The sequence below is a fragment of the Pleurodeles waltl genome, chromosome 4_1 (genome assembly GCF_031143425.1).
Source record: "Pleurodeles waltl isolate 20211129_DDA chromosome 4_1, aPleWal1.hap1.20221129, whole genome shotgun sequence".
NCBI lineage: Eukaryota > Metazoa > Chordata > Amphibia > Caudata > Salamandridae > Pleurodeles > Pleurodeles waltl.
This window is the reverse complement of record NC_090442.1, coordinates 25,281,592-25,403,487: the sequence shown is the minus strand read 5'-3', so window position 1 is coordinate 25,403,487 and position 121,896 is coordinate 25,281,592. Positions and strand designations below refer to the sequence as shown.

General features: G+C 46.7%; 1 protein-coding gene across 4 annotated transcripts; it reads right to left on the bottom strand.

The window, feature by feature from the left end:
• Nucleotides 1-3,530: 3,530 nt before the first annotated feature.
• Nucleotides 3,531-88,537, bottom strand: LOC138287287 (zinc finger protein 84-like). 4 transcript variants are annotated; one of them, XM_069227643.1, is made up of 4 exons: nucleotides 88,357-88,511; nucleotides 77,904-78,010; nucleotides 61,443-61,576; nucleotides 3,531-8,652 (listed from the first exon to the last, which is right to left on the bottom strand). In XM_069227643.1, exon 4 carries the CDS (start codon nucleotides 8,012-8,014, stop codon nucleotides 6,188-6,190), a length of 1,827 nt encoding a protein of 608 aa, XP_069083744.1. In that variant the 5' UTR covers nucleotides 8,015-8,652; nucleotides 61,443-61,576; nucleotides 77,904-78,010; nucleotides 88,357-88,511; the 3' UTR covers nucleotides 3,531-6,187. The 4 variants fall into 4 exon arrangements, with proteins under 4 accessions (XP_069083744.1, XP_069083743.1, XP_069083745.1 ...); XM_069227642.1 differs by lacking the exon at nucleotides 61,443-61,576 and having other exon boundaries at nucleotides 88,357-88,537; XM_069227644.1 differs by lacking the exons at nucleotides 61,443-61,576; nucleotides 77,904-78,010; nucleotides 88,357-88,511 and adding an exon at nucleotides 61,191-61,404.
• Nucleotides 88,538-121,896: the final 33,359 nt, after the last annotated feature.

The window sequence follows — 121,896 nt, the reverse complement described above, 5'->3', positions numbered from 1 at the left end:
GCACGCCGTGGGACATCTTCTGACCAAAGGAGAAGTTCCTGGCACCTTCCATTGTTGCAGAATCTTCGGCTTCTTCCACCCAGAGGCAGCCCTTTTGCACCTTCATCTGGGGTTTAGTGGGCTCCTGCCCCCCGGACACTTGCGTGACTCTTGGACTGGGTCCCCTTCCTTTACAGTCCTCAGGTCCCGGAATCCGTCTTCAGTGTTTTGCAGTCAGTTGTTGTCCTTGCAGAATCCCCTATCTCGACTTTACTCTTTCTGGGGTAGTAGGGTAACTTTACTCCTATTTTTCAGGGTCTTGGGGTGGGGAATCTTGGACACCCTTAGTGTTTTCTTACACTCCCAGCGACCCTCTACACACTACACTAGGCCTGGGGACCATTTGTGGTTCGCATTCCACTTTTGGAGTATATGGTTTGTGTTGCCCCTAGGCCTATTTCTCCCTATTGCATTCTATTGTGTCGTACAGTGTTTGCACTACTTTTCTAACTGTTACTTACCTGATTTTTGGTTTGTGTGTATATATTTTGTGTATATTACTTACCTTCTAAGGGAATATATCCTCTGAGATACATTTTGCTTATTGTCACCAAAATAAAGTACCTTTAGTTTTTAGTAACTCTAAGTATTGTGTTTCTTATGATATAGTGCTAAGTGATATAAGTGGTATATTAGGAGCTTTGCATGTCTCCTAGTTCAGTCTAAGCTGTTCTGCTATAGCTACCTCTATCAGCCTACTAATAAGGGATAACTGGACCTGGCACAAGGTGTAAGTACCACAAGGTACCCACTATAAGCCAGGCCAGCCTCCTACATAGATACGTATAAAGAAGCTGCAATTTGTGAACTAATGACTATCCTCGGTTATACAATGTATTCACGTTTAACCAAATATATTTTGTTAAGTTAGCCTCAGTAAAAGAAGGCCTCAAATGCTTTTCCATGATTAAGTGTTGTTTGTATTTGCTTACACGTTTTCCTTCTTGTTTCCGGAGTGATAACATGCTAGTAACAGGAGTGGGTCATTGTTTGCTTTTAGAGAACCTTGGAGGAGATTAGAGTTAATTGGCAGTTACTTGCGATTTGCAGCATGTGTGGGGATGAGAAGACCACTCCTGCACCATGCTGTCCGGACCAGTGATACACTCAACGTTGTGCAGCTGGTGCACCTCTGTTCAACAATGGGAAACAAGGGAGTCTGACTGCCCCAGAAAGATTTTGTATTTGGTTTGTCTCCATCTCTGGGGTGTTGGTGGGAAGACATTGTGGGTGAAATGAAATGTAATAACTGTGTGTTCTTAGAATATGCTGATCTGATCCCTCCCTGACTCTCCTGAAAGAAGACCCATCCCTGGGTCTGCTGTAGATCTCTCCTACCTGGGAGTTTATGTTTCTTGACCTTGAGTTAACTTTTGAATGAATATGCCTTCCCTGCTCTGAACCTTCATTGGGTTCAACTTTAGAATTACACAGACTGACGCCTATTACTTAGAATCTCCCCATTCCAGACACTTCTAGCTGAGTTTTAGGAAACTGGCTCAAATGCTGCATGCTTGCCGATGTTCATTTATACTCTGTTGAATTTATTTCTTTGTTGAACTCTGAAGACTGACTGAAAAACTGATTGAAAATATTAAGGGGCAGATTTAAGAGAAGTGCAGATGCAGCGCCACTTGCCTTGCACAGGTACGGTTGTTATAGATGCCACGCGCCCTGGTACCCAGCAGATAGAGCAGCACCATATGAACCTTACAAAACATAAAATCATTTTTGAATTTAAGCCTCTTGTGGCAGAATCATTTCATGTGTGAGTAGTAAAGAGTAGGATCAGCACTCGAATGTCGCCCTCGTTGGTACTTGTGACTCGCTCTCTGACATCCACAGCAGGTGGTATTTATAAGGATTATGAACAAGAGACGTGCCAGGACATGTGTGAGTTGTAAAGTGTTGGATAAAGAGTCGAATGTCGCCCTCGTTGGTACTTGTGACTCGCTCTCTGCCCCCTGCAGCAGGTGGTATTTATAAGGATTATGAACAAGGGGCGTGCCAGGACACAAATAGGCATTTCTGAGCTTTCCGACATAAATCAGGTTTTGATTGGATAAAAATGAATGAATGAATGAAATTCACTCATAGGAGTGAAACTCAGATCCAAGGATTACTTTTTGCAAGTTCTAGGGTATGTGATCTAGGCCCGGAACTTTACCTACTCACAGGCGTTAGTGCACAAAGTCACCGTGGTTTGCTAACTAACACCCACCTTGATTATTATACGTTTATTCAAAGTGGCTGTGCTGCTTCGTAGCACTTCTCCCTCCATCATCCTAGAAAGAGAGTGAATACCATCTGGAGCAAAAAACCGGTTTTCATTCCTAGAAACATCTAAAGAGGGGTCCTTCTCAGAGCAGTCAAGCTATGCACACTGCGCACCTCTAATGTAACCTATAACTGACTGCCTGCTGCTGGAATTCAAGCTATCGAGAATTAAACCCCCTCAACGCCTCCTGTTCTAGGCTTCTCCTGAGGGGGATTGAGCTACACAGACTCAACCCTTCTGCTTCACCACTTTCAAACACCAGAAACAAGTACCCACAACTAGCTCCAGCTAAGCGCTGTCACTCCATTGAGACTGGACAGTGCCTCTCCCTGGTGAGAACAGTAACATTATCGAGACTGCACCCCTTTCTAACGCCGCCTACGCCAGGCCGCAGCCCCGTCAAAATACTGACTTCAGGTGTACAGAAACAAACATTCATGACACTTCTGAACTCACCTGTTTCAGAATTACAGAGAACAGTCGTGCTATTGCGGCTGGAACCCTTCTAATGCCACCTGGACCACGCTCGCAAGTGAGAACGGTCACGCTGATGGCACTGGACCCTTTAATGCCACCAGTACCAGGCTCGCAAGTGAGAACGGGCACGCTGTCGACACTGGACCCTCTAATGCAACCAGTACCAGGCTCGCAAGTGAGAACGGTCACGCTGTCGACACTGGACCCTCTAATGCCACCAGTACCAGGCTCCCAAGTGAGAACGGTCACGCTGTCGACACTGGACCCTCTAATGCCACCAGTACCAGGCTCGCAAGTGAGAACGGTCACGCTGATGGCACTGGACCCTCTAATGCCACCAGTACCAGGCTCGCAAGTGAGAACGGTCACGCTGTCGACACTGGACCCTCTAATGCCACCAGTACCAGGCTTGCAAGTGAGAACGGTCACGCTGATGGCACTGGACCCTCTAATGCCACCAGTACCAGGCTCGCAAGTGAGAACGGTCACGCTGTCAACACTGGACTCTCTAATGCCACCAGTACCAGGCTCGCAAGTGAGAACGGTCACACTGTCGACACTGGACCCTCTAATGCCATCAATTCCAGGGTTTCTGCAGAGAGCGGCCACATCATCAAGACTGGAGCCCTCCGGTGCCAGGATGCCAGATTCCTACTGACAGCACAAATTATCCTGATAGTTTAGGGGGGCAATTTAATTTAACATCACTTTCTATGTAAACACCAGCCAAATACCATCAATTCAAATCCGTTTTTATTGTATTACATTTCTTATTAACATGTACATTCTAATAATTATTTTGTACATTTTATATCATGATTGGTTCTAACTGTATCATATTTTAGAAATTATCAATCTCTTTTTCCTCATTTCTTATGTTGAACAAGCATTTCAAAATTGGACTGTGTGAGCCATCTGCCCTCTATAATCCAGGATTTGTAAAGTGCAGCTAATCACCTGTGAGGGTCTCACGGTGCTGAATTGTGGGCACGGGGAGATTAAGTGATATGCCCAGAGTCACAGGCTGTTGACCCGCTGAGGTTCGAACCTGGTACCCTCATCTCTGAAGTCAGCAGATTTAGTTTGCTTTGTGCTTGGCCTGGCTATCACTCAGTGTGCGGGTCAGTGACCTCTATTAATGATCCCTCACTCTTCTGGAGAGAAGCCTTGTCCTAGGCCTGGTTATCACACAGTGTGTTGGTCATAATGATCCCTCACTCTACTGAACAGTAGCCTTGTCCTAGGCCTGATTATCATAGTGTGGGTCACTGTCTTCCATTAATGATCCCTCACTCTTCTGGAGAGAAGCCTTGTCCTATCACTGATTATCACACAGTGTGTGGGTCAATGACTTCCATTAATGATCACTCACTCTTCTGAAGAGAAGCCTTGTCCCAGGGCTGGTTATCACACAGTGTGTGGGTTAGTGACTTCCATTACTGATCCCTCACTCACATTTGCGGTACCACCAATGGTCACGCAAATCACATGTCCACAGATATGAAATGTGCTGTTAAGAACTGGTTTGTGTTTGTTTAAAAGTCAAAGGAATTTAGGGCCAGATGTAGCAAAGGGTTTGCGCCTCGCAAACGGCGAAAATCGCAGTTTGCGAGGCGCAAAAGCCTCTTTGCTATTCAGAAATGCATATGCGAGTCGGTACCGACTCGCAATATGCATTTCAGAATCGCAAATAGGAAGGGGTGTTCCCTTCCTATTTGCGAGTCTGAGTGGTATGCAATACCATTTGCGACCGCGTACGCGGTCGCAAATGGTATCGCAGTTACCATCCACTTCAAGTGGATGGTAACCCACTCGCAAATTGGAAGGGGTCCCCAGGGGACCCCTTCCACTTTGTGAATGGACCCAAAATTATTTTTTCAGGGCAGGGAGTGGTCCCAGGGACCACTCCCTGCCCTGAAAAAATACCGAAACTAAAGGTTTCGTTTTTTTTTTTAAGTGCAGCTCGTATTCCTTTAAGGAAAACGGGCTACACTTAAAAAAAAAAAAAACTGCTTTATTGAAAGCAGTCACGAACATGGAGGTCTGCTGACGACAGCAGGCCTCCATGTTTGCGAGTGCCTATACTCGCTATGGGGCCGTAATTTGCAACCCACCTCATGAATATTCATGAGGTGGGTCATTGCGACCCCATAGCGAGTTGCAGTCGGTGTCTGAGACACCGTACTGCATACCAATTTGCGAGGTGCAAATTGCGAGTCACATGGACTCGCACTTTGCACCTCGCAAATTTTAAAGTTGCTACATCTGGCCCTTAATTCTCCCAAAGTTTTGTGTGTTGTTTTATGTATAAGGATGTGTGTGTGGAAGACCAGTCTGTTTGCTGGTTCTCACCGGCTGGGTGGTGGTGGTTAATGGTAGGGAGAACTTGCAGGACTCAGCACTTGAATAAAATTAACCCATGGAATGGATTGCACTGTTTCGTACCAAAGTCACAAGGTGACACTTCCAGCGGGATGAATCTGGTCCTTTATCCGGCCCATGTTCCATCGTGGTCAGCCTGAACGTGTGACTTTGTTGTGATGTGCTGCAATAAGATACCCACAACTGATGCTTCGCACCTTTTGCTGCTATTTTAGACAAGAACTGTAAAAACATATAACATCAATTCTACTGATTTGATTTTTGTTGTTACGATACCAGTTTAGTTATTAAAATATCTTCTCTTTTTCTAAATTGGTTTAGGATTCTTATTTTTCTTGTGTTGTGTTTTCACCTTATTACTCTTAGATTGCTACATGAGTACTTTACACATTGCCCATAAATTAAGCCCGACTGCTTACCAGGGGGTTAAGCTCAGATTTATTTAGTGACTTTTGTGGTTCACCTTGACAAGGACTGTGATTATTATTAGACATGGTACTCACTCCGTACCAACGATAATCCAATTTTGTACAGGCACTTTTAAAATCCTACAAATATGTCTTATTTTCTTCATTACGAATAGACAGTTTTTCCATCATCTGGTATTTAACATCTGGTATTTGAATGTTCCACATATTTGTAATTTTATCATTTTCTGTAATTCCTTAATCTTAGAATAACTGCACATTTTAACTCCTGAGTATATCCACATATGGGTCAATATTATTGTTAATGTACTTAAATTCTTGCCAAGTTTGCTGCATCTCCATAAATTATTTCTATGTCTGTTCAGTGATATTGTGAGTTCGCTGATGTTTTTGTAGGATTGATAATTGACTAATGCTGTTCAGACATTAACTGCAATGGTAGGTTTATTACTCTGTGTTTTATCTGATTCCTTAATGCTGAAGAGTCAACAAAACTCTCCCACACTCACTGCAATGGTAGGTTTATTACTCTGTGTGTTCACTGATTCCTTAATGCTGAAGAGTCAATAAAACTCTCCCACATTCACTGCAATTCTATGTTTTTTCCTCTGTGTGTTCGCTTATGTTTTCGGAGAGATGATACAAAACTGAAGCTTTTCACACATTCGCTACATTTGAATGGTTTTTCTCCTGTGTGTATTATTTGATGTGACCTCAATGTTGCGGAACAATTAAAACTACTCTTGCATTCACTGCAATGGTACGGTTTTTCCCCCGTGTGTGTTCGCTGATGTTGTTTTAGGCTTGATAATAAACTAAAGCTCTTCTCACATTCACTACATTTGAATGGCTTTTCCCCTGTGTGTGTTCGCTGATGATTCCTTAATGCTGAAGATTCACTAAAGCTACTTTCACATTCACTGCAATGGTGTGGTTTTTCCCCTGTGTGTTTTCGTTGATGGCTTTGTAAGTGTGATAACTGACTAAAGCTCTTCACACATTCACTGCACTTGAATGGCTTTTCCCCTGTGTGCGTTCGCTGATGAATCTTTAATGCTGAAATGTGATTAAAACTACTTTCACATTCACTGCATTTGAATGGCTTTTCCCCTGTGTGGGTTCGTTGATGGGTTTGTAAGTTTGATAACCGACTAAAGCTCTTCCCACACTCACTGCACTTGAACGGCTTTTCCCCTGTGTGCGTTCGCTGATGAATCTTTAATGCTGAAAGGTGACTAAAACTACTTTCACATTCACTGCACTTGAATGGCTTTTCCCCTGTGTGTGTTTGCTGATGGCTTCGTAGGCCTGTTAACTGACTAAAGCTCTTCAGACATTCACTGCACTTGAATGGTTTTTGCCCTCTGTGTGTTTGCTGATGCTTTTTTAGGAGTGATAATCGACTAAAGCTCTTCACGCATTCAGTGCAATAGTATGGTTTTTCCCCTGTGTGTGTTTGCTGATGTCTTTGGAGATCTAAGAACCTAATAAAGCTCTTCACACATTCACTGCACCTAAATGGTTTTTCCCCTGTGTGTATTTGCAGATGACTTTGTAGGTTTGACAAATGCCTAAAGCTCTTCACACATTCACTGCACTTGAATGGCTTTTCCGCTGTGTGTGTTCGATGATGCTGTTTCAGGTGTGTTGAGTAACTAAAGCTACTTCCACATTCACTGCACTTGAATGGCTTTTCCCCTGTGTGTGTTCGCTGATGGCCCTTTAGGTGTGTTGAGTGTCTAAAGCTACTTTCACATTCACTGCACTTGAATGGCCTTTCCCCTGTGTGTGTTCGCTGATGCTGTTTTAGGTATTTTGAGTGACTAAAGCTACTTCCACATTCACTGCACTTGAATGGCTTTTCCCCTGTGTGTGTTCGCAGATGGTTTCGTAGGTTTTCTAATCGACTAAAGCTCTTCAAACATTCATTGCACCTGAATGGCTTTTCCCCTGTGTGTGTTCGCTGATGGCGTTTTAGCTGTGTTGAGTAACTAAAGCTACTTCCACATTCACTGCACTTGAATGGCTTTTCCCCTGTGTGGGTTTGTTGATGTCTTTTTTGGAATGATAATTCCCTAAAGCTTTTCACACATTCACCGCAATGGTATGTTTTTTCCCCAGTGTGGGTTTGTTTATGATCTTTTAGGAGTGCTGAATGACTGACGCTATTAACACATTCAGTGTAGTTTAATTTTTTTTCACATGTGTGCGTTTGCTGAGGGTGCTTTAGTTCTGATGACAAACAAAAGCTCTCGCTGCATGTGAATGTTTTTTCTTTCTTGGTTAGTGTCTCAGGATCTGTTATATATTTATATACATTCCATGTCTGTGTTTCCTGATGGGCCGACATGGCTGATAAAGCCCTCGTGTAATTCTCACATTGTCTGTATGTGTGTAGTATTTTGGACATTTGATTTCCTATTTAAATAAAGTAGAATAATTATTAAATTCTTATCATACGCAAAATTTGTGTGAGGCTTCTTTGGGGGTGATTTTGACTTTAGTTTGGATAATGGTTTAGCACACTTGCGGGAAACATTCACCCCCCTTTTGGTCAGTGTAAATTGGGACAGCACTCTGTATTTTAGACAGCACAATTTTTCTTTCCTTTGCCCTTCAGTTGTCTGGCTCCATTGTGCCTTTCTCTGGTTGCTGTGGTTTTGACAGAAAGAGTTTACAATACACGTAGAGGACTGAATAGTGGTGTATTGTCATTTTAGGAAACAGGGCACTGCTGTGAACACATCATACTGATCTCAAGATCAAACCTAGTATTGCACACGTGTTTACACATGAGGAAGTCTGTCAGAGTAGTTGCCTTAATTTTCTAGAGGTAATTTCTTAGTCTTGTGGCATGGAGGTGCACAGCTCAGACTCACATTCACTGAAAGGCTCTTGACTGCTTCTTCCAGGATCCCTCAGTATTGTTCAGGTTCCTCTCTCGCCGACAGCACTGATGTTTTCCTGACATTATTTATGACACTTTTTTCAGATTTACAATATTATCTTCATTATTCATTATCATTTTCTGCAATCAAGGCTTGTTTCCTGTTGATGTAAAGAGATTGAAAATCGCTAAATGGAAACGTAATGGAATGTGAATACACAGTGTTTATCTGGTTGTAAAAGTAATCTCTTCTTCATTATTTCTGAGACTTATCAAGGGACGTTTCACCGTACACAAATATTTAACTAAAAGTTCTGTTGGACACGTCACATCTTCTTTAGTTCAAAAAAGTGGACATTCACCGGTGTTCACAGAGTAACGTAGTAAAGAAAGGGCACTCACGACCACCCACATGCTTTGGGAAAATCTTTAGGAATATCACGTGGACAAGATTTCATTTAAACAAGAACAGATTGTGGAAACAGAGATGGATCAGGACAGGATGCTGTTTAGTTTGAGGAAGCGTAGAAGAAAGGTAACTCTTGAGGAAGTATAAAATAAAGGAAACTCTTGAGGAAGTATTTAATAAGGATATCTCTTCAGTGAGTATATAACAAAGGTAACTCTTCAGGATATATATAACAAAGGAAACTCTACAGAAATGATATAATAAAGATAATTCTTCTGAAAGTATATGACAAAGGGAACTCTTCAGGATGTATATAATGAAGGGCTCTCCAGGAAGTATATAACAAAGGAAACTCTTCAGGATGTATATAATAAAGGGCTCTTCAGGAAGTATATAACAAAGGTAACTCTTTAGGACATATATAATAAAGGGCTCTTCAGGACGTATATAACAAAGGTAACTCTTTCACACTCTTCTTTACAATCCTTTCCTGTTCACATTGGATCAGCTGAAGTGCCAACTCCTGTCTTTAAACTGTTGTTTGTTATCTTTGCTACTTTCCCAGTCACCCTAGGGTGGGTCATGCATTTCTGCTTTCTGCAAACCTGAAAGACTGGTGCATTTTTGTGAGTTAAGGTGGATTATCTATCGCAATAATATCCGTCCATCTGGCCCTGACACTAGGCAGCTTACACAGCCTAGCTCTGGCCCTGACACTTTACACAAACAAGAGATTCTTTAGTTCTTCCTAAAGCAGATAGAGTTTGGATCCTGTTGCACCTTAAGCTTCAGCACCTTTCAGAATGAGGGGTTCATTAAAATACCTACCTTTACATAATGCATGCAGACAAGGCACACACACAACAGCAATATCAGTCATTTAGCTCTTAATAGAGGGAATTAATCACAATCAATAATTGACCTGACATATCCCCGCAGCCAACAGTGGTGGTCATACTGAGGGCCTGATTTTGAGATTGGAAGGCAGGTTACTCTGTCACAAATGCGACAGATATCCTGTCCGCCATAATACAATTCCCGTAGGGTATAGTGGGATATCTGTCATGTTTGTAACGGAGTAACCCCATCCACGAAACTCTTAGTCAGGCTCATAATGTTGTCAGTTTAGTGCTGAGGAGGCTGCTCTGTGGCTGGAAAGGCATTTGGTAGAGCAGGAGGAAGGGTCCATTGTCCAAAGGTGATTGCAGCATTTCTACCCTTAGGCATTTCTTATAGCCAGGTTTACCTAATTTCCTTTATATCCCCTCACTCTCCCCACACACACACACACACTCTCCCATATCTGCATACTTACTCTACAGGGCTCACTGTTAGCCAAAGCAGAGGAACAACTCGATGCCTGCACAGAGCAAAAACCAGGTAATAGTCTGAAAGTCAAATGGCCATGGTTGGCAGTACGGTGATCACAAGCTTCTTTTTTAGAAGCTCGCCTGGAAGGTACGAATAGAAAAGGTGTACAGGTAGGTGCTTATGAGATATAAACATAGGAGTTGCAAAGGGCGGTGCTTATGGGGTACAAACAGAGGAGGTGCACAGGTAAGTGCTTATAAGATACAATCAGAGGTGCAAAGGTAGGTGCCTATGAGGTATCACCGGGAACAGTGCACAGGTAGGTGCATGTGAGGTACAAACAGACGGGGTGCACAGGTAGATGCGTATGAGGTACCAATAGAAGAAGAGCACAAGTAGTGTGCCATGACAGCACAACCGGTTTAGTCTTCTGTAGTGATAAATTCCAATGGGTTCTAGGACTTGCAATCTTTTATTACTATATTTAACTTGGGTGCTGTACAGACAAACCATGGAAAGTAACACATAATGCTCACTTGTGTCTTTAATCAAATTGAGAAATAGCAACACTGAAAACTTGAGAAAATCTGAATTCTGAGCATTCACGCAATGTGTGTCATGGGAAGTTCATCCTGGGTCGAGAACATAATCAGACTGCAGAAAAGAAAGTGAGAAGAGAAAAGGGGGGAAGGGAGTCAAAGGAGAAAAGAAGCCCATCAAATACAGAAGTTAGTCAAGAGGCGTTGTTTGAACTCTGATTTTAACACTTTCAGGAGAAACTGGGTCGGAAATGAACCGTTAGTGGGTCCCAAATACTCGGAGCAGTATCAGCGCGGGATCTTTTGATGTTGCGGGGACACTTAACATATTAAAAACAGGACTCCTCTTGGGCAAGGCACAAGCAGGTTTACTGTTGCAGCAGGAAGAGTAGCTATCCCCACACAGGTAGACAGCTGATCTCAAACGGCTGCTCGCAGGCAGCCGCTTATATAGTTACATGAACAACGGCTGCTCGCAGGTAGCCGCTTTTATAGCTACATGAACAACGGCTGCTCGAAGGCAGCCACTTATATAGTTACATGAACAACGGCTGCTCGCAGGCAGCCACTTATATAGTTACATGAACAATGCGTCCTACAGAAGGTTAATAATAGATTACTGAAGAGTCACATATTTGTTACAAAAACATCACATCACCTGTGTCCTCAAAGTCCTAGCCTTTTCTCTACACATTCTTCATTGTAATTCTAACAATGCTTAACAAACCATTTATTTGCTTCTTTCATGTGCACGCGTGTTTGTGTTTTATTGTTCTGCTACCAAGACTTCTTATCAGATTCAGTGTACTCTTGGCTACTCTATCTCCTGCTCTTTTTCCTTCAGTCACGTTTCCAATTGACCAAAAACAAAGAATACATGCCTGTATGCTGTGACCATAAATTCCTCAAAGCTTGCAAACAGGTTTCCTTTAACTAAGACCTTGCTGATCATCCACTCTGTTTTCCAGTGAACTCTTCACCTGTCTTGCATCATTGTGGAACTTAGGCCTGCACTGTTCTTTCACCACGTATAGCTCTGTAACGCTCTCTACTAATGTCTGTGATGGCGCACCTTCTTCACACACATTTTGTTTCCTCTCTAACACTGGGTACATGTCTGTCAAATAAGGGAACGTGAAAAAGAGATTTACAACTTGAGTTCTAATCTTGTTGGACAGCTCAGGCCTTCATGAAGAGATGGCGGTGAGTTTATTTACAGAGACAGTGAGGGAGACAATATGCTGATCACCCACGTTGCACAAGGCATCCATGACCTGGGAGAGGACTGTGGTTGGAGAATGTTACCTGTTAGATTCAAAGCAACAAATTCAAAGAGAGCAGCCGAATGCCAAAAATTCAACCCCGGAAAGCATTTTCACGAGTCGGGGCACAAAAGTGGGTATGTTTACATTTTGGCTCTATGCTTTTCCCAACTGATTCCAGGATACTGCATTTCCTATACATCTAGTTGTGCACGTTATGAAGTGCAACTACTAGGAGGGAGGTTATGTTAAGAGTAGAAAATATAAAACGAGCAAGTAGGGAAAGTGAGAAATCCCCAGAAATGAATAAAATACAGAAGTGAGTAGGACATAGGAAGTCAGAGCACGTGATCAAGAAACAGAAATCAAAAGGAAAAATATAAGAGAACAGGAAATTAATTTGGACGATATTCGTAAGACTCTTGGAACAGGAAGATTTTCCGTTCTTTTTTTAATGTTACTGGACAGAATGTGCTCACTGAGCTGGTAAAAGGGAGTTTCAGAATCTTGTGTTGCCAAGAAATTCTGAGTCACTGCCGTGATACATTTTCAACTACTGTGTATGATAAATGGGCGCAGCTTTGTGCAGTTTTGTGGATGTTCTAAGCTGTCACTAATTTGGCTCCAGCTTCATTAAATTCCTCTTTACAACCATACAGTCGTACCCCATGGCAAGGATAAGGATCAAGGAGATTTGTTTGCACCCGTTAAGATTTGACTGTATGGGGGGCGTGGCCAAGCAAAATGGCTAGCGGGATATGCTTCTAGGAAGCTCTGCGCCACCCCGGACTAATCCTGCGGAATCCAGCCATGTCTGCCTTGCAAATGCCCAAACTGGGGTGGCATGGTGGGCAAAAAAACGATGGATTAAACCTAGAACTTTGTGACTGGGGGTGAATGCTTGCATTGTTCAGCATTCCGTCCATCATCAGTTTTTTTATTTTTTTGCTTTTCTCACCCTAAGTGGGAAGGGTATACCCACACGTGGGTCCCATGCTCACTGCGCCACTGTATTCAAGCCAGCCTAGCTGATGAAGGGTCATACCCTGAAACTGGTCCCAGGATGCTTGTTTCTGGGCCAGGGAAGACCTGGCCTGGCAGTTCGGGCTGGACTGTTCCCATGGGGAACAGGATCAAGACTAATTTGCATATAGCTGGATCCAAATTTGGTTGGCATGGTGGGCAAACAAATGATGGATTAAACACAGATCGTTGTGACTGGGGGTGAATGTTTGCATTGTTCAGCATTCCGTCCACCATCTGTTTTTTTTTTTTGCTTCTGCCTTGCGAGGGGTACTTCTTGCGTGTGCCCTCATACACGGCCTTTCCATCTGGGTCATTGTCGGCCCCTGAGTGGTGCCCTGCGGTCCAGCGACATAGCTGGGTCTGCAGCGGTCGCCAGGTGGTCCCCGACATGGAGGGTGGTCACCCCGGGCACTGTTGGGGGCAGCGCAGTGCCTACCAGATGGGTGGAGTCTAGACGAGGTGGCCTGTGAGCTCAGAGGCCCGATATTGTAGATTGTGCCCCTCCTCACCTATTAAGATGCCGGTGCTGCGTTGGGCCCGTCTTGGTGGGTAGGCGGGCCCTGCGGGAGGCGAGTGAGGGTGTTGCTGTGGCTGATGCATGCTACGAGCAGGAGCGAGTGGAGGTGCTGAGGGGCGGGTGTCGTGGCCGTGGTCCATCCGCCTTGGAGTGGTGCTCTGCTGGGTTGGAGCTGCCAGAGGGGTGGCCTGGACTGCTTGTGCCCTGCTGGAGAGAGACCGTGGGCCTATGGAGGCACCCAGTGAGTGGTAGAACAGAGGACTGGGGGCCGCTTGGTTTGAACTGAGACATCTCAGAGGGGTCCACCCCCCCCCCCTTATGCATATGGGACGAAGCGAGGAGCATTGGCCCAACTTGGCAAGGCAGCAAATTAATGGACACTGGTGAGTGACTGATGGGTGCCTGGGCCCCAGGGGATGCTACTGAATAAATACTACAGTGATCTCAATAATTAGCTTTGTGGGTGACGTGTGGTTTGCGGTGAGGCCCAGGGACTGTGGGGCCACTCTGCAGGAACCACTGGAGGAGACTTACTTGTGGCTGAGTGGGGGGTGGCTCCTGGCCATCCTGCTCCCCCCCCCCCCCCAATTGGTACTGATGGGCCAAAACAAGCAGGTGGCCCCTTTACATGGGAACACCATGGAACATTATACCACCTCTGCCCCTCTCTCAGAGCGGTAAACAGGAAATGCTGGGCAGAGGGAGGAAGATGATGCAGGGTGCCTGTGAAGGAGCCATCCCAGGCTGAACTCCTTGCCACCATACAGGGCTCCAGGGTGGCTCTGAAGGGGAAAATATCCGTGCCCTTGGAGGTGAATCACCTTCAAGAAGACCTTAGAAAGGTGGAGAAGGGCTCAAATTGTGGAGCTGCAGACAGAGGTGGCCATGTTGTGCAAGCAACTGGCGCAGGTTACATCGAGATCCGGAAAGCTGGAGGCCAGGGTTGAGGATGCTGAAGGCAGATTGAGACGGAATAATGTATGCCTTCTCGGGTTACCTTAGAGATAGGATGGTGGTTCTGCGCAGGCCTTTGTGGAGCGATGGATCAGGGATGTGCTGCGACCTGTGGGGTTATCCTCTGTGTTCATCATAGAACATACCCACATGGCACTGGTTGTCCCTATAAAAGCCTGGGGTGCCTCCCCGGGCAGTCATTTTTCAGATCCTAAACTCCCGAGATTGAGACTGTGTCATAAGGGCAGCCTGTGAAACCAATAATGCTGTTTTTGAAAATCACAAGCTTTCTATCTGGACTACACTAATTAAGCACAAAACTCGAGGAAGAGCTTCTTGGGAGGTGAAAGCCAAGCGTATATCCACGGGCTTGAGGTATATGTTGCTGTACCCTGCATGCCTGTGGGTCTTTTCTGGGGGCAAGTCCCACTTTTTTGACCATCCAGAAGAGGTCTGGAGGTGGCTTGAACTGTGGGATAAGGCGCCACCTAGGGTTCCGGGTCGGGCCTCCTTGGGATCCGAGCGGGTGTACAACACCAACAAGATGGGAACTTCGCTGACCTGGGCCGGGGAGGACCATCTCAGGATTGAGGTACAAAAGGATGGAACAATGGCTGTGGTCTGTCTGAATCCTGCTCTGGAACTGGTGAGAGTGGTACGGGAGCCAGAATCGGGGACGCCCATGGGTGAAGATGCTGGATGAGGCCTGCATTGCGGACAATTTTTCTACTGTTATTGACGCTGGGCAGGGGTTGACGCAGACTGGGCACTTGTTGCCTAGCCCTATTACCTCAATGAGTGTACTCATTGTGTTCCTAGTTTCGGGAATTACTACAATGCAGACACTGTGTAATCCGCATCCGGGGTCGGGGATGCTACCTCCATGGTTGTGGTAGGTTTAGTTTATGGGGGTTGGGGATATAGGCTGTTAGTCCTGGCAGCATATCTACACATGGATCTACAGTATGTATTGTTCTTTTTGTTATACTGTCTATCCGGGGTGAGCAGGGGTGTTGGGGTTGTTTATAACTGTGCATGCTTACTTTAATTGCAGTTCAAAGGACAATGGAAAACCTTGGTCATGGGAGAATTACTCCTACCCCATAAACAGGAGAGGCTTACAGGGGGGATACACAATGGTCCTATGCCTAGGCTGGTAAATATAGTGTTGTGGAATGTCAGGGGGTTAAATAATTATTTCAGGCACTACAGGGTGCACTCCTTTATTCAATGTCATAAGACACAGATAGCATGCTTACAGGAAACACATATACTGGATGACAAAGCTCAGAAACTAGCTAAGAAGTGGCAGGGACAGTTGTACACCACATCATATTCCTCCTATGCACGGGGAGTGGCAGTGTGGGTGGCACTGGGGGTCCCATTCCACACATTTTATAGTGAGGCTGATGTGGAGTGTAGGTATTTGTTACTTCAGAGGACACTGGATGTGGAGCCTATCACACAATTAAACACCTATGCTCCCAACAGTGATGATTGTTCGTTTTTTGACAATATTTTGGAGATGTTTGGAGCTAGTTTAAGCTCTCCTGTTATTTGAGTGGGTGATTTTAACTGCATCATAGATGGGGCGAAGGACCGACATCCTCCACGCTGGGGCGCTAAGTCAATGATGGTACGTTCACTTACTTCTGTTTTGAACAATTTTGGCTTATGGGATGGCTGGAGGTGGTTGCATCCAGAGGGTAAGGAATATACATACCACCCAAAGACGCACAAAACATATGGACCAATGTTTACTGGGAGACCTGAACTATTCTCGGTTGGTGGGGGTGACACACTTGGGGAGATTTCTGTCTAATCACGCCCCGGTGCACTTGGGTTTGTGCTGGGGAGCAGGTGTCAGGGGGGGTGAGGATTTGGTGTATGCCTTCAGAGCTTCTGACTGACAGTGCTTCATGTGAGGAACTTGCCACTTTGATAACGAAGTACCTGGAAATTAATTGGGGCACCATGGACACCATGGCCATTGAATGGGAGGCAATGAAGGATGTGGCAAGGGGAACTTGTATAAGTACCCCCTGTGGAATTCGTAGGCAACTGGAGCGGGACCTTAAGATCCTGGAGGGATGTCTGGCAGATGTGCAGCATGGAGACTCATTCACCCCTGAGATGTAAAGGGCGCATCTTCGCCTTAGACGAGAGGTGGGTAAAAGCTGGGGCACACTGGAAAAGCTAACACTAAGGACATATTGTCAGAGGTTGCATCGGGAACGGGATAAGTCAGGCAGGCTGTTAGCGTGGATACTGAAATGAGAGGTGGTGTTCCCCCCATACAACATATTAGGAACTCAGCTGAAGTCTAGGTTACAAGCCGCAGGGACATTATAGCAGTGCTGGCTGAGTACTTCAAAAAGGTCACTTATGTGGGCCCATAGGTGTCCGATGAGACAATGCAGGGATTCCGGTGACAGTTCAATCTTCCCTGGTTGGCACCAGACAGTTGGAGGGAGCTGGATGAAGATGTAATGTTGGAGGAGGTGCGGCTGGCTATAACCGCATTACAGACGTCCAGAGCCCCGCAGGGGTGGTTATCCCGTAGAGTCCTACCAGGCTTACTCAGCCCTGTTACGGAAAAAGCTGCTAGGAGTGTATAAAGAGGCACGCCAGAGGGGCATTTTGCTGGAATTGATGCTGAATAGTAACGTCAAAATCCTTTGTAAAATGTTAGACACTAGACTGCATGGAGTAATTTGGAATTCAAACAAGATCCTAAACTCTGACACACAACTAACAGTCAGCCTTTCTGATCACGAGCTTTCTCCAACTGACCATCAAATCCTCAATAGAGGTCTCTCTTTTTGCCCTACTAACTATTGGAACATTACCCAAACTAAGAATGACTTCTTCAAATTTATACGCCATCTCAAACTGAAATCGTTCTTTTCCAATATTTTGCCCCGGTCTTCTTCCCATGCAACACCTCCTTCACAAAACTCAAGTGATCTCTCAGTTCAAGACATTGAAGATATCGGCCTGTTAAGAAATCTATCCAACACTGACAAACCTGACTTACCCCTCTCCTTGATAGCACAAGATCTAGATTTATACATTAACAAATACCATCCTTCTGACCTGCGACCTAAATCTACCTTTACCCCTATTCTTCTGGCAGGCAATTCTATTGACCTCTTTTCGACAGCTGTCTTGAGGGACCTGGACCGAGAGTATAAACACTACAGTGACAAACGAAAATATTCCCATCCCAATATTACCAAAAACCAAGCACAAGCCCTCAAATTACTGAGTAAAAATAATCAAATCATCATTAAAGAGGCTGACAAGAGCGGAAATATAGTAGTCCTCAACACCTATGACTACTTGCAGGAAGCCTATCGGCATCTTCAGGATAAGAAATGCTACAAACCTCTTTCACACAACCCAACAGCTGAAATCCAACATAGGCTATTTGATCTTTTGGATCACTGGCATTCTCTCCATATTCTTTCTAGTAGAGAAAAAAGTGCCTTATACTTACAATTTCCAAATATCCCTACCCTATATCTTCTACCAAAAATACACAAAAAAGGTCACCCACCCAAAGGTCGACCAATAATATCAGGCATCAACTCTATCTGTTCACAACTGGGCACCCTAATCGATAAGGAACTGCAGCCTTTTATGACAAATGTACCCTCCTTTGTTAGAGATACCAAAGATATTTTACAAAAGCTACAAAACATCGATTGGCAATCTGACTACTTTCTGGTTACCATTGACGTTGTCAGCCTCTATACTTCTATAAAACATAGTGGCGGCCTAGAAGCTGTTAGAAGATGCCTTTCCACAAAATCAGTGAAGTATCTGGAACGTAATTTGATGATTATGGAAATGTTGCAATTTTGTTTAGAAAATAACTATTTTCTATTTGACGGCAAGTTCTACTTACAACTCCAAGGGACTGCGATGGGGGCAAAATGTGCACCACCATACGCCTGTATTCTGATGGTGCAGTAGAAAACCACTCGCTACGGGATGATCTAACTGAACATCTTTCTCAACATATCATTTTTTGGGGTTGTTACATTGACGACATCTTGTTCATTTGGCAAGGTCCAAAGGGTCTCCTTAATCAATTCTTACAGTCATTAGTGCCCAACAAATGGGGCATCGACATCACTTATCACATCTCTAACTCATCAGTAGAATACCTGGACCTTCTGATCTTTATAAAAGATGACAAGTTACAGACAAAATTATTTCGGAAAACAACAGCAGCAAATTCCATTCTTCATGCTGTCACCCCTCAAGTACCATCCGGAATATTACTCAGGGTGAATATAAAAGAGCCAGATTGAATTGCACTACCAAAACAGATTACAACAACATCTCCACCCAAATGACTGAGAGACTAACTGCCAGGGGGTACAATCACCAATCACTTAACGCTACTAAGGATAAACTACGTGACATGGACCGCATCAAGCTACTAAACAAATCCCATACAGTCAATACAAAGCCTGCTATCCAGTTTATTACTGAATTTCACAATGGCCATCATTTGATTCGGAAACTCCTTCGCAAACATTGGTACCTTCTACAAAATAACCCCTCCATTAATCAACACATAACAAATTTTCCACAAATAGGCTTCGACGGGCTCCCAATCTAAGAGACACACTCTGCTCTTCATTTTTTCAAAATCAGTCTCCAACATCTTTGTTACCTCCAAAACCAAAGGGCTTTTACACATGCAGCAAATGTTCAATCTGTAAGTGGGGTCTCTCAAAAACCACAACAATTACTATCAATGACCAATGTTTCCATATCAATGACTTCATAAATTGTGAAAGCTCGAATGTTGTCTATATAATATGGTGCCCATGCCACCAAGCCTATATAGGCAGTACCATCCGCCCTCTCAAAATAAGAATCCAAGAACACTACCGCAATATTCCAAAACTGGACATGAAAGCACCACTTTTTGAACATTTCACAGAATTTCATTCCCATGAACGCAATTTCACAATCTGTGGTCTTCGACGAATCAGATTAACCCCTCGAGGTGGCATTACTCCATTACGCCTGCGCAAGGAGGAAAGCAGACTTATAATCCGATACGATACAGTTAATCATGGACTTAACAAAGACTATGAGTGGCACTATTGGCTATTGTAAAACTGAGACACCCAGTAACATTGTCATCTGGAGTGCTTTGTAATAATGTACCAAGTTTGTTTTAAAATCTATGTAATGTTCTTTCTTTCTTTCTGTCGACGTACCATTGATTTCTCACATGGTTACTATATTTATTCTGTTCTTATCTCTCATGTCTCACCTTCCTTAGGTTATTAGGGCAATACCATAATTCACAGTATCAACATTCATTTTCTTTTACTTGTATTCATTTTTCTTCTTTTTCTTCTTCTCTTTATTTCTTAATCTTTTTAGTCACCAAACCAGATCAATAATTATAAAATAGACCTTTGATTTATTAGGTCTTAGTAACTCATTCAACATTCCCTGTCCTTTTCTTTGGACGTAATACACATTTATTGTTTGTGCAAAGATGGCGCCGTCCTTGGTTACTACCAAGATGGCGCCACCGACGTCGCATGTGCCGGAAGAATTGAAGTCCCTTCTCTTTGTCCATACCCGATAGTCTATATCGAGGTAGGACAACCCAATACATCATACCGGTCGCGTATAAAGACGCGAGCTGAAATCGGCGCTGCCGTTTTTCGAGATATTTTTCAGGCGACGGACGTAAATATGTGGTATTGAATAGAAACATAAAAAATAAACGGGTGAGTCTTTACCGCAAGGGTCTTTCTTTATGAGAAAACGTTTGCCATTTTTTCACTTAACGATCCAATAGATGTTTACCTTTCCGACGTAAACAGCATTCTTTAGTTCTGAAATCTATTGCGGATATAAAATGGGAGGCTGTTCATTATTCTGGTCTCCTCCGGGCAAAACTATTGGTACTTATCTTTATCTATTTCTCTTTGACAACTTTTTAAACTCTGATTCTTTTGCCTTTTTCTTTCTTTTTTTTCTCCTTTTTTCCTTTTCTCTTGAGCCTAGATTGCATTCTTTATTGTGCTGTACTCCCTATTTAAACAGATATCATTACTTTTTATATATATCTTTAATATTAGACATAACTCAGCCAAAAAGGTTTTTTCTTTGATTGTTTACTTATGCTTAACCTAATTATATCAGTCACATGATGTTACATGCATATACTTATATTTCAGGCTAAACTGCTGCATTATTACTCATATTATCAACTGTTTTTTGGCTATCTGAACACTAAATTACTTAGAATGGTATGTTTTTTCTCCTTCTTTTTCTTTTCTTTTGTGTACAGTAACATTTTCTGTTCTCAATCACAATTCTTCCTTGGGTGCAAATTAGCCAATTCAGGTAATTTAAAAACTGACCCTTGATCATCTCTATTTTTCCTAAAGGATATTCGAATTGGTCGCCACTAATTTATACTCAATCTTTTGGTTACCCCTATTCTATCCCTAGTTCTTCTATCACCCGGCACAGGCCTCCTCTTTTTGGCCTTTTTTGACTTTGAGAAGCATGATTTTGGACAGCATGACCTCTTTTCACGGGTTCATCAGGGCCTTTATTCTTAAGAATCTTTCGGGATTTCTCTGGCACAGTCCTTTGGCTTCCCTTCACCGTTTTCAATATAACTACACTCGTTTTCACTACTGTCTTTAGTCTTATGACATTTTTTTCTTTCCCCCAGCCTTGAGAAAGCCCTGGCCTACGCACCTGTGGGGCGAAACACGTGTTGGCTGGCCTAATTCATATATTCTCTTGGACCTTTGAGTGTCTGCGTTTCTACCGCGAGTTGAATGTCTTCCTAAAATAAAATTGAAATTGGAGCAACATTGGTATTGACTATAGCCTTGTTGATGAATGCTACACGTCCCTAGACATTTTGATTCTGAGAAATAATAACTGTATCCACACAGTGGGACCTCACCACCTTTTTGAATTGTGCTTTCCCATGGAGGACTAGGGTCCAATGTCCTCTGGTGAAGTTCCTACGCTTTACAATACTAATCAGCATTTGTATACAGGGAGTTTTGTGTTTTTTTGGACCCCCCTTCCCTCTATTGGAATAAATGGAGTAATTTGGGGGCTGGTCCATGAAGACCAATGTGGTTTCATACCGGGCTGCAGTACGTCCTTTAACTTACAACGATTAACTCATGTTTTGCATGAAACCATGGACGAGGCGCAAGATCTGGCGTTAGTGTCATTAGACCTTGAAAAGGCTTTCGATATTGTGGAGTGGAAATTTCTGATGGCTGTATTACAAGGAATGGGGTTTGGCCCCAAGTTTTGCCCCTAGGTGCGTTTGCTTTACACCGAGCCCATTGTGCATGTTTGAGTGGGGATTGAACTTTTGGATTCCCGGGTGGTGGGTAGGGGCACCCAACAGAGGTGTCCCCCATTGCCCCTTCTTTTTGCCTTGGCAGTGGAGTCATCACCCTGCTGCTTTGTAGGGAGACGGATGCCTGGGGGATTTGGGTGAGCTGCTCTACCCAAATAATTTTGCTCTACACGGATGATGCACTGGTATACCTCAGGTCACTGGATAAATATGTGCCCTGTTACTGCAAATGTTGACACAGTTTGGGGTCACCTCGGGCCTTCGGGTGAATACACAGAAATCACTTTTGTTTCCCCCAGGTTAACTTAGCAGTAAATCACTGGACAGCCAGCCAGAGGTGGGACTTCGTTGTGAGCTTGAGAGCTTCTGGTATTTAGGAATCGGGGTCACTGACACTGAGGCGGCACATGTGATTCAGAACATAGAGAGGGTTGTGCCTGGTCTGGCTCGCTTGATGTCATTTTGGAGCAACTTGCTATTGTCGGTATTGTCGGCAGTTGCTAAGATGGAGTCTCTCCCACATTGTCTCTACTTGGTTCAGAATTTGTTGTTTCCTTTGGCCCCTCAACTGTTTGCTCGACTAGAGAATCTGTTATTTTCCCTAGTGTGGGCTGGGCGCCGCAATAGGGTGGCCTTGTCTACACTTTGCCGGGACCTAGAGGAGGGGGTAATGGCTATCCCAGATATCAGGCTGTATTATTATGCAGCAGAGTTTCAGCATGCTTTGAGGTGGCTGGTGGACTCGGACACATGGGAGAAATACCTTTTTGAGGGGATGCTTGGCACTGACCCACTAGCCAGGTTAAGAGGGTACTTTGTCGAGCCCCACTTGACAGGCAGTTGAAGCAATAGAAGATCATGGGCCTGATTCTAACTTTGGAGGACGGTGTTAAACCGTCCCAAAAGTGGCGGATATACCACCTACTGTATTACAAGTCCATTATATCCTATGGAACTCGTAATACCGTAGGTGGTATATCCTCCACTTTTGGGACGGTTTAACACCGTCCTCCAAAGTTAGAATCAGGCCCTATATGTCCATGGAACAATGGAGAGCGGGGGTTGCTTGGTGGTAGGGGATGTATATCCCAATGAGTCTTTCTTTTCATTTCAGGAAGCGTGGGAGGCATTTGCACTGGGCCAGGGTCATGTTTTACATTATGCAACACTTGAGAGTGTTGTGAGGGAGGTGTGGCGGAATTACCCGGCAGCTCCACAGACATCCAGAGCATTAAGTGGGCTGGGGTGAGGGGGGGCATTCAATTACTTTGTTCTATAGGGCTTTCCGGGAGGATGCAAGAAGGAAGCCCTGTGTTGCACGTCAAGCATGTGAGTGGGAACTTGGGAGGATGCTGACTGGACTACAACATTGTCATTGATATGCACTGTATCCTGCAATAACAGAAACAACTCCCGCATTGTAACTTTGTGCATCGGACATATGTAACACCATATCGCCTGATTAAGATTGATTCCACCAGGGGAGCTAGCTGCACCCGCTGTGGTACACAGGATGCTTCCTTTCTTCATTTGGCATGGTTCTGTGAGGGGGTGCAGCGTTTCTGAAGAGGGGTGGTCCATAAGATTGTGGAGACTACGGGCATAGAGATTGCACTGACACCACTGGCTTGCATACTTGGAGTAGTGGGTACACCTAAAGGGTGGAAGATTCTGCATACATCGGCACAGCTGGCTCTTTTGTTAGTGAAACGTAGGGTGGCCATAGGCTGGATGAGCCCCAGGATACCTCTGGTCGATCAATGGTTATGGGATCTCCTGGAGTGGGGAGTAGCGGAGGAACAACATATGCGGTCAGCACATGCAGACAGTAGGGCCAAAATGGACTTGGAGGCCTGCTGTCAATTACTTGATCAATTTACGCAGGGTGAAGCTTTGAGTTCTACAGCCAACACTGACATAGAGGATTGATGGTGGTGGGTAGGCTGCTAACTGTTATGAATAAGACAACCAACTGTGTTTAGCATGAATTCTGTAGGAAGCTGGCGTAGTGTTAGTGTGTGGTGGGTACCTATGGTACTTATACCAGGTCCAGGTATCCCCTATTAGTGAAGTGTAGGCAGTGTCTAGAAAACAGGCTCTCTAGAGGTAGCTGTGGATGAGTAGCCAAGGATTATCCAGGAGACATGCAAAGCTCATGCAAAACCACTGTAGTCACACAGCACTTACACACAAGAAAGAAAACACTCAGTTGTAAAAAAATAAAGGTACTTTACTTTTGGAACACAATACCACAAATTACTAGAATGGCAACCCTCCAATAGGAGTTAAGTAATACACTAAATATATGCACTAGTCCTAACAATCAGAAATTGGCATAGAAAAGGTAGGAAAACAGTACAAATAGCAGTAACCAATAGTGACCCTAGGGAGAGCACAAACCATATACTAAAAAATGTAATGCGAACACAGGACTCTTACCTAGGTCAGTGGAATGTGTAGAGGGGAGCAGGGAGTATTAGAAAACCACAGAGGTAAGGAACACAGTACCCCCCAGCGACCAGGAACGCACGAGTAAATCACTGGAACTCCAACAAACCACCCAAAAGAAGGAAAAGAAGACACCCAGACAAGACTGCAAGAAAACCAGCAGTGGATTCCTGAAGAGAGAAGACCTGTGGAGAGAGGGGACCAAGTCCAAGATTCACAGTGGAGTCCAGGAGGAATAGGAGATACTACCCACCCAGCTGTACTTGCTGGAGTTAGTCGACGGTGATGAAGAACAGGTGAGCACTGCAGTCCTGTCCTGGAGCCGGAGAAGAGTTCCTGATGGATGCAGATGATGTCCCACACTGGAGTGAAGATTGCAGACGGGTGTCGGTGCAAGAATTCCACCAACAAGACTTAGGAAAGGCAAACTCACGGTTAATGGCAAAGCGGGGCTCCTGGGGACCAGCAAGGCCCAGAGGACTCAACCCAGGAGGGGGAGTCACATGGGACCCTCAGCGTTGCAGAGAGTTCACGGGAGCAGAGGCTGCACCCACAGGAGTCCCACAGGACGGGGACACAGGAGTCACAGAAGGAGCCCACGTAGCATTACAAAGGAGGACCCCACACAGCCAGAGAAGCACGCAGGAGTCTGTGCTTTGCAGTAAGGGGTGCTGGGGGCTGGAGCTACACGTCGCCTGAAGATCCCCTGGAGGAATGCAAACCAGCCTTGGCAGCTGCAAGAGATGCAGTGCACTGGGGTACTGTCCTGCGTGGGAAGGCAAAAGCTTACCTCCACCAAAGTGAGATAGCTGGCAGGGAGGACCAAGAGGACTGCTCCGGACCACCACCCGTGATGCAGGATCCACGCAGCTTAAGAGGAGGGGAGATCCACGCAGCCGGCCGTCGTTTGCTAGAGGTGCCTGCGGTTGCAGGGGAGTGATTCCTACACTCCAAGGGAGATTTCTTCTTCTTCTTTTGCAGGCTGAAGAGTTGCTGTCTTCTGAGGATGCATGGCCGGAAAAATGTTGCAAAGCTGGCAGGAGACGTGGAAACGAAATTGCAAAACAGTCGTCTTCGTTGTTTGCAGCGTTGTCAGTTCCCAGAGGGTTCAGTAGCAATTCCAGTGGCCAGAAGTCGGAGTGGAGGTTGTAGAGGAATCCTGCTGGAGTCTTGCAAGACGAATCTGAGGACCCACCCAAAGGAGAGACCCTAAATAGCCCTGAAAGGGGGATTGGTCACCTAACCAGGTAAACACCAGTCAGGAGGGAGCTCTGACGTCACCTGTCTGGACTGGCCACTCAGATGCTCCCAGAGTTCCCTGCCAACCTTGGAAACAAGATGGCAATGGCACAACGCAGGGACCCTCTGTAGGAGCTCAGAGCACTAACTTTTCAGTTACTATTGTGACACTGGCACCTGTGTCCCTGTAGGCCTCAGCCTCAACACCATTTACCAGGGTGTGCTGCTTGTACCTACCCATATTAAGGGGACAATCAGCTAGGGTGGCAAGGCCAGTACCACCCTGGGAGACAGAAACTGTCTTAGGGGTCTCTACAGCTATCCCAGATTCCACTATGGTCCCAAATGTGAACCCAACTACACTTTTGGGCTGACTACTGCCAGTAGTCCCACCACTACTACTACTAGGGGCACTAGGAGTGGAAGTGGAGGAAGTAGTGGTGGAAGGCTCAGGGCTTTTACAAGGACAGGAGCTGTCACTGGCCTACGGCCTTCATTTCTGCACACATAACACCAGGGATTTTTAATATGTGCAGAGGGGGAAGAGGTTTTAGTCACACCCCCAGAGGAGGTTTGTGGGACTGATAGGGAGTCCTTAATTTGTATCTTTGTCCCAACCCTTGTGCTGAGACTTACCTGCTTCCTTTTTCTTGTCTTTGTCACCCCCTGTGTGAGTTTTTCTGCTCACCCTTGTTCTGACCCATTTGTCAGCCGGCTTTTCAATTCTTGGGGAGAAGTCAGATCTGAGTCTACCAAGTACTGGTGCACCAAATCAGACACACAATTGTTAAGTAATGCTCTCTCAGTATGAGATTGTATAAGCCCTCATATTCAGTGACCTTGCTACCATGTAACCAGCCTTCCAAAGCCTCCACAGAGCAGTTCACAAAATCAACCCAATCTTGAGAGGACTCTTTTCTGCTCTCCCTGAAATTTATTCTGTACTGTTCAGTGGTCAAATCAAACCCATCCAAGAGAGCAGACATTCAAACTGTGTAATTATCAGCATCTTCCTTCCTGACAGTAAGGAGTCAATCTTTCCCTCTGTCAGAGAAGGAGAGCTGAGGCCTCCCTATCTAGGGTTAGCTGTTGCTGTTGCACCCTCAGCTTGGCCTCCTCCAGCCTCAGTTTCCTGAGCTCCTTGTTTAAGGAGTCCTCTTCTGGAGTTGAGCAGCCGGTCCCCTCAGATACTGAGCTGACATGAGAGTGGGCAGAGGAGGATCTGTCCCTAGTCCTACTTACCCTCTGGTAAGTGCTCCCAGCTACATTACACTAGCGGGTTTACTAGAGACCCTGTGATTCTCTGAGGGACTCTCCTGACCCTCCTCAGTGTCCAGATCCTCTCTTTCTAACACTGGGGGGCTAGAGTCTGCATCTCCCCCCCCCTCCTACTCCTGGCTATCAGCTTGGTCCTGGTCATCCTGGAGGAGCGGGCCTAGGAGCAGACTCTTGTTAGGGTTCCTCCCTGTCTTCAGTTTCCTACCCTTCCTCTGTAGCCCACGAACACCCTGCAAACGTGTCCAGCATGCCAGACATCCCTCAGAGACTGTAGCCAACACCAAACCCACCACCAGGAAGTGATCCTCTCCAGAACTGTCTCCCTTGTGTGCCACTGACACACCTTGTTGACTTTCTACTGTCATTGCTCCATTTTCCAATGGCCCCATGGACTCTGAACTTGTGCGACCAACAGCTGTGAACACCAAACTGACAATTTCGTCCACCGTCCATCATCTGTCCACTCCCTTGCATCTCCCCATCCCTTATGTTGATTCACTTAATAAATACTGTACAATCACACCCAATGTATTTGTGCTTTATTCACTATGCATGCATGTGATGAACAACTTTATCAATGTGATATTTTGAAACAGGAGGCTGGATTGGCTTGTAGTGAGTACCAAGGGGTACTTACACCTTGCACCAGGCCCAGGTATCCCTTATTAGTGTATAGGGTGTCTAGCAGCTTAGGCTGATAGATAATGGTAGTTTAGCAGAACAGCTTAGGCTGAACTAGGAGACGAGTGAAGCTCCTACAGTACCACTAGTGTCACTTGCACAATATCATAAGAAAACACAATACACAGATATACTAAAAATAAAGGTACTTTATTTTTATGACAATATGCCAAAGTATCTCAGTGAGTACCCTCAGTATGAGGATAGCAAATATACACAAGATATATGTACACAATACCAAAAATATGCAGTATAGTCTTAGAAAACAGTGCAAACAATGTATAGTTACAATAGGATGCAATGGGAGCACATAGGGATAGGGGCAACACAAACCATATACTCCAAAAGTGGAATGCAAACCACGAATGGACCCCAAACCCATGTGACCTTGTAGAGGGTCGCTGGGACTGTAAGAAAACAGTGAGTGTTAGAAAAATAGCCCACCCCAAGACCCTGAAAAGTGAGTGCAAAGTGCACTAAAGTTCCTCAAAGAGCACAGAAGTTGTGATAGGGGAATTCTGCAGGAAAGACCAACACCAGCAATGCAACAACGATGGATTTCCAGACGAGAGGACTTGTGGAACAAGGGGACCAAGTCCAAAAGTCACGAGCAAGTCGAGAGTAGGCAGATGCCCAGGAAATGCCAGCTGTGGGTGCAAAGGAGCTGCTACTAGGCATTAGAAGCTGAGGATTCTGCAAGAACGACAAGGGCTAGAAACTTCCCCTTTGGAGGATGGATGTCCCACGTCGTGAAGAGTCGTGCAGAAGTGTTTTCCTGAAGAAAGACCGCAAACAAGCCTTGCTAGCTGCAAATCGTGCGGTTAGGGTTTTTGGATGCTGCTGTGGCCCAGGAGGGACCAGGATGTCGCCAATTGCGTGAGGGGACAGAGGGAGCGTCCAGCAAGACAAGGAGTCCTCTCAGAAGCAAGCAGCACCCGGAGAAGTGCCGGAACAGGCACTATGAAGAGGAGTGAAACAGTGCTCACCCGAAGTTGCACAAGAGAGTCCCACGCCGCCGGAGGACAACTCAGGAGGTTGTGCAATGTTAGAGTGCCGTGGACCCAGGCTCGGCTGTGCACAAAGGAAATCCTGGAAAAGTGCACAGGACCCGGAGCACCTGCAAAAGACGCGGTTCCCAGCAATGCAGTCTGGCGTGGGGAGGCAAGGACTTACCTCCACCAAACTTGGACTGAAGAGTCACTGGACTGCGGGAGTCACTTGGACAGAGTTGCTGGATTCAAGGGACCTCGCTCGTCGTGCTGAGAGGAGACCCAGGGTACCGGTGATGCAGTTCTTTGGTGCCTGCGGTTGCAGGGGGAAGATTCCGTCGACCCACGGGAGATTTCTTCGGAGCTTCTGGTGCAGAGAGGAGGCAGACTACCCCCACAGCATGCACCACCAGGAAAACAGTCGAGAAGGCGGCAGGATCAGCGTTACAGTGTTGCAGTAGTCGTCTTTGCTACTTTGTTGCAGTTTTGCAAGCTTCCAGCGCTGTCAGCAGTCGATTCCTTGGCAGAAGGTGAAGAGAGAGATGCAGAGGAACTCTGATGAGCTCTTGCATTCGTTATCTTAGGAATTCCCCAAAGCAGAGACCCTAAATAGCCGGAAAAGAGGGTTTGGCTACCTAGGAGAGAGGATAGGCTAGCAACACCTGAAGGAGCCTATCAGAAGGAGTCTCTGACGTCACCTGCTGGCCCTGGCCACTCAGAGCAGTCCAGTGTGCCAGCAGCACCTCTGTTTCCAAGATGGCAGAGGTCTGGAGCACACTGGAGGAGCTCTGGGCACCTCCCAGGGGAGGTGCAGGTCAGGGGAGTGGTCACTCCCCTTTCCTTTGTCCAGTTTCGCGCCAGAGCAGGGCTAAGGGGTCCTTGAACCGGTGTAGACTGGCTTATGCAGAAATGGGCACAAATGTGCCCATGAAAGCATTTCCAGAGGCTGGGGAAGGCTACTCCTCCCCTGCCTTCACACCATTTTCCAAAGGGAGAGGGTGTAACACCCTCTCTCAGAGGAAGTCCTTTGTTCTGCCATCCTGGGACAAGCCTGGCTTGACCCCAGGAGGGCAGAAACCTGTCTGAGGGGTTGGCAGCAGCAGCAGCTGCAGTGAAACCCCAGAAAAGGCAGTTTGGCAGTACCCGGGTCTGAGCTACAGACCCGTGGGATCATGGGATTGCACCAACAATGCCAGGATGGCATAGAGGGGGCAATTCCATGATCTTAGACATGTTACATGGCCATATTCGGAGTTACCATTGTGAAGCTACACATAGGTAGTGACCTATGTGTAGTGCACGCGTGTAATGGTGTCCCCGCACTCACAAAGTCCGGGGAATTGGCCCTGGACCATGTGGGGGCACCTTGGCTAGTGCCAGGGTGCCCTCACACTAAGTAACTTTGCACCTAAACTTTACCAGGTAAAGTTTAGACATATAGGTGACTTATAAGTTACATAAGTGTAGTGAAAATGGCTGTGAAATAATGTGTGCATTATTTCACTCAGGCTGCAGTGGCAGGCCTGTGTAAGAATTGTCAGAGCTCCCTATGGGTGGCAAAAGAAATGCTGCAGCCCATAGGGATCTCCTGGAACCCCAATACCCTGGGTACCTCAGTACCATATACTAGGGAATTATAAGGGCGTTCCAGTAAGCCAATGTAAATTGGTAAAATTGGTCACTAGCCTGTTAGTGACAATTTGGAATGAAATGAGAGAGCATAACCACTGAGGTTCTGGATAGCAGAGCCTCAGTGAGACAGTTAGCCACTACACAGGTAACACAGTCAGGCACACTTATGAGCACTGGGGCCCTGGCTGGCAGGGTCCCAGTGACACATACAACTAAAACAACATATATACAGTGAAAAAATGGGGGTAACATGCCAGGCAAGATGGTACTTTCCTACACAACCCCCCCCCCAAACGAAGGACAATAAGACTAATCATTACCAGATGGGTCTTCATTGTCTACGTGGAAATATCTGGAGAGTCCATCTGCATTGGAGTGGGTACTCCCAGGTCTATGTTCCACTGTATAGTCCATTCCCTGTAGGGATATGGACCACCTCAACAATTTAGGATTTTCACCTTTCATTTGTTTTAGCCAAAGTAGAGGTTTGTGGTCTGTCTGAACAATGAAGTGAGTGCCGAACAGGTATGGCCTCAACTTCTTCAGTGCCCAGACCACAGCAAAGGCCTCCCTCTCAATGGCAGACCAACGCTTTTCTCTAGGGGTCAACCTCCTACTAATAAAAGCAACAGGTTGATCCTGGCCCTCAGAATTAAGTTGTGATAGGACTGCCCCTACTCCTAATTCAGATGCATCAGTTTGGACATAGAATTTTTTAGAGTAACAAGGGCTTTTCAGGACAGGTGCAGAGCACATGGCCTGCTTCAGCTCCTCAAAAGCTTTCTGACAGTTTGCTGTCCATAATACCTTTTTAGGCATTTTCTTGGATGTGAGGTCATTAAGAGGGGCTGCAATGGAGCCATAGTTCTTAATGAACCTCCTGTAATATCCAGTGAGGCCTAGGAAGGCTCTCATCTGAGTCTGAGTAGTAGGGGGAACCCAATCAATGATTGTTTGGATTTTCCCCTGCAGTGGTGCAATCTGTTCCCCACCAACAAGGTGTCCCAGATAAACCACCTTCCCCAGCCCTATCTGGCACTTTGAAGCCTTGATAGTGAGGCCTGCCTTTTGCAGGGCCTCCAAAACTTTCCATAGGTGGACCAGGTGATCATCCCAACTGGAGCTAAAGACAGCTATATCGTCCAAATATGCTGCATTAAAAGTTTCCAGCCCTTGCAGGACTGTGTTCACCAACCTTTGAAAAGTGGCAGGTGCATTTCTCAATCCAAAAGGCATTACTGTAAATTGGTAATGTCCTCCAATGGTTGAAAATGCAGTTTTAGCTTTAGCATCTTCTGATAATTTGATCTGCCAATACCCTGCAGTCAAATCAAAAGTGCTTAGATACTTGGCAGATGCCAGTGTATCTATGAGCTCATCTGCCCTGGGTATAGGGTGAGCGTCAGTTTTGGTTACCTGGTTGAGACCTCTGTAATCTACACAAAACCGCATTTCCTTCTTTCCATCTTTGGAATGAGGTTTTGGTACAAGTACCACAGGAGAAGCCCATGGACTTTCAGAGTGCTCAACCACTCCCAGTTCTAACATTTTCTGCACCTCTTGCTTTATGCAGTCTCTGACATGGTCAGGCTGCCTATAGATCTTACTTTTGACAGGCAAGCTGTCTCCAGTATCTATAGTGTGCTCACACCAAGAAGTGGTACCTGGCACAGTAGAGAAGAGTTCAGAGAACTGACCTAGGAGATTTATGCAGTGGTCTTTCTGCTCAGCAGTAAGACAATCTGCAAGTACAACACCTTCCACTAGAGCATCTTGTTCTGTGGAAGAGAAGAGATCAGGTAGAGGATCACTGTCTTCTTCCTGTCCCTCATCAGTTGCCATGAGCAGGGTGGAATCAGCCCTGTCATAGTAGGGTTTGAGGCGATTGACATGGAGCACCCTAAGGGGACTCCTGGCAGTGCCTAAGTCAACTAAGTAGGTAACTTCACCATTTTTCTCAACAATTGTGTGGGGTCCACTCCATTTATCTTGGAGTGCTCTTGGGGCCACAGGCTCCAAGACCCACACTTTCTGTCCTGGTTGGTACTGAACCAAAACAGCCTTCTGGTCATGCCATTGCTTCTGGAGCTCTTGGCTGGCCTGAAGGTTTTTACTGGCCTTTTTCATGTACTCAGCCATCCTTGATCTGAGGCCAAGTACATAATCCACAATATCTTGTTTTGGAGCTTTTAAAGGTTGTCCCCAACCCTCCTTGACAAGTGTGAGTGGACCCCTAACAGGGTGTCCAAAAAGAAGTTCAAAGGGGCTGAAGCCCACTCAATATCAATCAATAGTTTATTCGGTCCAAATTTGGGCCATTTAAAAGATTTAAAAATATATACATACGTACAGAAAGATAAAAACCATAAACCAGTACACAATAAAAGGAACAATAGTAAAAAAAGTAGGGGTCCAGTAGCTGCCTGAGAAAGATTACATAAATAGGTGGGGTGAAAGAGGTGCTCGGAATAGTCTCTGGATCTTACCCTGTACATAACCCTGAACAGTAAAATAATAATAACGTAAAAGCTGTTGTGTGGCACATCTCTATATAAAATCAGGCATTGAAACTCCAGACAGTAAAACTGATTAAAAATTTAAGAAGTCAGACAGTGATAGATGATGCTCTAGGTTAATTAGTTCTTTTGGGTTAATTAATCCAATAAATTGCATCTTGACAATTATAAAATTAAATATAATTTTAAATTTATAAAACACTTTAGTTAAAATACCTCAATGTAGCACTTATTCAGAGATACGGTCTTTTGGGCTCAATAAGTCGCGGTTTACAATTAGAGCCCAAGGCTGATATAACAGGATGCTGGTTTACTGTTTTCAAGACAGCACTTCAAACAGTGAGTTAAAATCTAGAATAGTCCTATTACGAATTTTCCATGCTGCAGCCAGATATTTAGAAACAGCGCTGATTATCAGTATGGAAGTGTCGTATTTACATATTCTGAATAGACTGTTGCGGGATAGTGGTTGGAGTGTTCTGCACAAGGGAATAATCCACTTCCCTCGGGGGCCTTTGTACAGAGGGCAGAAAAATAGGATGTGTTCAGCTGTTTCCTTGCATAAATGACAATTTATGCACTTGTCCGATGGGGAACTGTTAGTCAACCAACCAGCCGTGTAGCTATTAACCGCCAATGTCCCGTACCTGAGCTGGAGTAGTAGAGAGCGAGCACGGGCTGGTATGGGTAGATCCAGGGAGCTTTCAGGGAAGGGAACGTGTTTGACCAGCAGGAATTCTGCTGTCAGCCGACCTGACACATTTGAACCGAGAGATTCCTCGTTGATTTTTGCCCAATAATGTTCTTTGATCAGGCGTTTAGCACTGCCAGGAATCATCTCGGGGTTCTCCCAGTACTGGGATAGACTCAGTTTGGTCCATGCCGCTTTCATCTCCCTGAGCCACCGTACCTTTTCCCATCCGTGATGAGGTGGTAATAGTTCTTTAACTGCTGCCCTGTAGGGTTCAAGTTCGTCTGTTTTCCATAGTCTGACCCAATATAGGAGTGGTCTTAGATATGCTACGTCTTTGATACTATTTAAGCCCAGGTCCAGTCTGAGAGGGAGCATTGGCGTGCCCCTCCCCAGTCTAGATATGTGTCTGAGGAAGTTATTTTCTTTGGTTTGGAGAGTATCCATCTGTCTGTGTAATCCCCAAAGTTCTGCTCCATATAGGGCCGCAGCACGGATTTGTGCTTTATATATTTCAGAGATAAGGATCAGAGGGGGGCTTATGGCAGTGCTAGCTTTGCGTCCTATTACTCCACATCTTTGGCTAATTGTTAGTGCCCCTTTCCTTATGGCTGGCTCCCAGCTACCCTTGTCAGATAGTCTAATGCCCAAGTAGTCATATTCCATTACTCTCTCCAGGGGAGTTAAATCCATCTTTATGTTTGCGCTGAGCTTCTTGTTCGGGGCGCTGTATATCATAAGTTTGGTTTTCTTATGGTTTATGTCTAATCCATAGTTTCTGCAGTATACACCAAACTGATTTACCAAGTTTTGAATTCCCATGGGTGATTTAGACAAAAGAATAGTGTCATCTGCGTAGAGTAGGCAGGGGACTTTGGTTCCAGCCTGCTTGGGAGAATCATTTGTGCAGTTTGCTAAGTACTTGATACAGTTGTTTATGTATAATAGGAAGAGAGTTGGGGCCAGGACGCACCCCTGTCTAACTCCCCTCTCAATAGCCACTGGTTCTGTGAGATCACCCTTCTTGCCGTTCCTGATTTGGGCATAGGTATTTTCATGTAGGCGGGTAATAAGTTTCAGGAGGCCATGCGGGACACCCATATTGGCTAGCGTCAGCCATAACTGGTTTCTGGGGACCAGGTCGAACGCGGCTCTGAGATCAATAAAAACTACGTAAAGGTTACCCCTTCCTATTTCTACAGTTTTCCATTTTATTGTTAAAAATCTTAGCACCTGATCTATAGTACTGACTGCTGGTCTGAACCCTGCTTGTAGATCAGAGATGGCGTTTGTTTCTAAAATCCAGTCTTCTAGACAGGACAAAATTTGTTTTGCAAAGATTTTTTGGAAGTTGTCGAGTAAGGAGATTGGGCGATAGTTGGCAGGGTTAGAGGGGTCGCCTTTCTTAAAAATGGGGACTATCTCTGCTCCCAACCAGGAGCTCGGAACAGGTGCTCCAGCAGCTATCTCATTGGAAATGAGGTTTAGGTATGGGGCCCATACATCTGGATTCGTCTTGTAAAGGTCTCCTGGTATTTTATCAAGGCCGGGGGCCTTTCCCCATTTCATTGAGGCAATCGCAGCCTTGGTATCTGCCAAAGTGAATTCAATTTTGGGGGTCTCGGAGGTCATGATATGGATCAGATCCCGGGAAGCAGCATTGGTGGTCCCCAGGTATAATTGGGAAAAATGGTCGGACCATTCTGCAGGGAGTATTGAGGCACCAGGCGAACGGTGTGGTTCATTGCTGGTATCAGCTACCAATTGCCAAAATTTCGTGGTGTCGTTTGTTTTGGCAGATTCCAGGAGGAGGACCCATCTTGATTCATCCCATTTCCTACGGGCTCTACCTTGTTCCTTTTTGTAGTCTTTTCTAGCTTCCCTTATATAATCCATCTGGCCACCTCTTAGGGCTCTCAGCAACTTATGCTGTGCTTCTCTGCATGCAGGGTTGAACCATCTTGCGTTAGAGTTCTGTTTAGGCTCTGTTGCCGACTCTTTAGTAAGTAGAGTTTTTAAAGAGTTAAAAAACAGTGTGTGGGCTGCTATAAGCCCACCACTATCTTTCGTGGGTTGAAGTATATATTCCATGTGATCCGCCAGTTGCCTGTACACTTTTGCCAAAGTGGTTATGTCGGTGTTCAGGGATTTCCATCTAACATTTCGCCTGTTGTTGGTCAGTACGAGCTGCTGTCTATAGGACTTGGGGCAGGAGGCTTCAAGTAGGGGTAGTAGGTTCCTGAGTGATAAAATCAATGGTTCATGGTCGCTTTCCTCATGTTCTGTGATGTTCATATCGACCATGTGACCCCAAAGGCGGATGTCGAGCAAGATGTAATCAATCTGGCTCTTCTGCAACCCACGTTTGAATGTGGGGTGAAGGTTAAGATCCGAGCGGGAACGGCCATTGCAAGCCCGGAGACCATGTGCCAATGTAATGTCCATGAGCTGGTATGATAGTCTGTTGATTTTAGGTCTTTTGCTTGACACCAGCTGGGGGATGCCCCAATGAGCATCTTCATCTTTATATAATTCCTGGGCCAGTGAGTAGGGTTCAAAAGTGGTGTTAAAATCTCCGGCAATGAGAATAAAATGAGAGGGTGATTTATCGGTGAGAAAATTGTCTAAAATAGTCAGTGCGTTGGACTCATATTTATTGCCCAGGCTCCTATTATAGATGTTAATTATTAAAAGTGGTTTCTCTCTAAGGGATGGTATTGATAGACCCATTAGATCAGGGCAGCCCAAGTCAATTGGTTCAATTTGGCATTTGAGAGAACAGCTGAGCCATATTAGCAGGCCACCTGAGGGTCTCCCTGAATTCACCTTTTTTGCTGGAACCCAGTAGCTTTTGTAACCGATTCTATATTTGGGCTCCAGCGCCCATGTTTCTTGGAAGAGACATATTTTATGTTTGTCTATAAATTTTCCCCATTCAGGGTTGTTCATTTTACTCTCCAACCCGGCAATGTTCCAACTGAGGATGGTATCTAAGCCATCTGGTTTATTATGGGGAGCTTCAGCCACGGGATTCTCTCTCGGGGCTAGGGTACCGTGGGGAAGCATTATGCCCTTCTCAGTCGTGTCTAGGGTGCTTCCAGCCCCATCTAGGACAGGGGGTGGCCTAAGCCAATCAAATACCTGGAGTAGAGGTGGGTCTGCGGGTTTGCTGTGATCTAGTGGGTCTATAGCTAAATTAATCTCAATCACCCTGCGCTCCTTATCTGTTCCCCCGATATGGATTTCAGAACATTTAAGATAGTCTGACTGGGCGAGAGCGGGAGTTAGAGTAGACTCACTAGTGTTGCTAATGGGAGTATATTCGGCCCCACAGTTGATTTGCCCTGTTTTATAAGTTTCATTTTTCCCAGCTATAGGATAGTTTTTGTTCCAGTTGCTTGAACCTCGGGAATTAAGAAAAGTCATGTGTAATAGTCAATCGTTTTCGGAGAGTGTGGGCGAGGCAGGATTGCAACTTGAAGCCCACTCCTTTTTGGGGTACCTCCCTGTAGGCAAAAAGGAGGCATGGTAACAGGATATCCCATCTCCTGCGGAGTTTTTCAGGGAGACCCATAATCATGCCTTTGAGAGTTTTATTAAATCTCTCTACCAGTCCATTTGTTTGTGGATGATAGGGTGTAGTGAACTTGTACGTTACACCACACTCCTTCCACATGGCCTTCAAGTAAGCAGACATGAAATTGCTTCCTCTGTCTGATACCACCTCTTTTGGGAAGCCCACCCTGGAAAAGATTCCCAGGAGGGCCTTTGCCACTGCAGGAGCTGTAGTGGTCCTAAGAGGAATTGCTTCAGGGTATCTTGTGGCATGGTCCACTACCACCAAGATAAACCTATTGCCTGAAGCAGTAGGAGGGTCAAGGGGGGCAACTATGTCAACCCCTACCCTTTCAAAGGGAACCCCAACCACAGGCAGTGGAATAAGGGGTGCCTTTGGAGTGCCACCTGTCTTGCCACTGGCTTGACAGGTTTCACAGGACTTACAAAAATCTTTTGTGTCCTCAGACATTCTAGGCCAATGAAACAAGGGAACAAGCCTGTCCCATGTTTTCATTTGTCCTAGATGCCCAGCTAGGGGAATGTCGTGAGCCAGTGTTAGGAGGAACATTCTGTACTCCTGAGGAATCACTAATCTCCTGGCAGCTCCAGGTTTAGGATCCCTTGCCTCAGTGTACAAGAGGTTGTCCTCCCAGTAAACTCTGTGAGAGTCACTGACATCCCCATTAGCCTGTTTGACAGCTTGCTGTCTTAGACCCTCTAATGTGGGACAGGTCTGCTGTACCACACTCAGCTCCTCTCTGGCAGGCCCACCTTCACCCAAAAGCTCAGCAGTGTCTGCTTCCAGCTCCTCTGGTGTAGGTTCTGCACAGGGAGGGAATTCTTCTTCCTCAGAAGTAGAATCCACTGCAGAGGGAGGGATAGTAGGAAGTGCTTTACTTCTACTAGCCCTAGCTTTAGGGAGCACTTGGTCCATTGTTCCAGGATCCAAGCTTCCCTGTCCTTTTTGCTTTTTGGCCTGAGCCCTGGTTAAAGCAAAAATATGCCCTGGGATGCCCAGCATTGCTGCATGGGCCTCCAACTCCACATCTGACCAAGCTGATGTCTCCAAATCATTTCCTAGTAGACAGTCTACAGGTAAATCTGTGGCTACCACAACTTTCTTTGGACCAGTAACCCCCCCCCCCAGTTGAGATTTACAACAGCCATGGGGTGGCTAAGTGTGTTGTTGTGAGCATCGGTTACTTGGTACTGGTGACCAAGTAGGTGTTGTTCAGGGTGGACCAGTTTCTCAATTACCATAGTAATACTGGCACCAGTGTCCCCGTAGGCCTGAACCTCAACACCATTTATTAGGGGTAGTTGCTTGTACTTATCCATGTTAAGGGGACAAGCAACCAAGGTGGCTAAATCAATAGCCCCCTCAGAGACTAACACAGCCTCTGTGGTCTCCCTAATCAGACCAACCCCAACTAAGTTACCAATAGTGAGCCCAGCTACTCCCTTGGATTGGCTATTAGTAGGTTTGCTCCCACCACCACTGCTATTAGTAGGGACACTAGGTGTAGCAGTAGGGGTTGTAGTGGTAGGAGGCTTGGTGCTTTTCTTTGGACAACTGGGATCTGTTGTCCAATGGCCTTTTATTTTACATAAATAGCACCATGGTTTCTTTTCTTTGTTTTGATTTGAAGAGGATTTGGGCCCACCAACCCCACCAGAGTGTTTTTGTGGGCCTGATGAAGACTCATTTTTAGATTTGTCCCCACCCTTGTCAGAAGACTTACCATCCTTCTTCTTATTGCCATCTTTGTCACCCCCTGTATGAACTTTTCTGTTCACCCTTGTTCTGACCCATTTGTCTGCCTTCTTTCCCAATTCTTGGGGAGAGGTCAGATCAGAGTCCACCAAGTACTGGTGCAACAAATCAGACACACAATTATTAAGAATATGCTCTCTCAGGATCAAGTTATACAGGCTGTCATAATCAGTAACTTTACTGCCATGTAACCACCCCTCCAAGGCCTTCACTGAATGGTCAACAAAATCAACCCAGTCTTGTGAAGACTCCTTTTTGGTCTCTCTGAACTTTATCCTGTATTGTTCAGTGGTTAAGCCATAACTATCCAGGAGTGCATTCTTAAGAACTGTAAAATTATTGGCATCACTTTCTTTCACAGTAAGGAGCCTATCCCTACCTTTTCCACTAAATGATAGCCATAGGATAGCAGCCCACTGCCTTTGAGGGACATCCTGTACAACACAGGCCCTCTCAAGTGCAGCAAACCACTTGTTAATGTCATCCCCCTCCTTATAAGGGGGAACTATCTTGTGCAGATTCCTGGAATCATGCTCTCTTGCAGGATGACTATGGGGAATACTGCTGCTGCCACCATGGGTTTCTAAACCCAATCTCTGTCTCTCCTTCTCTACTTCTAAGGTCTGTCTATCCAAATCCAGCTGTTGCTTCTTGAGCTTCAGTCTGGTTTGTTCCACTCTCAATCTATTGAGCTCCCTTTCTAACAATCTGTCATCAGGGTGGGTGGGAGGGACATTCCTAGACACAGAAGTATGGTGAGAATGGACAGAAGGAGACCTGTCCCTTACAGAAGGCACCCTAACAGCATGGCTAACAGTGTAATGTTAGAGCACACCATCTGTATGGTGTGACTCTACATCAGTACCAACTATGCTAGACTGTCTAGTAATGGGCAGGCTAGGAAGTTTCTTTCCTGAATCTTTTCCTGGGGGAGTCCCTGGATCAGATTGGGAACCATTTGCTACTTTTTCAACAGATGTGGCCCCTATGGCCTTATCTTGTTCTCTAAGCATGTTAAGCAACAATTCCAAAGAAGGATTCTTCCCTACACTCAAACCTCTTTCTACACAGATACTCCTTGCTCCTTTCCAGCTAAGGTGGTCATATGCAAGTATGGACAGATCAACATTTTGGCCTGTGCCAGACATTTTAGAAAGAGTTTAAGTGACAGAAAAAGTGAAGAAAAAGTTTTTCAGAACTTTTAGAAAGAGAAAAAAAACTTTTAAAACTTTTTAAGAACTTTTTAGAAAGTTTAGAAGTACTTTTCAGCACTTAGAAAAGAGTGAAAAGAGGAAATGCAAAACTTTTTAGCAATGTTTACACACACTGAACTTGTTTTGTATATTTTTCTCTTATGAAAAGTACAATGACAAGAGTGGTAAGTAGTCTCAAAGCACTTATCCCACCGCTGCACAACCAATGTAGGAGGCTGGACTGGCTTGTAGTGAGTACCAAGGGGTACTTGCACCTTGCACCAGGCCCAGTTATCCCTTATTAGTGTATAGGGTGTCTAGCAGCATAGGCTGATAGATAATGGTAGCTTAGCAGAGCAGCTTAGGCTGAACTAGGAGACGAGTGAAGCTCCTACAGTACCACTAGTGTCACTTGCACAATATCATAAGAAAACACAATACACAGATATACTAAAAATAAAGGTACTTTATTTTTATGACAATATGCCAAAGTATCTCAGTGAGTACCCTCAGTATGAGGATAGCAATTATACACAAGTTATATGTACACAATACCAAAAATATGCAGTATAGTCTTAGAAAACAGTGCAAACAATGTATAGTTACAATAGGATGCAATGGGGACACATAGGGATAGGGGCAACACTAACCATATACTCCAAAAGTGGAATGCGAACCACGAATGGACCCCAAACCTATGTGACCTTGTAGAGGGTCGCTGGGACTATTAGAAAATAGTAAGGGTTAGAAAAATAGCCCTCCCCAAGACCCTGAAAAGTGAGTGCAAAGTGCACTAAAGTTCCCCAAAGGACAAAGAAGTCGTGATAGGGGAATTCTGCAGGAAAGACACAAACCAGCAATGCAACAACGATGGATTTCCAAACGAGGGTACCTGTGGAACAAGGGGACCAAGTCCAAAAGTCACAAGCAAGTCGGAGATGGGCAGATGCCCAAGAAATGCCAACGGTGGGTGCAAAGAAGCTGCTACTGGACAGTAGAAGCTTAGGATTCTGCAGGAACGACAAGGGCTAGAAACTTCCCCTTTGGAGGATGGATCCCCCACGCCGTGGAGAGTCGTGCAGAAGTGTTTTCCTGTGGAAATACAGCCAACAAGCCTTGCTAGCTGCAAATCGTGCGAAAAGGGTTTTTGGACGCTGCTGTGGCCCAGGAGGGACCAGGATGTTGCCAATTGCGTCTGGGGACAGAGGGGACGTCGTGCAAGACAAGGAGCCCTCTCAGCAGCAGGTAGCACCCGCAGAAGTGCCAGAAACAGGCACTACGAGGATGCGTGAAACAGTGCGCACCCAAAGTTGCACAAAGGAGTCCCACGTCGCCGGAGACCAACTTAGAAAGTCGTGCAATGCAGGTTAGAGTGCCGTGGACCCATGCTTGGCTGTGCACAAAGGATTTCCGCCGGAAGTGCACGGAAGCCGGAGTAGCTGCAAAAGTCGCGGTTCCCAGCAATGCAGTCTGGCGTGGGGAGGCAAGGACTTACCTCCACCAAACTTGGACTGAAGAGTCACTGGACTGTGCGAGTCACTTGGACAGAGTTGCTGGATTCAAGGGACCTCGCTCTTCGTGCTGAGAGGAGACCCAGGAGACCGGTAATGCAGTTCTTTGGTGCCTGCGGTTGCAGGGGGAAGATTCAGTCGACCCACTGGAGATTTCCTCGGAGCTTCTAGTGCAGAGAGGAGGCAGACTACCCCCACAGCATGCACCACCAGGAAAACAGTCGAGAAGGCGGCAGGATCAGCGTTACAGAGTTGCAGTAGTCGTCTTTGCTACTTTGTTGCAGTTTTGCAGGCTTCCAGCGCGGTCAGCAGTCGATTCCTTGGCAGAAGGTGAAGAGAGAGATGCAGAGGAACTCTGATGAGCTCTTGCATTCGTTATCTAAGGAATCCCAAGAGACAGAGACCCTAAATAGCCAGAAAAGAGGGTTTGGCTACCTAGGAGACAGGATAGGCTAGCAACACCTGAAGGAGCCTATCAGAAGGAGTCTCTGACGTCACCTGGTGGCACTGGCCACTCAGAGCAGTCCAGTGTGCCAGCAGCACCTCTGTTTCCAAGATGGCAGAGGTCTGGAGCACACTGGAGGAGCTCTGGACACCTCCCAGGGGAGGTGCAGGTCAGGGGAGTGGTCACTCCCCTTTCCTTTGTCCAGTTTCGCGCCAGAGCAGGGCTAAGGGGTCCCTGAACCGGTGTAGACTGGCTTATGCAGAAATGGGCACAAATGTGCCCATGAAAGCATTTCCAGAGGCTGGGGGAGGCTACTCCTCCCCTGCCTTCACACCATTTTCCAAAGGGAGAGGGTGTAACACCCTCTCTCAGAGGAAGTCCTTTGTTCTGCCATCCTGGGACAAGCCTGGCTTGACCCCAGGAGGGCAGAAACCTGTCTGAGGGGTTGGCAGCAGCAGCAGATGCAGTGAAACCCCAGAAAAGGCAGTTTGGCTGTACCCGGGTCTGAGCTACGGACCCGTGGGATCATGGGATTGTACCAACAATGCCAGGATGGCATAGAGGGGGCAATTCCATGATCTTAGACATGTTACATGGCCATATTCGGAGTTACCATTGTGAAGCTACACATAGGTAGTGACCTATGTGTAGTGCACGCGTGTAATGGTGTCCCCGCACTCACAAAGTCCGGGGAATTGGCCCTGGACCATGTGGGGGCACCTTGGCTAGTGCCAGGGTGCCCTCACACTAAGTAACTTTGCACCTAACCTTTACCAGGTAAAGGTTAGACATATAGGTGACTTATAAGTTACATAGGTGTAGTGAAAATGGCTGTGAAATAATGTGTGCATTATTTCACTCAGGCTGCAGTGGCAGGCCTGTGTAAGAATTGTCAGAGCTCCCTATGGGTGGCAAAAGAAATGCTGCAGCCCATAGGGATCTCCTGGAACCCCAATACCCTGGGTACCTCAGTACCATATACTAGGGAATTATAAGGGTGCTCCAGTAAGCCAATGTAAATTGGTAAAATTGGTCACTAGCCTGTTAGTGACAATTTGGAAAGAAATGAGAGAGCATAACCACTGAGGTTCTGGATAGCAGAGCCTCAGTGAGACAGTCACTACACAGGTAACACAGTCAGGCACACTTATGAGCACTGGGGCCCTGGCTGGCAGGGTCCCAGTGACACATACAACTAAAACAACATATATACAGTGAAAAAATGGGGGTAACATGCCAGGCAAGATGGTACTTTCCTACATCAACCACTCACAGTTCAAGCATTTTCTGCACCTCTTGCTTTATGCAGTCTCTGACATGGTCAGGCTGCCTACAGATCTTACTTTTGACAGGCAAGCTGTCTCCAGTATCTATAGTGTGCTCACACCAAGAAGTGGTACCTGGCACAGTAGAGAAGAGTTCAGAAAACTGACCCAGGAGATTTATGCAGTGGTCTTTCTGCTCAGCAGTAAGGCAATCTGCTAGTACTACACCTTCCACCAGAGCATCTTGTTCTGTGGAAGAGAAGAGATTAGGGAGAGGGTCACTCTCTTCTTCCTGTCCCTCATCAGTTGCCATGAGCAGGGTGAGATCAGCCCTGTCATAGTAGGGTTTCAGGCGATTGACATGGAGCACCCTAAGGGGACTCCTGGCAGTACCTAAGTCAACTAAGTAGGTGACTTCACCCTTCTTTTCAACAATTGTGTGGGGTCCACTCCATTTATCTTGGAGTGCTCTTGGGGCCACAGGCTCCAAGACCCACACTTTCTGTCCTGGTTGGTACTGAACCAAAACAGCCTTCTGGTCATGCCATTGCTTCTGGAGCTCTTGGCTGGCCTGAAGGTTTTTACAGGCATTTTACATGTACTCAGCCATCCTTGATCTGAGGCCAAGTACATAATCCACAATATCTTGTTTTGGAGCTTTTAAAGGTTGTTCCCAACCCTCCTTGACAAGTGTGAGTGGACCCCTAACAGGGTGTCCAAAAAGAAGTTCAAAGGGGCTGAAGCCCACTCCTTTTTGGGGTACCTCCCTGTAGGCAAAAAGGAGGCATGGTAACAGGATATCCCATCTCCTGCGGAGTTTTTTAGGGAGACCCATAATCATGCCTTTGAGAGTTTTATTAAATCTCTCTACCAGTCCATTTGTTTGTGGATGATAGGGTGTAGTGAACTTGTACGTTACACCACACTCCTTCCACATGGCCTTCAAGTAAGCAGACATGAAATTGCTTCCTCTGTCTGATACCACCTCTTTTGGGAAGCCCACCCTGGAAAAGATTCCCAGGAGGGCCTTTGCCACTGCAGGAGCTGTAGTGGTCCTAAGAGGAATTGCTTCAGGGTATCTTGTGGCATGGTTCACTACCACCAAGATAAACCTATTGCCTGAAGCAGTAGGAGGGTCAAGGGGGCCAACTATGTCAACCCCTACCCTTTCAAAGGGAACCCCAACTACAGGCAGTGGAATAAGGGGTGCCTTTGGAGTGCCACCTGTCTTGCCACTGGCTTGACAGGTTTCACAGGACTTACAAAAATCTTTTGTGTCCTCAGACATTCTAGGCCAATGAAACAAGGGAAAAAGCCTGTCCCATGTTTTCATTTGTCCTAGATGCCCAGCTAGGGGAATGTCGTGAGCCAGTGTTAGGAGGAACATTCTGTACTCCTGAGGAATCACTAATCTCCTGGCAGCTCCAGGTTTAGGATCCCTTGCCTCAGTGTACAAGAGGTTGTCCTCCCAGTAAACTCTGTGAGAGTCACTGACATCCCCATTAGCCTGTTTGACAGCTTGCTGTCTTAGACCCTCTAATGTGGGACAGGTCTGCTGTACCACACTCAGCTCCTCTCTGGCAGGCCCACCTTCACCCAAAAGCTCAGCAGTGACTGCTTCCAGCTCCTCTGGTGTAGGTTCTGCACAGGGAGGGAATTCTTCTTCCTCAGAAGTAGAATCCACTGCAGAGGGAGGGATAGTAGGAAGTGCTTTACTTCTACTAGCCCTAGCTTTAGGGAGCACTTGGTCCATTGTTCCAGGATCCAAGCTTCCCTGTCCTTTTTGCTTTTTGGCCTGAGCCCTGGTTAAAGCAAAAATATGCCCTGGGATGCCCAGCATTGCTGCATGGGCCTCCAACTCCACATCTGACCAAGCTGATGTCTCCAAATCCTTTCCTAGTAGACAGTCTACAGGTAAATCTGTGGCTACCACAACTTTCTTTGGACCAGTAACCCCTCCCCAGTTGAGATTTACAACAGCCATGGGGTGGCTAAGTGTGTTGTTGTGAGCATCGGTTACTTGGTACTGGTGACCAAGTAGGTGTTGTTCAGGGTGGACCAGTTTCTCAATTACCATAGTAATACTGGCACCAGTGTCCCCGTAGGCCTGAACCTCAACACCATTTATTAGGGGTAGTTGCTTGTAATTATCCATGTTAAGGGGACAAGCAACCAAGGTGGCTAAATCAATAGCCCCCTCAGAGACTAACACAGCCTCTGTGGTCTCCCTAATCAGACCAACCCCAACTAAGTTACCAATAGTGAGCCCAGCTACTCCCTTGGATTGGCTATTAGTAGGTTTGCTCCCACCACCACTGCTATTAGTAGGGACACTAGGTGTAGCAGTAGGGGTTGTAGTGGTAGGAGGCTTGGTGCTTTTCTTTGGACAACTGGGATCTGTTGTCCAATGGCCTTTTATTTTACATAAATAGCACCATGGTTTCTTTTCTTTGTTTTGATTTGAAGAGGATTTGGGCCCACCACCCCCACCAGAGTGTTTTTGTGGGCCTGATGAAGACTCATTTTTAGATTTGTCCCCACCCTTGTCAGAAGACTTACCATCCTTCTTCTTGCCATCTTTGTCACCCCCTGTATGAACTTTTCTGTTCACCCTTGTTCTGACCCATTTGTCTGCCTTCTTTCCCAATTCTTGGGGAGAGGTCAGATCAGAGTCTACCAGGTACTGGCGCAACAAATCAGACACACAATTATTAAGAATATGCTCTCTCAGGATTAAGTTATACAGGCTTTCATAATCAGTAACTTTACTGCCATGTAACCACCCCTCCAAGGCCTTCACTGAATGGTCAACAAAGTCTACCCAGTCTTGTGAAGACTCCTTTTTGGTCTCTCTGAACTTCATCCTGTACTGTTCAGTGGTTAAGCCATAACCATCCAGGAGTGCATTCTTAAGAACTGTAAAATTATTGGCATCACTTTCTTTCACAGTAAGGAGCCTATCCCGTCGCTGCTTCCAATGTAGGAGGCTGGACTGGCTTGTAGTGAGTACCAAGGGGTACTTACACCTTGCACAAGGCCAAGGTATCCCTTATTAGTGTATAGGGTGTCTAGCAGCTTAGGCTGATAGATAATGGTAGTTTAGCAGATCAGCTTAGGCTGATCTAGGAGACGAGTGAAGCTCCTACAGTACCACTAGTGTCACTTGCACAATATCATAAGAAAACACAATACACAGATATACTAAAAATAAAGGTACTTTATTTTTATGACAATATGCCAAAGTATCTCAGTGAGTACCCTCAGTATGAGGATAGCAAATATACACAAGATATATGTACACAATACCAAAAATATGCAGTATAGTCTTAGAAAACAGTGCAAACAATGTATAGTTACAATAGGATGCAATGGGAGCACATAGGGATAGGGGCAACACAAACCATACACTCCAAAAGTGGAGTGCGAACCACGAATGGAACCCAAACCTATGTGACCTTGTAGAGGGTCGCTGGGACTGTAAGAAAACAGTGAGGGTTAGAAAAATAGCCCACCCCAAGACCCTGAAAAGTGAGTGCAAAGTGCACTAAAGTTCCCCAAAGAGCACAGAAGTCGTGATAGGGGAATTCTGCAGGAAAGACCAACACCAGCAATGCAACAACGATGGATTTCCAGACGAGAGGACCTGTGGAACAAGGGGACCAAGTCCAAAAGTCACGAGCAAGTCGAGAGTGGGCAGATGTCCAGGAAATACCAGCTGTGGGTGCAAAGGAGCTGCTACTAGGCAGTAGAAGCTGAGGATTCTGCAAGAACGACAAGGGCTAGAAACTTCCTCTTTGGAGGATGGATGTCCCACGTCGTGAAGAGTCGTGCAGAAGTGTTTTCCTGAAGAAAGACCGCAAACAAGCCTTGCTAGCTGCAAATAGTGCGGTTAGGGTTTTTGGATGCTGCTGTGGCCCAGGAGGGACCAGGATGTCGCCAATTGCGTCTGGGGACAAAGGGGGCGTCGAGCAAGACAAGGAGCCCTCTCAGAAGCAAGCAGCACCCGGAGAAGTGCCGGAACAGGCACTACGAAGAGGAGTGAAATGGTGCTCACCCAAAGTTGCACAAGAGAGTCCCACGCCGCCGGAGGACAACTCAGGAGGTCGTGCAATGCAGGTTAGAGTGCTGTGGACCCAGGCTCGGCTGTGCACAAAGGAAATCCTGGAAAAGTGCACAGGAGCCGGAGCAGCTGCAAAAGACGCGGTTCCCAGCAATGCAGTCTGGCGTGGGGAGGCAAGGACTTACCTCCACCAAACTTGGACTGAAGAGTCACTGGACTGTGGGAGTCACTTGGACAGAGTTGCTGGATTCAAGGGACCTCGCTCGTCGTGCTGAGAGGAGACCCAGGGTACCGGTGATGCAGTTCTTTGGTGCCTGCGGTTGCAGGGGGAAGATTCCGTCGACCCACAGGAGATTTCTTCGGAGCTTCTAGTGCAGAGAGGAGGCAGACTACACCTGTCGCGTGGGCTCTCATTATTCTAAATGAGACTACTGGATGTCTAGGTAGCAGGATCTATAACGGTGTGGGGGACTGAGTCTGACCCACGTGTAAAGAACTCTGTCACCCTAAATCCGGTTTTTGCTCCGGCTAACTAGCAGTGCCTCATTTCTCCCATGTGGAAGGAATGATTTGGCAGCCGAGCGCATGACATCTTTGGAACTTCTCAGGGAAGTCGTGGTTACTCAGATCCAAACCAACTCTCTTATTTCCAATATGATCTCATATACAAATGACAAAGACAGTATAAGTTTTATATAATGTTTTAATAAAACAACTGTATTTTAGATATTAAGGCGTGAGCCGCAATAACCAGAACGATACAACACAGTAGGATTGTAATAGTTACCAGGAGAGTAAAACATAAAAACAAAGCTATCATATTGTCAAACAGTTTCTACTCTCCCTCTGCTTGTTCTATCTAGAGCACAGCATGTTAAGCTTCTAGCTTGCCTATTAGAATCACTGTGGAGACATCAGCCCTCATACCTGAGCAAAGACCTGTGATCTTGGTTCAGCATCTGCAACGAGGCAGTCAGCGTCAAGTTGTGGTTCCCTGGTCGGAATCTCCCTCTTGCGTGTATTGGGACAAGGAAGTGATTTTATAACTAACATGTCATCGTGATCACAAAATGTCCCTACGCAGGAATGCCGAGTCTAAACTCTTACCACGTCTATCGGCAATGTACCAGACTGTATCCTTGACTGAAGCACAGAGTAAATATGTTATGGAGAACTCCAGTGCTGAAGTAGGCAAAACAGTGTGATATGAATAAAAAACAACACCGTAGAACTGGCTATTTGAAAAATAACAGTACGAAGCCTAATAAAAAGCATGTAGAGCAAAGTACACAGAGGCTCTAAGCTGTCAGCAAATGAATAAAATATATTCAGGGCAAAGTGCACAAGGGCCTAAAGCCTGAAGCTAAAGCGCAATGAATACGTAAAACTAACCACACTACACCCTCCCCTTGTCGGTAGCAAGTGGTTCCAATAATATAAAAGGATGCCCTAAATATAAACAATACCTAAAAAAATTATTTCGACAAGGTGAGAAGACAACAAAGTCATAAATTTAGGTAACATGTGATCATAAAGTCAAATTCAATATAGTGTCAATTTCGTAAAAATCCAATCGTCAGATAGAAGCAATAGAACGCAGGAGTTCCTCCACTTCGATATATGTCAATATCGGAAGATCCACGCCACAAAGTACCATGGAGCAGGTGTGATCCAAAGCCCCAAAACCATTCAGGGCGGCACCCCGTGCAGGGCCTATGAAAGAGACAATACCATCTTCCTCCAGGAAGGGAATCTCATAAACTGCCTCACGAAGCAAACGCATCCGTAGTGCACAAGTCTGGGAATGAGCCCTAATCGGGAACATCAACAGATCAGTATCGACCATTGGAGGGCGCTGCAATGAGAGACAGAGAACCAGTGCATGTTCAAACGAGCACCAAAGGCATCGAAACACGGGTTGCACACAATCCAAAACCGGTCTGAATGACAGAGACCAGTCGCACTCCAAATGTCCCAGGAGTGTCGCTCCAAAATGCTGCATCATGCGTTCACGACACAGCTGTGCTGATGGGAGCAGCAATACAGGATCTCGTCGTGACGGGACAGCCATTGCGAAAAAATAGCAACAACAGCAAGACTCCAGCCAATAAAGCCAAAGTAATCAGGAAACCCCCAAAAATGCTTCCGAAAATAGAATGTATAGCCGAAGGTATCAAACCGAATATGGAAGAGAAGGTATGAGCAAAACCAACACCAACGACTTTTAAAAAATGTGCAATACCAGCAGTGCTGGATGCATTAAATATACGTCCCACAAGTTCACCGAAGTGATTTGGAAAGTTAGTATTCAAAAGGGACTGTATCTCCGCCGATGACCTTGCCACCTGAAGTGCGTAGGTCTCGCTAGCAGATGTAAGGGCCACATGCTTTTGAAACAATAAAGCTTTTAGCCGACTCAACCTTGGAAGTAGCAATATGAGGCCAAATGTCCGCTACCTCCCTAAACTGAGTGGGGGGAAACAACACATTCCCGCAGCACGTAACGGCCTTGTTGACAACGACGATGTCAACTATTCCGGCACGCATGCCACAGCAGCGTTCGCTGTTAAGAACAATGTAACTGCTGTTAGAAAGCACCTGGAAAGTGTTTTTAATAACCGGGACTGGAACTCCCTTCAGATAACAAGCTAAGTTAGCAATTGAAGCGTTACACGCCCCGTGCAAGGACAGCTGTTTACAAACCATTGAATGGCTGACAGAAGCTTCGCATTCGCTGCCGCTAAGAAAAACCTCCTTCAAACCATTAACACATCTGTACTGAAAGGGAAGGTCCCACACCTCGTGTATGTAACTGTCTCCCAATAGTTCATATCTACCCACAGGAATGTGCTTCAAACACGAAGTAAATTGCAAAGTAGAGATAGGCAAATTAATAACCCCATGGATCAACCATTCAGCTGACGGAATCTCAGCTACCGTGAAAGGCAGTTTCTCTAATTTCTCAATATTTAACATAACATATGTCGCTTCCTTTTTAGCCATCAGTTGTTGTTGACGAGTCAAATTAAAAGAGATAAAGATCTCTCTGGCACGAACGTGCTGCCATGGAACGCGACCCGCCTTCAAGGTCTGAAGAGTCCAACCCAGCTGCATGATGGACCGCGTCTGACTCTGCCCATGATATAAAGAAGACATGTCCGATTTAATAATGTCAATGGCAGAGGAAACAATGCTGTCAATCGTGTAAACACGTTCAGAAAGGGTATGCATGCCATTATCAACAACAGACAAAGGGGGTGATTCTAAGTCTGGCGGGCGGCGGAGGCCGCCCGTCAGACTTCCCCCCTCCAGAATACCGCACTGCGGTCGGAAGACCGCTGCGGCTATTCTGTGTTTTACACTGGGCTGGCGGGCGACCGCCAAAAGGCCGCCCGCCAGCCCAGTGTAAAACTACCTTCCCACGAGGACGCCGGCTCAGAATTGAGCCGGCGGAGTGGGAAGGTGCGACGGGTGCAGTTGCACCCGTCGCGAATTTCAGTGTCTGCAAAGCAGACACTGAAATTCTTTTTGGGGCCCTCTTATGGGGGCCCCTGCAGTGCCCATGCCATTGGCATGGGCACTGCAGGGGCCCCCAGGGGCCCCGCGACACCCCATACCGCCATCCTGTTCCTGGCGGGAGAACCGCCAGGAACAGGATGGCGGTATGGGGTGTCAGAATCCTCCATGGCGGCGCAGCTTGCTGCGCCGCCATGGAGGATTCTTTTGGGCAGCGGAAAACCGGCGGGAGACCGCCGGTTTTCCACTTCTGACCGCGGCCGAACCGCCGCGGTCAGAATGCCCAGCGGGGCACCGCCAGCCTGTTGGCGGTGCCCCCGTCATTTTAGCCCTGGCGGTCTTGGACCGCCAGGGTTAGAATGACCCCCAAAGTCTGCATCAGATTTTCTTGATCAATCTGCCTCAACCGGGCTGCTGACTCTTGTTGTGAAAGCTTCCAAATCTCATTATAAACCTCGTATAAGAACCTTTTCTTCCGTGGGACTTTGGGACCTGACAAAAAATCTTGTAAATCAGTATTATTAGACAGTAACATGAGATGTGACTTAACTGCATCCAGCGTGGATGACTTCAACCATTGCTGACAAAGCTTCCCCACACTGTATGTAGTTATAATATCAGCATGTTCTGGTGAAACGTAACGAGGGTCTGCCCTACTAGTCCTGAACCCCCCTGAAGAGGTGACAAAACGTTGATGACACATATTAGTGTCTACAGGCCATAATAACCACCCGCCTGGATGTAACGATGAAGTGTTAAGCGTACCATTCTGGACCCAATGTGTAAAGTCACTGAAAGTAGCATTCACATAGTGCTGCCAATTTTTTAATTTAGAAGGGACAGGTATACTAGGCAAAGTCAACTCCCTAATCGTCGCTAAGCCCAAACAGCTAGTCTGTTGTACTGTGTCATTGAGGAAAATCATCTGCACAGGGATAATACATGCTCTAAATAACGTGTCCCTGCCTTGCATTTGCCAATTTTTCGTACCCCAAACACTTTTCAAGTCAACAGTTTTGAACCAGTATTCATATCCCTCGACCGACAGTTTAGATACAAACAAATTGGAATACAGTAATTTAGTATCGGTCAATAACATTTGCTTATTAGAATACGGTGTAACTTTAAAATAGTAGGACCTAGCATTACGTGGATCATGCCCAGCAAAATATGCAAATTTTTCATAATACGTTTTTGAACTCCCTTGTGGAGGAGTCGAGCAATGTTCCCATTGCACATAATTAAACATGGGCTTAGGGCTACTAGCTTTATGAATAAAGTGGTGTCCATAATAGTTGTAACAAAACATGTCACCATGATTATCTCTAAACTGGTAAGCATCTTCATCGTCATAGACAGTATAATATTGCAAATCCGTTAGCATAGAATCTACTGTCTTCACATCCCAATCATCAGAAACAATGCCAGGTATAACAATATCATTCATTGATAATTTGAGGACATACGGTATTTGAATCAATTCAGTGGGACCATATATATCAAACATTACTTTATCCCACACAATTCCATCCGGAACTGGTATAGCAGAAATGTTCACTGTGGACAAGTCTCTTCGAACCATATGAGACGAAAAATGCGGTTTTAACACAGTCTCCACGTGCTCAATGTCAGATCGATCAGGAAGAAAATGACCATGTATTATCAGAAAAAAAGTAACCACAAATCCCAACCATAATAAAATAGTCATCACGGCCAAAAACAGCCAAAAATAGTTCCAAGGAAAAACAAAATATGTTTGTTTAAGCCATCCCAGCAGCCGTCGTGGACCGTGGACAGAAGACATCGAGGACGAGGAGCCGGACCCATCATTATCAGCGTCGTTGAAGCAGCCAGAAGCAGTTCTAGCAAAAAGGTGCAACTGTGAACGAAGAAGCAGATGGAGGCTCTCGCCGTGGCACGCTATAAACCACATGTTCAGAAACGTCAGTAGAACGTACAGCAATTTGATCACAAGATTCCATATTAATCGCCGTCGGTGGAACAATCGCAAGATCATCATCCACCCTCCCCAAGCTCGGAGAGGAAACAGTGTCGGTGAAAATCACCTGCAGCGGGACCTCTTCCCCAGTAGTGAGAGGGATTCCGGAACTACTGGGTGTCCCTCTTGGTCTGCTGTGCAGAATCGGCCACATGTTGTAACTTGACATTATCAATGGAAACAAAGCGATTTCCTTTGGCCCCTCGCAGCGGCGGTAAAATCACAGTTCTCGTGCCGCTTACCCCTAACACAGGGACAGGTTCTCGATACGAAGGACCAAATTCTTTTTTAACTGCGACCTTTTCACGCACTAGATCCCCAATCCTGGGTATCCAACCAGTAGGTGTTACTGGCTCATCCTTAATTCCTGAGGAGGCAGCACTGGCAGAAGAGTTATCTTCACGGAATTGTTGTAAATCCTGCAAAACAGTGACACGATCATTTATGTCAAAGGGCGTATCTGCCGCCTCCACACCAGGACCATCTAGATCAGGAACATACATTCGTGTTCCAAACAGGCACTCATATGAAGTACGACCCCCCAGTGACCTTCTAGGCAAGTTATTAAGTGCTCTCTGTACTCCATATAGGTGGGCTAGCCAGCCACGACCCGTACCTATAACTCTGGCCGTTAAGGACTGCTTTAAATCACGATTTAAACACTCCACGACAGAATTTCCCTCGGGATGAAATGGAGACGAGAATTGGAGTTGGACCCCAACGAAGCCATGGTGTCCCTGAATGCCTTAGAGGCAGAAGCAGGGCCCTGGTCCGAATGAAAAGCCGCAACTGCAAATATATCGACAAAGATGCGCAAATCTTTAATAACAGTGCGAGCGTCAGCCGAGCGTTGTGGCCATACCCATACAAATCTGGAGCACGAATCTACAGCAACCAATATATATTTGTATGCACTATCTGGTGCCAGCGGACCATAATGATCCAAGTACACACACTGTAATGGTTTATTTGAAATCAGAAGTGGCGTCTGCTGCGGGCGTCTAGCCGACGACGCTTTAATTTGTTGACATACGTCACAACAAAGGACATATTGCTTCGTCTCTTTATAGAGACCAGGCCACCAGTAACGAGCCTGTAAAAGTGAAATCGTGGCAGCCACCCCAGCATGTGCAGAAGCCACCCCCTCATGTGCTGCAGAAATCAATCGAGGTCTCTCAATCTTATTGGGAATTTCACGTACACCAATGCCTGGAATTGTAACAGTAGCATTTAGCGCACCATTCAAGCAGTAACTATATTTTGAAGGAAATCCTTTAGGAAAGGGCGTGCCAGCAGCCGTAGCCTTTATGGCAGCCGAAATTTCTGTGTCTGGTTTGAAACTCGAACGAGTCACTGCGGCCACAGTGGCGATAGCCACTGCCGATTTCGCGGCTTCATCAGCCAAAGTATTCCCAGCAACGTGTATTCCAACGCGCTGGTGTCCAAGTGTATGTACAACATGGACATTAGGAAGCGTTTCCTTCAGATCCGCAACCTTACCCCACAACATTTTATGTTTAATGGTGTTGCCTTTAGAATCTCTGAACCCATTCATCTTCCAATAGTGTAGATATTCGTTGAAAGACTGCACACAGTAGTAGGAGTCACAGACCAGCAAGGTTAAAAGCGCCGGATCCGCGTGCTCCAACGCCAACAATAGAGCTTTGAGCTCAGCCAGCTGTGCCGTGCAATCTCCCAAGGTTTTAGTATAAGTATGTCGGGGGCAGAACACTTCCCCCTCCATAGTGCCGCTCACCACCGCACATGCAGCAGAATACTGTTGTTTAGTCCCAACCGCTGGTTGCGCAGAGCCATCAGTATACATGACCACTTCATATTGGTCAATAGGCAATGTACCAGCAGGAACATGGTATTCTATTTCGTATTGAAGAAATTCTTGAGTCTGCAGTTTAGGGTCAAATACATAATCTACATCAGTGGCTGTCAAAGACGTAGCCCATTGTATCCATCGCGGGTGTAAAGCTTTCGAATTAGGAACACTCGCTTTTGTAACAGCCTCTAAGGCCGGAACCGGGGAAATGACAACAATGCGTTGACCCTGGGCCAGCGGTCTTTCTTTAATAACAGCCATCTGTACTGCAGTGAGAATTTTCTCAGTTTGTGCAAAACGTTGTTCTGCAGCAGAATACAAGTGAGACTTGTATGCAATCGGGACTGTCTCCCCTTCATTAAAGGTGACATAAGTAAACCCAACAGCCCCAGGTATCACCCTGATGACTAAATGTGTCTTATTGTCCCGTGTGTGTAAGTGTTTAACTGCTAAGAGATCACTCTGTAATTCTCGCAGTATGTGTGTATGTTCAATCGTCCAAAATCTACTCGAAAAATTCGGGCGAATCAACTCGTATAAGGGTTTTATACGCGTTGCATAATCAGGAATGTAAGTTCTGCCAAAATTCAGAAACCCCAACAATGACTGGAGCTTCCGAACCGTATTAGGAGGCTGCAATAAAGCACATTTCTCCCAAAAATGTGGCGCTAGGCTCTTGCCCTCACTCGACAACTCATATCCCAGGAAAATGACGCTGAGGAAGGCAATCTTTGATTTCTTAAAATTAAACTTATAGCCAATATCAGCAAACCCCACAACAATGCGCGATACACGCCTTAGATGTTGCAGAATCTCATCATCTGTCAGATATATGTCATCAACATATGATAATGCTTCAGGGTCGAACTCATGCAGCATTTCAGTTACACGAGCCGAAAACAGTCCTGGGCTATTCTTATACACCTGAGGCAAACGACAAAAAAATTTCTGAGAGCCAAACGTACTGAAACAGGTATAATCCCGACTCTCGGGCGCTATATTCTGGCAGAAAAATCCATTCAAGATATCTAATGTTGTCTTGTATTTTTTACGCACTATATTATTCATAAGCGCTGCGCTGTGTGAATTCTGTATTGCATATGTGCGTGTATGACTATTCAAATGTCGATAATCCACCACTATCCTATATGAATGGTCCGGTTTAGCAACCGGAAACAAGGGATTATTCATCGGCGAGACACAGGGCTCAATTACACCCTGATACTCCAATTGTGTAAGAATTTTTCTAACCGATGCCCTAGCTTCAAATTTGATAGGATATTGCGGTTGTGGCTGAGGCTCGCCCTTTATCGGAATTACATGATAAGGTGATTGTCTGTCCCACCCCACGTTATTTCTATACAAGGCGGGAGCCTGTGCTAGAGCCCATGATTTACTATAGGACTCCGCGAGTTCTCTTGGAACAAGTGGTGAGAAGGAAGGTTTAATAACCTCCTCCCCAACTGGACAGTCGCGAACAAAGTCAGGTGGCCAATCTTGTTCGGCCAACAGAACATCATATGATTTTACCACATGGTCCCAAAAAATGGCGTTTATAATACGGTCAATGTCCCCTTCCAATCGCAGAGTCACTTCATATACTCTATCAGGATCAGAGACTCGCATATCCGCCGTCTCGACTTGTATGAAGTCATCAGTTGCTTTCACCTCCAGATGCTCTAGAAGACTCCGGCGAACTATTGTGACCTCTGCCGCGCTGTCTAACAGTGCTAATGCCCATGTCTTGTTCGTCAAGAGAACTCTCTTCTTGAGCGGCATGTCTGACTGAGACAGCTGCCACTTTCTTCTTCTTAAACTGCTGTTTTTGTTGCAGCGGTTTCTCTTCTTGTTTAATAGAAACCTCCGCTGAGCGTTGTGAATCCTGTCTCGGTTTCACGTACTCCGTCCTCCGCTCTGACCGCCCACCTCTCTCACTTCTCTTTTCCGAGACGTCCTGAAAGGAACGAGATTGGCGTGTATCAGTGTATTGATATCTATCAGGCGTCTTCAAAGTATCCCTATTCCTGAGATTATACTTATTCTGTGGGGTCTCCGGTTGCGGAGACTGCCCACCATCTTTCTTAGGTGTTTGCTGTTTCCCAGCGCTTTTTCGAACCCTCAGGTTGTTGCTGTTTAGCATTTTCTTTATTATTTTTACCCTGTAACTGGGGTTTTTGCGGTCTAGCCCGTAGGCTATCACGACCAATACTAGAATATGTTTCCGCAATTATTCTCGGAAGCTCCCGCTCCTGATTAAGCAGCGGAACATCCCGAAGACGCATTTGCACTGCTAGTGCTACTGCCTCTCCTTTGAGATTACTCAAAATAATAGAAGAAACTGTGGCAAAATTGCCCAGCAACTGCATGCCCAAATCCAAGGCAGGGGCAGCCCCATATTCATCCTGAATCTGTTTAAGTACGTCGGGTAAATTAGCTAATGTCGGTGTACCGTGTGCCGTAGTGTAGAGCGCGGAAAATACCGTGCCCCAGGTATTACAAAGGTCCACCGGAGGAACCATCCCGTACGGCAAACACATCGTCAAAATTCTATGTTTATCCTGAGGTCCCGTATGGGGAAATTCTGCTTCCAGCGTATACATTTTTTGCGCCAGCCAAAATGGAGTCTCCTCTCGTTTAGCCGGCACTTTACCCATTACCGAGTGCACAGTGGCCGGATTAATACCCGGAACCACAGCCTGTGGGTGCGCTGGAGCAGCACGCGCTGCATTCGTATTTAGTGTCTGCATGACAAACTGAACTAATCGTCTATATGTAGCCGTTAATTCTGTATATAAACGACGAACTTCAACCACTGCCAATTGAGCAACCGCAGGATGTGGTGTATATGTAGCCAATAAAGGCCAGGTAGGACCATCATTACTCAGTGGACCTAACCTAACTTGTGCTACTGTGTGTGGGAGGGCGCCATCAAGCCAATTATGGTGTTCTTGATAAGATAGAGGTATTTCTAAATAAGCGTAAGCCCTGTATTGTCCAGGGACATTCGCAACTGTGTATTCGTGAAAAGTATTTGTTCCCCCATCCACTGCTGGAAATCCGACCCAAGAATAAAAAAGTTCCGTTCTATAGGCTGCATGGGCGTCCACCACAAAAGTGACTGGACCTCCCTGGACTGTCAGTCCATGTGTCAACAGATGTCCCGTGAGCGGATGACGCATATTAATTGCTATATTCACTACATTAGGATTCGCTATTTTATAAAAAACGGCTTCAGGTCAGAGAAGGCACACCAATATCGGGGTTTTTTCCTTTCAAAGTTCAAGCTTGAACAACCAACCACTAAGCAACAGGAAGCACCTATGCCGTGGCGGCGGAAACCCTCAGCCCCACGGACGTCTCCGTATACGGAGCCGAGGAGTCAAAATATATATGAGACCAAGAGAGTCAGTCGGACCTAATCATTAGAGTCAGACCAAACGTTGGCGGCGCCATGTCGCGTGGGCTCTCATTATTCTAAATGAAACTACTGGATTTCTAGGTAGCAGGATCTATAACGGTGTGGGGGACTGAGTCTGACCCACGTGTAAAGAACTCTGTCACCCTAAATCCGGTTTTTGCTCCGGCTAACTAGCAGTGCCTCATTTCTCCCATGTGGAAGGAATGATTTGGCAGCCGAGCGCATGACATCTTTGGAACTTCTCAGGGAAGTCGTGGTTACTCAGATCCAAACCAACTCTCTTATTTCCAATATGATCTCATATACAAATGACAAAGACAGTATAAGTTTTATATAATGTTTTAATAAAACGACTGTATTTTAGATATTAAGGCGTGAGCCGCAATAACCAGAACGATACAATACAGTAGGATTGTAATAGTTACCAGGAGAGTAAAACATAAAAACAAAGCTATCATATTGTCAAACAGTTTCTACTCTCCCTCTGCTTGTTCTATCTAGAGCACAGCATGTTAAGCTTCTAGCTTGCCTATTAGAATCACTGTGGAGACATCAGCCCTCATACCTGAACAAAGACCTGTGATCTTGGTTCAGCATCTGCAACGAGGCAGTCAGCGTCAAGTTGTGGTTCCCTGGTCGGAATCTCCCTCTTGCGTGTATTGGGACAAGGAAGTGATTTTATAACTAACATGTCATCGTGATCACAAAATGTCCCTACGCAGGAATGCCGAGTCTAAACTCTTACCACGTCTATCGGCAATGTACCAGACTGTATCCTTGACTGAAGCACAGAGTAAATATGTTATGGAGAACTCCAGTGCTGAAGTAGGCAAAACAGTGTGATATGAATAAAAAACAACACCGTAGAACTGGCTATTTGAAAAATAACAGTACGAAGCCTAATAAAAAGCATGTAGAGCAAAGTACACAGAGGCTCTAAGCTGTCAGCAAATGAATAAAATATATTCAGGGCAAAGTGCACAAGGGCCTAAAGCCTGAAGCTAAAGCGCAATGAATACGTAAAACTAACCACACTACACCCCCACAGCATGCACCACCAGGAAAACAGTCGAGAAGACGGCAGGATCAGCGTTACAGTGTCGCAGTAGTCGTCTTTGCTACTTTGTTGCAGTTTTGCAAGCTTCCAGCGCGGTCAGCAGTCGATTCCTTGGCAGAAGGTGAAGAGAGAGATGCAGAGGAACTCTGATGAGCTCTTGCATTCGTTATCTAAGGAATTCCCCAAAGCAGAGACCCTAAATAGCCAGAAAAGAGGGTTTGGCTACTTAGGAGAGAGGATAGGCTAGCAACACCTGAAGGAGCCTATCAGAAGGAGTCTCTGATATCACCTGCTGGCCCTGGCCACTCAGAGAAGTCCAGTGTGCCAGCAGCACCTCTGTTTCCAAGATGGCAGAGGTCTGGAGCACACTGGAGGAGCTCTGGGCACCTCCCAGGGGAGGTGCAGGTCAGGGGAGTGGTCACTCCCCTTTCCTTTGTCCAGTTTCGCGCCAGAGCAGGGCTGAGGGGTCCCTGAACCGGTGTAGACTGGCTTATGCAGAAATTGGCACCATCTGTGCCCATGAAAGCATTTCCAGAGGCTGGGGGAGGCTACTCCTCCCCTGCCTTAACACCTTTTTCCAAAGGGAGAGGGTGTAACACCCTCTCTCTGAGAAAGTCCTTTGTTCTGCCTTCCTGGGCCAAGCCTGGCTGGACCCCAGGAGGGCAGAAACCTGTCTGAGGGGTTGGCAGCAGCAGCAGCTGCAGTGAAACCCCTGAAAAGGCAGTTTGGCAGTACCCGGGTCTGTGCTACAGACCCGTGGGATCATGGGATTGTGCCAACAATGCCAGGATGGCATAGAGGGGGCAATTCCATGATCTTAGACATGTTACATGGCCATATTCAGAGTTACCATTGTGAAGCTACACATAGGTAGTGACCTATGTGTAGTGCACGCGTGTAATGGTGTCCCCGCACTCACAAAGTCCGGGGAATGTGTCCTGAACAATGTGGGAGCACCTTGGCTAGTGCCAGGGTGCCCACACACTGAGTAACTTAGCACCCAACCTTTACTAAGTAAAGGTTAGACATATAGGTGACTTATAAGTTACTTAAGTGCAGTGAAAATGGCTGTGAAATAATGTGTGCATTATTTCACTCAGGCTGCAGTGGCAGGCCTGTGTAAGAATTGTCAGGGCTCCCTATGGGTGGCAAAAGAAATGCTGCAGCCCATAGGGATCTCCTGGAACCCCAATACCCTGGGTACCTCAGTACCATATACTAGGGCATTATAAGGGTGTTCCAGTATGCCAATCTAAATTGGTGAAATTGGTCACTAGCCTGTTAGTGACAATTTGGAAAGAAATGAGAGAGCATAACCACTGAGGTTCTGGATAGCAGAGCCTCAGTGAGACAGTTAGTCATAACACAGGTAACACATTCAGGGCACACTCATGAGCACTGGGGCCCTGGCTGGCAGGGTCCCAGTGACATATACAACCAAAACAACATATATACAGTGAAATATGGGGGTAACATGCCAGGCAAGATGGTACTTTCCTACAGTACCTGGATTTGGCTAGCCTGATAGTTAGCAGGTATGTTTCATTCCAAATCTGTGAAATGGGTTCCTAACGCTTGCACCAGGAATGTTCAAATCCTCCATGTACAAGGCATGGCAAAGGGAATCCCACCATAGAAAGACCTGTGAGGAACAGATTTGTAGCACACATTTAGGTACAGTTTGTTCATGACATATGTATCTGCTTTGTGTCCAAAGTGTTACATCATTCACAGAGTACTGTCACTTCTTGACTGAGCAGTATTACCATATGTCAGCTGCACTACACACCCGTAAGTAACTCCAAAATGCAGCTTTGCAGATTAGTACAACTGTGGGGCCATCTACATCAGCTGAGGATACCTTCACCCACATTGTCAGGGACTCTAGGTTGGTGTGCAAGTACTGAGGAGATGCTGATTGACAAATACTGACAGCATAACTGGCCCACACCCTCTATCCACGCAGCATGTCCAAAGAGTCCATACATGTGAAGGCAGGAAACACATTCCGGAAAACATAACTTCTGTGTATGAACTACCTTTGGGAGTCCTCAAACATATGAAGCAGTAAGGGCTACGTGACAGTACAGACATGGCACCACACACACACTGCTGTGTCTCCAGCACTGGTTGTGCAATCTGTCAACTGAACACAAATCTACGTAGGCAATGTTGTGGGAAACAGTAGGTAAGATGTACCTTCAACTCATTGGAAGTACAGCTGAATGAGCTGAGTTCTGGTGTTTACATCATCCTAATCACCTTCATCATCGCCTTCCTCTGTCCCCTCAGCTTCCACCGGTGGATCAGGTCGTTTCTCGTCTCTCAGGTGAAGAACATGCCTTCTTAGTGCCAAATTGTGCAGCATACACCAGGCCACGATGATCTGGCAAACCTTGTTTGGGGAGTAGCACTGGGATCCGCCTGACATAGCAGGCACCGGAATCTTACCTTCAGTAGGTCGAAGGTCCTCTCAATGACTCTTCTTGTCCTGCCATGTGCCTCATTGTAGCAGTTCTCACCCCCTTTCCTGGGATACCTCAATGGTGTCAACAGCCACGACAGGTTAGGATAGCCAGAATCACCTGGGAAGAGTGGGTACACATAGCACAAATCACCATTGTGTAGAGGGCAAAAAAATAGGAAAGGAAGGTTGCTAGCTACTGCACTCTCACATCTCACTCACCCACAAGCCAGGCTCTCTCTCTCTGTAGTTGTGCCATCAGGTGTGGGACACTGGCATTCCTCAATATGCAAGAGTCGTATACAGATCCAGGGAATTTTGCAATCACTTGGGAGATGTACTGGTTTGCAAGACACACCACCTGTACATTCACAAAGTGATAATTGTTCCTATTCCTGTACACTTGTTCATTAACCCTGGGCGGAATGAAGGGAATATGGGTGCCATATATGGCCCCAATCACATGAGGAATGTGTGCAGTGGCATAGAAAGCAGATTTCACAGTGGGTAAGTCAGCAGTGTGAGGAAATTTGATGTAGCTGTGGAGGTGTTTCAGCAAGGCAGTCAGGACATCCCTTAAGATGTTACTGAACATTGGCTATGACACACCTGCTGCCAAGCCCACTGTCACCTGAAATGACCCAGTGGCCACAATATGTAGCACAGATAGTACCTGCACAGTAGGGGGAATAGAATAGGGATTATATAGAGCTGCCTGTAGATCTGGCTATAATTGGGCACACAGTTCATGTATAGTCATCTGGTTCACACGTAGACGAATGTGTCGTTCCTCCATGGGTGCCCCGTCAACTAGAGGCCGGTACACCGGTGCATTCCTCAGTCTCCACATGGGTCGGTATCTAGGGAGAGCCAACACACGTCACCATAACAACACATTACACATGATGTCTACGCACACACAACTGCACTAACATAGCCTTCCAATCATGGAAAGGTTGTATACAACTTACACTGTGACAATTGACAAATGATCACAGTGGTATTCAACCTACATTTGCATCCAACTGGTGCCACACATCACATATGGCGTGTATAGCTATGTATGACTGAAGTACCTAACATTTCCAATCTAATATGAGAGCGTGGACGGTGCATAAGGATTGAACTCTAACACATTTTGCACTTCAAATGGTACTCGCCTGTCCTACATGCAGAGGCAGATGGAAGTGACATGACTCCGCTGGCATTAGTCGTCATGCCGTTAGGCGGTCTGTACCGCCGTGCAATTCCTCATTGGTTAACATTGGTGTTTATGGGGAACAGGGGCCAATCATGATCGCCACCGGCGGTGTGAACCGCTGCGATCCTCACCGCCATTTTGATTTCCCTTCGCCACTTGACTTCTGCACTCAACACGACCACAACTCCACTGCGTGTGCTGCTGTATCCTGCATCTGGTTGCGACTATGGCACATGCAATGGGGAGAGGGTCCCAGCCTTCACCCAGGAGGAGCTGATCAAACTTGTGGACGGGGTCCTACCCCTGTATGCAAAGTTGTACGGGTGACCAGAGGAGTAGGTGAGTAGTTGACAGTGTCCTAGCACTGAATGTGATTGCTGCGGGCGCATGTGTGTGTGTGTATGTAGGGTTACCAAGCGTATGGGTGTAGTGGTATAGGCCATCAATGTGAACCTGTAGGAACATGATGGATTGTTTGGTGGACTAATGTCAGTACGATTGTACCCTATGTCAGCATGCGTGTGGTAAGTATACATAAATGTGTTTCCTATGTGTCACCCATGCAGTCAGCGCCCATCAGAAAAAGAGGTTGTGGCAAGCCATCGCCAAGGACGTGCGGACCCTGGGGGTCTATAGCCGGTGGAGCACCGACTGCAGGAAATGGTGGGAGGACCTGAGACGCTGGGCCCGGAACACCATGGAGGACCAGCTGGGGACATCCTCCCAATGAGGGAGGGGTGTACGTCAGACCCCGACACCCCTAATGGCCTGCATACTGGCGGTGGCCAACCCAGAACTGGATGGGTGCTTAAAAGCACCACAGCAGCCACAAGGGGGTGAGTTCTCACACTGTCCTTCATGCCAACTGTATTGGGGGGATGGTAGGTAATGTGAAAAAAGGATGCTGTAACAGTGACTCATAGATGTCAGGGTATGCAGGTGTTCAGCTTTTTGACCGGGTTTCGTTACTTAGCTGTGTAGTTGGCATGTGTACCCAGGTAAGGTGGGAATTGGGTAGAACAGTCTGTCAGGTAGTGTTCCTGTTGTCTTACAAAGTGCTGTAGTGGTACTGAAAACATCTGACCATTGAATGGATTACTCAGTTGGACTTGCAAGACACGTACAGTGAATCTGTAGGGCACCACTGTCAGTGTAGTGTAATCCAAACAGGCAGATGTAATCCCTATTAGTGGCACATTCCTGTAGTGCAAAGGCTATGGTAAGGTGAGGTCTTGGACTGAAGTGCACTGCATGTGTGCCTTCCTGCATTATAGTTGAGTTACTCACAGTCCGCATACCTGTCTTGGTCTCCCCCCTCCCTCTCTGTTTTCTTGTGCCGTTTTGTGCATCAGCATAATCAGGTGAAGAAGCAGAGGCACCGGAGAGTGGGGATGCTGCAGCCCATAGGACCCAGGAGGCACAGTCCACCAAGGGAACCAGTGGGTTGGAGGGCGAGGGGAGCACCATGGGGGAGCCTACTACCACTTCAAAATCAGACTCGGATTCCTCCTCCAGTGGCTGCTCCTTGGTGGTGGCAGACCCCTCTTGGACCACCCCAACAACATCTTCGTCAGCCGCCACCCCACCAGCACCTCCCTCACAGTAGCTCCCCACCAAGTTGCCCGTGCCCACTCACCCAGGAGGGTTAGCGTCTCCTTTGCCACAGGTACCTCTGCCCCTGCCCTAGTCAGCCCTGCTGCCCTCAATGAGGAGGCTATTGACTTCCTGAGAGCCATCTCTGTGGGACAGACAACCATTATGAATGCTATCCAGGGGCTGGCATCACGAATGGAGCAAACCAATGCCTACCTGGAAGGCATTTTCTGTGCCTTGTCTGGCCTTCAGAGATCGTTTCAGGCTCTGGCCTCCTCTTTGATGGCAGCCTATGTCCCTTGTACCTCTGTCCCCTCTCCAACCACATGTGCCCCCATCCAGCACCCCTCTCCCCTCACCCATCCCAAGTACACAAGCCAAAAAGCATGCACACACAACAACACACAAGGCACACACAGGCACCACAAGTCACACCACAGCCATGCACACACTCAACAGACAGATGCAAACACAACAGCCACGTCCTCCACATTCTCCCCCACCCCATCCTCCCTTACAGTGTCCTCCCCACACACACCTGCAAGCACTGCATCCACGCTCCCAGATCTTGCCCCCATTGACGCAATCACCACAACAGCAGTCACACAGACATGCACCCCAGACACCACACCCGCACTCACCACAACAACCATAACAGAAACCTGCAGCACACACACCAAACCTGCAGACACTACTACAACATCCATTCACACAACCTGTTTGTCCTCTCCCACCCTTGTTTCCCGCCCCAAAACACATAAACGCACCCACTTAGGCACTGAACATTCATCCACCACACACAAGCAGACTATGCCCCCACCTGCATCCACATCCAGAACACCTACACGTCCTACGACCATCCCTCTACCTCCACGCCCACACCCATTTTCACAGTCCCTCCACATGCTCTTAAAAAACTTTTCCTTTCCCGCCTTGACCTGTTCGAACCTCCTGGCCCACCCAGTCTTGTCCCTGCACCTTCACGTGGCCTCCCCAAAACCACTCCCTCTACTTCACAATCCTCTGTAGACCTTCTGTCTGGTTCCCATGTCCCTTCCCCCTCCAACAAGAAACTTGTGAAAGAGGCCTGATCCCGCTCCCACCCATCGGTCTAAACCCACTCCCCCTCCATCCAAAGCTAAGGCCCAGACCCCCCTTCCAAGCCAAAGCCCAAGACCCCCTAACCTCTGTCCCCACCACCAACCCCTCCCCCTGTGCCCTGAGGTGCCTGCCCCATTGATGCACTGGATGTGTTCCAGCCTGTTCACCGCTGCGGTCGTAATACGGCAGTCTGCACCATCAGCCTGTTGGCGGTTGGATTGCCACCGCCGGCGTGGCGGTCCTGTCATTGCTGAACTGGTAATGAGGGCCTATGTCCTGAAACTAGGATAAAGTGTAGATCCCTAGCTAGTAAGGGCCTCACCGTTCAGCTCTGCATTCCACAGGGCAATCGAGGTCCAGCAGCTGACAGCGCCCCACATCCGTTTGGATCTGCTTGGGCCCACGGGGAGCACAGCGCCGTGCAGGCCGTGCCATCATTCTCCATCCTCACAGCGCATAGCTGGGTGGCCTATCACGTCTGCTGGACACAGCAATAACAGCTCCAGGTGCTAACTGCTTTAATACCGCACCCTTGATGCCAGGATAATTTAGGATTTAGTCCTCAGCCAGGGGAGCTCTCGGCCTAGACGGCCATTTTGTCACTCACCAAGCTCCGCCCCAAGGTTATTTTTAAATTTACATACGTATCTATTATCTGTATTAGATGACAACATGAATTTCATAAAATATTTTAAAACATATAGGGCCCAATTCACAACATGCATTCTAGATCAATATTACTTTCTTATGACAAAATGCCGTTCATAAACCTAAGAGTGTAAATCTTCACCTCCACCTCTCCTATCTTTTCTAAGGGGAGATCCTCACCTATGTTAGTACACAACATATTACTAAATGGAGAGGGACCAAGGGAAGCGCCTGGGAAAAGGGGAATACCTACTACTAAACGGAAGTGGTTTGGGGGTGGAATAATGAGGGGTTTAAGGAATCCCAATGAGGTTTTGGGGAGGTCACACACAAAAGAGTAAGCCCATTGCTTTTAAGTGCACTTCTAAAGTTACTACAGCCTAAGAGGACCAATAACAGTAGCAAATGTATTCCATGTCATAACTGGAGTAAGTTCACCACCATACATGGCCAACCAGTGCTACTGCAACACAGGAGGCAGGCTCTTAAAATAGACCCCCATAGGACACAGATCTCTACAGTAAAGTGTACCGGAAATATTAAAAGTTTATTCAACTTATTAGAATAGTAAAAATATGTATGTTAAATGTTAATGTAAATCAATGTGATAAATGTATTGTAAATGTAGAACAAAATCAAAAATGCTACATCAGTATTAACTTAATTTTCAATTAAATATTTAGATGTGTTCGTGGGGAGCTGGCCCCTTGTGGGATTCAGGTGGGTCTTGCCACTCACATATTTCTCTACAAGCTGATGACGGGCTGGTGTACCTTCGGTCACCGGGCGACTCGGTTCCTCTATTGTTGCGGCTGTTGAGGGAGACTGGGCCGTCTCTGAATTACGAGTGAACGCTGTGCCCGCTGCGTGCGATTCGTGGAAGGCTGCTGGATGATTTGCAAGTAGTGGGCCTCCATTGGAAATTAGAGAGCGTTCGGTCTTTGGGCATTTGGGTTGCTCACACCGCAGCAGCCCATGAGATACTGAATGTGGAAAGAGTTGTGCTGGGCCTGGAGCACCCGGTTTCATTTTGAAATAGGTAGCCACTCTCTGAGATGGGTAGAGCAGCTATTGCTAAGATGGTGTTCCTCCTGCGCTGTCTATATCTGATACAAAGCTCATTGTTTCCGTTGGCTCCTCGGTTATTCACTCGACTGGACAGTTTGCTGATTTCTCTGGTTTGGGCTGGGCACCGCAGCAGGGTATCCCTTTCCACACTGCAGAGGGATCTGGAAGACGGTGGGTTAGCTATCCCCAATATTCAGCTATATTACTACGCTGCGCAGTTACAGCATGCTGCAAAGTGGCTGGCTGAGTCGGACACATGGAAAAAGCACGTTTTTGAGGGCATGCTGGGCACAGATACGTTAGCGCATCGTCTGATGAGAGGCGGCCATTTGGAGGCAGCAGTCCCTTACCTGGTTTATAATACTGTACAGATCTGCAAACAGGCCGTTAAGAAGGTGCTTCGTCATGCCCTGTTTGATAGGGAACTGAAGGTGTGGGACCTCGCTCCCTTCCGCGATATTGATAATCACATGTCTTTGGACAGCTGGAGGGTGGGGGGATGTCTTGTTGTGGGGGATCTATTTCCTAATGAGGGGTTCTTATCCTTTCAGGAGGCACAGTACGGGCCAATTCCTGCAATATGCAAAGCTAGAAAGTGTTGCATATGAGGTTTGACAAGACTTCCCGATCACCGCACCATCCTCTAAAGGTACTGAATGGGCTGATAAATTGGGGGGATGGAGGACACTTAACCACCCTATTTTCTAGGGCTTTCCAGGAAGATTTGCCTTGTACGTCCTATGCAGCACGCCGGGCATGGGAGCGGGAGTTGGGGGAACCAGTGGCAGATGCCGATTGGGCCAGGGCGTTGTTGTTGGCGTGCACTGTTTCGTACAATAAGAGATTTGAGCTCGTACACTTGAATTTTATGCACCGTACCTATGTCACGCCTTCTCATCTTAACAAGACTGATCCAACTAGGGGAGCCGGGTGCGCTCTCTATGGTGAGGGGGATGCTTCCTTCCTACACCTAGCATGGTCATGTAGGGAGGTACAGCTGTTTTGGCGGGAGGTGACTGCAAAGGTTGTGGGGACTAAGGGCTTGGGCATCGCACTGGCACCATTGACATGTATACTTGGGGTAGAGCACCGTCCAGGGGGTCAAAAATCCCATAAAAATTGGCACAACTGGCTCTTGTATGGGCTAAACGCAGGGTGGCCACAGGTGGATGAGTTCTAGGAGCCCTTCGGTGGAATACAGGATATTCTGGAGTGGGAAGTGGCAGAAGAACAACATATGCGGCTGGTACGTATGGATGAGGGTGCACCTACTGATTTGATGGCATGGGGACAGTTGTTGGAGCGAATCACTGATGCTGGAGAGTCAAGCTCTGAGACAAGTACTGATGCTGAAGATTAACAGATAGAGTCAACTTACAGGTACTATTATGATGGCGACCAACTGTGGTTATATTGAAATTCTGGTATGTATGGACTGTTTATGATATGGTTACATTATGGTAGTACCATGTGTTGGAAACCACTGTAATGCTCCTCTTGATAAGCTAATGTCGATATATATTTCTGTCTGTGTAAGTAACTCTCCTGAGAGTTCGGTACCTGAGGGGTCTCATATGCTTTGAACTGTATTGTTTTTGTTTTTATTTGGTTCTATTTGCATAAACTCAATAAAAAGCATCTATAAAAATATATATATATTTAGATGTGTTAAATTAAAATTATTTTTTAAAGATTAAAAAAAAATCCCCCTAATCTAAGATGTTTATATTTTTCTATTATATGTATTAAAAGTGACAGAAAATTACGAATACAATTAATGTAAATTAATTTCAATATTTTACAAGATAACAGTTAAATATATATTTTAAATTAAAGGCAGGTTATTTAAATATTACAATGTGTTTTTATATTTTTTAACAATAAATGATATTTATACATATCTACTAAAAGGTCAAATAAATTAATTTATGTTAACATTCTTTCCTTTGTGGCTCTAGATGGTGTTGCAGTATCAGTGGTTGGCCATTGCCTGCTCCTGGATGCACAAGTGCCCCTTTGTGACTAGAGTAACTTGTACCTGTAGATTCTGTTCCACTCCTTGTTTCAGGAGCTAGAAACATGTAAGTCTACACTTCTCACTAACTTTACACTTGTAAATGGTCAACACCCAAAAGCAGTAAAGTTACTGAATCGCGTAAGAGTAACTGACACATATAACTTATTTAGAAGTTACCTTTGTATATAGTCAGTGTGGATTTCTTGAGTGTGTCCATCCATGGTGAAAGGAGCTTAAAACACCACTAATACAACAAGTAAACCTGTATTCTCATCGGACAGCTCAAAGCCCAAAACGCACCATGTTCATCGTTGGTTACAGTCCACAAGATCCCATCTCAGCTTCGTAAGTTGGCTCTAAGCCTGTGCTTTGCCCAGAAGGTCTACTGGTTCTACAAATGTGTCATATTTTGAAAAAGTGCAAAAAATATATTAGGTAATCAGATATCAAGCAGGAAAATGCTACTTACCCTGCAAGCATCTGTAGATTCAAATGCTGTGCGTTCTCCTCCCATCTAGTGTTGATCTCGGACGTGTGAAGTAGTTTGCCTTTGAAGAAGTAATTTGGAGTCATGAGGTACTGTGACTCCACCTATTGCTGGTAATGAGGATGGGCATCGGCTCCATTGTTAGTTAGTTTTTTCCGCACACAGAGTGAGGATGTAAACGGAGCATAGAGATACCAAAAGATGCCCATGTGCAGGAAAAATTATAGATTAAAGTTGAAAAGAAAACACCTGCAACATTGAAAGGTGCCCAGGGAGGGGGGGGGCGCATGTGAATCTACAGCATTACATGACACGAACAGATGCTTAAAGGGTAAGTAGCATTTTCCGTTCATGGCATGTGTAGCTGTAGATAAAAGTGATGTGCATAGGCTTTAAGGCAGTCCTCCCAGAAGAGGTGGCTAGTCTGAGGATGTTTCAGAAATTTGGAAACATGTGCAAAGGACAGCCTGACCGAAACTGGCTTATTTGCAGCTAATCCAACCACAAAGTAAGGTTTTGTGAACATGAGGCGGTAGACCAGGTAGATGCTTTTCAACTGTCAGGGATTGGAATATTACCAAAGAAAGCCATGGAAGGGCCTTTTTTTGCTGGTCGAGTACGGTTTGGGAGGTACCACCACAGGGCGTTTGGCTTTAGCATAACAGATCTGTATATATTTGACTAACCAGCACGCAATACTTGCTTTAGACTATGCACACCCACTGTGCAGCCTGGAGAAGGAGACAAAATGGTGCTGTGTTTTGCAGAACTGAAGTGTTTTGTTCTGTCAACGTAATACATGAGCGCTCTTTTGACATCAAATGTGTGGAGAGCTCGTCCTGCTACTAATTCTGGGTGTGGGAAGAACACTGGGAGCTCAACGGTTTGATTGAGGTGGAAGCTAGAGACTACCTGGATAAGAATTTAGGGTTTGCTCAGGGGTCACCCTGTCATGATGTACTTGGAAGAAGGGCTCTTTCAGGGTAAGTGCCTTTATTTCACTAACCTTGCGAAGGGAAGAGATGGCTACCAGAAAAGCTACTTTCCACAAAAGGAACTGCAGAGGACACAAGTGCTGCACAGCAAGGCTAAAAGTTAGGAAAAAGTGCAATGACATGGGCTGTTCTGGTTGTGTCATATTGCTTTTTTCTAGTGGGAGAGGCACGACAAACAACATAACACCAGAAGGGGTGAAAGTGCAAGCGACACAACACAGGGAGGTGGAGGTATGGGGCAAGCAACACAATGTGGGATGGTGGGGCAAACAACAACAACATGTGTGGGGACGGGAATGTGCCAGGAGGTGGGTGGGACAATCAACACAACCTGGGAGGAGGAACAGGGAAAACAACAACAAAGAGACAAGCAACAACGGGTCAAGCAAAAACAACAGGAAAGCATCAACAATGTGGCAAGCAACAATGACACAACAGCAGTACAACTGGTAGGGTGGGGCAGGCAACACCAAGGCAAGCAACACTCACGGGGCAAGCAACAATTATGTGGAAAGCAGATAAGAGAGGGGGGAGGACAGGGCAAGCAACACAAGGGCAAGCAACAACGATGGAACAAGTAACAACGACAGGGCAAGCAACAACGACAGGGCAAGCAACAACGACAGGGCAAGCAACAACGATGGGACAGGCAACAATGATGTGGCAAGCAACAATGATGGGGCAAGCAACAATGATGGGGCAAGCAACAATGATGGGGCAAGCAACAACAACAGAGCAAGCAGGGTAAGGGTAAGCAACACAACGCAGGAGGGTGCGGGTTAAGGGACAAGCAGCACAACCCAGGATGGGATTGGGAGGGACGGGGCAAACAACAACAATAGGGTCAGCAAGAAAAATGAGGCGAGCAACAATAGCAGGGCAGCCACCAACGACTCAGCAAGTAATAATGCAGACAGAGAAATGGGCAAGCAACATTACGTGGGATGTGAGGTGGGAGCATAGGACAAGCAACACAATGCAGGAGGGTCAGAGGGACAAGGCAAATGACTTAGCCCTATCTGCACTGTCACCCCAAACTTTTTGCCTTCATCACTACTATTTTTCTGAATTTGTTGTTGATGGCCTTAGGTCTCTGTGCAGTTTACTACTGCTAACCAGTGCCAAACCGAATGTGCTCACTCCCTAAAACATGTTAAAATAGGCTTCCACTGAATTAGCACATCAAATTTACTTATAAGTCCCTAATAAAGTGGTACTACATGTACCCAGGGTCTATAAATTAACTGCTACTTGTGGGCCTGCAGCCCTTGTTGTGCCACCCACTAACGTAGCCTCTTAAATCATCTCTCATGCCTGCTATTGCAGGCCTGAGGCATATTTTAAAGGGCTGCCAATTCAACTTGGCAAAATAACCCCTTTGTCAAGCCTCAAACATTTTGTTAATACGTCCTCACTTGGGCAGGCCTTCAACAGCCTAATGGCAGGTTCAATATATACAAAACGTTGGACATGTACTTTTAAATTTTACATGTCTGGCAGTGAAAATGTGTTTTTCACTACTGTGAGCCTGCCTCTCCCATAGTATATTTTGCTTGGGAACAGGTAGAAATATCATCTTTGATGCCATGCTTATAAGGTTAACATTTTCATGCCCTGACAATATGGTGCCTGCAGCTTGTTTCCTGGGCGACATGACTAGGCGTAAATGGTAGTTGGCCTTTGTGTATTCCTACCAGATAACCACGCATTGGCCACACAATAGAGGGACTTTGTGTTGGCAGGATGGGCCACCTCAAGTAGGAGGGGTGAAGATGAGCACAGTCCTACTTGCACTTCAAAGACTCTGCCTCGGTCCCACACAAAAACTTCATACTAGCCTTTTGTGAATTTAGATCCAGTACAGCCTGGGCAGTGAGGCAGGACATTCCAAACAATTCACTGAGGGGAAGACTCCAGAAGTTTCTCCCACTTCAAAGTTGGTTAAGCTCCGCCAGGAAGAAAAGAAGAAATCCTGAAGTTTTGGGTTCTTTGCAACTGCAAACGGACCTGTTTGCATCAAGATGTTAACACCTGCATGGACTGTCAAAGCGAAGCTCTGGTGAACCCAAGTCTTTGTACTATAATGACCACCAGTGACAACCAGCAACGCAAGATCTGCACTTCGTATTATAGCGTCAACAGCCCCCAGTCACTAACTAAGCTAACGTCCAGCAATGACTATAGGTGAAGACCAACAGGATCTTCACAATACAGCGACAACTATGGTCCACAGCGCCCAGCCTGCTCTTCATGCTACAGTGACACCATCCGAACCACTCTCTCTGCTGCTTGAGGCATTCTGCACATCGAACTGGATTCTTTGCGCCAGACTTTCAAAAAGTAACTTTTTATGCAGGACTAACCTGGGCTTTGTATCCAGCATGCACTCCATCACAGTCTGCCTGAACTTGTTACTTTCACCTGGTCTTGCACAACCAGATAACCATGAGTAGTGATGTGTACTTTTAGGCACTATGCCTACGCTAAATCTATTAAATTGCATATCCCCGGCTCTACTGATTGGATTTTTTTGTTGTTTTATTTTCAAAAATGTATTAAACATTACCCTATTTTTCTAAGTTGGTGTAGGATTTTTCTTTTGTTGTGTTGTCACTTTGTTGCTGTTAAAATGTTGCATACATAGTTTACACATTGTCTCTAAGTTAAGCCTGACTGCTTTTGTGTCAAGCTATCAGAGGGTTAAGCACAGTTTCATTTAGTGACTTTTGTGGTTCACCCTGAGAAGGACTGTGGCTGTTGTTTGAGAAGATCATAAAGAAGATATTCACCAAAGAAGAAATTACAAACTTCCAAATCTTTATTGACTGAACCAAGGAATGCTAAGGATTTGGAAATTTTGCAACAACGGAAGGAGAGGGCGGGTGGGGGCAAGCAACACAGACAATTATGGAGCGGACTGGAAGTGCACGATGGAGCCAGGTGAAAAAGATGCACTCCAATAGAGTTCTTACGCACAATCAAAAATGTAGTACCTACAAAAATGAGCAGTAGAAGAACCCAAGTGATATATCTATGCTCCAGGGGAGAGACAAAAATAGAAAGAGGAAGGAAGCCTATGGCAGCTGGCCAATAAGAAGCTAGCAAATGAGTGACTATGGGGCCAAACAATGGTAAGCAATGGGTGGTCTCCATAGTGCATGCCATTTCTAGGCGAGACCTAAGATGGTCAATAATCACTGGAGGCAACAAACACTTGTTCTTTGATATCTATAAACTTTAATATCAGGATATTCACAAGGATAAATCTTCAGCTCAAAGAAGGTGGGATCTGAGTTCGGTAGGACGGATACATATGAAGAGTGGAATTATATACTCTAGAGGGGACGCACCAGCCTGGAATTGTCGTCAGCAAAGAAACATCAGTTAAGATAAAACAATACTGGTACATTAACCCTGTGTTAAGTTGAAGATCCTGGGAATGTTCTGATAATTGTGGCAACCCAAGGACGCTGAAGCACCTGCTTTGGCATTGGTAAAAACGTACTCGCTACTGGGAAAAGGTGTTAACTGACATCCACAGAAGGTTCCACACACAAACCCCTACATTTCCAGCCTACATCATATTGGGCATCTCGAATAAGCAACCATAGCCCCAACGCTCACTAAGAGGGAGACAGATGTCACTGTCTCTCTTTGTCCTGCGGAGCAAGAAATTGTGTTACTTTGGAGAACAGATGAAATCACAGATACTGGATTCACCAAATATGGGGGATATTAGGGATGGAAAACATCACTTCATCTGCCGATCTGGGAATGGTGACTTTGAAACAATATGGGTTCCTTTCATTAAGCTCCTCACACCCAAGATCAGAGAACTTGGGCTAGCGACTCTGGTTGGGGAAGAGACTAACTCCGCATAAAATGGAAGAACACCAACATAGCTAAGCCGTGATATAGAACTGACAGAAAATGATCATGGCTATCAAAATATATATATATTTTAATTAGCTTATACAGCAAAAACAACTCAGTACTTAGAAAGTGTACACTTTAGAACAAAGTCAGATCATGGATGACGAATGACACACTGGGAGCTACAAGAGATCACAGATAGGCTTTCTGCAATGGGTACGGGTCGTATCTGGCAGCCAGGACAGCCATCGCCAGCAAGTCTCACTAATGTAGGCGAGTCTGCACCATGGTGTAACTGCTGGCGCCCTCCCATGATCTCTCGGCCTGGGCACCATACACTGCACAAAGGGGCCCATATTTCCTTTGGTCTGTTGAGTGCTGGCATTAAAGCCCAATAGTCTCCCTTACGCTCCAGGCAGAACGCAGCATCAGCTATCCAAGCACGGCCCCACACATCGCAATCCAGGGCTTAGCTAAGAGCACCAATAGCACGGCCCCACACATCACAATCCAGGGCTTAGCCAAGAGCACCAATAGCACGGCCCCACACATCACAATCCAGGGCTTAGCTAAGAGCACCAATAGCACGGCCCCACACATCGCAATCCAGGGCTTAGCTAAGAGCACCAATAGCACGGCCCCACACATCACAATCCAGGGCTTAGCTAAGAGCACCAATAGCACGGCCCCACACATCGCAATCCCGGGCTTAGCTAAGAGCACCAATAGCACGGCCCCACACATCGCAATCCCGGGCTTAGCTAAGAGCACCAATAGCGCAGTAAGTCTACGAACACTGGTAGGAATATCCTTCACGTACCACAATAGGGCCAATATTGGCCTTTGGGGTTTTGCATGTGTTGTAATGTCAGTAATAACCTCATGTACTCTATCCTGATATCCTACTATGTGAGGGCAGTTCTGTGCCAGATGAAGGAATGAGCCCCTTCCTCCCTGCAACGCGCACAGTGTGCATTGTCACAAAGACCCATGCAGTGCAGCTGAAGGAGTGTGAGGTACAAGCGATACTTGGGGCGGATGCAGTGGAGCCAGTAGTTGGAAATGACTATTTGCAAGTGCAAGCAACAAAAGCGCTACTGCTGGTCTGTCAGGGCCTCACCGTGCTCACCCTGCCACTGCTCCCGAGCCTTGGGCACAATCAAGGGGGGCATGGCCTGCATAGTAGTGTAAAGGCGCGTGATCAATCGGCCTCAGGAGGAAGGTGCGAGAGGCATATCAAGCTCCTGAAGACTACAAGGTGCCCGGGGGAAGGTTTGATGAATCTCTCTGCAGACACCACGAAGTCTATAATAAAGGAAGACGTCTAAGGGTCTTCACGTAGTGCGCGCTTGCATATCCACCCACAAAATGAAAGACCCGTCCAGGTAGAGGTCTCCCATCACTGGCAAAGCATCGTCATAATAGCTATTTACTACTCGAGCCTCGTTACGTGTAAGTTTCTACAATCAACTTCCCCAGGGGTGCGGAAGGACCAAGGTGATTTGTTGCAGTTTGTTGTCATGTTTAGTAACATCTGACAATTTCCACCAGCTGGTGGTGGTAAGTGGGTCTCTGTGTCAAGCTTCTGACAACAAAATAATAAACAGAGTTGAACTATTAATCTGGCAGAGAAAATGATAGGTGGGTGAACGAGATATATGTCGATTTACTTTGGATGTTCTGCTACTGCCCATCTCTTAATGACTGTAAATTAGGACCAAATTAAATGAACGCCTTACATTGACTTTTGACCATGACTCCTGCTGGATTTTTCTTGTACTAATTTATGGTTAATCGCCCTAGAGACCAACACCAATTCCACAGGATACATGGGTTATGGCTCTGCTGCTAGACCAACATGCCGGGGAAAGATGATACCTTCCTTCCGACCACCTGGATCCCACCTCTGTATACATATATTTATCTTGGAAGAGAGAACTGGAAAGAGGGTTAGAAGACGGACACCGGAGAACAGATCCTATACAGAGGAGCAGACTTCCTAGGAGGGCGATCAGCTGGGGGTTTCTCAGTTGTACCTACCACAAGGTGCGGCGACCCAGAGAAAACAGCAACTTGTAGGGCTACAATTATCACTGCAATGATTTACTTCATTATGACGAGGGAGTGTCCATATCAGAATGGTAATTAATTATCTTGGTCTTGTGGGATGATTATGACCCGCTGGTTGACAACCTTCTTACTTTTTATTCGTAATATGGATACAACCAACTAACAAAATACAGGTTATTGATAGATCATTCTATATATCACCCAATCTAAACATGTTCCATCCTCACACTTATCAAGGAATTAAAAGCATCGGTCTTTCGCCCACTGCACATAAACAATACAAAGGATCTCTATGAACGTGCTGCTGATGGAGGCTCATTAGGTACTGCACAGCCCACCCAACGTGGAGCGTGACCCGCTGTTAAAGCATGCCTCCTCATGCACATAAACAATACAAAGGATCTCTATGAACGTGCTGCTGATGGAGGCCCAGTAGGTACTGCACAGCCCACCCATTGGGGAGCGTGACCCGCTGTTAAAGCATGCCTCCTCATGCACATAAACAATACAAAGGATCTCTATGAACGTGCTGCTGATGGAGGCCCATCAAGTACTGCACAGCCCACCCAACGTGGAGCGTGACCCGCTGTTAAAGCATGCCTCCTCATGCACATAAACAATACAAAGGATCTCTAGGAACATGCTGCTGATGGAGGCCCATCAGGTACTGCACAGTCCACCCAACGTGGAGCGTGACCCGCTGTTAAAGCATGCCTCCTCATGCACATAAACAATACAAAGGATCTCTATGAACGTGCTGCTGATGGAGGCCCAGTAGGTACTGCACAGCCCACCCATTGGGGAGCGTGACCCGCTGTTAAAGCATGCCTCCTCATGCACATAAACAATACAAAGGATCTCTATGAACGTGCTGCTGATGGAGGCCCATCAAGTACTGCACAGCCCACCCAACGTGGAGCGTGACCCGCTGTTAAAGCATGCCTCCTCATGCACATAAACAATACAAAGGATCTCTAGGAACATGCTGCTGATGGAGGCCCATCAGGTACTGCACAGTCCACCCAACGTGGAGTGTGACCCGCTGTTAAAGCATGCCTCCTCATGCACATAAACAATACAAAGGATCTCTAGGAACGTGCTGCTGATGGAGGCCCATTAGGTCCTGCACAGCCCACCCAACGTGGAGCGTGACCCGCTGTTAAAGCATGCCTCCTCGGTGGGTGCGGGTCTGTGCATCTCATAAAGATCATTCCTGGGCCTAATGAGATAAACCATTATAGGAATAACTGTAGCTTTACAAATTAGTGTTCTCTCCGCACCTTGCTGTGTACAGTTGTGACTTAGGAGGAAGTGTGACAGACCAACATAATTCTCTCTTTCTCTTGATATTAAGAGTCATTCTCAGTGGCATACTGATTTGGCATTTGAACTTACCAGATGAAAGACCTGCTGAGTTTGGCAGCCAGGATCATTTATTAGTCGATCCTCGGTCATATGACTGCACGCATGGTGTTCAGAAAAAAGGCTGCGGTGTTCTGCAGCTGAAACAGAAACACAATCACTTTATTCAGGATTAGACAAGCACAAGCTTTGACGCACAGATCATACTTGATGCTTTATCATGGAATTAAAAGAAGGAAACACTTCAGCACAAGAAGAGGAACAGCGGGATTGCTGTCATTGGGCGCATGGAGTAATGTACGGACTTGTGTGGTAGATCAATAGCAACGGGGAGGAAATCTTGTGAGGAACTAGGGGACTTATTTAAAAGCCCCGAGCACCCCAACAGCGACACTTTTAGTGACGCTTCGGTGGCGCTGTGACATTTTCCATATATACAGAATTCGTAAACCTGAGGCAGCGCCAAAAACTAATGCCACCCCAGAGTGGCGGAAATACATTTTTTTTACCTCATTTTTGCTTTTCCTGTTTGCTGCATTCTGCAGCACACATAGGAAGAGCAAAACACTATTAAAGATTGTTTATCTGCAGGAGGGGACACCTATCTGCACATAAAGAAGCATTCGCCACAAGGCAAGCACCCTTCTCACTATGGTGCAAGGGTGGGCGTGTTGGTGCTAGGCAGCCAATTTCAGCGCCAGTACTAGGGGAACACAGACTTGTGCCGTATTTTCATAAATACAGCGCATCCCTGCATTTCCGAAGTGACGCAGCGCTGCCACTTTCATAAATACAGCGCATCCCTGCATTTCCGAAGTGAAGCAGCGCTACCACTTTCTTGATAATGAAGCCCTAGATATTTCTTAAGAGGCTCAACCTATAGCAAGACTTTATGGCAAACACCTTTTAGCAATAGCTATAAACCTCAAGCATGAATGCTTAGATCTGACTCTACAATACACAGTTTACGTCTCAGTTTAGCCTATATTACGTGACACTATGCTACGTCACAAAGGTAGCAAAAAGTTTATTATAAGTTATGATAGTGCACGCTATCTCTTTCTTCTACTGCATTGCAAAATTCATGTCTTTGTTGAGTGATGTTCTGTTGTGTTTTTTTAGTACACACACATCCAAATCCAAAGTGCTATCCTGCTGTCACAGTTTTCCCCCAATACTCACCGGCCCTCTTGCATTGCTTGCAAACTTCATACAAGCATGATTACCATCAGAAGTGCATTCTTTGAGACATAAGTAAAATAACACCTGACAGAGTCAGACCTAGCTTTTCACCCGCTCAGGGTAGACAATAAAAAAATAGTACTTGTAAAAATAAGAAGTAATAACAAAGGGGAAAAAGAAAAAATAGTACTTCAATCAAAGCAAGAGTCGCAGAAGGACCCTAATCGAAAAGAAGCACTCAGTACTTGTAAACACACATCCTAGAGTTCATGGTGCCTGTGCGAGAGGATGTGACATCGGCTAAAATAAGAAACAATCAGATGTACAAGAACCGCTGAAACTTTATAGGCAATAGGGTTAGATTCCCAATATGTTCCCTGTACAAGTGCATTATACTTATCAACCACCTTCAGATTACGAACTGTTAGTGATTCATGTTCGACTGAAGTCTTTTGTGTCTGTTGTATTTGCAGATGCATGAATGAGCTCTGTCTGTTCAACTGAAATGTGTGTCGTCTTTCTCAATGCCAAGATCAAACACCCCTGGGCCCCTTTCTGAGGGTCTTGGAAATGATATTGGAGGCCGTAATGTGTGTTCATGCTCAAATCAGAATTACACCGTGTGCTTAAATATTACGCACACTTAGCACTTTTTCTTTCACAATTTGTGTAGGAAGTTGGCTCTGTATGTACTATTTCAAAGTAGGAAATAGCATGCACAGAGTCCAAGGGTTCCCCTTAGAGGTAAGATAGTGGCAAAAAGAGATAATTCTAATGCTCTATTTTGTGGTAGTGTGGTCGAACAGTAGGCTTATCAGAGGGTAGTGTTAAGCATTTGTTGTACACACACAGGCAATAAATGAGGAACACACACTCAGAGACAATTCCAGGCCAATAGGTTTTTGTATAGAAAAACATATTTTCTTAGTTTATTTTAAGAACCACAGGTTCAAGATTTACAAGTAATACTTCAAATGAAGGGTATTTCATGTAGGAACATTAGGAACTTTGAATTAGCCAAATAGCATATACAGTTTTCACATAAATGACATATAGCTATTTTAAAACTAGACACTGCAATTTTCAACAGTTCCTGGGGGAGGTAAGTGTTTGTTAGTTTTTGCAGGTAAGTAAACCACCTACGGGGTTCAAGTTTGGGTCCAAGGTAGCCCACAGTTGGGGGTTCAGAGCAACCCCAAAGTTACCACACCAACAGCTCAGGGCCGGTCAGGTGCAGAGGTCAAAGTGGTGCCCAAAACGCATAGGCTTCAATGGAGAAAGGGGTGCCCCGGTTCCAGTCTGCCAGCAGGTAAGTACCCGCGTCTTCGGAAGGCAGACCAGGAGGGTTTTGTAGGGCACCGGGGGGGACACAAGTCCACACAAAAAAGTACACCCTCAGCAGCACGGGGGCGGCCGGGTGTAGTGTGTAAACAGGTGTCGGGTTCGCAATAGATTTCAATGGGAGACCAAGGGGTCTCTTCAGTGATGCAGGCAGAAGAGGGGGGGCTCCTCGGGGTAGCCACCACCTGGGCAAGGGAGAGGGCCACCTGGGGGTCGCTCCTGCACTGGAGGTCGGATCCGTCAGGTCCTGGGGGCTGCGGGTGGAGAGTCTTTAACAGGCGTCGATCTTTGAAGCAGGCAGTCAGGGTCAGTGGGAGCCTCGGGATTCCCTCTGCAGGCGTCGCTGTGGGGGCTCAGGGGAGTCAACTCTGGCTACTCACGGTCTCGTAGTCGCCGAGGAGTCCTCCCGCTGGTGTTTTTTTCTCCACAAGTCGAGCCTGGGGCGTCGGGTGCAGAGTGCAAAGTCTCACGCTTCCGGCAGGAAACGTGTGTTGTTTCAAAGTTGCTTCTTTGTTGCAAAGTTGCAGTCTTTGGGGAACAGAGCCGCTGTCCTCGGGAGTTCTTGGTCCTTCTAGATGCTGGGTAGTCCTCTGAGGCTTCAGAGGTTGCTGGACCCTGGGAACGCGTCGCTGGAGCAGTGTCTTTAGAAGGGGGAGACAGGCCGGTAGAGCTGGGGCCAAAGCAGTTGGTGTCTCCGTCTTCTCTGCAGGTTTTTCAGTTAAGCAGTCCTCTTCTTCTTAGGTTGCAGGAATCTGAGTTCCAAGGTTCTGGGGAGCCCCTAAATACTGAATTTAGGGGTGTGTTTAGGTCTGGGGGTTAGTAGCCAATGGCTACTAGCCCTGAGGGTGGCTACACCCTCTTTGTGCCTCCTCCCTGAGGGGAGGGGGGCACATCCCTAATCCTATTGGAGGAATCCTCCATCTGCAAGATGGAGGATTTCTAAAAGTTAGAGTCACCTCAGCTCATGACACCTTAGGGGCTGTCCTGACTGGCCAGTGACTCCTCCTTGTTTTTCTCATTATCTCCTCCGGCCTTGCCTCCAAAAGTGGGGCCGTGGCCGGAGGGGGCGGGCAACTCCACTATCTGGAGTGCCCTGGGGTGCTGTAACAAAGGGGGTGAGCCTTTGAGGCTCACCGCCAGGTGTTACAGTTCCTGCAGGGGGAGGTGAGAAGCACCTCCACCCAGTACAGGCTTTGTTACTAGCCACAGAGTGACAAAGGCACTCTCCCCATGTGGCCAGCAACATGTCTGGTGTGTGGCAGGCTGCTAAAACCAGTCAGCCTACACGGGTAGTCGGTTAAGGTTTCAGGGGGCACCTCTAAGGTGCCCTCTGGGGTGTATGTTACAATAAAATGTACACTGGCATCAGTGTGCATTTATTGTGCTGAGAAGTTTGATACCAAACTTCCCAGTTTTCAATGTAGCCATTATGGTGCTGTGGAGTTCGTGCATGACAGACTCCCAGACCATATTCTCTTATGGCTACCCTGCACTTACAATGTCTAAGGTTTTGCTTTGACACTGTAGGGGCATAGTGCTCGCGCACTTATGCCCTCACCTATGGTATAGTGCACCCTGCCTTAGGGCTGTAAGGCCTGCTAGAGAGGTGACTTATCTATACCTATAGGCAGTGTGAGGTTGGCATGGCACCCTGAGGGGAGTGCCATGTCAACTTAGTCATTTTGTCCTCACTAGCACACACAAGCTGGCAAGCCGTGTGTCTGTGCTGAGTGAGGGGTCCCCAGGGTGGCATAAGACATGCTGCAGCCCTTAGAGACCTTCCCTGGCATCAGGGCCCTTGGTACCAGGGGTACCAGTTACAAGGGACTTACCTGGATGCCAGGGTGTGCCAATTGTGAAAACAAAAGTATAGGTTAGGGAAAGAACACTGGTGCTGGGGTCTGATTAGCAGGCGTCAGCACACTTTCAAATCAAAACTTAGCATCAGCAAAGGCAAAAAGTCAGGGGGTAACCATGCCAAGGAGGCATTTCCTTACAATTTGTCACAGGGAAAACTGGTAAAGTTCTCAATTTTTCACCCATTTATTCATCTGCTCACTCAGGGATGCTGCCACACTATCCCCCATTTCACCCTGTGGAGCTAAGAATGGCGAGGTAAAAAAAAAAAACTTGTGGTATCAGAATTTCCTCGGGGGATCTTTCCTTCAAGAATTATCACACTCTTCAGAGTGATGCTTTAAGAAAGATAAGAAAACGATAAAGTCAAAAAGCCAAATGTGCTTTTTAATTAACAAAAGTGCTTATTCATTAATTGGCAATCTTCTGGGGGGGGGGGTGTTTGGATGGGTGTAGGAAAATGGCTCCTTGTTGCAGTTACCCCCCACCCCCAACTTTTTGCCTGATACTGATGCTGACTTGACTGAGAAGTATGTTGGGACCCTGCTAACCAGGCCCCAGCACCAGTGTTCTTTCACCTAAAATGTACCATTGATTCCACAATTGTCACACCCCTGGCACACAGATAAGTCCCTTGTAAAAGGTACCAGTGGTACCAAGGGCCCTGGGGCCAGGGATGGTTCCTAAGGGCTGCAGCATGTATTGTGCCACCCTAAGGGACTCCTCAACTAACACATGCACACTGCCATTGCAAATTGTGTGTGTTGGTGGGGAGAAAAAGGCAAAGTCGACATGGCAACCCCCTCATGATGCCATGCACACAAAAAACTGCATGTTGCTTAAGTTAGTCACCCCTCTAGCAGGCCTTAAAGCCCTAAGGCAGGGTGCACTATACCACGGGTGAGGGCATAGCTGCATGAGCAATATGCCCCTACAGTGTCTAAGTCTGTTCTTAGACATTGTAAGTACACTGTGGCCATATTATGTATATGGTCTGGGAGTTTGTCAAAACAAACTCCACAGTTCCATAATTGCTATACTAAATAGTGGGAAGTTTGGTATCAAACTTCTCAGAATAATACACCCACACTGATGCCAGTGTTGGATTTATTAAAAGATGCACACAGAGGGCATCTTAGAGATGCCCCCTGTATTTTACCCAATCCTTCAGTGCAGGACTGACTGGTCTGTGCCAGCCTGACACTGAGAGACGAGTTTCCGACCCCCTGGGGTGAGAGCCTCTGTGCTCTCTGGGACCAGAAACAAAGCCTGCACTGGGTGGAGGTGCTTTATACTTCCCCTCTGCAGGAACTGTAACACCTAGCAGTGAGCCTCAAAGGCTCAGGCTTCCTGTTACAATGCCCCAGGGCACTCCAGCTAGTGGAGATGTCCACCCCCAGGACAAGTCCCCACTTTTGGCAGCAAGTCCAGGGGAGATAATGAGAAAAACAAGGAGTCACCCCTCAGCCATGACCACCCCTAAGGTGTCCAGAGCTGAAGTGACCCCCTCCTTGAGAAATCCTCCATCTTGCTTTGGAGGATTAGACCCAATAGGAACAGGGATGTGCCCCCCCCTCTCCAAAGGGAGGAGGCACAAGGAGGGTGTAGCCACCCTCAGGGACAGTAGCCATTGGCTACTGCCCTCTAGCCCTAACACACCCCTAAATTCAGTATTTAGGGGAGAGCCTGAACCCAGGACTTCAGATTCGTGACGACCTGAAACAAGAAGAAGGACTGCTGACCTGAAAGCCCCGCAGAGGCGATGGAGACGACAACTGACTTGGCCCCGGCCCTACCGGCCTGTCTCCAGACTCAAAGAACCTGCAACAGTGACGCATCCAGCGGGACCAGCGACCTCTGAGGACTAAGAGGACTGACCTGCAACCAAAGGACCAAGAAATTCCAGTGGACAGTAGCTCTGTCCAAAACAGCAACAAAGAAACCATCTTTAAAGGGACTCCAGTCTCAGTCCTGAAGCGTGAGTCCCCAACAGTCTGCACCCGATGCCCCCGGCCCGTGTCCAGAGGAAACAACACTGCAGCGAGGACCCCCAGGTAACTCCGACGACATACCACCCTGAGACGACCTCCCTGCACCCCCACAGCGACGCCTACATAGAGAATCCGGAGGATCCCCCTGACCACGACTGCCCGGTTACAAAGAAGCCGACGCCTGGAAGAAGCACTGCACCCGCAGTCCCCAGGCCCGTGGGAAGACGACTACCGGTGCAGGAGGGACCAGCAGGCAAACCTCCTTCTTGCCCAGTTGGTGGCTTGCCTGAGAAGCCCCCCGGTGCCCTGCCTGCCAGCAGACTAGAACCAGAGCACCCCCCTGTCTCCATAGGTGCATATGTTGTTTGGGCCCTACTTTGACCTCTGCACCTGACTGGCCCTGTGTTGCTGGTGCTGGGTGTTTGGGGTATCCTTGAATCCCCAACGGTGGGCTGCCTATGCCCTGGAGACTGAACTTGTAAGTGCTTTACTTACCTGAAAAACTAACCTGTACTTACCTCCCCCAGGAACTCTTGACTTTTGCAGTGTCCAGTTTTATAATAGCTTATTGCCATTTTTGTTACAAAACTATGTACATTACAGTTTTACTTCAAAGTTCTATACTTACCTATGTCAAGTACCTTACAATTTATGCATTTACTTGAATTCTGAATCTTGTGGTTCTAAAATAAATTAAGAAAATAATATTTTTCTATATAAAAACCAAGTGGCCTGGAGTTAAGTCTTTGAGTATGTGTTCTCATTTATTTCCTGTGTGTGTACAACAAATGCTTAACACTGCCCTCTGATAAGCCAAACTGCTTGACCACACTACCACAAAAAGAGCATTAGTATTATCTATTATTGCCACTATCAACCTCTAAGAGGAAGCCTTGGACTCTGTGCACACTATCTCTCACTTGGAGATAGTATATATAGAGCCAACTTCCTACAATGAGTGAATGGGTAAATGCATGAATAAGTCAATAGGTGACTAAATAGCTGGATCTGATTGCAGAATTGAAAGAATGAACACTTAAGTGATAATACTGACAAATGTAGGAGTGAATATATTTGTGAATGAATGAGTGAGTGGATGGATGAAAGGTTGACAACATGGAAAGATTAATGGGTGAATAAATGGATGGATGATTCATTTGTGAATTACTGAGTTAATGGATCAATGACTCTGAATGGACGAGAGAGCAGATGAATGAATGAGTGAGCAGGTGCATGTGTCCAAAGATACTGCATAGTGCATCAAACACCAGTGCATAGATTGTCTCTGGAAAAAACATGCATAGTATAGTTAAAAGCAGTGCAGTCTGAATAGATTACTCATAGTGCATTAAAATGCAGTGAGGTGTAAACAGATATGTCATAGTGTAGTAAGATGCAGTGTGAGCATATTCCTCACAGTAAAGTAAACAGCAGCTCAGTGTGACAGATTCCTCACAGTGCAGTAAGGTGTAGTGCAGTGTGTGCAGATTCATCATAGTGTAGTATTATGCAGGTAGATTTATCATAGCACAGTAAGATGCGCAGTGCTCAGATTTGTCACTGTGCATTAAGATACAGTGCAGTGTGCACAGCTTCCTCAATGCCGTAAGACGCAGTGTTGTGGGACAGATTACTCAGTGCAGTAAGATGCAGTGCAGTTTAAAGATTCCTCATAGTGCAGTAAGATGCAGTGCACTGATTCCTCACATTGCAGAAAGATGTAGTGCAGTGCACAGATTCCAGAAAGTGCAGTAAGGTGCAGTGCTGTGCACAGATTCCTCATATTGCAATATGATGCAGTGCACAGATGCCTCATAGCACAGTAAGATGCAGTGCAGTGTGCACAGACCACTCCTAGTGCAGTATGATGAAGTGGAGTGTGAACAGACTCCTCACAGTGCAGCAAAATGCAATCCAGTGTGTATAGATTCCTTGCAGTGCAGTAAGATGCAATGCAGTGCACAGATTCAACAGTGTAGTTAGATGCAGTGCACAGATCCCTCATAGTGCAGTAAGATGCAGTACAGTGTCACAGATTCTTCATAGTGCAGTAAGATGCAGTAAAGTGCACAGATTCCTCACTGCAGCAAGATACAGTGCAGTAAGGTGCTGTACAGTGTTTACAGAGTCCTCATAGTGCACCAAGATGCAGTGCAGTGGCATAGATTCCTCACAGTGCAGTAAAATGTTGTAGAGTGTATACAGATTCCTCACAGTGCAGCAAGATGCAGTGCAGTGTACAGAATCCCCATGGTTCAGTAAGATGCAGTGCAGCATGGACAGATTCTTCACAGTGCAGTAAGGTGCAGTGCACAGATTCCTCACAGTGCAGTAAGATGTAGTGAACAGACTCCTCACAGTGCAGTAAGATGCAGTGCACAGATTCCTCACAGTGCAGTAGGATGCAGTGCAGTGTGCACAGATTCCTAACAGTGCAGTAAGATGCAGTGCAGTGCACAGACTCCACACTGTGCAGTAAGATGCAGTGCACAGATTCCTTACAGTGCAGTAAGGTGCAGTGTGCACAGATTCCTTACAGTGCAGTAAGATGCAGTGCAGTGCACAGATTCCTCATAGTGCAGTAAGATGCTGTTCAGTGTGCACAGATTCCTCGCAGTGCAGTAAGATGCAGTGCAGTGCACAGATTCCTCATAGAGCAGGAAGATACAGTGCAGTGGACAGATTCCTCATAAACCAGTAATATGCAGTGCACAGACTCCTCACCGTGAAGTAAGATGCTGTGCACAGATTCCTCAGTGCAGTGGGGTGCAGTGGTACAGATTCCTTACAGTGCAGTAAGATGTAGTACACAGATTCCTCACAGTGCAGTAAGATGCAGTGTACACAGATTCCTCACAGTGCAGTAAGATGCAGTGTAGTTGCACAGTTTCCTCACAGTGCAGAAAGATGCAGTGCAGTGCGCAGATTCCTCACAGTTCAGTGATATGTAGTGCAGTGCACAGATTCCTCATTGTTCAGTAAGATGCAGTACACAGACTCCTCACAGTGCAGTAAGATGCTGTACACAGATTCCTCAGTGCAGTTGGGTGCAGTAGTACAGATTCCTCACGGTGGAGTAAGATGTAGTACACAGATTCCTCACAGTGCAGTAAGATGCAGTGCAGTGCACATATTCTTCAGTGCAGTAAGATGCAGTGTAGTGCAGATTCCACACAGTGCATTAATATGCAGTGCACAGATTCTTCACAGTGCAGTAAGATGCAGTGCACTGTACACAGATCCCTCATAGTGCAGTAAGATGCAGTGCAGTGCACAGATTCCTCTTAATGCAGTAAGATGCAGTGCAGTGCACAGACCCTCAGTGCAGTAAGATGCTGTGCACAGATTTCTTACAGTGCAGTAAGATGCAGTGTGCATAGATTCCTCACAGTGCAGTAAGATGCAGTGCACAGATTCCTCAATGCAGTAAGATGCAGTGTAGTGCAGATTCCTCACAGTGCATTAGGATGCATTGCAGTGCACAGATTCCTCACAGTGCAGTAAGATGCAGAGCACTGTACACAGATCCCTCACAGTGCAGTAAGATGCAGTGCACAGATTCCTCACAGTGCAGTAAGATGCAGAGCAGATTCCTCATAGAGCAGTAAGATACAGTGCAGTGCACAGATTCCTCACAGTGCAGTAAGATGCAGTGCAGTGCAGATTCTTCATAGTGCAGTAAGATGTATTGCAGTGCACAGACCCTCAGTGCAGTGAGATGCAGTGCACAGATTTCTCAGTGCAGTAAGATGCAGTGCAGTACACAGATTCCTCACAGTGCAGTAAGATGAAGTGCAGTGCAGATTCCTCACAGTGCAGTAAGGTATAGTGCAGTGCACAGATTTCTCACAGTGCAGTAAGATGCAGTACAGTGCACAGATTCCTCACCGTGCAGTAGGATGCAGCACACAGACCCTCAGTGCAGTAAGATGCAGTGCACAGATCACCTCTTTAACACAAATGATGACTACAAACACCCCCAGGCCCAGAAGGAAAGCCCCCCAGAGGTCCCCGGATAGAAGAGCCCAGCTCAGCCCGGCTCCTGGCAGAGATTTCCTCCAGGATTATTCAGTCTATTTCTACAAACACAGCAGAAGGTGCTGACAATCTCCTACCTGAGCAGGAACCTGTGCAGACATTTCCAGGCTCTCTCCTCCTCCTGGGGCGGGGGGGGGGGGGGGTCGGGTGCAGATTTGGGGTCTGGGGGGTCTGTGAGGGTCTGAAGATGAAGATAACTGCACAGACAGACAGGGGGTCCTTCCTCCTCTGCAGCAGGCTGGACACAGAGGGGAAACCCGGAAGTGACGTCACATCCGCTGCTGGTGCTGCCTCTGCCACCGCTGACCCGGAAGAGGAAACCCTTCTCCCTTTCATACAATGTGCTCAGTGGATTTCATCAGCAGGCGAGGAGCGCCCTCCGGTGGCCGCTGACGGAACCGCCGCCTCCAGGCTCCAGCAGTGAGTACATTTCACACAAAGAAGCATTTTGTGGCAGAAAGTCCTGGGTGTTCACATGTCACAGACATGGATGTTGTTGAGACATGGATGGTCCAACAGTCCCAGGAGACTGTGGTTGTTTTATAGCCAGAAATGCTGATATCTTTAAAGAACCCCCTCCTCTAATACAGGTTAGAGGAAAACCACACAATGCAGTCATCCTCCCTCTTCTCAGCCAGAGCCTCTCTGCTGTGCTGTTTACTTCTGATTGTGATTCTTAAAAATACAGAATGCTGCCTGAAGCTGTCCTATATGTCTGAGCGCTACATCTTCATGTCTGCCCCCTCACAGTAAACACATCATTCTCCAGCACTGATTCAGCATGGGGATTGCCCAGGATCACCCAATTCAGACCCGTGAAAAAGCTGGGGTTCAATGGCAGGTTTCCTGCTGCTGAATCACTGGACCATCTCTCATAATTGCTTTATTCCTATCACATGTTCTCATCTCGTGAAGGTAAAAGGGCGAACAATGTCATACAATCTGTATTTGTAAGTGATATCTATTTAATTTTATCTGGTATCCATCTGGCAACTGGAATCAGAGATTATTTACTATTGTACTGGTGCCTATACAAAGAAACTTCATTATTTACCAGGCCATTGTGCAACTAGCAAATAAATGTTACTTTTTACCCAGCTGCACGGTAAATATAAAAGTTTAAGTATGGTTTCGCAAGAAGCAGTGGAAACAGCAAAGAACTTCACAGTTTACTTGGCTGCTGGCTATTAGAAGAGATTACGCTGTGATGGACCTGCGACACTACAAATAGCAAAGAAACATTGCTATTTACCAAGCTGCTCGCTAATTACAGACATTATATCCTATCTGGATGGCAGACGTGCAGACAGCAAAGAACCATTACTATTTACCCAGCTACTGGTTACATACAGGGCATTTGCATGATATGGCCAGTGGTCAAGCAAATATCAAGAATACTACACTATTTACACAGCTGCTGGTGAAATAGCAGATATTATGGGCTCGATTCACAAAGATAAACACACACTTTTGTGTAAGTTTACTCTTTTTTGGTATTCACACAAGTTAATAGTATTGGTGCATAATCGTGTACAAACAACTGCAAAATGTCTGTGACGTGCAGTACAAAATAGCGTGAGGCACAATTACCTGAAGTACCCTGTACAATATGAATAATCATGTATGCTCTGAATGGCACCTTAATACAATATACAATACCGTCTCATTGCGCTCATTCTGGTGACGTTCTGGCCCGGGAGAAAGGTGTATGCTGTAAACGGGAAGTGAGCACAGATACCATAGGTTGTTTATATTGGTAAAGTGGGTTCAGCCAGGAGTTGTCTGTAGCATCTGCTATTTGTTGAGTGTTGGTAAGGCGATGAGGCTGAGAAGTCAGTGGCAGCAATGGTATCCCCTTAGATAATGTAGTGAAGCCATTGATTCACAGTGTTGCAGTGATATGTGAGAGATATGAGTAGGCTATCAGATATGGTCTTGGGTATGATGAGAAAGCATGTATGAGGGTATATGAGTGAGGAGTGAAGCCATTGATTCATAGTGTTGCAGTGATATGTGAGAGATATGAGTAGACTATCAGATATGGTCTCGGTTATGATGAGAAAGCATGTATGAGGGTATATGAGCGAGGAGTGAAGCCATTGATTCACAGTGTTGCAGTGATACGTGAGAGATATAAGTAGGCTATCAGATATGGTCTCGGTTATGATGAGAAAGCATGTATGAGGGTATATGAGCGAGGAGTGAAGCCATTGATTCACAGTGTTGCAGTGATACGTGAGAGATATGAGTAGGCTATCAGATATGGTCTCGGTTATGATGAGAAAGCATGTATGAGGGTATATGAGCGAGGAGTGATGCTTGGTATGAGTGGTGAGTGTTACCCAACAATGATAGAGACATGTGAGAGATTAGGGGGCAATCTGGAGTAGACTCAATTCCTCCTCCATCGAAAATTCAGACCTATCCTCTAAAACCTTTTCTAGGTTTGAAGGTTCTGTGACGGGTTTGAACTTTTGAAAAAACAATCTTGAGCTTGAAAGGGTCAATAGAGGAGTGCTGAACTGCTTTGTCCCTGAGTTTTTTCCTGAGGGTCAAGAAAACCTTTTCTACTGGTGGCTGACCATGTCCTGCCAAAATCCTGCGAGAGAGAGATTGTCAGTTGACCCATTCAACTTTCCTCATATAAGCTAGTATGATTTGAGAGTATTAATGTTTTAGGGGTTTCAAAATTAGAGATCTCAGTGAGACTGAGTTCTTGGGTTTGAATTGTGGCGCATGGTGAGTATGTTCCAGTTCAAAGTCTTTAGTGAAGTTGATGTTCAAAGTTGATGGCATCCAGAATTCTATTGAAATGGATCGTCGTGTGAGCTTCATCTTCAGGCCCATCTGGTAGTCCAAATGTTCAAAGGTTGCTCCTTCTCTTACGATCTGCTAGTTCCATAATGTCACATTTGAGGCTAGCCAGCAAGAAGTTGGGGATTTTTTAATGTGTTTGGTGCGGAGGTTATTACGGTCTTTGATTGCACTGGTCCTTCCCTCAGTGTTGGTAAATCCAATACTAACATCTTTGGAGTCTTTCCTGGACAGGGCCACTTCCATCTGCAGCAAGTACGTTTTTATTTTTGGTGTTCTGGGCAATGTTGTGGTAGTGTGAGGTTGTAGTTGTACTGTGTTTTTTAAGATAGCTTTCCCCGAGCGGGGAACATGGCGGGAGGCTAGCGGCTGGTCAGGGCTTCCGCCAGAGGGAAAGCCACACCATGGCACAGTGAGTGCCGCTCATGTCACCTTGTAAGCTGTACTGCAGCTCAGGACCCCCACCTCCCCTTACCATTGATTCGAGGCAGTGCAGATTGCGGATGGTGGCCTCGGGCATTCTTTGGTGGGCTGTGGCGGCTGGCACACTCTGGGAGCAATGCGCTGCGCGATGGAGGCTGCCAAGTATGAGGTCTCATCAGGGGAGACAGCGGCAGAGTCTGCACAAGGCAGACTTGTCGGTTCGAAAGAGAGATAAGTACTGGGACAGAGGAGAGGAGTCAAAGCAGAGGGTTGTGGCAGACAAAGTGACCAGGCAGCTTTTCTTGTTAATAGAGAATGATGATCAACATCTAGATGGTGAGCTGGGCCCAGGTGTAGGGGCTGACTTTAGGATCCAATATGCTAGAAATGTACCTCACATGAAGCAGGGTTGTTCCAAGGGATATTCTTTAAGGTCTTTTAGATCTCGTAACATACAGGAGGGTGGAGGAAAAGACAGTGCCGGCCTGGAACAAATGAAAGTAAAGGTCCCTGTTAGAGCAACTACACCCCGATCGAAGAATTCTCTAGTTAAGGCTCCTCACTCCCAAAACCCTTCAGCGAAAACAGTATTGTGGGCTCTCCCAACTGACAAAAAGTATTTTTCAGTTACAATTCCCCAGAGGATTACTCCCTCTTTAAAAATGTACTTTAAAATACGACCTGATACGAGTGGCTGCCTTAGAGAGGATAAGGCGAAGCAGAAGTAACCAAAAGAGCACTGGTACGAAGCGAGAGACATGGAAGTTGGGAGAACTAACTCCGCTGGGGCATCTACCACTGCAGACCTCCCAGCGATAACAACGCTAACAACGAATAACACATTTGCAGGTTTGGCGGTGGATACTGCTGATCCAGCTGAAATGGGGATTTTCACTGGAGAGAGCAGTACGCAGCCTGAGCCCCTGGAGATGGAAGATGTAGGTACATGGAATTGTGGGCCTAACGGGTGGGCTTGGGTTCATCAGATCCTTGATCAATTATCCCAAGAGGTTAAGGAGCACTTTGCAATTTTGGAGGTAAACTAGAAGGGGACTCAGGCCACCTGCTCCAGCCTAGAAGCTAAAATAGAGAACTTAACTCAGCATACTCAGGACTTAGAAGAGGGGTTTCAGGACCTTCAAACTGTGGTGCAAGAAAACGCCTGGGAGGTGACTCACATAAAGATAAGACTGGAAAGAATAGAAAATAATGCTAGAAGAAAAAATGTCAGAATTCTGGGGGTACAAACATTTGTAGTCAACTTGTTGAGGAATTCTTTCCCGCAAGACAGTTGGATGGACAACCTTGAAGCAGAAATTTACTAAGTGCAAAGAGACCCTTTTTAACAACATCCTGGGCAGAAACATAGATTCTGGTAAAAAAAAAACATTTTCTGTGAAAGAAAAAATATTGGGGCTAGCCCTGAAATCAGGCTCCCTTAAAGCACTAGGGGTAACTTTCAGGATTAGATCTGACATCTCTGAAGAGACGGCCGGCAGACAGCGGGAGCTGGGGAAAAGACTGAAGGATCTAAAGAAGTTGGGTTCCATGGCACAACTGAGGTTCCCAGCTATCATGAAGGTTATGTGGCAAACAAAGATGCACAACTTTTCTGAACGAGCGGATTTGGATGATTTTATTGCTCAGATAAAGAAGGGGGGCACCCAGGTGGAAATTAAAAAGTGTGAAGGTGTGGTGAGGGTTTTCCTTAGGGCTGGGGAAACAGGCATTAGGAAATGCCTAACAACATAGTAGGGAGAGTTCCCAAGAGGGGGCGCATGTGGAGGGGAGCAGTGGGAGAAAATAAAAATTGATGTCCTCAGTTTTAGTCATGCGATTAGAAGTCTGATTGAAGCACCAAATAGATATGTAGGCTCTGGGTATAGCAGGAACTGGAAGGAATGGGTTTGGGTGAGAGAAATATGATGAAAACCTGGGCAATCCTCTGCTGGAATATAAACGGGTTTTGGGTGGCTAAAAGGTGGCAAATAGTTTTACAATAGCCCAGATATTTATGCTTCAAGAGACACATCTCTTGAGACAGGAGTGTAAGGATCTTTTCTTGAAGCAAAGATGGGTGGAGGCCATAGTAGCAATAGACCAAGTTCATTGTACCAAAGGAATTTCCCTGGTTTTAAAAGTAAATTCAGGGGAGAGTCTAGTTCGGTATGAGGCGGATGGAGGGTGATGGATAATTGCAGAGATAAAGGTCTATGATGCCGTGTACACCTTAGTAAGCTATTGTGGCGGAAATGTGGATGATACCACCTAGTTATCTCAGCTCTGTGCAAACCTTCTCCACTTCAAAGCACCTATTATTCTAGGAGGGATCTCCAATGTCTTACTGGATAATACCCTAGACAGGTCCTCAGACAGGATACAAATTAGTTCCCCAAAGATGAGAGCTTATTGTAGGAGGCTGGACTGGCTTGTAGTGAGTACCAAGGGGTACTTGCACCTTGCCCCAGGCCCAGTTATCCCTTATTAGTGTATAGGGTGTCTAGCAGCTTAGGCTGATAGATAATGGTAGCTTAGCAGAGCAGCTTAGGCTGATAGATAATGGTAGCTTAGCAGAGCAGCTTAGGCTGAACTAGGAGACGTGTGAAGCTACTACAGTACCACTTAGTGTCATATGCACAATATCATAAGAAAACACAATACACAGTTATACTAAAAATAAAGGTACTTTATTTTTATGACAATATGCCAAAGTATCTTAGAGTGTACCCTCAGTGAGAGGATAGGAAATATGCACGAGATATATATACACAATAGCAAAAATATGCAGTATAGTCTTAGAAAACAGTGCGGTAGTTACAATAGGATGCAATGGGGAAACATAGGGATAGGGGCAACACAAACCATATACTCCAAAAGTGGAATGCGAACCACGAATGGACCCCAAACCTATGTGACCTTGTAGAGGGTCGCTGGGACTATTAGAAAATAGTGAGAGTTAGAAAAATAACCCTCCCCAAGACCCTGAAAAGTGAGTGCAAAGTGCACTAAAGTTCCCCTAAGGACAAAGAAGTTGTGTTAGAGGAATAATGCAGGAAAGACACAAACCAACAATGCAACAACTGTGGATTTCCAATCTAGGGTACCTGTGGAACAAGGGGACCAAGTCCAAAAGTCACAAGCAAGTCGGAGATGGGCAAATGCCCAGGAAATGCCAGCTGTGGGTGCAAAGAAGCTTCTGCTGGACAGAAGAAGCTGAGGTTTCTGCAGGAACGAAAAGGGCTAGAGACTTCCCCTTTGGTGGACGGATCCCTCTCGCCGTGGAGAGTCGTGCAGAAGTGTTTTCCCGCCGATACAACGCCAACAAGCCTTGCTAGCTGCAAATCGTGCGGTTAGCGTTTTTGGACGCTGCTGTGGCCCTGGAGGGACCAGGAGGTCGCAAATTGGACCAGGAGAGAGAGGGGACGTCGAGCAAGACAAGGAGCCCTCTCAGCAGCAGGTAGCACCCGGAGAAGTGCCAGAAACAGGCACTACGAGGATGTGTGAAACGGTGCTCACCCGAAGTCGCACAAAGGAGTCCCACGTCGCCAGAGACCAACTTAGAAAGTTGTGCAATGCAGGTTAGAGTGCCGTGGACCCAGGCTTGGCTGTGCACAAAGGATTTCCGCCGGAAGTGCACAGGGGCCGGAGTAGCTGCAAAAGTCGCGGTTCCCAGCAATGCAGCCCAGCGAGGTGAGGCAAGGACTTACCTCCACCAAACTTGGACTGAAGAGTCACTGGACGGTGGGGGTCACTTGGACAGAGTCGCTGGATTCGAGGGACCTCGCTCGTCGTGCTGAGAGGAGACCCAAGGGACCGGTAATGCAGCTTTTTGGTGCCTGCGGTTGCTGCGGGGGAAGATTCCGTCGACCCACGGGAGATTTCTTCGGAGCTTCTGGTGCAGAGAGGAGGCAGACTACCCCCACAGCATGCACAAGCAGGAAAACAGTCGAGAAGGCGGCAGGATCAGCGTTACAGAGTTGCAGTAGTCGTCTTTGCTACTATGTTGCAGGTTTGCAGGCTTCCAGCGCGGTCAGCAGTCGATTCCTTGGCAGAAGGTGAAGAGAGAGATGCAGAGGAACTCGGATGAGCTCTTGCATTCGTTATCTAAAGTTTCCCCAGAGACAGAGACCCTAAATAGCCAGAAAAGAGGGTTTGGCTACCTAGGAGAGAGGATAGGCTACTAACACCTGAAGGAGCCTATCAGCAGGAGTCTCTGACGTCACCTGGTGGCACTGGCCACTCAGAGCAGTCCAGTGTGCCAGCAGCACCTCTGTTTCCAAGATGGCAGAGGTCTGGAGCACACTGGAGGAGCTCTGGACACCTCCCAGGGGAGGTGCAGGTCAGGGGAGTGGTCACTCCCCTTTCCTTTGTCCAGTTTCGCGCCAGAGCAGGGGCTAAGGGGTCCCTGAACCGGTGTAGACTGGCTTATGCAGAATTGGGCACATCTGTGCCCAACAAAGCATTTCCAGAGGCTGGGGGAGGCTACTCCTCCCCTGCCTTCACACCATTTTCCAAAGGGAGAGGGTGTCACACCCTCTCTCAGAGGAAGTTCTTTGTTCTGCCATCCTGGGCCAGGCCTGGCTGGACCCCAGGAGGGCAGATGCCTGTCTGAGGGGTTGGCAGCAGCAGCAGCTGCAGTGAAACCCCAGGAAGGGCAGTTTGGCAGTACCAGGGTCTGTGCTACAGACCACTGGGATCATGGGATTGTGCCAACTATGCCAGGATGGCATAGAGGGGGCAATTCCATGATCATAGACATGTTACATGGCCATATTCGGAGTTACCATTGTGAAGCTACATATAGGTAGTGACCTATATGTAGTGCACGCGTGTAATGGTGTCCCCGCACTCACAAAGTTCAGGGAATTGGCTCTGAACAATGTGGGGGCACCTTGGCTAGTGCCAGGGTGCCCTCACACTAAGTAACTTTGCACCTAACCTTTACCAGGTAAAGGTTAGACATATAGGTGACTTATAAGTTACTTAAGTGCAGTGTAAAATGGCTGTGAAATAGCGTGGACGTTATTTCACTCAGGCTGCAGTGGCAGGCCTGTGTAAGAATTGTCAGAGCTCCCTATGGGTGGCAAAAGAAATGCTGCAGCCCCTAGGGATCTCCTGGAACCCCAATACCCTGGGTACCTCAGTACCATATACTAGGGAATTATAAGGGTGTTCCAGTAAGCCAATGTAAATTGGTAAAAATGGTAACTAGCCTGTTAGTGACAATTTGGAAAGAAATGAGAGAGCATAACCACTGAGGTTCTGATTAGCAGAGCCTCAGTGAGACAGTTAGTCACTACACAGGTAACACATTCAGGCACACTTATGAGCACTGGGGCCCTGGGTTACCAGGGTCCCAGTGACACATACAACTAAAACAACATATATACAGTGAAAAATGGGGGTAACATGCCAGGCAAGATGGTACTTTCCTACACAACCCCACCCCAAACGAAGGACAATAAGACTAGCCATGACCTGATGAGTCTTCATTGTCTAAGTGGAAATATCTGGAGAGTCCATCTGCATTGGAGTGGCTACTCCCAGGTCTATGTTCCACTGTATAGTCCATTCCCTGTAGGGATATGGACCACCTCAACAATTTAGGATTTTCACCTTTCATTTGTTTTAGCCAAAGTAGAGGTTTGTGGTCTGTCTGAACAATGAAGTGAGTGCCAAACAGGTATGGCCTCAACTTCTTCAGGGCCCAGACCACAGCAAAGGCCTCCCTCTCAATGGCAGACCGACGCTTTTCTCTGGGGGTCAACCTCCTACTAATAAAAGCAACAGGTTGATCCTGGCACTCAGAATTAAGTTGTGATAGGACTGCCCCTACTCCTAATTCAGATGCATCAGTTTGGACATAGAATTTTTTAGTGTAACAAGGGCTTTTCAGGACAGGTGCAGAGCACATGGCCTGCTTCAGCTCCTCAAAAGCTTTTTGACAGTTTGCTGTCCATAATACCTTTTTAGGCATTTTCTTGGATGTGAGGTCATTAAGAGGGGCTGCAATGGAGCCATAGTTCTTAATGAACCTCCTGTAATACCCAGTGAGGCCTAGGAAGGCTCTCACCTGAGTCTGAGTGGTAGGGGGAACCCAATCAATAATTGTTTGGATTTTCCCCTGAAGTGGTGCAATCTGTTCCCCACCAACAAGGTGTCCCAGATAAACCACCTTACCCTGCCCTATCTGGCACTTTGAAGCCTTGATAGTGAGGCCTGCCTTTTGCAGGGCCTCCAAAACTTTCCATAGGTGGACCAGGTGATCATCCCAGCTGGAGCTAAAGACAGCTATATCGTCCAAATATGCTGCACTGAAAGCTTCCAGCCCTTGCAGGACTGTGTTCACCAACCTCTGAAAAGTGGCAGGTGCATTTTTCAAACCAAAAGGCATTACAGTAAACTGGTAATGTCCTCCAATGGTCGAAAATGCAGTCTTAGGTTTAGCATCTTCTGACAATTTGATCTGCCAATACCCTGCAGTCAAATCAAAAGTGCTTAGATACTTGGCAGATGCCAGTGTATCTATGAGCTCATCTGCCCTGGGTATAGGGTGAGCATCAGTTTTGGTTACCAAGTTGAGACCTCTATAGTCTACACAAAACCGCATTTCCTTCTTTCCATCTTTGGAATGAGGTTTTGGTACCAGTACCACAGGAGAAGCCCATGGACTGTCAGAGTGCTCAACCACTCCTAGTTCTAACATTTTCTGGACCTCTTGCTTTATGCAGTCCCTGACATGGTCAGGCTGCCTATAGATCTTACTTTTGACAGGTAAACTGTCTCCAGTATCTATAGTGTGCTCACACCAAGAAGTGGTACCTGGCACAGTAGAGAAGAGTTCAGAGAATTGATCTAGGAGATTTATGCAATTATCTTTCTGCTCAGCAGTAAGACAATCAGCCAAAACTACACCTTCCACAAGAGCATCTTGTTCTGTGGAAGAGAAGAGATCAGGTAGAGGATCACTGTCTTCTTCCTGTCCCTCATCAGTTGCCATGAGCAGGGTGAGATCAGCCCTGTCATAGTAGGGTTTCAGGCGGTTGACATGGAGCACCCTAAGGGGACTCCTGGCAGTGCCTAAGTCAACTAAATAGGTGACTTCTCCCTTCTTTTCAACAATTGTGTGGGGACCACTCCATTTATCTTGGAGTGCTCTTGGGGCCACAGGCTCCAAGACCCACACTTTCTGCCCTGGTTGGTACTGAACCAAAACAGCCTTCTGATCATGCCATTGCTTCTGGAGCTCTTGGCTGGCCTGAAGGTTTTTACTGGCCTTTTTCATGTACTCAGCCATCCTTGATCTGAGGCCAAGTACATAATCCACAATATCCTGCTTAGGAGCTTTTAAAGGTTGTTCCCAACCCTCCTTTACAAGTGTGAGTGGACCCCTAACAGGGTGTCCAAAAAGAAGTTCAAAGGGGCTGAAGCACACTCCTTTCTGGGGTACCTCCCTGTAGGCAAAAAGGAGGCATGGTAGAAGGATATCCCATCTCCTGCGGAGTTTTTCAGGGAGACCCATAATCATGCCTTTGAGAGTTTTATTAAATCTCTCCACCAGTCCATTTGTTTGTGGATGATAGGGTGGTGTGAACTTGTACGTTACACCACACTCCTTCCACATGGCCTTTAAGTATGCAGACATGAAATTGCTTCCCCTGTCTGATACCACTTCCTTTGGGAAGCCCACCCTGGAAAATATTCCCAGGAGGGCCTTTGCCACTGCAGGTGCTGTAGTGGTCCTTAAAGGAATAGCTTCAGGATATCTTGTGGCATGGTCCACTACCACCAAGATAAATCTATTGCCTGAAGCAGTAGGAGGGTCAAGGGGGCCAACTATGTCAACCCCTACCCTTTCAAAGGGAACCCCAACCACAGGCAGTGGAATAAGGGGTGCCTTTGGGGTGCCACCTGTCTTGCCACTGGCTTGACAGGTTTCACAGGACTTACAAAATTCCTTTGTGTCCTCAGACATCCTAGGCCAATGAAACAATGGAACCAGTCTGTCCCAAGTTTTCATTTGACCCAGGTGCCCAGCTAGGGGAATGTCATGTGCCAGGGTTAGGAGGAACTTTCTGTACTCCTGAGGAATCACTAATCTCCTGGCAGCTCCAGGTTTAGGATCCCTATGCTCAGTGTACAAGTGTTGTCCTCCCAGTAAACTCTGTGAGAGTCACTGACATACCCATTAGCCTGTTTGACAGCTTGCTGTCTGAGACCCTCTAATGTGGGACAGGTTTGCTGTGCCACACTCAGCTCCTCTCTGGCAGGCCCCCCTTCACCCAAAAGCTCAGCAGTGTCTGCTTCCAGCTCCTCTGGTGTAGGTTCTGCACAGGGAGGGAATTCTTCTTCCTCTGAAGATGAATCCACTGTAGAGGGAGGGATAGTAGGAAGTGGTTTGCTTCTACTAGCCCTAGCTTTAGGGAGCACTTGGTCCATTGTTCCAGGATCCAAGCTTCCCTGTCCTTTTTGCTTTTTGGCCTGAGCCCTTGTCAAAGCAAAAATATGCCCTGGGATGCCCAGCATTGCTGCATGGGCCTCCAACTCTACATCTGACCAAGCTGATGTCTCCAAATCATTCCCTAATAGACAGTCTACAGGTAAATCTGAAGCTACCACAACTTTCTTTGGACCAGTAACCCCCCCCCCAGTTGAGATTAACAACAGCCATGGGGTGGCTAAGTGTGTTGTTGTGAGCATCGGTTACTTGGTACTGGTGACCAAGTAGGTGTTGTTCAGGGTGGACCAGTTTCTCTATGACCATAGTCACACTGGCACCAGTGTCCCTGTAGGCCTGAACCTCAACACCATTTATTAGGGGTAGCTGCTTGTACTTATCCATATTAAGGGGACAAGCAACTAAGGTGGCTAAATCAATAGCCCCCTCAGAGACTAACACAGCCTCTGTGGCCTCCCTAACAAGGCCAACCCCAACTAAGTTACCAATAGTGAGCCCAGCTACTCCCTTGGATTGGCTATTAGTAGGTTTGCTCCCACCACCACTGCTATTAGTAGGGACACTAGGTGTAGCAGTAGGGGTTGTAGTGGTAGGAGGCTTGGTGCCTTTCTTTGGACAACTGGGATCTGTTGTCCAATGGCCTTTTATTTTACATAAATAGCACCATGGTTTCTTTTCCTTGTTCTGATTAAAAGAGGATTTGGGCCCACCACCCCCACCAGAGTGTTTTTGTGGGCCTGATGAAGACTCATTTTTAGATTTGTCCCCACCCTTGTCAGAAGACTTACCATCCTTCTTTTTGTTGCCATCTTTGTCACCCCCTGTATGAACTTTTCTGTTCACCCTTGTTCTGACCCATTTGTCTGCCTTCTTTCCCAATTCTTGGGGAGAGGTCAGATCAGAGTCCACCAAGTACTGGTGCAACAAATCAGACACACAATTATTAAGAATATGCTCTCTCAGGATCAAGTTATACAGGCTGTCATAATCAGTAACTTTACTGCCATGTAACCACCCCTCCAAGGCCTTCACTGAATGGTCAATGAAATCAACCCAGTCTTGTGAAGACTCCTTTTTGGTCTCTCTGAACTTTATCCTGTATTGTTCAGTGGTTAAGCCATAACCATCCAGGAGTGCATTCTTAAGAACTTGGAAATTATTCGCACCATTTTCTTTCACAGTAAGGAGCCTATCCCTACCTTTTCCACTAAATAATAGCCATAGGATAGCAGCCCACTGCCTTTGAGGGACATCTTTTACAACACAGGCCCTCTCAAGTGCAGCAAACCACTTGTTAATGTCATCCCCCTCCTTATAAGGGGGAACTATCTTGTGCAGATTCCTGGAATCATGCTCTTTTGCAGGATGACTATGGGGAATACTGCTGCTGCCACCATGGGTTTCTAAACCCAGTTTCTGTCTCTCCTTCTCTACTTCTAAAGTCTGTCTATCCAAATCCAGCTGTTGCTTCTTGAGCTTCAGTCTGGTTTGTTCCACTCTCAATCTATTGGGCTCCCTTTCTAACAATCTGTCATCAGGGTGGGTGGGAGGGACATGCCTTGAAAGAGAAGTATGGTGAGAATGGACAGAAGGAGACCTGTCCCTTACAGAAGCCACCCTAACAGCTTGGCTAACAGAAACATCACTACCAGTATGGTGAGAATAAATGCTTTTGCTATGATGTGAGACAACACTATTTATATGGTGTGGCTCATCATCATTACCAACTATGCTAGACTGTCTAGTAATGGGCAGGCTAGGAAGTTTCTTTCCTGAATCTTTTCCTGGGGGAGTCCCTGGATCAGATTGAGAACCATTAGCTACTTTTTCAACAGATGGGGCACTTATGGCCTTATCCTGTACTCTAAGCATGTTAATTAACAGTTCTAAGGAAGGATTCTTCCCTACACTCAAACCTCTCTCTATGCAGAGACTCCTTGCTCCTTTCCAGCTAAGGTGATCATATGCAAGTTTGGACAGATCAACATTTTGGCCTGTGCCAGACATTTTTAGAGAGAGTTAAAGTGATAGTAAAGATAAAAAGTTTGTCAGAGCTTTTAGAAAGACAGAGAAAAAAACTTTTAAAACTTTTTAGAACTTTTTAGAAAGTTAGAAGTACTTTTCAGCACTTAGAAAAGAGTGAAAAGAGGAAATGCAAAACTTTTTGGGTATGTGTATATACACTGACCTTGTTTTGTATATTTTTCTCTTATGAAAGGTACAATGACAAGAGTGGTAAGTAGTCTCAAAGCACTTATCCCACCGCTGCACAACCAATGTAGGAGGCTGGACTGGCTTGTAGTGAGTACCAAGGGGTACTTGCACCTTGCACCAGGCCCAGTTATCCCTTATTAGTGTATAGGGTGTCTAGCAGCTTAGGCTGATAGATAATCGTAGCTTAGCAGAGCAGCTTAGGCTGATAGATAATGGTAGCTTAGCAGAGCAGCTTAGGCTGAACTAGGAGACGTGTGAAGCTACTACAGTACCACTTAGTGTCATATGCACAATATCATAAGAAAACACAATACACAGTTATACTAAAAATAAAGGTACTTTATTTTTATGACAATATGCCAAAGTATCTTAGAGTGTACCCTCAGTGAGAGGATAGGAAATATACACAAGATATATATACACAATAGCAAAAATATGCAGTATAGTCTTAGAAAACAGTGCAAACAATGTATAGTTACAATAGGATGCAATGGGGAAACATAGGGATAGGGGCAACACAAACCATATACTCCAAAAGTGGAATGCGAACCACGAATGGACCCCAAACCTATGTGACCTTGTAGAGGGCCGCTGGGACTATTAGAAAATAGTGAGAGTTAGAAAAATAACCCTCCCCAAGACCCTGAAAAGTGAGTGCAAAGTGCACTAAAGTTCCCCTAAGGACAAAGAAGTCGTGTTAGAGGAATAATTCAGGAAAGACACAAACCATCAATGCAACAACTGTGGATTTCCAATCTAGGGTACCTGTGGAACAAGGGGACCAAGTCCAAAAGTCACAAGCAAGTCGGAGATGGGCAAATGCTCAGGAAATGCCAGCTGCGGGTGCAAAGAAGCTTCTGCTGGACAGAAGAAGCTGAGCTTTCTGCAGGAACGAAAAGGGCTAGAGACTTCCCCTTTGGTGGACGGATCCCTCTCGCAGTGGAGAGTCGTGCAGAAGTGTTTTCCCGCCGATAGAACGCCAACAAGCCTTGCTAGCTGCAAATCGTGCGGTTAGCGTTTTTGGACGCTGCTGTGGCCCTGGAGGGATCAGGAGGTCGCAAATTGGACCAGGAGAGAGAGGGGACGTCGAGCAAGACAAGGAGCCCTCTCAGCAGCAGGTAGCACCCGGAGAAGTGCCAGAAACAGGCACTACGAGGATGTGTGAAACGGTGCTCACCCGAAGTCGCACAAAGGAGTCCCACGTCGCCGAGACCAACTTAGAAAGTCGTGCAATGCAGGTTAGAGTGCCGTGGACCCAGGCTTGGCTGTGCACAAAGGATTTCCACCGGAAGTGCACAGGGGCCGGAGCAGCTGCAAAAGTCGTGGTTCCCAGCAATGCAGCCCAGCGAGGTGAGGCAAGGACTTACCTCCACCAAACTTGGACTGAAGAGTCACTGGACGGTGGGGGTCACTTGGACAGAGTCGCTGGATTCGAGGGACCTCGCTCGTCGTGCTGAGAGGAGACCCAAGGGACCGGTAATGCAGCTTTTTGGTGCCTGCGGTTGCAGGGGGAAGATTCCGTCGACCCACGGGAGATTTCTTCTGAGCTTCTGGTGCAGAGAGGAGGCAGACTACCCCCACAGCATGCACAAGCAGGAAAACAGTCGAGAAGGCGGCAGGATCAGCGTTACAGAGTTGCAGTAGTCGTCTTTGCTACTATGTTGCAGGTTTGCAGGCTTCCAGCGCGGTCAGCAGTCGATTCCTTGGCAGAAGGTGAAGAGAGAGATGCAGAGGAACTCGGATGAGCTCTTGCATTCGTTATCTAAAGTTTCCCCAGAGACAGAGACCCTAAATAGCCAGAAAAGAGGGTTTGGCTACCTAGGAGAGAGGATAGGCTACTAACACCTGAAGGAGCCTATCAGCAGGAGTCTCTGACGTCACCTGGTGGCACTGGCCACTCAGAGCAGTCCAGTGTGCCAGCAGCACCTCTGTTTCCAAGATGGCAGAGGTCTGGAGCACACTGGAGGAGCTCTGGACACCTCCCAGGGGAGGTGCAGGTCAGGGGAGTGGTCACTCCCCTTTCCTTTGTCCAGTTTCGTGCCAGAGCAGGGGCTAAGGGGTCCCTGAACCGGTGTAGACTGGCTTATGCAGAATTGGGCACATCTGTGCCCAACAAAGCATTTCCAGAGGCTGGGGGAGGCTACTCCTCCCCTGCCTTCACACCATTTTCCAAAGGGAGAGGGTGTCACACCCTCTCTCAGAGGAAGTTCTTTGTTCTGCCATCCTGGGCCAGGCCTGGCTGGACCCCAGGAGGGCAGATGCCTGTCTGAGGGGTTGGCAGCAGCAGCAGCTGCAGTGAAACCCCAGGAAGGGCAGTTTGGCAGTACCAGGGTCTGTGCTACAGACCACTGGGATCATGGGATTGTGCCAACTATGCCAGGGTGGCATAGAGGGGGCAATTCCATGATCATAGACATGTTACATGGCCATATTCGGAGTTACCATTGTGAAGCTACATATAGGTAGTGACCTATATGTAGTGCACGCGTGTAATGGTGTCCCCGCACTCACAAAGTTCAGGGAATTGGCTCTAAACAATGTGGGGGCACCTTGGCTAGTGCCAGGGTGCCCTCACACTAAGTAACTTTGCACCTAACCTTTACCAGGTAAAGGTTAGACATATAGGTGACTTATAAGTTACTTAAGTGCAGTGTAAAATGGCTGTGAAATAACGTGGACGTTATTTCACTCAGGCTGCAGTGGCAGGCCTGTGTAAGAATTGTCAGAGCTCCCTATGGGTGGCAAAAGAAATGCTGCAGCCCATAGGGATCTCCTGGAACCCCAATACCCTGGGTACCTCAGTACCATATACTAGGGAATTATAAGGGTGTTCCAGTAAGCCAATGTAAATTGGTAAAAATGGTCACTAGCCTGTTAGTGACAATTTGGAAAGAAATGAGAGAGCATAACCACTGAGGTTCTGATTAGCAGAGCCTCAGTGAGACAGTTAGTCACTACACAGGTAACACATTAAGGCACACTTATGAGCACTGGGGCCCTGGGTTACCAGGGTCCCAGTGACACATACAACTAAAACAACATATATACAGTGAAAAATGGGGGTAACATGCCAGGCAAGATGGTACTTTCCTACACATATCTGTTGGACATGATGGAAAATTTAGATTTATGTGATGTTCTGGGGAGATTGAAAGGGAATTGCAGGGAATATACTTTACAGAGTAAAAAGAACGGATATTACTCAAGGCTAGATTATTTCTTCATGGAAAGAAAGGAGATGGAGAGAGTGATCGGGTTAGACCACCTGCCTATCCATCTATCACATCATTCGGCCTTGCTGTTAAAAACTGAGCAGAAGAATGTATGGGAAGAAAGGAGATGGACAATCGATAGAAGGATGTTGGCACAGTCAGAGCTATTGGATAAGATATTACAGGAGTTTTTTTCTATGAATCAGGCGACTGCTCCAAAACACGTGATATGGGGCACGTATAAGGCTTGGTTAAGGGGGGCAATAAATAGTTTAGCTGCCCAGTAGGTAAGGTGGGAGAAATTACAACAGGCCCAAGTGGAGGGGAAGATCGCAAGAATGAAAGAGGTGCTAAAAACCAACACATTAAACGAGGTTGGGAAGGGTGAAAATTTTGGAAGATCTACACGATTTGCAGTTAAAGTTCAGGGTTATGATGGAGGGAAAGGTGTCACAGCAGTGGGAAGTTAGTACAGCACGAGATATAATACATGGGGTAAGCTGCGGGAAGTTGCTGGCTGGGAAATCTAGATTGGGTACGCACCAGAATAACATCCAGAAGATTATGGGTGGTGATGCAGGGTTGGTTGTTGAAGATAACTCTAAGATAAAAGATGCTTTAAAAACCTTGTTTCAGGAGTTATATAGAGAAAATTTAGAGTCAGATATAGAGGCAGTAGAAGCATGGCTCTGGCAGAAACATCTTTCGAAACTGTCTAGTGAGCAGGATCAATTATTGTGTCAGGTGATCTCTGGTAGTGAGATTTTAGCAAGGCAAAGAAAGGGAAAGCGACTGGGCCCGACGGGAACCCCAGTGAACTTTATTCGGCAATTGAGGAGGTTATTGTTCCAGTCTGGGTACAGATGTTTAATGCCATATTGCTGAAGGGTGATCCTATTCCGAGCTCTTGGAATGACGCGGTAATCTCATTCATATTGAAGCTAGGCAAGAATTGCCTACAGTGTCAATCTTACCGCCCAATATCGCTACTCAATTGCGATTATAAAGTCTTAACTGGTATTTTAGCAGGGCGTTTAAACAAAGTTGTGAGCCATCTGGCACACCAAGATCAGCGAGGTTCTTGCTTGGCAGGAATATGAGAGATCTTGGTCGCACTTAAATTGGCTCCATTGATCTGGCCACAATCCTGGATTTATGTGACGGTGGATGTCGTCAAGGCGTTTGACCATGTGAACTGGCAATATTTTACAACGGTATTAGCCCACTTTGGAATAGGCAAACCTTTCATCTTTAAGTAATGTGTTGGCGAGGATTTATAGTGCACTAACTGCAAAAAGTTTGGTAAACGGTAGCCTGTCTTCTGAAGTGAAAATATAAAAAGGGACTAGACAAGGCTGCCCCCTCTGACCGGTCCTTTTTGATCTTTACATTGAGCCTTTTCAAGAGAGTCTGAGGGTAAATGAGCAGATAAAGCCTTTCATGGTAGGTGAATTTTCTAGGAAAATCGCCTTATACGCAGACGATTTGATCATATACACCTATGATGTTACTTCCACCTTCCCAAACCTTATGAGAGAAGCCATGGTCTTCCCAAAGCTTGCTGGCTACGAGGTAAATGAAGAAAAAACTGGAATCAAAATAGTGAGGATCCTAGAAGGGTTTCTGAGATGAGGTATTTAGGCATAAAAATAACACAGGATTTGGGGAAATTAGTAGATATAAATTTGGAGAAGGTGGCCAGTGAGGTTGGGGTTTTGCTAAAAAAAAATCTGGTAATCTGCCACTTACTATATATAGGCGAATTAATTTAGTGAAGATGTCTATCTTGCAAAAAACATTCTTCAAGAAAGTTAGGTTGAAGTACTTAGGGGCAGCAGCCACCACTTGGTATGAGATTAGATCTCTCCTAGGTATTGGCTATTATAGCAAGTTATCTCCCATGTTGGATTCACCAGAGACCTAATCTGAGTATTTACTGGACAGCTTAGCTTTGCCTCTAAAACAAAGCAGAGCTACTAGATGGGGACAGTTAGTCAACGATAGACAAAGGTTGACATGGGTGTTTTGGAGCAATAGGACGGAGAGGACTAAGGCCCTCATTATGACCCTGGCGGTCTTTTGACCGCCAGGGCCAAAGTGGTGGTTTCACCGCCGACAGGCTGGCATTGAAGACCGCCACATTATGAGTGTGGAAGGTTGGCCTCTGCCAACCCTCCACATTTCCGTCTGTACCGCCAGGGCAACTGGACCCGCAGGAAATGAGCATCTCTGACCTGGTGGTCCAATGAAGACTGCCGGCGGTATTAAGACCTGGCTTTCCACCAGGGTTTCAGTGGCGGTAGCACCTCTACGAAAACCATGGCGGAAAGGCTACTGGTGAAAGGAAATTTCTTCCCTGTTACAGGTAGATGACTCCCCCACCCTCCCCCCAGCAAGCACAATACTCCTCACACCTCACTTCATATCAGAACCCCCCCCACCCTTCCCTTCTGGTACAGCACCCTCCCCTTCTGGTATAGCACCCGCCTCCCCCCACCCCTCCTTCTGGTACAGAGCCCCCTTCCCCACATACACACACACGGATACCTTCATGCACCCCGCATAAACTCATTCACCAACACTGGCATACACGCATTCACTCACATGCATCCATACACGCATCCACTTCAACATCCATACACGCATTCACTTCAACATCCAACCACACATGCACACACTCATTCCCACACCCATACACACATGCAGACATACACGCATACAAAAACCCATACACACACTCAGACACACACCCACTCACATACGCACATGCAACACCCCCACCCTCCCACCCCACTCCCCTGTCGGACGCCTGACTTACCTTGCCCAGCGAATAGGTCATCTGGCAGGGAACGGGCGCTTCCACCGCCAGCGGGGCCCTGCCATCAGGACACTGCAAGGCCATATTACTGCTCGTCATATGGCTGGTGGATTCCTTTTGGCGTGGGCAGTGGTGGAACCGCCCACGCACCTCCGCCCGCCAGCACGACTACTGCAGGATTTCCACCCAAAATGTGGTGGAAATCCTGCAGTACTCATAATATGGTGGGGGGCGGAAGACCGCCAGCACTGGCGGTCTTCTGGCACCCGCAGCTTTGGCGGTCTTTGAAAAAGACCTCCAAAGTCATAACAAGGGCCTATATCCAGATTCAAGATTTATCAGTTGAATGGGTGGCTTAAAAAGGGGGGTGTGAGCCCTGAACTACCCCAAACGGAACTCGTTCTTCAGACATCCAGGGCCACAAAGAAGGGAGTCACACAATGGTACCAGCATCTTTTATCAGCAGTGGAGGACTCGATCCAACCATTGTGTGCTGGGTGGAGTTGATACTTGCCGGATGAGGAGCTGGAGAAGTTATGGCAAGTATCCTTTGCTACTTTATATTCAGTGGTTATTTATGCTGCCTTAAGAAGAAATCATTTTTTCACCCTTCATAGAGAGTATTGGATGCCCCTGAAATTGGCAAAGAAACGAGGCAGGGCAACTTCCGAATGTAAGCGGTGTGGTAGTAGTGAGGCGGATGACGTCCATATGCTCGCCTCCTGTCTAAAACTGGTGGAATTTTGGGCAGCGTGGGTAAGACAATCTCTGACTCCTTGGGCACTGTTATTGAGGTAAGCCCTCATTTGATTATGTTTGGGATAGCGCCTCAGGAAGTAGGCTGCCTCCCTTCCAATCTACACCTTAGAGACCTGGTATTTTACTTTATATTACTTGCAAGGAGAGATATTTGCAGGAGTTGAGGTCAAACCTCCACACCCAGATGGAATGCATGGAAAAATCCACCCTTTTTTTTAGAGAAGTAGAAAAAAGAGAAGTAAAGGGGAATGGGAAAGGGTTTTGGGACCTGCTGAAGTTTTGATGTGCTTAATATGTTTCCTTGTCCGATGATTAATCACCTCTGACTTGGCTAGGCTGGGAACTTATCCCATCATATGACCTAGAGGGATGTGTCTTCCATGAGCTTATGTGGTTGGCGGTATTCTGCAAGAGCTCAATGGTGACGTTATGAGAACTAAAAAAAAATAAAGATAGCTTTCAGCATAGACGTGTAATCTGCCCCATCTTTAACGGGTGAGTCGGGAGCCGGTGGTTCCTGGTTTGTCCTTTTCCAGATTCTCTTTCAAGTCCTTTTCCATATGATCTTTGACGTCTAACATCTTGGATATCCTACATGGGCTTCAGGCAGGGCACTCTTTAGTCAAAGATCAGTCAGTGTCACCCTGAATTATGGGTAAAATATGTGCAGGCGTTGCAACTAGAGCGGATCCCGACATGGATGAAGCATTAAAACTGTAAAGCCCAAAAGATGGTGAAAGAGGCTCCATAATCCCGTAGATGGACCAGGCTTCTGGTCAAGTGTAGGCCAAGAAACCGTAGCAAATAGCAGCAATTATGGTTCAGTCTCAAACTGCTTTTTAGCATAGTGCTTTACGTCTTTGACTACAGAGGATCTGGGAGCAAGGAGTGTTGATGTGAAAGTAATGGTACCCAGAGCAGCGATAGTAACAAGCAGCACTGCGCCGCCAGCTGGTGTTTTGTTTGATTGTTGGATTGTAGGGTGTGCTACTTTGGTAACTTGCGAGGGTTCCAGCCTTAAACATCTATAGCTTGCAGTGTGTTATGTCTCCAATGGTACCCTCCATCTATAAAGCTCTAATGAGTGAGGAACCAAATAATGATGGATCCAGGCAGTCAGTTTGTCACAGCATTTGGAAGAGTGATTCCATTTAAGCAGTGGTGAAGGGACCTGTGGGCTCAGTAGAAGTGTCTCAAGGCTTTGGCTGGTAAGAACTCTCCGCTTTATGGTGGAGTAGCAATTTATTTGCCTATAATGATGGTGGCCATGTGAGTTCCTGCAGTGTTCATCGTAGAAGCTGCGAGGCTTGGCTCAAGGCAGGCGGGTGCATCACATGGGTTCTAGGGTGCTGCACCTTGATTTTCAGTTAGCGTTCTTGCACACATATGTCTGCGGTGCTTGGAATCATTAACCACTGGCCAGGTTTACAGTTGGTAAGATTAGTTGTGCCTCAAGTTGCTGAGGTCTTCTTGGCATTACCGCTTGCAGACAAGGGCCCCACAAATAGACAGGATGCTTAGTTTGTCACCACCATTTTGCAAGTAACACAAGAAGGCTCATTAGATTTATATTGAGCGTATCTTTCTGTGTGAAGCTTCAAAAACACCAAAAAGTGGTGCTCATGTAATGATAGTGTTTATCCAGCAGTATTGACTGGGATATTGATGCAATGTTTGGCAAGGATTCATGCAGGCATACAGGGGGAATCAGAAAAATGCTGCCATTTTGCTCATATTCTAAGCCACGCGCCCAAGCCATAGCAGTTTTTGACAAAACTATGGACCTGACACGTACAGCAGGAGATTTGAATGCAGTAGTAAATGAAAATCCAGATAGACACAGTGTGCGTATGTACAGATAGGATGGGTTTGACGCATCTTGCGTCTTTCCTGGGAGTGCATAGCCTGAGTGTTGTCTGATATACACACCATCCTGAAGGGTGATGTTTCATATATTTCTCTGCAACATACAGTTCACTGCAAGTGTAGAAGTATTTCAAAGCTGTACTGAAAGGCTCAACATTACAGTCAGCTTCACTGTTCCCCCAAACAGTGTTTTGTGCTCTGCTGATGTTACCGAACTTAAAGTAGAGGATGAGAAATTGTATAATAGACATACCTGTACTCTCATCAGTTATGAATGTGTGATATTGAGTGTGGTGAAGTTCTGCCTGCTGTGGTCCCGGTGCCTGCACCTGCATTGTGTGTTAGACCTTCTGTGGTGCAGCCTTTCTCCATCAGTCGCACAGCACGAGGTGTAGAGCTGGGTGACCAGGGAGATTCATAGCAGGGACTGAGCCAGATATGATCCGCTAGAAGACCCACTAATGCAGCATCACATTGTTGTGTTTTTCCTGCACTGTGACTATGATAACACAACACAAAGTTGGCATAAGAATCTGACCTCAAGATATTAAAACTACTCCTGTGAGGTGGAAGCTAGGTGCCGCCCCTTTGCGGAATCAGTGCATTAGCAGAGTCAATAAGTATCTTCCCAGAAGAAAGCCATAAACCATCATTTACGATGTCACCCCACCAGTGAAGGAAGCACATCAAAGAATACACACAGAGTCTGACTTACAAGCAACATTTCATGGTGCACCTGCAGTCTAACAAAAGGACTGTTTGAGCCCATCATGAAGGCCACTGGGAACACAAATGGGACAACGTCTGCGCACACAATGCCGTGGCGTTGATGGACAGTCCGTTCAGGTAATGGCAAACCACAGAAAATTTACAAAAATCACTCAAAGCTCACTCTCGCTGTCCCTCGTCTGATAGGTACTTTTTATCAGGCCAGGCATGACACAGATATGATCTGCTGAGGCAGTAATTCATCCAACAGGACCAGAAGATAAGAAGATAAGAGCTTTATTGCTGTCACAAGCTACAAACCTACCTCACATGTGTGAATAGGGGCCACAATATAATGAAAGATCACAGAAACTGTCTAACCAACAACTGTTATTCAACTGGATAGAGGTCTTGTTACTCAGACGGATGGTGTATTAACTCAATAAAATGAGGATTCAAAGCTGCCATGCACACCTCCCTGGTGAGTGATGGATCTACTGAGCTGTCAAGATACACCACAACAAGTATCATCCATGCGCACCTCCCTGGTGAGTGATGGATCTACTGAGCTGTCAAGATACACCACAACAAGTATCATCCATGCGCACCTCCCTGGTGAGTGATGGATCTACTGAGCTGTCAAGATACACCACAACAAGTATCATCCATGCGCACCTCCCTGGTGAGTGATGGATCTACTGAGCTGTCAAGATACACCACAACAAGTATCATCCATGCACACCTCCCTGGTGAGTGATGGATCTACTGAGCTGTCAAGATACACCACAACAAGTATCATCCATGCACACCTCCCTGGTGAGTGATGGATCTACTGAGCTGTCAAGATACACCACAACAAGTATCATCCATGCACACCTCCCTGGTGAGTGATGGATCTACTGAGCTGTCAAGATACACCACAACAAGTATCATCCATGCACACCTCCCTGGTGAGTGATGGATCTACTGGGCTGTCAAGATACACCACAACAAGTATCATCAGTCTACTTTCCCAAACATGCTTATGTGGAGAGAGTGTTTGATCCGATCTCCCTGATCCCAGGTGTGTGTGTGGATGAGCTGAGAGCACGTGCACTTCCTTGGATCTTGGTCCCTCAGGGAGACTCCAGACACCATGTGGGTATCATTCCCTGCACTGACACATAGGATTTCTAACCCCTGGCATAAGGACCCAGTCAATTTACCAATACAAATTAGAAATCAAATTGGACTGCAACCCATAGACAACCTACTGAGCAATACTGCACAGGAAAAGTTTACTGGTAACAATCAGTCCCACAAGATTAGTTGAGAGACACACTGGATCTCAAAGCCCTCGTTCATTTAATGAATAACACACTGAATATAGCACTAAGAAACAGGAGAGGTAGTAAAAATGTGTATTTTAAAATCCTAGTCTAGGATAAAATAATGCATGAAATACAAAGGGAAACCTCACAGAATGCAAAAAGGAATGCAGTAATTCTTGCCATGATCAATGGAAATATTGGGAACATGTCTAACATGGTTATCGATCTCCTAACCTCCTAGCACTGTAAAGCTATGCCTAGGCGCTATACTAAAGTTTAGGAATAGCAGTAAATAGCAAGCCTACGGTTTTAGTTTCTTAAAGTAGATTGCACAGCATACCTGTTTTGTTTAGAAGAATTGCAATTCAGCTCTTTTCTATCACAGTTTTGTCCCAGAATGGAATTGATGGAGTGAAGACCACTTCAATCAGTCAATCAGTGATTTGTACAGCGCTGCTTATCACCCATGGGGTCTCAGGTGCTGTCGTAAGGGTGACACTCAGTCAAAGAGCTAGGTCTTGAGGTCCTTCTTGAACTGATTCAGCGAGGGGGCTGCCTGAGGTGGGTTGGTAACGTGTTCCACGTCTGCGCTGCAAGGAAGGAGAAGGATCTGCCTCGCACTGTGCTCTTCCTGATTCTAGGGGTGGCGGCGAGGGCGAGTTGAGAAGATCGGAGTTGTCTGGAGGGTGTGTAGAAAGATAACCAGTGGTTGAGGTAGGCCAGTCTGATGCTGTGCAGGGCCTTGTAAGCGTGTGTCAGGAACTTGAAGGTTGATGCGCTTGTTGATGAGAGCCAGTGTAGTTCTCTAAGGTGGGTGGAAATGTGGCTGCGGCAGGGAATGTCTAAAATGAGTCTGGCTGCTGCGTCCTGAATTCTCTGGGGTCTTGCTTGGGGCTTCTTAGTGATTCCAGGGTGGAGAGCGTTGCCTTAGTTGAGTCTGCTTCTGAAAAGTGTGTGGGTGACCGTCCTTCTTGCTTCGGTGGGGATCCACTTAATGATCTTCCAGAGGAGGCAGAGAGTGTGGAAGCATGACGATGAGACAGTGTTGACTTGGCCGGTCACGGACAGCGTGGAGTCCAGGATGATGCTCAGGTTGCATGCGTGGTCAGTGGGTTGGGGGGGCACTTCCAAGGGCAGCTGGCCACCATGAGTCGTCCCAGACAGAGGCAGTGGGGCACTCAATGGGGATCTCTGTCTTCTCCAAACTGAGCTTGAAGTAGCTGTTTTTCATTCAGTCGGCAACTGCTCTCATTCGATTGTGGAAGCTGCTCTTGGCTGCTGATGGTTCATCGGTGAGGGAGAGAATTAGCTGTGTGTTGTCGGCATAAGAGATTATGTTGAGGTTGTGCTGTCTGGCGATTTTGGTGAGCACAGCCATGTAGATATTGAAGAGGATTGAGCTCAGGGAGGAGACCTGGGGTACTCCACAGCAAGTTTCTGTTGGTTTTAAGAATAACAGTGGAAGTCTGACTCTCTGGGTCCTTCTGGTGAAGAAGGAGTGGATCCACTCCAGGGCCTTGCCACGGATGCCGGCGTTGTGAAGTCTGGTGCATACAGTATGGTGGTGTGGGATACCGTGTCAAAAGCGGAAGAGAAGTCGAGGAGGATGAGGGCAGCTGTGTCTCCGTGGTCCAGTATGGTGCGGATGTCATCTGTGGCTCCGTGGCTGTGGTTGCTCCTGAAACTGGATTGGGAGGGAACCAGGATGTGGTTTGACTCGAGTAATTCCATGAGCTGTGTTGATGACTTTTTTGGTATCTTGGCTGGGAAGGGTAGATGAGTCTGTAGTTTTTCATATCTCTAGGATCAGCGGAGGTTTTTTTAGTAACGGTTTGATCTCTGCGTGCTTCCAGTCATTCGGGAAGGTGAAGGTTTTGATGGAGCGATTGATTATCTGGCATGGTTCGGGGGTGATAATGGTGATGGCTTGATTGAAAATGTGGTGTATGCACGGATCCAAGGGTGCCCCTGAGTGGATTGATTTCATGAGCTTTCGGGTGTCTTCCGTGGGGATTGGGGTCCATTGGCTCAGCATCAGCTGGGGTCCCTGGTGGTGCTGGGGAGCGGTGAAGGTGGGATTTGGCTCTCAAACTCTTCATACATATCCTGTAGTGTTCCTGGGATGGCGTGTGGGGGTTTGGGTGGGATGGGGGGTAAAAAGTACTGCAAACCGCCATAACATCTTAATACTGCTATAAAAACAATAAAAGCATGTCTACTTACACAGTCAGCATCTCTGATACAATAGCAGCATCCAAAACTAGAAACTCTAAAATATGTCAGCCCAAGAAGTAAGCAGACATGATGCCAACATGTCTGCACATGTATAAAACTTAGGGCAGATTTAAGGAAAGTTGTGCTGAATCCAGTGCAGCGCCACTCTCCCTGCGCCCCTTAGCGCCCCCCTACTGCCACCCTGTGTGCGCCATATCTAAGATACAGCGCACCATGGCGCAGGGCAGGGGGCAACAGCGTCATTTATATTGACGTTATTGATGTACTCTGCAGGAGTAGCACCAAAATATTGGTACCACTCATGTACACAGGGGCCCATTATAAAAGCTCCTTTTTAACACCTGCTCTGAGCAGGAATTAAAAGTGCTGTAAAAAAAGACGCAAGGAAACCTGTTAAATTTCCATGCACCATTTTTGAGGCCCCCCCTAACAGAAGAACACCCCCTTTGCATATATTATGCCTGGCGCAGGCATAATGTAGCGCAAAGGGTCACAAAGTGGTGTAATGCATGTATGGTGTCATTTTGTAAATATGGTGCAGGGATTTGGCCATCTAATGAAACATTAGCATATAAAATGACGCTAATGTGTCAGTAGATGGCGCTAGGGATTCTTAAATATGCCCTTAATGCTTTCTAAAAACAGATAAGAGACTCTGAAGGAAAGCACAGAATAAAAATCAGCCAAATCGACACCTAAGACGGAGTTTTGAAAAGTATGCTAAGTTCAGATTTCCTGAGGTACTGTTTTCTAGGTGTTTACCAACATTTAGAAAAGTTTGCAAAGTTTGGAGGGCTCTGTGGTTGACAAGGGTGAGTGCCCAACACTGGGGTCCTTGTTTTGGTAACTGGTCTTAACAGAGGGGACAGCCTCCTGACACTTGAGGATAAAGTGGCTGAGTCTTATCCCCATATGAAAGATGCACTGATTAAGCTTTTTGGTCTCACCCTTGAAGAATACATGCAAAGGTTTAGGAACACTCACAAGGGAGCACACGGGCATGAATGGAGTTTGTTGATGCTTCTGTAAAGTCAATGGAGAGCTGGATTAAGGGTAATAGAGTGAATACTCACGAAGGGCTCTATAGTTTAATGGTCAAAGAGCACATACTCATGAATTGTGGCTGATGAACTGGTACACACTTTTGTACCCAAAAAGTACCAAGGGTGATCATAAGAAAGGGGGGCAGACCGCCATCATGAGAAAAGAGAGAGCAAGGGAAAAAAAAAAGAATCTCCCAAAGAGTCCCCTAAAGATGCCCAAGTGGAGAGCCCAGTGCCAAGTTCCAAAGGGAAAGGGTTCCTGGGAAAGGACTATGACCCTTCAGAGGCTGGCTTTCTGCTTTAAGGGAAATGATGTGAGCACCAAAAAGTCAGCCAGTGGTGACCATCCCAAACCCACCACTAGTGTACAGTTGGGGGTGGAAGTGGTCCCTGGGTATTGAAAAGGGTTCACAGAGGCCACCTTAGTTTCCTTGGGTGGGGAGGAAGTTGAACGCTTGAACCACTGCCCTTCAAGGCCCAGATTTAAGAAGGCCTAGTGCCTCCTTGCGCTACATTAGCATAATTTTTTTACGATACTAACGTAGCTCAACGAGGCCAAATTCGCGACACCAGATTTACAAAGAGACGCAATGCATGCATTGCGCCACTTTATAACCCCTTGCACCACACTGTAGGAATGTACCATCTTGCCTGGCATGTTACCCCCATTTTTACTTGTGTGTCAGTTTGTTTTTGCCTGTGTCACTGGGATCCTGCTAGCCAGGACCCCAGTGCTCATAGTTTGTGGCCTAAATGTGTTCCCTGTGCGGTGCCTAACTGTATCACTGAGGCTCTGCTAACCAGAACCTCAGTGTTTATGCTCTCTCTGCTTTTTAAATTGGCACTGCAGGCTAGTGACCGTTCACACCAATTCCATTTGGCACACTGGAACACCCTTATAATTCCCTAGTATATGGTACAAAGGTACCCAGGGTATTGGGGTTCCAGAAGATACCTATGGGCTGCAGCATTTATTTTGCCACCCATAGGGAGCTCAGACAAATCTTTCACAGGACTGTCACTGTAGCCTGAGTGAAATAACGTCCATTTTATTTCACAGCCATTTTACACTGTACTTAAGTAACTTATAAATCACCTATATGTCTAACCCTCACTTAGTGAAGGTTAGGTGCAAAGTTACTAAGTGTGAGGGCACCCTGGCACTAGCCAAAGTGCCCCCACATTGTTCAGGGCAATTTTCCCAGACTTTGTTAGTGGGGGAACACCATTACACACCTGAACTACATGTAGGGCAATACCTATATGTAGCTTCACAATGGTAACTCCGAACATGGCCATGTAACATGTCTAACATCATGGAATTGTCCCCCCAAGCCAAATCTGGTATTGGGGTGCCAATCCCATGCATCCCCGGGGCTCCAGCATGGACCCTGGGTACTGCCAAACTAGTTCTCTGGGGTTTTCGCTGCAGCTACCGCTGCTGCCAACCCTCAGACAAGTTTCTGCCCTCCTGGGGTCTGGGCAGCCCAGTCCCAGGAAGGCAGAGCAAAGGATTTCCTCTGAGACAGGGCGTTACGCCCTCTCCCTTTGGAAATAGGTGTTAAGGGCTGGGGAGGAGTAGCCTGCCCCAACCTCTGGAAATGCTTTGAAGGGCACATATGGTGCACTCTTTGCATAAGCCAGTCTACACCGGTTCAGGGATCGCCCAGCCCCTGCTCTGGTGCGAACCTGGACAAAGGAAAGGGGAGTGACCACTCCCCTGTCCATCACCACCCCAGGGGTGGTGCCTAGAGCTCCTCCAGTGTGTCCCAAACCTCTGCCATCTTGAATGAAGAGATATGAGGGCACAATGGAGACCTCTGGGTGGCCAGTGCCAGCAGGTGACGTCAGAGACCCCTCCTGATAGGCTCTTACCTGGTTAGGTAGCCAATCCTCCTCTCAGGGCTATTTAGGGTCTCTCCTGTGGGTTTCTCTTCAGATAACGAATGCAAGAGCTCACCAGAGTTCCTCTGCATCTCCCTCTTTGACTTCTGCCAAGGATCAACCGCTGACTGCTCCAGGACACCTGCAAAACCGCAACAAAATAGCAAGAAGACTACCATTAACATTGTAGCACCTAATCCTGCCGGCTTTCTCGACTGTTTCCTGGTGGTGCATGCTCTGAGGGCTGTCTGCCTTCACCCTGCACTGGAAGCCAAGAAGAAATCTCCAGTGGGTCGACGGAATCTTCCCCCTGCTAACGCAGGCACCAAACATCTGCATCACCGGTCCTCTGGGTCCCCTCTCATCTTGACGTGCGTGGTCCCTGGAACACAGGAGCTGGATCCAAGTGACCCCGACAGTCCAGTGGTCCTTCTGTCCAAATTTGGTGGAGGTAAGTCCTTGCTTCCCCACGCCAGACAGTAATCCTGTGTACTGCGTGATCTGCAGCTGCTAGGGCTTCTGTGCACTTTTGCAAGGATTCGTTTGTGCACAGCACAGCCCAGGTCCCCAGCACTCCGTCCTGCATTGCTCAACTCGCTGAGTTGACCACCGGCTTCGTGGGACCCTCTTTTGTTGTGTTGAGACGACCGCCGAGCTCAGAGTTCTTGAATGCCTGTTCAAGTGCTTCTGTGGGTGCTGCCTGCTTCTGTGTGGCCTCTCTCTATTGCTGAGCGCCTCCTCTGTCTCCTCCTCCAAGGGGCGACCTCCTGGTTCTTCCTGGGCCCGGGCAGCACCCATTATATTCAACCATGACTCTTGCAGCTAGCAAGGCTTGTTTGAAGTCTTTCTGCATGGAAACAACTCTGCATCCTCCTGCACGCCGTGTGACATCTTCTGGTCAAAGGAGAAGTTCCTGGCACCTTCCGTTGTAGCAGAATCTTCTACGTCTACCACCCTAAGGCAGCCCTTTTGCATCTTCATCCGGGGTTTAGTGGGCTCCTGCCCACCCTGGACACTTGCGTGACTCTTGGACTGTGTCCCCTTCCTTTGCAGGTCCTCAGGTCCAGGAATCCGTCTTCAGTGCTTTGCAGTCAGTTGTTGCCTTTGCAGAATCCCCTATCTTGACTTTACTGTCTTTCTGGGGTTGTAGGTTAACTTTACTCCTACTTTTCAGGGTCTTGGGGTGGGGTATCTTGGACACCCTTAGTGTTTTCTTACACTCCCAGCGACTCTCTACACACTACACTAGGCCTGGGATCCATTCGTGGTTCGCATTCTGTAGGAGGCTGGCCTGGCTTGTAGTGGGTACCAAGGGGTACTTACACTCTGTACCAGGTCCAGTTATCCCTTATTAGTGTAGAAGAGGTGTTTCTAGCAGCTTAGGCTGATAGATGGTAGCTATAGCAGAGCAGCTTAGGCTGAACTAGGAGACATGCAAAGCTCCTACTATACCACTGGTGTCATATGCACAATATCATAAGAAAACACAATACACAGATATACTAAAAATAAAGGTACTTTATTTTTATGACAATATGCCAAAAGTATCTCAGTGAGTACCCTCAGTATGAGGATGCCAAATATACACAAGATATATGTACAAAATACAAAAAATATGCAGTAATAGCAAAAGGAAGTAATGCAAGCAATGAAAAGTTACAGTAGATTGCAATAGGAGCACATAGGTATAGGGGCAACACAAACCATATAGTCCAAAAGTGGAATGCGAACCACGAATGGACCCCAAACCTATGTGAGCTTGTAGAGGGTCGCTGGGACTGTAAGAAAACAGTGAGGGTTAGAGAAATAGCCCACCCCAAGACCCTGAAAAGTAGGTGTAAAGTGCACCTATATTCCCCAGAGAGCACAGAAGTCGTGATAGGGGAATTCTGCAAGGAAGACCAACACCAGCAATGCAACCAAAGTGGATTTCCGGACCTGAGTACCTGTGAAACAAGGGGACCAAGTCCAAGAGTTGCAAAAATGTCGAGAGAGGGCAGATGCCCAGGAAATGCCAGCTGAGGGTGCAAAGAAGCTGCCACCGGATGGTAGAAGCTGTGGATATTGCAAGAACTAAGAGGACTAGGAACTTCCCCTTTGGAGGATGGATGTCCCACGTCATGAAGAAGCTTGCAGAGGTGTTCCCACGCAGAAAGACGCAAACAAGCCTTGCTAGCTGCAAGGGTTGTGGTTAGGGTTTTTGGATGCTGCTGTGGCCCAGGAGGGACCAGGATGTCGCCACTTGGGAGAGGAGACAGAGGGGGTGCTCAGCAAGTCAGGGAGCCCTCACAGAAGCAGGTAGCACCCTCAGAAGTGCCGAAACAGGCACTATGAAGAGGAGTGAACCGGAGCTCACCCGAAGACACAAAAGGGAGTCCCACGACGCCGGAGGACAACTCAGGAGGTTGTGCACTGCAGGTTAGAGTGTCGGGGACCCAGGCTTGGCTGTGCACGAAGGAAATCCTGGAAGAGTGCACAGGAGCCGGAGCAGCTGCAAATCACGCGGTACCCAGCAATGCAGTCTAGTGTGGGGAGGCAAGGACTTACCTCCACCAAACTTGGACTGAAGAGTCACTGGACTGTGGGAGTCACTTGGACAGAGTTGCTGAGTTCCAGGGACCACGCTCGTCGCGCTGAGAGGGGACCCAGACGACCGGTGATGCAGTCTTTTGTTGCCTGCGGTTGCAGGGGGAAGATTCCGTCGACCCACGGGAGATTTCTTCAGAGCTCCTAGTGCAGAGAGGAGGCAGGCTACCCCCAGAGCATGCACCACCAGGAAAACAGTCGAGAAGGCGGCAGGATCAGCGATACAAGGTTGCAGTAGTCGTCTTTGCTACTTTGTTGCGGTTTTGCAGGCATCCTGAGCAGTCAGCGGTCGATCCTTTTGCTGAAGGTAAAGAGAGAGATGCAGAGGAACTCTGATGAGCTCTTGCATTCGTTATCTAAAGAATTCCCCAAAGCAGAGACCCTAAATAGCCAGAAAAGGAGGTTTGGCTACCTAGGAAGGAGGATAGGCTAGCAACACAGGTAAGAGCCTATCAGAAGGAGTCTCTGACGTCATATGCTGGCACTGGCCACTCAGAGCAGTCCAGCTGCCACAAACACCTCTGTTTCCAAGATGGCAGAGGTCTGGGACACACTGGAGGAGCTCTGGGCACCTCCCCTGGGAGGTGCAGGTCAGGGGAGTGGTCACTCCACTTTCCTTTGTCCAGTTTCGTGCCAGAGCAGGGCTGGGGGATCCCTGAACCGGTGTAGTCTGGCTTATGCAGAGATGGGGACCATCTGTGCCCATCAAAGCATTTCCAAAGGCTGGGGGAGGCTACTCCTCCCCAGCCCTGACACCTTTTTCCAAAGGGAGCGGGTGTAACACCCTCTCTCTGAGGAAGTCCTTTGTTCTGCCTTCCTGGGCCAAGCCTGGCTGGACCCCAGGAGGGCAGAAACCTGTCTGAGGGGTTGGCAGCAGCAGCAGCTGCAGTGAAACCCCGGGAAAGGTAGTTTGGCAGTACCCGGGTCTGTGCTAGAGACTCAGGGGATCATGGAATTGTCTCCCCAATGCCAGAATGGCATTGGGGTGACAAGTCCATGATCTTAGACATGTTACATGGCCATGTTCGGAGTTACCATTGTGACGCTATACATAGGTAGTGACCTATGTATAGTGCACGCGTGTAATGGTGTCCCCGCACTCACAAAGTCCGGGGAATTTGCCCTGAACGATGTGGGGGCACCTTGGCTAGTGCCAGGTTGCCCACACACTAAGTAACTTAGCACCCAACCTTTACCAGGTAAAGGTTAGACATATAGGTGACTTATAAGTTACTTAAGTGCAGTGGTAAATGGCTGTGAAATAACGTGGATGTTATTTCACTCAGG

What these genes read in the sequence shown, in the direction of transcription:
- LOC138287287 (XM_069227642.1), bottom strand. Translation starts at nt 8,014, where the DNA reads ATGTCCAAAATACTACACACATACAGACAATGTGAGAATTACACGAGG.